A 107,868-nucleotide genomic window follows, 5' to 3' on the forward strand; every position below is an offset into this window, starting at 1 on the left:
GCGCTGAACTGTCAATGGTGATTTACCTCACGAAGCGTTCTAAAACCATTTCAAACTTGATGTAACATAACTAACAGTTAATACCTTTAACAGATGAACAGTTAATACAATTAACAGATGAATACATATCACCCCTTACCCCTCCCCCGAACTGGTGCAATTCCTCTCCTTATGTTGTTGTGTGTTACCCCGCCATTCATAGTCTCGCAAATACGTTGGTGGTTGTCTCCTTCGGCCGGAGCGTCTTGGGGTTCCGTCGTTCTCTTGTTCCCCTTCCCCCGGTGCTGGTTGGTGGAATGTGGGGATTTGACGGGTTCCGGTTGTCATTTGTGGGGGTGATGTGCGGGGCGGGGTTGGTGGCGGGATGTTTTGGGGTTGTCGGTTCCGTAATTGGTCTATGTGTCTGCGGATGTGTTCATTGGATTGAGTCTGTATAATGTATGAGAGTGGTCCTGTTTGGTCGATTATGGTGCCTTGCAGTCATTTTGGTCCTGATGCATAATTACGGGCCCATACGGTTTGGCCTATGGAAAATGTTCTTGACGGAAGGGGTTGTTCGCTTTCGATGTTGCCTCTGTCCGGGTGCATTCTATCCAATTGGGTGATCAGCCTTCGTCCCCATCATAGTTCCGCCGGTGATTTTCCAGTGGTGGTGCATGGAGTGGTGTGCTGGGCGAGAAGGTATTGGGAGAGTCTGCGATGCCAGTTGCCTTGTACTATTTTTCTGAGGGCGTCTTTGGTGGACCTTACCATGACTTCAGCCATCCCGTTGGAGGAGGGGTGGAAGGGTGCTGATGTAACGTGTTTAATAGAGTTGCCCCTCGTGAATATCTGAAATTCGCGAGATGTAAATTGGGGTCCATTGTCAGTAACAAGGGTGTCAGGGAGGCCGTGTGTAGCGAAAAAACCCCGTAAAGCCTGGATTGTATTGGTAGTGGTGATGCTGTGGACTGGGGCAATTTCAAGCCATTTAGAAAAACTATCTACTGCAATTAGGAATGTTTGCCCCTGGAATGGTCCGGCGAAGTCCAGATGGACCCTGGACCATGGGTTCTTAGTTGCCTCCCATCTGTGTGGTGTGTTTTGAGGTGGGGCTGATCTTGTCAATTGGCATGGGCAGGGGTCGGCAACCGGAAAAAGGCAAAGAGCCACTCAGAACCGGTTCCGTCACAAACACAAAAAAGTGGGAGCCGCAAAACGTGCACGCGCGTGCATGCACGCACGCGCATGCGCAAAACAAGGCAAAACGTGCACCAGCCCTGCCCCCATCCACCTCCAGTATGGATGGCTCTGCCAAAAGAAAAGCAGCCGAAGCAAGTCTCCCATTGAGAGAATGGGGCGGCGGAGGCTTGCAAAAGGCGGATCCAGCCTCTGCCGGCAGACACGCTTGCAGCTTGCAGAATGGCAGATCGAGCCTCTGCCGCCGGCAGAGGCTGGATCCGCCGTTTTGCAAGCCGCCGCCGCCCCATCTCTCAATGGGAGACTTGCTTCGGCTGCTTTTCTTTTGGCAGAGCCATCCATACTGGAGGTGGATGGGGGCAGGGCTGGTCCCGTGACAGCCAGTCGGGCAAGCAACGCGAAGAGCGAAGAGCGGCAGGGCTTTATTTTTGCACCGTGGAGCTCCCCCTCCCCCCAAACTCCCCCTCCCTCCCACTTCCCAGAGCTGAATACAGGGTATTAACCGGCGGCGGAGGCTTGCAGAACGGCAGATCGAGCCTCTGCCGGCGGAGTTTGGAGTTGGGTAAGGAAGCACAAAATTCAGGAAGGAAAGCGGGGCGGCGGGCGAACGGGAGACCTGCCGACGTTTGGGGAGGTTTGGGGAGGTGCACGCCGGGGAAAAGGCTGGGAGAGGAGGGGGTCCGGGCTGGGGGGGAGGCAGAAGCGAGGGATCAGGACTCCTCCCGCTTGGCTGCTGCCGCCGCCGCCACCACTCCTACGGCCGCCGCCACCTGCTCTCTCGGCTGGTTGCTTTCTGCTTCTCTCACCTGCCCTGCCCCCCCCGCCTGCCCTCCTTCCTGCCTTCCTTCCCTCCGCCTCGCCTTCCCCGCTCCCGCGTTTTCCCTCTCCCCGCCTCGGATTCGGGGTGATTCCCCGGGAGAGGGCGATGGGATTCCAGCAAGCTTTCAAGCCTTCTCGGCGGTCTCCGGCACGGCTCAGGAAGCGTTTCTGTGCCGCCCGGCCGGAGCCTTTGCCTCCTTCCCTCCCCCAAGCGAGGCGTCCTTTTTCAAGTTGCAAAACCAAGCGGGGTGAAGCGGGCTGTCGGGAAAGACATTCAGGAGGGTCATCCTGGAGAGGAGAGGGAGCGGGAGAAGGAGGAGGAGGAGGTGATCGACTCGCCCGACCCAGTCCTGGCCGGCCAGCCCCGTAACATCCGAGCTTGCACCGCGGGCGGAGAGGCAGGAAGCCAAGAGGAAGAAGACCGCCAGGAAGCTGCCTCTGCAGCCGCCGCCTCCTCCTCCTCCTCCGCCGCCGCCTCTGTCTCTGCCGCTGCTAGGAAGGCTGCCGGTGCTTCGGCCGCCTCTGCCACTGCCTCCTCCGCCACCAGGACCCGACCGGAGGTGTCGCCGCTGGAGGAGGAGGAGGCGGCAATGTCTTTCCCGACAGCCCGCTTCACCCCGCGGCAGCTTCCTGAAAGAGCGGCGCCGCTGCCCCTTCGCACGGAGGTACGCGCGCACCTCCGGTCGTTCGGAGAGGTGCGCGCGCACCTCTCGGAATGGGCAGGGGCGCCGCTCTTTGCGGAAGCTGCCGCGGCCCGTCTGCTAAGCTGCCGCTTTCGGCAGCTTCACAGACGGGCCGCGGCGGGCTTCCTGAAAGAGCGGCACCGCTGCCCATTCGCGCGGAGGTACGCGCGCACCTCCGGTCGTTCGGAGAGGTGCGCGCGCACCTCTCGGAATGGGCAGGGGCGCCGCTCTTTCAGGAAGCTGCCGCGGCCCGTCTGCTAAGCTGCCGCTTTCGGCAGCTTCACAGACGGGCCGCGGCAGCTTCCTCAAAGAGCGGCACCGCTGCCCATTCGCGCGGAGGTACGCGCGCACCTCTCCAAAGGTTTGGGGAGGTGCGCGTGCACCTCCGCCCATTCGGGGAGGTGCGCGTGCACCTCTCCAAACGGGCGGTGCCACTCTCCATTTGGAGAGGTGCGCGCGCACCACTGCCCGTTGGAAGAGGTGCGCGCGCACCGGGTGGCTGGGAGCCGCAAGAGACGGCTCAAAGAGCCGCATGCGGCTCCGGAGCCGCAGGTTGCCGACCTGTGGGCATGGGTAACAGCCCGCGACATAATTTTCAATGTTGCTGTCTATGTCCGGCCACCACACATAGCTTCTTGCTAGGGCTTTCATTTTTACGATCCCAGGGTGGCCCTCGTGAAGTGTTAATAAGGTCTTTTCTCTGTGCTTTTGGGGAACTACCACCCTGTTTCCCCATAGAAGGCATATTTTGTCAGTGGCTGTAGCCGAGGAAATATCCTTAGCTGTCAAGGGAGCTGGGTCTGGATCTGAGTCCGGCAGGGGCAGCCTGCTGAGCCCGTCAGCGTGTCCTAATTCTTTTCCCGGTTTATGGATTAATTGGAACGAATAAGCTGACAAGAAGGTTGACCAACGCAGTATTCTAGGTGAAAGTATTTGCGGGGTTAGCTTGTTCCACGTGAATATGCCCAGAAGGGGCTTGTGGTCGGTGTATATGGTAAACGTTCTACCGTATAGGTAGTCGTGGAACTTCTTGACCCCCGCAACGATGGCTAGCGCTTCCCTGTCGATTTGGGCGTAATTTCTTTCTGCCTTTGTCAGGGTCCTAGAATAGAATGCTATAGGTTTTTGTTCCCCTGAGTCTAAGAGATGACTTAATACCGCTCCTATACCGTATGGAGATGCATCGCAGGCGATGCAGAGGGGAAGGTCTTCCCTGAATAACGTGACTGTAGAACTGTGGCACAGGGCGTTTTTGAGTATGTTAAAACTGGCATCGTGTTCAGATGTCCAGAGCCAGGGGCGTCCTTTATCTAAGAGGCGGTGCAATGGTTCGGCTAGAGTAGCCTTATGTGGTAAGAATGCATGATAAAAGTTCAAGAGTCCTAAGAACGCTTGTAACTCTTGCTTATTTTTAGGTGTTGGGGCAGCTTTGATAGCTTTGATTTTGGCATCAGTGGGGTGAACCCCGTGGGCATCTATTTTATAGCCTAAAAATTCTGTTGAGGGAACCCCTATTTGGCATTTCTGTTTGTGAAGTTTAAGACCTGCTGTTCTGAATCTTGTCAGAACAGCTGACAGGCACTCTGCCAAATTTTCTTTATTTTCGCCGGCGATAAGGATATCGTCGAAATAGGGGCATACCCCAGGAATCCCTTTTAAAGTTTTTTCCATTACTTCTTGGAAGATTCCTGGGGCTGCTGAAATGCCAAATTGTAAGCGTTTGACTTTAAAAGCCCCGCGGTGAGTTACAATCGTTTGCGCATCTGCGGTTTCAGGAGTTACTGGAAGCTGCAAATACGCTTGCGCCAAATCAAGTTTGGCAAAGATGGCGCCGGACCTAATAGAAGAGAGGATGTCTTTCACCGCGGGGACCGGGTAAGCATGTGCGTTTAGTGCCCGGTTTAGAGTAGCTTTATAATCGGCACATAATCTAATTTGGCCGTTAGGTTTTATCGGTGTCACTATAGGGGTTTCCCAGGTCCCACCATCGGTGGGTTCTAGGACTCCTATTTTGACGAGGCGGTCCAGCTCGTCCTCAATTTTTTGTTCGAGGGCGAACGGGACCCTTCGGGCTCGAATTCTTATGGGTGGTACCTCTGGTCTTAGATTAAGGGTGATTGGGGGCCCTGTGTAAGTTCCTAGGGAACCGTCAAAGACGTCTGCAAATTGTTTGCAGACGTCTTCGAGGCTTGCGGCCTGTACCCTGTTGATGCCTGTTAGTTTTATGCCTAGTGCCCTGAACCAGTCTAGGCCGATTAGGTTAGATCTGTTTTCTTGGGTCACTAGGACGTTGAGGGGTCCTCGGAATTTTTTAAATTCCACTAGAATTTTTGCTTGACCCTTCAGGGGTATTGGGGACTTCTGGTAGTCCGCTAGGATCACCTGGGGAGGTTTTAAAGGAATTTGTCTCCTGTTTTTGCGGCAAATTTCCTTGAAGGTTTGCCCTGAAATGAGGGTGACTGCTGAGCCGGAGTCTACCTCTAGTTCACAAGGTACCCCTTGTAGTTTGGCTTTAATTTTTACTTTAGGGGTTAGACTGTGGCTGCCCCCCCTCCTACCGTTTTGTTAATAGCCTGTACTAGGTGGCTGGGGGGGCCTGATTTTTTGCCTGCTCCAGGGTGTCATACCTGGGGACGTTGCTTCAACTTCGTGTAGCTCCCCACGGCTGCGGCTTCTGCATGCTGTTTTGATGTGCCCCGATTTTCCACAGTTGTGGCACCGGGCGTTCCTAAATCTGCAGGAGGATCTGATGTGGTTTCCTCCGCAGCTGGCACAAGCGACTCGGGGCTCTCGGTTGTTGTTCTTGGGTCTTGCCCCTTCCCTGTTGTCGGCTTTCCGGGTTTGGAGCTTTTCGAATCAACGGTGGATGGCGTCCATGTCGGTGAGGTCTTCTATTTCTCCTTGGTCTCTGGGAACTGTTTCCCCTTGATACACGGCCCCGGTTTGGTTATTTTCGGCCTTGGCGAAGTCTTCGGAGTGGGTGTTCTCGTACGCCTGAATCTCCCTAGTGACTTCAGCTAGATTCAGGGACGGTTTCGCCATTATTTTTCTCTGGAGGTGCTCATCTCGGAGGCCGATGACCAGTTGGTCCCTTATCCGGTCCTCCAGGTCCGGAAAGTGACACCATCTGGCGGCTTGTCTAACTCCCGCTACGAAGTCGGCTGCCGTTTCCCCTGGTCTTTGGCAACGCCTCGCGAACTGGACCCTCCAGTAGATTTCGGAATGGGTCGGCATATAGTGCTTGCTGAGCCTTTCTGTGAGCTCAGCGTAGGTTACCTGCGCGACCGGCTCCGGGCTGCACAGACCGACGGCCACGTCGTATACCGCGGTTCCGCTGAGGTATAAGAGTGCTGCTGCCTTAGCCCGGTCTTCGGTTATCTTGCTAACCAGCAGGTAGCCTTCAACTTGGCCAAGGTGTGATTCCCAACGCTCGGGAAATCGGGTGTCAAATTCGCGTATCTGGCCGAAAGCTGCCATGCTGTCTCGGTTCTTCCTCGGCTTGCTTGAGGTGGAAGTTACAACTTCCAGTGACTAGCTCAGAGCCTCGCCATTCCTTGCTCTCCCTAATGCAGTCTATCCCAGGCCTCCAAGCCTGTCCCACCCTCTAAGAGCCCCCGTGCTCTCCTTCTTGCTCCTTGGGATCTCCACAGCCCTTGAGCCTTCTTTCCTATCCCTATCAGGTCCCCACAGGCTTCCACCCCCCCACTGGGTCCCTGCCAAGCTTGGGCCTTCTCCCTCCCCCATTACCCATCACACAATTACCTAAGGTCTCTGTCAGACACAAACAACCTGTCCACACATGGAGAAATCAATTAGCTGATTTACTGCTGAAGCCTATTGGAATCTTCTCAGACTGATGGGTTTGTACCTGGATGAGACTAGATGCGGTTCAACAACATTTGGTGGTGGTGGGGGGGGTTGTCGGACTTTGCCCTCTTGTGCCCACATAGGGATTCTAGACTAAGTCCCTGTTTGACTCCTTTCTGTGGACCAACTATTTACAATTTCCATGTCACAGCTGTGTAACCCAGGGACGCTGAAGGATAGAGTGGCCTGCCCTTCTTCCCCAACATGAGGACCAGAGCTCTGGAGATCTTCAAAAGATAAGTACATGTTAGGTGATGGTGGATAGGGAAGGGGCCCAAGCCCTGCAAGGACCGTTAGAGGAAAGCAAGTCCAAGGGCTGTAGGACCTGGTGGAGGGGGATGAGGAGGAGATATGTGGGAGGGCCACACTGTAGTATCTCTGTGGTGAATGATTGTGGGGGGTGCTGCCGCAGCTGTAACTTTGAAACTGGATGATTAGCTTGTGGGGGGGATCTTTTGTAATTGGACAGTTGCTAAACAATTGGTCATAAGTCGAGGACTACCAAACATTTTCATATATAATGGAGTTCTGAGTTTAGCAGTGTTGCCTTTTCTCAAAATTGTATACTGGACTCATATATCGCACTATTTTTTGTTTTAGACCTCTTTTGCAAGCTACAGAGACTGAATTCACACACATGGTAACATTAAATGACCAGGTTCACACAATAAGCTAAACCAAACCAAATTACACCCAATTGGGGCGTGTGTGTGTGTGTGTGTGTGTGTGTGTGTGTGTGTGTAATTAATGTGACTATTTTTGTATTCATTTTTATTTTATTATATTCAATTTGACATTCTGCAGATTAGATTTTTAATCCCAGTTCATGCATTCATGAAAGGGTGTGCTTCAAATGTCCTCAAAGGAGTTATAGTCCTTGTAGAAATAGAGCATATTTAGACTAGAGCAGGTTCAGGGACAGGGAAAGCAAAGGAATTCCTGCTATGTTCCCAGGAATCTATTCATTCAACTTTGGATATAGCTCACTGTGAGGAATGTGTTTGTGCAACTGTCATAAGCCTCAGCTTGTTAGCACCTTAATTGTACCAATAAAGGAGAATGTTTGTAGCTCAGGGTTGAAATGAGGAGTCCTTGGTGCTTGGTTATGTTTTGCAGATGCTTGGTTGCTTTCTTGTCAGCACTGATGATGTTACCAAGTTTAGGTAATGAAGCGTCTGCAAGAAAGCAACCAAACTCAGAGAGCACCAAGGACCTCTTACCTTCATTTGTATTTTTCTAATACATATGATCCGGGCCTGGTCATCCTGCTCCTTGCTTTAAACCCAGCTGAAGTCTGAACATAGACTCCATAGAACATAGAAATCTCAAACCATTTTATGAATGTATTTGCACTCTTTTTTCTTTCATACTTTGAAAGCTGCACTACTCATCTTCTCAATGCCTGTTTTTTCTATTCTCTAAAAAGTGCTAGCACCCATGTGATCACATCTGGGCTTGGCGGTTAAGATAGAACTGGGTGACTTCCAAGATCGGCAAGACACACTTGAAAAACATTCCCAAACAGGGCACAGGCAAACTATCTCCCTTTTGTTGCTAAAAATACTTCGTGCATTCATGAAATCGCCAGGCGTCAATCTTGACTTGAAGGAATCATTATTTATTTTAAGAATTCAAAACAATATTTAGCCTAGATAAGGCTACAGAATGTCCTGTTGGTATTCTGTAATCTTTGTAATGGAACTGCAGAAACAGTCATGCAAAAAGTAGCCTGGAATTGCAGGATAAATTCAGAGTGTCTTTGTATAAGCCTGTATAAGCCTGAAGTGCTTTCTGCTGGGAACACCTAGTTCTTCTCTTTGGAACCCTGGCTGTATTCTGTTTACAGAGTTTTCTGCACCTACTATGAAAAGTGAAAATGACTATCACTTTCCCTTCTTCTCCTCTCCCTCCTGACGATGTGCAGTATTATGCACGGATGGCATTTGGATGTGAGCAAATGGTGCCATCGCTGGAAGCTTCTGCACAAACCAAAGCAGCCACTACTAGAACAAACATAAGGAAGAGATCTACTGCCTCCCTGCCACACTAAGGGACAAAGTACCATCTAGTGGGCAAGGGAATACATTACTCAATCATGATTTTTCAGGAACTTTATCTTGCAAATCACCAAGAGTCCATAGGGATTGAACAGTCAATAAAAACAATGAATGAGTGGATAAATAATCTTGTGACTTGATTAATCATACTAAGTCATAGGTTGATTAACCCTGACTTATTCAAAAAACATAACTGGGTGGATTCACATACCATGTCAAGCCGTAATTATGACTTAGAAATCTTATTTAGTTATAAATTTTATTACTATCAACCTAAGAACAGCATGATAAAACTTATAGTTATGCAGGGTTTCAAAATGATTTGGAAAAAATACTTCAGACCTCACATGCATACAAGGCAACCCTTCTCTGCTGTTCCTTAAAGTAGCCCATTTTTTTAGCTTCTGCAGGAGCCTAAGAAATAAGCTACTGCTTTAGTGAATTGAGTTATTAAGACAGACTATCTATCATGAAACACTGAAAGTAGTAGTATTTTATTTCAGGCTTGTGCAAAAAAAAGAGGTGACTGTTGTAAGGAATAAGTAAAAAGTACTATACTTGTAGATCAAGATCTCCCAAGCCAGTTTCAAAGCTTGCACAGCCCTAATAAACAAGATTTAAACTTTCAGCTGGCTGAATATTAAACCAAACAATCAGATTATTCAAGCTATCCCTCTTCCAGCATGTAAAAATCATTGCATAGAAATAAAAGCCTAAACGATGTAGGACAAGAAGCTAGAGAGCTCCTTCTGTATCTGCTGGGGACCTCCTTCATAAAGATTGTCTTATTAGCAAACTTGAAAAAGTTGCATGTTCTATAATGCTAATTTAAATAAATAGTCACCCTAACATCGCAGGTTACTAATGATTTCAGTAATTATGTGTGTGTATACACACACACACACACACACAGAGAGAGAGAGAGAGAGCTGTCAAAGAGTAAGCTAACATTAGAGAGACATTGTTTTTATAGCACTTTAACTGTCAATAGTTTAGCCATCGAGCATGTGATAGGTCCATCAGTTCGCCACCTGCATGTAACTGGATGTGTCACCTCCGGCTCAGCTGTGTTGGTTAATGTATGCATAGCCCTCATCGCACGTGCCCCCCCACCGCTTGCTTCCTAGGCTGTGTGCGCCTATCCCGTGATATCAAATTATCAGGCATTATCCCACAATCGCTCTCCCTATCGTGGTCCAGTGTGCTGCTGCCACCTCGTGCAGCTGGTCTGGCTGGTAGCCTCACGTTCACGTTCACAGTGTCAGTCGTGCTGGTTCGCTTTGATCTCGTAACCAGTCCAATCGGTCCCTCTGTATCACTAATTGTCATAGCCCCCAGTTGTTTAGCTCTGTCAGTCAATCCATGACAAGGATCCACTGTCATCTCTCTGTGGTTTATCAGGCTGTCCTGAGTATACATAAGGGAGGGGGAGGGAAGGTTGTTGTTAATTCTCACCTTCTGGCCTCTTATGCAATTTTCCATGATGTCGTAGTGCCTGATATGCGGGCAGCAGATCAATATGTCGGTTAATAGAGGCTTCCGGTTTGCATGTGTGGCGCTGGCGGACGTGCGAGAAGCTCTCCCCCCGCCGTCCAGTCTTTCTTTCTTGGAGAGCCCTGAAAAGGGTTAAAAGTCGCCCAGGAGGGGCAACCACCATGAGGAGGCTATCTCTCTGCAATCGTGGAAGGGCGGCAGCCCTCCGTTTGATCCAGAGTTACTCCTCTGGCCCGAAGAAGAAGAGATCGGCCATTAACATTGTCAATCACTAAGCCGTTCCCTGCCGAAAGCCAAAATTACTATCAAGCACAACAAAGCAATCTGGAGGATTTTGGTGAGACCTTACCTTTCTTACTTCCCTAATTACTTTCCTGTGGGATTTTCCTGAAAATCTTTTTTCCCCTTCTTGAAAGATCGGCGACTGCTTACTTGGGGATTTACAACCTTAAAGCCTCAAAAGAAATCAAATGACTAAGCTAAATAACTAAGCAACCCTATTTGTACCTCTGGAATTTTTGGGCCACTAAAAAGTTTTTATTGCTTATTTTTACGGGGACCTACTACCCTATTTACTGCTAAAAATGAATTAATTGGATAAAAGACTTATATTAGTCTGCAAAAGGATTGTACATGCTATTGAGGACATCTTGTGGCCAAACCTGGTATAGCAAGTAAACCTTTTTTTTTTTTACTCTGAGATCTGGCTCTAACAGATTTGACCTTGACATTATCTTTAAAGATAAAAATTGAGAACACCCGGCACCAAAAACAACCTTTAGGAATAGTGGTGGTGGACATTGACTTTTATTAAAATAGCCTCCACTAAAGGCCTATCTGTAAAATACTAAAGAAATGGAAGAATATATTCCACCACTTGACTATAAACCCATACTTGATACAATTTTGGCAATGACTGCAAAAATAAAAGCCAGACTTAAAGACAAATCTGACAGCACAAACTCACCTAATGAGACTCTTACTTCAATTGATGAACTGACAACCCAAAAACGAACAGAGGATGAGGAAATCAACAACAAAACAGGGGACTTTATAGTACAACAAGTACAATCTACTGAGAGCCTTGATGCCCAAACTTTGATTTCAACTATAAAACCTACAATCCAACAAACAACAGAAGTTGAAGAAAGCAATACTAAGATGGAGGATGCCAAAGGCCTTCAAATACACTACACTAAGACTTTAACCAACCAAATAATAACTACAACACCAGACATGACCTCTTACCTAAGCCAGATGGATTTGAAAGAAGAAGACCAGATTTAATTAATGACAACTGCACTATGCCAAACATGGAGATTGGATTTACTGGAATGAAAATTTAATGACTACAAAGGGGTCACTCTCTATGAAAAATTGATAACTGGATGGTCTCACTGGATTCAAACAACGTGCGTAGGAAGAAAGGGAGACACATTTGAGAAGTTAAAGGCAATGACATAGAAGCCTGCCTGGCACAAGAAGAAAGCTAGAATTAGATTTTTTTAAAAAATGATTTTTTTCTACTTTTTCTGTTGTAAGTGTTAATTAAGCTTAATTTTTTCTTTCAACAGGCTAAGGGGAACTGTTAAAAATATAGACTGACTCTATATTTAGGACCTAGATTTTTAAGGGAATGAAAATTAGCCAAAACCAATAAAACATACTTTGTTAATCATAGATGAATTGTAAGGATGAAAAATAGAATACATATGTATTTCAGATATGATAATTACTATATAATGAAATAGATTAGCTATCAGAACATAACTTTGAATTATATTATAGAATTTGCAAAATTTAGGAACTATTAAGATGATAAATAGAATGTATTTGTTGTAATGATCGAGCTAAAAAAATTTCTTGATGGGCTAAGGGGAATCTTTAAAAGATACGTAATGATTTTATACTTAACTTTTAGACCTTTAAAGGAAAGGAAAGTTAGCTATTAGAATTGACTTATATTACAGAATTTGGAAGGATACAAATACAACAAAAGATACTTTTTCAATAATTGGTGAGCTATTAAGATGTTAAACAGAATAAACTTGTATAAAATAAGAATGCACTGAAATGAACAATATATGTATTTTAGACAGGATAATTACTATATAATGAAATGGGGGAAATGTGGGCTACCTGAAAATTAAGTTTTCTTTTATATATTATAGACTAGTTCGGAATATCCTATTCCAATTAGGTAAAACTCAAAAACAGGACACGGATATGTAGATGTGAAAATATATTGAAAATTGTTCTAATTGATTGTGTTATAATTAGAAATGTATTAATTTGATTAATTTGACTATGTTATCATAACTAAGGGAATCAGAAAGGGAATTCTTGTTGATATAACTTGAGCTATCTACAAATGACTTTGTTATTTACTACGCTGAGCTTGTCGATCAGATGGTTGGCAGTTTGGCGGGTCGAATCCTGAGTGCCGCATAACAGAGTGAGCGCCTGTTACTCGTCCCAGCTTCTGCCAACCTAGCAGTTCGAAAGCACGTAAAAATGCAAGTAGAAAAATAGGGACCACTACAGTGGGAAGGTAACAGCATTCCGTGCGCCTTTGGCATCTAGTCATGCCGGCCACATGACCACGGAGACGTCCTCGGACAAGTGCTAGCTCTTCGGCTTTTAAATGGAGATGAGCACCGGCCCCTAGAGTTGGAAACAACTAGCACGCATCTGCGGGGGGAACCTTTACCTTTACTGTGCTGTTACATCAGCTATAAAAGTATTATGTAGTGCATAGTTGGTTAATTTTCCTCTAGGGATTATCATATTGTGCTGCCATCAGGTGGTCATTTGGGAACTACAATATGATCTGTTCAGTCAATCCCTCCCATTTTGTCATGTATTTCCTCCTTCTTGTTAATCTTGAATATTATCACTTCCTGGACACCATTACATGTGGTCTGCTCTCATGGTAGGACCATTACTGTCTTTGACCTTGAAATACCATCCATTTCATCATCTGCCACATCCTGTTGTCTGCTGTAAACCTCCTGCATGCAATAAAGATCTTTGTGGATGTGAAAAGGTATTTTGTGAGTTCAGCTATCTGATAAAGACTGTCAGTGGTGATTATATCTACTTATACAGGCCAGGCACAGGGGTCTTAGCAAGGGGATATATCACTATACAACAGTTGGAGTCAGAATAGTCAAAAACAGTAGAATTTCTACAGCCTGCAATCCATATGTGTGTGTCATATCTGCAAACAAGCTCGGTGCCATCCACCATCTTGTGAAAGCTCATGGTCGCATAAGCTTAGGGCACATCTCCTGTGTATGATGAAAAGTGTTTCTGTACATTGGACTATGTTATAAACTCTGTCTAAGCTACAATTTGTCTTCTTAAAGAGACAGTACCCATTTTTTACAAAATGTGAAAAATGTCTAGACAAGGCTATGAACACTCTTTTATCGCTGAATCAATGCAAATACATCATGCTTCTGACCACACAGATGTACAGGGAGCTGATTCTGCTGAATAGAGTGTAAAACCCAAACACACAATAAGACCAACACAGAAACTCAGAGAAAACTATGAGACAACTAGAAATGAATTTTCCAGTAATCTGTCAGACCTATGGGACAGAACTACACACAGCATGTCAGTTTTGCCGCTCTTTAATGATAATCCTGCTGAATTAAGAGACTCTATCGATCGCCTATCTGCAGCCTATGAACGTTACCAGTGGCTGTCTGCAAAATACATAGCTTTCTTAAAGGACTCTAATATAGATGACTCTTCAGCAGAACTAACCAAGACTGATGCACTAAACCACCAAAGAGATCTCCTAGTGCAAGATGCAAAGGATAAGGCAAAACTCCACATTGCTCAACTGTAGGAGACCAGATCTCATAAATCCACATCAACTAAACTCACAGCACGTTCTTCTAGATCCTCTCACTCCAGGAGTTCAACATTAAGTGATAAGCTGATAGTGGCCCGTGCACATCTAGAAGCAAAGAAAGTACAAGGTTCCTTTGCCAGAAAGGAAGCTGAAATAGAAGCTCGAAGCAAAACTCTGCAAGCAGAAGCAGAGGCTCAAGACAAAGCCCACCAAGCAGAGATAGATGGCAGCCCGCCAAGCAGAGGTGGAAGCTCACAGCAAAGCCCGCCAAGCAGAGGCGGAATCCCAAATAAAGATTCTGCAAATAGAAAAGGAAGAAGCAGCTGCCCTAGCAAGGCTGAAAGTCTTTGAACAAGCAATGAGAGAAAGTACTAATTCAGATTGTTCTATCCCAACAGAAATGGAAGATCCAGTTGAACGCACCACTAAATATGTACTAAAGCATAACATTTGCAATGACACAGAGCCATCTTCTGTACCTCCTACTAACAACACTGTTCTGACTCTCAACACAGAGACCCCAAACCTGCAAAAGCCTGAGCCTCTTCAACTCCACAACCCAAGTGCATCAACACTTCAAACCGCATCACCTCCTGCCAATGACAAGGTGACTTCCAGCAACAAGCAACAGTTTAATCAACAGCCAGCACAAGCCTTAGAGACTAAATCACAGCCGAATGCTCTTGCAACGTCATTCTATCCTGGTACACCTCACCTTTATTCACCAGAGAACTTTCACACCCAAGGGGTCCCACAAGTTTCTTTGGCACCAAAGAGTGAGAGATCAGACCTCTCTGACTTCGCCAGATACATGATTCGCCAAGAGCTCATCAACATTAGCCTCTCAAGGTTTCATGACTGTCCAGAGAACTACAGATCTTGGAGATCAACCTTCAAAGCTGCTATTGCTGATCTCAACTTTACCACCAAGGAGGAACTTGATTTACTCATAAAGTGGCTGGGGCCAGAATCTGCAGATCGTGTTAAAAGACTGAGAACAGTACAAGTTGACTCTCCAGATGCAGGTCTTGCTGCTGCATGGGCAAGACTTGAGCAAACCTATGGTAGCTCTGAAGCAATAGAAAATGCTCTATTCAAGAGACTGCAAAACTTTCCAAAAATAGGTAACAAAGATCATCACAAGCTTCAAGAACTAAGTGCTCTCCTCATGGAGATAGAATTGGCAAAAACAGACCCACGTCTACCTAGTCTAAGCTACCTGGACACCTCCCATGGTGTGAATCCAGTGGTGTTAAAACTGCCATACAACCTGCAGGAGAAATGGACACAACAAGGCTCAAAATACAAGAGTCTATAATGTATATTTCCCTCCATTCTCATATTTTTGCAAGTTCATCAGTGAACAAGCCTGTACAAGAAATGATCCCAGCTTCATCTTCAGTGAATCCAGTGTGCCTGCTTCATCATCATCGTCATCAAGGTATGATAACACAGCAGCTAAACACAGAGACTTACGTAGAGCTGTGTCTACAAAAAAGACAGACATCTCACCTCCTGTACCATCTCCTGCTCAACGGAGTGGTTCGGGTGATAGAGACAAAGATCCTAACCATCAGTGCCCTATTCACAAAAAACCTCACCCTCTTAAGAAATGTCATGGGCTTAGAGCAAAGACTATACAAGAGCAGAAAGAGGTTCTCCAAAAACTTGGAATATGCTACAGGTGCTGTGCTTCTTATGATCATTTTGTTAAAGACTGTAAAGCCTTTGTCAAGTGCACAGAATGCAGTAGTGACAAGCACGTTACAGCTATGCATTCTGTTCCACTTCCAGGCAATCCACAGCAACCACCTGCATCCAATCCTGCTTCAAATCATGGTGGGGAGCAACAAAGTCATGCTCCTGCCACAACAAATGTCTCATCTTCATGTACTGAAGTGTGTGGGAAAGGTTTCAGTCACAAATGCTGTGCCAAAGTATGTCTAGTCAAAATATATCCAGAGGGTCAGCCTGAAAAAGCTACCAGGATGTATGCCATAATAGATGAGCAGAGCAACAGATCCCTGATCAAACAGAAATTCTTTGATATCTTTGGCATACAGGGACATGCAACACCATATACTCTCAACACCTGTTCTGGTTGTATAGAGACTTCTGGAAGAAGAGCTGATGGGTTTATGATCTCTCACATCAAAGCAAAGAAGGGCATACCATTGACATCATTGGTTGAGTGTGACCAAATACCAGACAACAGGGAAGAGATTCCCACTCCAGAACTGCATATCACCATCCCCACTTAAGGCACCTGGCTACTGAGATCCCTCCAATGGACATGGATGCTGACATCTTAGTCCTTCTGGGAAGAGACATTCTCAGAGTTCATAAAGTATGCCAGGAGTGCAATGGACTTGACCTAGGCTGGGTAATAGTGGGAGATGTATGCTTAAATAGAATGCGCACACCATCTGAGATCAACTCTTTCAAAACTCACATGTTAAGGAATGGGCATGCATCTCACTTCAGACAATGCCCTCACCACTATGAAGTAAAGGAGAAGCCTCTTGACATCATCCAGGTATCTGATGTTATCCCCATCACCTGTGATGATAACTTAGGCAGCACAGTGTTTTATACTACACGTGATGACAACAAAATAGCCACGTCAGTTGAAGACAGACAATTCATCAACATAATGGACACTGAATTCTCCAAAGATATGTCTAACAGCTGGGTTGCACCATTACCTCTTCATGCCACCAGGCCACTGTCTGCATGTGCCTTTGCAAATTCTTCTTGGTTAACAAGTCCTGAGTTCCTGCTTGATCATACAGAAGAAAGTACAGCTGAGGTCTTCAATCTTCAAGATCCTGACAGTGATCCAGAGATTCGTCCTGAAGTCAAGACCCTTCTCACCAGATCTGAACAAAGAGCCATACTGTCAACGCTTTGAATGGTTCTTCAAGTGGACAAGGCTTGTACGCATCATTGCAAGGTTAGTCCATATTGCACAATACTATCACACCAAGTCTAGTGACACTGAATGTCAAGGCTGGTACTTATGCCAAAAACCTCTCTGCAAAAGACATTGCTGAAAGTGAGCTGATCATCATACACAGTGTACAATCGAATGTCTTTGGCACAAAAATCAAATGTATCCATGACAAGCAGAACATTCCCAAAAACAGTCAATTGCCAACCTGAACCCATTTATAGACAGTCATGGCAAGCTAAGGGTTGGTGGATGTTTAAACAAGGCCAAATTGGGAGAGCAAGAACAGAATCCTCTTATTATACCAGGTCACCATCATCTCTCCACCTTGCTCATACAGCATTACCATGAAAGGGTTAAGCACCAAGGCAGACATTTCACAGAAGGTGCCATAAGAGCAGCAGGCCTTTCGATTGTAGGAGCAAAAAGACAGATTACAGCTATACTGCACAGCTGTGTTCAATGCTGCAAACTAAGAGGAAAGCATCAGCAACAGCAAATGTCACATTTGCAGCTGACAGGCTAAGTACTGACCCACCATTCACTCATGTTGGTCTGGATCTTTTTGGGCCATGGTCAGTAACAGCACGTAGAACACATGGTGGCCAAGCAAATAGCAAACGTTGGGGAGTGCTGTTCACCTGTATGAGTGTGCGTGCAGTATACATTGAAGTTTTAGAATCCATGGATGCTTCATGTTTTATCAATGCTCTAAGGTGATTCCTTGCCATCAGAGGACCAGTAAAGTCATTAAGATCTGACTGTGGAACTAACTTCATTGGAGCCTGCAGGACTTTTTAGCTGAAAAGAGCTGTACGTGGCTCTTCAATCCTCCACACTCTTCCCACATGGGTGGCTCATGGGAGAGAATGATAGGAATCACACGTAGGATACTGGACTCTATGCTAATGGACTTGAACTCTACAAGGCTTACTCATGAGGTCTTAACCACCTTCCTGGCAGAAGTGTCTGCTATAATCCATTCAAGGCCACTTGTTCCAGTGTCTACAGATCCAGTATCCCCAACCATCCTTACTCCAGCTACTCTTCTCACTCAGAAGCTCATTCCCAAAGTAGTTTATCACAAGATTCCTGGTATATGTGTTAAACCAAAACATTTTCATATAAAATTAATCCGAATACACTTCCTTCAAATGCAATAGAATGGGGCTTTTTTTTAGTAATTGCAATTTTTATTGAGTCCGGAAAGCAGCAGGAGAAATTGGTTAGAAGAAATAGAATGGCTTAAAAGTTGGAGACCGAAGGCTCAGAGTATTATGATTAACAATCAGAATCTCGCATTTAGAGGCAAGTCTTTTGTCTGAATCTGTGTTCAGAAGAAAAATTTAAGAACATGTTGTTCATCCTTGAACAATAAACCTTCTGATCCAAGTAGCACACAGTCCTGTCCTTGGAATCACACATCACATTAAGCTATAGTTTGCTTGGTAGTGTTTTAATGTGATGCATATAAACTCAGTCTTTGTAATATAAATCATAGATTTTAGATTTCAGCCTGGACTGTAATAGTACATAGTCTCTGGTCGAGGAGGCTTTCTTCAGTTAAAGATCTTATTATTGCCCCTTTTTGGCAGAGGACAAGCTCCCTCCAACCAGGAGACATTCGTCATCTTCCTTGGCCGTGGCGCCAGACCTGACTTTCACCCCGAGTTCATCTGTCGAGGATTTTTCAATTAAAACAAAATAATTAGTCCGTGACCAATTACAGTGCAAAGGAAGGAAACAAACGTAGCTCCAGGCCAATGATGGCTTAGGAAGGCAGGCCTCTGGGTAATAAAGGGCCAATGAGGGCACGTAAAAGGATATGTTGAAAACGAAAGTTCCGACTTTAAACATCGCAGGATGATCCCTTTAAGGCGTTTACTGTAAGCTTTTTATTTTAAAAAACAAACAAACCCGGTATCTTCTGAAAAAGGCACATGATAGGCGGTCTCATGAAAACAATCCCCCGCTGCAGAAACTGCATTTCTTTTTCAACCACGTTATTCACCTAGGCTTATGACGAATGTGAATAAATGCCGACAGGGCAGACAAAATTGCAGATATTAATACACATTTAGGACCGATCCTTTTCATATCTAAATTCTTTGAATGTAATCGAGCTTTCCTCCAAGTAAACCTACATAAGACTGCACTGTTCAAATTTTCCCAGCAACGGGGGAACTCGGACGTGAAATTCTGCCCGTCTTTAATTGCAGAAAAAGTCGTGGAAGAAAACGTGACAGGAGGAAAATAGGGGCAGGAATGTTTGATTTCTGACTGGAGTTAACAACGGAGTTGGTGCACTGCAGGGAGGGTGCCTTTTTTGCCGCTCCTACTTGACAAACGATATTCCCTTTGGCTTCATTTTTTGAATATTGCTGTTCTAGAAACTTCCCACGACTACCACCTTGCGGATGCCAATTACACCGATATCAGAATAAGCTCTGGTTTAAAGAATGGGTGGTTCGCTGTCCTTCTGCGGAGCAAAACACAAAAATGCATTTCGAGACAGAATGCGCTTTTCTGGAAAAGCGCGTTCACTTTGGAGACCCGTGGGATTTCATGCATAAGGTGCCCGTCACTGATGCAACTTGTTTTTTTTGTTGTTTTTTTTGCAGAGCGCTCCTACTACGCATTTTTCCTTCCTCAAAAGTAAGGCCAACCCAGTGCAATAAGGAGTCCTCCCAGGTAAATACGTGCACAAAACCTGCAGCGATTTCGCCCTTTTTAATTTTTTTTTATTTTTTCGCCCTTTTTGTGGGAATTGTGATGCCATCGCTCCAGGGCTGATCTCTGTACTGCGCCAACTCCGAACATCAGTGGGGAAAACACCAGCCGTTAAAAGAGAACGAGGTCTTTTTCGCCCATTTCCCCTCTTCTCGTTGCTTTAATTCGATTCTATTTCTCTGGAGTTTCTTCCGCTACCCACCCACCCCACCCCCCCAACGGCAATCCAAGGCTGGCCTTCGCGTTAGGCCTTGTGGTGCGAATCGGGACTCGTCTCACGCTCGCGCAGGTTCCTCGGGGGTGGAGCAGGTCTCAAAGCAGGAGCGGTTTCCGTGCGGCGCCCGGCTCCTCCGACAAACTAGCGCTCGCCAGAAGGGGAAGGCGGGGGCTCGCTCGCTCGCTCGCTCTTCTCTCGCGCGCGCTTGGGAAAATGTTACGCAGGTTCTAAAATGGAACGTTAGCGGCGGCGTGATTGAGCTCCGAAGGGGGGGGCGGCGGCCCGGTGTAAGTGAGAGCGAGAGCAAACAGCTATAGCTTGCACGCAGTTGGATACTTCACTCAATCCGCGAGCAGCCGCTGCCTTCGCCACCTCCTTCCTCCCTGTATGGAGCTTTCCGCTATTGGGGAGCAGGTGTTTGCTGTGGAGAGCATCAGGAAGAAGCGCGTAAGAAAGGTGGGTGCTGTTTTCCCTGCGGCGGCTTCGCCTTTATTCTGCGGGGCTACAGACGGCATTTTAGGGAGGAAGAATTGGGGAGGCGGGATTTCTTCCAGTGCTAAGCCTCCTCTTGGGACCTTTAATTACCAACCGTCATTCTAGAAGTAGCTGCTCTGCTAATTCGCAGAGCGCAAAAAAAAAAACAAAAAAACAACCATCGCGCGGTACAGCGAGCGAAGCGGAGTAGCTCATCCTCTCGTCCCCCCCGGTTTGTACACACGCCGTAGTGCGAGTAGGGGGGCGTGGCGGAACTTCTCGTTTTCCTGCCAGCAGGGGGCGCCAGTGAAGCCCAAAGAGAGGGCTGATTCGCAAGAGTGCAGAGAAATGACGGTTGTTGCACGTTTGTCACGTGGTGATATCCCTGTTGGAATGTGCACAGGGGTTGCAGCGTTCCCCAGTGCGAGCGTTAGGTCTGACGACTTGTGCGAATGTCTTGAGTTTAATAGATCTCAGCCACAGACAAATAACTAACGTATCCTGGATTGCAAATTTAAAATTGCTGCAGAGTGGGTGTGTTAGAATAGGGCAGAGGTTTCTGCTGGAGGAAGAACAAATATGCCAAAATGGGGATGTCATATTTTTTTTAAAAAAATCTTGCCTGTCAGATTGGATCATTTTCTTGCTTCCCATATCCTGATGAAAAGAGAAATTGTAATTGTATCTTTTGGAAGAAGGTTAGCTATTTCCGGCAGCTGTAGTGAAATTTGAGACGGTTCTAAGATGACCTGAATATGATTATTTGGGGTTTTGTTTAATCTTTATCAAGTTATTTAAGCCATAAATATTCACCATCGGCTGCATGATTTAGCTGCCTTTCAGAGGTAATTTGTGCTAATCAGTGAGTTTCTTTGATGTAAAAAAACAACAGATTATTTTATGAATTGAGGATTGCAAGGCTATAACATCGTTTTTTTAAAAAAGGATTTTTTGTAGTATGAAGCACAATATTGGTAATTTTAGGAGACGAGAATTCACTCAACATTTAATCAAATGCTTATACTTACTGCCTTCATATTTGTTTGCTGGAAAAAAAATCTATGCTGATGGGAGAGAGTTAAACCATCACTTCACTCCTTATTTCCTATCAGTTAAACACAAGTGATCATGTATGCCTTTTTCTCCATAATTTCTTGTGTTCAGTTGATGGAAGTAAGGAGTAGGCTGGCATTCTGTACTGTGAACCAATGAGTGTGTGTTTATAGATTGGGAGGACCCTGAGAATCTTGTGCAGCAATTCCCGCAATTATCTGCATTAGCTTAGATAATCTGAGAAACATTCCTATAGCCCAGTGTTCAGACTATTGCATAATTATATTGTAATCTGCTATAAGCAGAGCTCCTGTGTGATGTACCAGAAGCACTTGCAGGCAAGGGGATGAAAGTAGCAAGGTGCTCAAATCAATCATCCTATCTAGCAGGCAGGATTTTTTTTTTCCTCTCCCAATTTCTAAGCATTCCTTCTTAATCACGTATAGATGGCTTGATGTGTTGCCCTTGTGGTGCTTTGCAGTTTCTTTATACCCCTGGAAGTCTTTGGATATGCCTCCAGGGCAAGCCCAGGAATTGCAGCTCAGTGGTGGAAAGGTTTAGATATATAAATGCAGAGAAATGGGCAAATTGAAGGATGCTGTTTGTTAGAATATTTTATAGATCTGTTTTTGTGGGGCTGGATGGAACTATTGATTTCACTTCCTTTCCTTTCTCTTTTTCTATAGGGTAAGGTGGAATATCTGGTGAAATGGAAAGGATGGCCCCCCAAGTAAGTTTGGATCATATTTGAAAACGTTGTAAACGTGACCTGTCTTGTGTTTATTTTTTTTCCTTTTGGCCTCAGCTTCAAGAAAAGGATCTACTTATGTTTTCCCGATCTTTTTGAATTGAGTTCAACTGATACGTGTTTTTTTTTTAAAAAAATGTTTTCTTATGGTATTGTGGAAAATAGTTCAAGAATAGAAGTCCAACATCCCAAAGGAAACATATATTTTAAAAATAAAAGATTATAATTGGTGTAATTATATAAAAAGAGTTATTAAATTCTTGGAGATAATATGGGGCCCAAATGGAATGAGTAAGGAGCAGATTATGAGTTTGCTAGTTGAACAATAAATAAAAATTTGCTAGTGACTTGTCCATTATTTGAAGTGGTTGTAAGTGGAGATTGGCAGAGAGTGACGAAGAAAAATTAAGCAGGTCCAATTATTGTTTGTGATATGGAGAACAGTAGAGGTCTCTTTTGTACAGTTTAGAAAAGTTTCTGTTTCTCTGTGTTGTTCACCAGAAGCTTGTGTGCATATGTATCCCTGGCAAGATGGCAAATTGGTTAATGCCCAACTTTATTTTAGGCTTAGATATCTGGCAACGTAATGCCTTTTCCTTCCTAATTCAAATAGCATAGACTCAGCAACATTATTTCTTCCTAAAATGTAAAGTATGTGTGTAACATCCATTCAGATAACACTGTATTGTTTAAGCAGCTACAAGATAGTTGCTTGGTGTTTCTAGCGATGCTGTGCTTTCCAAGAGTTAATTACATTTCAGCAGGCAGAGTAGTAATCTGCTTTGCAGTATGCTATAGTGTGAAGCAATAAAATCATTTATGTAAAAAAAAGTATTCCTGTTAATCTAAGCCATAGGAACATCTATGTTATTCTATTGATACAAATTATATTGTAAATATAATAACATATATTTCATGGGAAGTTAAAATGGGCCAAATGCCAGTGATTGGCACAATTGATTTTAGATTACAGATGGCACAGCTTTATTGATGAAGCATGTATTAGTAATTTTGAAGTGAACAGAGCCTTCTGTGTTTAGAAACTTTGCTGCTCATCAAGCCCTGGTTCCCTAATCTTGTTCTCATATCACCACTGAACACAGCTGTAGGCAAAACATCTGCCAGGATATTATTATTGGCTTCCTGCTAATCCTGGAGTTCAGATTCTGAATGGACATTAGATCTTGAACAGAAAGGAAGATATCCAAACTATGCTCTCTTTTATCAGTGCTAATAGTGTTTCTTGAGTGTAATCATGAAGGTATTAAATAAGTTTCCCATCACACGTGTTGGGATTATGTCTCTTGGGATTTCCAGCCTCCCTTTAAAAATCGGACTGAAATTTGGTTTAATTTTGTGCATTATAGAGACTACTCTGATGAGTTCATTCTATTATTTCTTAATTCATAACATTCCTCCGCTACATCAGAAATATTTCTGAATTTTATAGTTTCAGAAAGCAGCAAACACCCCGCCACAGTATCTTTTCATTCCTATTCACTTTAATAAAGCAAACTCCAAATAAGGATAGGTTAGGGTCTTTTAGCTTTTCTGCTAAACAAAAAACCTGAAATGGCTATTTAGAAACTGCCAGAATCAATTAAAAATTAGCCTTAAAGCCAATCATTGATTTTTGTTAGAAACTCTCTTACAGATCACAGGTTTTTTTTCCCTTTGGTTGCCCTTTTTTTGACATAGGACTTTGAACATTAAAAGTGCCTTGTACTGGGCTCCATTCTAGATTAATTTTATGAGGGAATTAATTTCTGTTGGTACCTATAAATGTCTACACAGTATTTCATTCTACAAGATAGGAGGCAAATGGCTGCAGATCAAGATTTTTTGGGGCGGGGGTGGGGTGTTTGTGACTCTTTCCTCTCTTCCCCCCCCCATATAATTTGTGTGCCTTTCTGAAAACTTGCCTTCATGCCCCACCCATCAGAGCCAAGAGCCAAGAATTTGGTTATAGCTCTGAGTCAGCTGCAAGCTTGTTTACAACTTGAGTTAGAAGAAGGGAGGGGGAAGGAGAGAAGTGATCACATGACTTGTATTTTCCAGAATGCGTGGTCTGCAGTTCTGCTGCAGTCTGGTCCTTTCTGTTTGTGTGGTGGTGTATGTGTTTGTCTTGTGTGGCGAAGTGCACTGTGTTCCTATATGCAGTGTTTTCTTACTGCAGTCAAGCAAGAAACTGAACTGCAGAGGAATGGGCAACACCCCTAGGATATTTATTAAAATTTCTGATCTAAGGTTCCCCCACCGCCCAATGCTGCCTCCCTTTTCCTCCCAGGAATTCTTAGCTTGCTCTTTATTCATTGATTAAAAGTGCTGCCAAAATCTTCCCCAGCAGAAAGGAAGGAAGCAAAATTACCATTTGTTCAAATGGCATTTTTGGGCTTAGTCACTTTTCATTGTGGACATTGGCACAAAAGAGAGATGAGGGGGGAAAGGGATTTTAAAAGGCTCATTAATAAGGGGAACAGAATATAAATGAATGAAAATGATGCTGAAGATGTAGCTATTTTTACCCTTGTCTTTCTCCTATGGGCAGAATCTGAAAGGCATCTTTTAAACAGTAAATATTGACTTAACATCATATCTCTTTCCCTCTGCCTCAAAACAGGTAAAACAGTTTTCTTGCTGCATTTGTCTTCTAGTCAGACATGTGAAACCTGTTTTTCTATTTCATATCATAGGCAATGAGCTGGAATATTTTATTTCATAACATGATTTTCCACCATCCAGTTTAGCAAAACATGCACAAATAAAAGAAAGAACCTGCTTAAGATTCCGTAAGATTGGAATTTAAACCTATATCAGAGGATAGACAAATCTGAGGCCCTGAAATTTATTTCCTAAATCCAGTAGCTCCTTGCCATTGGCCAGGATCAGTGGGAATTGGAGATCCAACTGGAGAGGGGAACCTAAGTAAAATCCCCAAGGGAGAAGGCAGGTGAGGTTCTGCAGTTGCTGGAAAACAATATGACAAAAACACTTAGAAGGGGGAGGGGAAAGCGCAAAATTAAATATGGAAAAAAGCAACAACAAAATAGTTCTGCCAAGAAAACAATATGACATTGATTGAAATATTTAAGTATGGGTCCCATCATCCTCCCACTCCGGTCAAAAGTACTGCTTTAACTATTAGAAAAAACATAGGCTTTATAACTGGACGTCACTGGATATACAACAACAGAATCAAATCAACTATATAATAAGAAACAGAAGATGGAGAAGTGCAGTTCAGGTAGCTGAGACACTTGCAGGTACAGATTATGGGGACCAGGAATAATTGGTATCAAGTATACTGGATAAGCCTTGAAAAATAAAGAGCACAAGTATGCCAACAATATTGGACCTGAATGATACAGAGCTAGACTGTAAGATGAGTATGAGAACCAGTTTAGTGGTTAATGCATCAGGCTAAAAACTGGGAGACTGAGATCTAATCCTGCCGGCATAAAACTAGCTGGGTGACCTTGAGCCAGTCACTTTCTCTCAGCCCTAGGAAGGAGGCAACGGCAGACCACTTCTGGAAAACCTTGCTAAGAAACCTGCAGGACTTGTCCAATTTCCAAGAATCGGACATGATTGAATTGTTGTTGTTGTTAGTTGCGAAGTCGTGTCCGACCCATCGCGACCCTATGGACAACGTTCCTCCAGGCTTTCCTGTCCTCTACCATCTTCTGGAGTCCATTTAAGCTCACGCCTACTGCTTCAGTGACTCCATCCAGCCACCTCATTCTCTGTCGTCCCCTTCTTCTATTGCCCTCAATCTTTCCCAGCATTAGGCTCTTCTCCAGTGAGTCCTTCCTTCTCATTAGGTGGCCAAAGTATTTGAGTTTTAGCTTCAGGATCTGGCCTTCTAAAGAGCAGTCAGGGTTGATCTCCTCTAGGAGATCATGATTGAATAGAAGAAGAAAAAAATGAGCAGGATTCAGTATATTTATCTAAAAGAAAATATGAGAAAAAGATGGTGAAAAACAATTCTATAGCTCACGCGACACTGTGGGTATTATAAAAGCTGACTGATATGACAGAGTACATGATTATTCTGTGAAACCTTTTCAATGAACAAGAAGCTATTGTAAAAACTGAGTTTGAAAAAGATTATTTCAGGATAGGAAAAGGAATGAAACAAAGATGCATATTGTCTCTGTAGGCTTTGTAAGAGAGAATGGATGGAATCAAAATATTAGGCCAAAACAGTAACAATTTGAGTTATGCAGATAGCACCACTTTGTTAGCTGAAAACTAGATAGACTTGGAAGAGTTTACTATGAAAGTAAAAGTTAAAAAAAAATACAAAATCTAGGTTAAATATTAAGAACACAATAAATCCTGATTTTAATGAGCCATTTCGGTGGAAAAGGCATTATGTTAAATCTAAATATCATTAAATCTGAATTTACATCATTGGCATTAATTTATATTTGGATTAAATTGTACAAATAATGTCATTTGAGTAATTATGTTATTATGCAAATGACACACATTGACACAAATCACATAATTTATATTAGTCACCCAGATTATTTCAGATACAGTAGATTTTGCCCATTATTTCAGGGAGATATTTGGAGGAAAAAAATAGTCTGTCCTGCTAAACCAAGATTCTTTAAAACGTAGACTATAATATCAATGGGCATTGTTAGTGAACTTGATGTAAAGAAATGATGGTGATATACAGGTTACTTTTCTTAGGCTCAATAATGAATAAAGATGAAAAATTGAAAATTAATTCTATGATGCACAGCAAAGAACTTTGATAAGGCTATGAATAATGGGAATACTTTTATGACAAACAAGATAAGAATAATAAAATTTTATATTGGTATGCTGGACACTGAATAATGAAAGAAAATAGATGTCTTTGAATTATGGATCAGGATATTGTTTTAATAAGAAGAACCAGTCAATGTTGGATCAATTGAAGACTAAGATTCAGTAGGCAGAAATTCTCATACACTGCATGTGTGATGTCTGCAGATGATGATCCAGAACAATGTTGGACCACTTACTCTAGGTCCAACTCACCCTCACAGGGTTGTTGTGGAGAAAATAGAAGTAAAGAATCTTAGATATTACGGTAATACAAAAGAGGTCAGAAATTGAATAGAGCTCACAATTTTTTCCTCAAATCAACTTTTGCTTATCCCCTTAACTTCCTCATTTCAATAATATGAAGGTGGTTGAAGGAATAATTTTAGATTATTAAACTCACGAATATGGGAATCCTTCTTTAAGATCCTCAAGTAGATTGTTATCATTTCATCTTATCTTACCCTTCTCTGTAAAGGAATTTTATTTATTAAATTTATATGCAACCCATCTTGCCGTCTAAAGTGACTTTGGGCAGCTTACAATGATTATGCATATTGCTGAAAAAGTAGAATGTGTTATTCTTTTGTAATGCTAGTATTTGAATCCATCCATGGACTGAATAATATAGGTATTGTAGAAATAAATTTAATTTCTTTCTTCTAAATCAATTTTCAATTTTTTATTGGTAGAATATATCAATTGTCTCAGTCAACCTAGACTCTGATTTTTATTTTGATATTGTATGTTTGTGATCATATCAAATAATTGAGTTGGAAATTGAATTTTTTTAGATGATAGCCCATTTCAACTATTGTTATTGAATTCTTAATACACAGACCCAGAGTGTATACCACTGTAAAATTTTGCCTTTTTTCCACTCACCTTATTAGAAGTGCAATCTAGAAGTGCAACTGACCCAGAAATAAATTAGTTAGTCATGGATTTATTTCTTAGTAGGCTTATGATTGTTGATGTATCAGTCTATATCTTTATCCTAAAATTAAAAAATACATTTTAAAATTATCAAGAGAAAAAGGGTTAGAGATGGATATATGGTATTAGAGCTTTGGTGACACAGTGATTGGAATGCAGGCTAATTCTGAATACCAGGAGTTTGATTCTGAATGGCTCAAGGTTGACTCAGCTTTCCATCCTTTTGAGGTCAGTAAAATGAGGACCCAGATTGTAGGGGGCAATATGCTGACTGTAAACCGCTTCAAGAGGGCTGTAAAGCACTGTGAAGCAGTATATAAGTCTTAAGTGCCATTGCTATACTCTTAGCCAAAGTGACATTGTAACCACACAAAGATTTATCCACACTCCTCTGGAGATATAAGTATCTTATTTACGTAATAGTTTGGAATAGTAATATGGAAACACTATCTTCCTAGTATTGTCTTTTCTTCTGTAAGCAGAGAAGAAACCAGTATCTTATTCATGTCCAAATGAATAGAACCGAATATCTTGGTTCTAAGATGTTGATTTTTAGAAGACACATTGTACATCTTTTACCCAGTTGAATAACTTTTCTTTAGATAATGTGTAAAGTACATTTCATGGTAAACTGAAGGGGCATCTTAGTAATTAATTTATATTCCTAGAACTGTTTCTTGATAATTTGGACATTCTGGGTTAGGAGAAGCTGCATAAATTTAATAGTCATTAAATTTACCTTTGTTTGGTCCAAGTATGGAATGAATTAAGACCCTTAAATAGAGCAATGCTTCTGATTTCAGCATGTTTCTACTTATTAAAGTACACCTGTGTCTATGCATTTTCAGAAGCCTAAGGTGCTAGTTCTGTATCTGAAATTAAATGTTCTGTGATTATTCAACAGCTGGACTGCAGCCTTCCTCTAAGGAAGGAACTGGTGACTAAAAATCAGCAGGCCAGATAAGATAATTGTATCACACTGAGCAAGTACCTCCCAGTTTTAAGCCTCGTATGAAGAGAATGATCAAATTTTCTTATATATATAACTTCATTTCATCTGCAGTGAAGCAACTGATCTATCTAGATCATGTCTCTGAACTTCTGCAATAAGCAAGTTCATGAATATGGGGTTAAGTATCTGAGGAACTGAAATTTATTTCTGTATTTGTATATGTATATATATGCATATCTGACAGTTTTTTTAATGTTCTTTATTGATTAAAAATTATGGGGAAGAGCTCTGTTTTAACTTTCTCCAAACAATTGTTTTGGTGAGGGCGCTATTCAGCTTTGAAATTAAGCTGTTCATAGTATTGAGTCACGCCCTGAAAAACGTCACCCTCTTTTTTGATCTCACATGAGAGACACTCTCAGTATCCCTGTTTAGATTAAACAAGCTGGACAAATGTTTCTCAACCTCAGCTTTCTCAACGCCATATGGCTGGGGAATTCTGAGAGTTGAAGTCCACATAGCTTAAACTTGCTGAGGTTGAGAAACGCCAAAGTAGACAGATATTTCTCCCTGAAGTAGAAATTCCTATAAATACCTACATGTTAAGCCTTCAGATGTTTAATAGGTTAAAACTAACACTTTGAATGACTTCAGAAGCCAAATGCCTATGCAGTGCCTATAGAACCAGTGTTATATGACACTATCTCACTCCAAAAGTTAGATTACAGTTCCCACTGTGGTTGAGTGACCAAATTTGATGAATTATGTTGGAATCCAGAAAATTTGAAATGTCATAGGTTTCTCACTCTGGCTCTAAATAGGGTCTGAGATAAAAAATAATCTGGATGACTGCAACTGAAATTTCATGTAAAAAGGTGAAATTGCAGTTCATTGGCAATATGGCTGCTCAAAATAGATAGTTATTCTTGTCCATAATACTTGGCATTATGAATTGAGGCTGGGCTGATTATGCATGGTGCAAAAATTAAAGTGGTATGCATATTGCCTTGTGGAAAGGAGAACATTTAAATCAAACAAATACACTTCAGTTTGATCTGGTAACAACAATGGCTTGAGAAGACTTTTACCAGTTTTGATTATTTTTTCTGGATTTTGCTTATAGCTACTTGTATTCTATTAGCAACCAAGTGAAATAACAGTATACGTGTATAATATACTATACTTGAGATCGTGTTTGAAGAACGTTTGTAATATCAAGTGGCCAAAAATGTAGCTGAAAGATAATTGATGAGACCTTTTGAGTCATGAACTGCACTTAATATTTTATTTATTTATTTATTTATTTATTTAGTTACATTTATATACCGCCCTATTCCCTGAGGACTCAGGGCGGTTTACAGGGAATTAAAAAATCCACCATACAAAAGTTAAAAAACCAAATTAAAAAATATTAAATTGACCCTGTATACTTAAAACCCCAATTAAAAATTTCTCCTCAGCCTGGGCCTGAGAGCTCAAAGAGCCAGGTCTTCAGGCCCCGGCGGAATGATCGGAGGTCGGGGGCAGTCCTCAGCTCCACCGGCAGCTGGTTCCAGAGGGCAGGCGCTCCCACTGAGAAGGCCCTATCCCTGGGTGTCACCCGCCGGCAATCTCTCACCGGCGGCACCCTGAGCAGACCCTCCCTGTGGGAGCGCACTGGGCGAAGGGCGTTTGATGCTGGCAGCAGGTGTTCCCTCAAATAGCCCGGACCCAGGCCATGTAGGGCTTTATAGGTAATAACCAGCACCTTGAATTTCACCCGGAGGGCAACCGGAAGCCAATGCAGCTCGCGGAGTAGAGGTGTTACATGGGAGTATCGGGAGACCCCCATTACAACTCGCGCGGCCGCATTCTGCACCAGTTGAAGCCTCCGAGTGGTCTTCAAGGGCAGCCCCATGTAGAGAGCGTTACAGTAGTCCAAACGGGAGGTCACAAGCGCATGAGTAACTGTGCGTAGGGCGTCTCGGTCCAGATAGGGACGCAACTGGCGCACCAGGCGAACCTGTGCAAAAGACCCCCTGGTCACGGCTCCTATGTGGTCTTCAAAATTGAGCCGTGAGTCCAGGAGGACGCCCAGGTTGCGAACCCTATCAACGGGGGGTAACACTTCACCCCCCATCGTTAGAGGTGGAATAAGTTGGTTAACCCGAGATGCCGATATGCACAGCCACTCAGTCTTGGCGGGATTGAGATGAAGCCTGTTTCTCCCCATCCAGACCTGAACCGCCTCCAGGCACCGGGACATCACGGAGAGGGCATTGCTGGGTTGGTTCGGGGTGGAAAGAAAAAGTTGGGTATCATCAGCGTACTGGTGATACCCCACCCTGAAACCACGAATGATCTCGCCCAGCGGCTTCATATAGATGTTGAACAGGAGAGGCGAGAGGACCGACCCCTGAGGAACTCCACAAATGAGAGACCTCGGGGCGGATCTCTGCCCTCCTGTCAACACCGACTGCGAGCGGCCCTGGAGGTAGGAGGAGAACCACCGTAGAACGGTGCCTCCCACTCCCAACCCCCTGAGACGCCGCAGCAGGATACCATGGTCGATGGTATCGAAAGCCGCTGAGAGATCTAATAGGACCAGGACAGAGGAGCAACCCCTGTCCCTGGCCCTCCAGAGATCATTCACCAGCGCGACCAATGCCGTCTCCGTGCTGTGTCCGGGCCTGAAGCCCGATTGGTACGGGTCCAGATAATCAGTTTCCTCCAGGAACAGAGGGAGCTGATGCGCCACCACACTCTCAACAACCTTCGCCAGAAAGCGAAGGTTGGAGACTGGACGATAGTTGTTTAAAACAGCCGGGTCCAAAGCAGGCTTCTTGAGAAGGGGCCTCACCACCGCCTCCTTCAAGGCGGCAGGGAAGACACCCTCCTTCAAAGAAGCAGTTATTACTGCATGGAACCAGCCTCGTGTTCCCTCCCGAGCCGCATAGGCTAGCCAGGAGGGGCACGGATCCAACAAACAGATGGTGGTGCTCAGTCTCCCCATGATCCTGTCCACATCATCAGGGGAAACAGGGTCGAACTCAGTCCAGATAATGTGCTCAAGACCGCCTGATTCCTCCACGTCAGACTCTGCCCAGTCAGAGTCCAGACCGGTCCGGATCCGAGCGATTTTGTCCGCCAGATGAGAGAAAGTCATCCAAAATGGTTGTGCCATGTCACATGCATGGGTGGGACTGGTTTTTCTTTATTAGTTATTTTCCCCCATTTGGGGGTGGCAAAGAATTATTGCTTTTCAAATTGTATAAAGTCCATTTTAAGGATTACACTATCGGTTTTAATATTTTCAGCAATCATATCACTGAATTTTGGAAAGCAGTCAGATGCTGTACAAATGTACCCTGGGGCTAAATGACTTAAGGGCCCACAATCTGCCTTCTTTTAATTTAGAGAATAACTTCAGTTTTTGTATCTTCAGCATATGTACATTTATAGATGGTTTTCATCTATCTATTCAGAGTGAATTTGGCTGTTTAAAAGCTTATGAGTCATGTGAATCAGAAAGGTATCTTTCTTTTATATTTTTTGACGATCTGAATTACCTTCAGGGTCCTCTGTGGCCACATAACTTTTTTCTGTAGGGGCATCCTACAGATTCAAGGTACTGGTAACGGTATTCAAAGCACTCCATGGCATGGGGCCGGAGTACCTCAGGGAACATCTGCTGCCGGCATCAAGCTCCCTGCGCCCTGTGCGTTCCCACAGAGAGGGCCTCCTCAGGGTGCCACCGATCAGAGAATGTCGATTGGTGGCCCCCAGGGGGAGATCCTTCTCTGTGGGCGCTCCGGAGCTGTGGAATCAGCTACCGGTAGAGCTCCGGACGGCGCCCGATCTTCGCTCCTTTCGTCGCGATCTTAAGACATTTCTGTTTGTACAAGCCGGCCTAGCCTGAGGGGGAGTGTTGGGGTTGTTTTATCTCTCGCTTTTTAATTTTTCTGGGGGTTTTTAGCGTTGTATTTATATTGTTCTTAACTAGGGCTATTGTTTAATCCTGTTTTAATGTTTGTATTCGCTATTTTATTCTGCCCTGTGAACCGCCCTGAGTCCTCAGGGAGAAGGGCGGTATATAAGTGTTATTAAATTAAATTAAATTAAAATTAAATTAATCCTGTTTATGGATCTTTCTGCCAAGGATTTTCATTTTATTAAATCCCTCCTCTCCCCATTGCTTTGTATTTAGGATGAAGATGGGGGGGGTGGCTTGATATATTCATGGTGCTGTTTTGTTTTGTTCTAATTTAGTAGAGAAAAATTCTTTTGGCGGTAGGATAATTTGTTGGGAATATGCATTTGATTGGAGAAGGTTGATATACTATAAGTAATCCTCAGGTTATTAAGGCAATTAGGAACAGGAATTCTGTGGCTAAGCTACTTGGTCATAAAGCATAACATCACATGACCTGATTGCTTAACAATGGCAATTCCAGCAGTCCCAGTTGCCGTTGTTAAATGAACATTTCATGTGATTGAAACTTCTGACTTCCTGCCAGCTTCCCCATTGACTTCACTTGTGAGATGCTGACAAGGAAAGTTGGAAATTACAATCATGTAACCATATCTTACTGCAATTTTGTAATTGTGAACTGGATGCAAGTGCTTAGATTACAATCACATTCCTACAGAGATACTGCAATGGCTGGAACTCCAAGGACCTGTCATAAGTCACTGCCATTGTAACTTTGATCACTGAATAAACGATTATAACCTGAGGACTACCTGTAATCTTACTATAATTAATCCTTGACTTACAACAGTTCATTTAGTGACTGTTCATAGTTACAACAGTACTGAAAAAAATGACTTAGACCATTTTTCATACTTAAATCACTGCGGTATCCCTATGGTCTCATGATCAAAATTCAGATACTTGGCAACTGACTCATATTTATGACTGTTGCAGTGTTCCAGGGTTGTGTGATCCCCTTTTGCGACCTTCTGACAAAGTCAGTGGGGAAGGCAGATTCACTTAACAGTTGTGTTACTAACTTAACAACTACAGTGATCATAAAATGTCATAAAAAGAGGCAAAACTCTTAACTGTTTTGCTTAGTAACAGAACTTTTGTGCTCAATTATGGTTATAAGTCGAGGACTACCGAAAATATGTATTCTTTTTAAAGTGGCTTTATTATGTTCAACGTATTAACTGTTCCTCTATGAAGCTATAGGAAATCAAAAAATATGTTATACACCTCAGAGCATTATGCTCACAGTTTTACACTTTGTATAATTAAAAATAGCAGTGAGTTATATTTTATTCTGGTTAATGCAGGCAAGAAAAACTGTTAATAATATATAAGTTTCTTCCTACTTATTATGTAAAGAAAGGTTATCTGGGTGGAAACGCTGTTTTTTCCCCCTAGCTGCATTATGTAGGAGAACCTAATTGACCTTGGCTACTCTTGAAAGTTAAGTTTGGCTTGCTTAAAAATACCAAGGCTTGGCCTAGATTGGGGGGAGGGGCTTTGAAAAAAAAATCCATGTAGTCAATCCATATCCAGGTAGGTACCAGAGGTTAATTTCAAGCAAAGGGAAATCTTACCTACAAGTGGATGTACTGTAAGTTACTTAAGGTAATCATGAATGGGAAGTGTTTTGTTTTGTGGTTGTTCTAAGAGGTCAGTCTTACTTGATCCATTCCATGGTGTAAAGAAAAACATTTCGGAAGTATTTATTTCAGAACTCAGTGTAATGAATAAGGAGAACATAGGTCATTTGAAAAAAAAAACAAATTTACCCAAAATGTTTTGATTGCTTTCTCTAACTTTTCTCTTAGGTACAGCACGTGGGAACCTGAGGAACACATTCTTGACCCTCGTTTGGTGATGGCTTATGAAGAAAAGTAAGTTGGTTTTTTTTGGGGGGGGAAATAAAAAACCTCTGGGTTTTTTGGGAAAGGGATGCAGCATGGCTATACTAGTGTTTCCCCAATTTTGAGCAACTTTAAGATGTCTGGACATCAACTCTCAGAATTTCCCAGCCAACATATCGACTAAAACCATTTCTCACAGTTCATCTGGGCAAGGCAAGGTCACACGTATGTCACACACTTAGCTAAAATTTGAACTTCCTGGTGTGGCTTAGTTAACAAAGGGTTTCACAATGGGTTTTGGAAGTGAAAAACTTCCAAAAGATTAGCTGTCATTAAGGAATATAATAAAAGCAAATCATATTACAGACGAGTTCTTCAGCTTACAAGTTTTTATATATGAGATGTGGAATAGATAGCAAGGTAAAAACATTTTGACCTAGAATATTAGGTTATCCTGTGATGAGAATGTCAATTTGTTATGTTTTGACCATGTTGGCTGGGAATTCTGGAATCTGTAATACAACACATCTAAATGGCACTGGACTGAAGAAGGCTAGTGTACTAGTCAACCTTTTTCTTGAAAGCACTTTTAGATTTATTTAAGTTGTTGACAAGGGAAAATCTTTTTGTGTGCATGTTTAGGTATCACTTTTTAGTTATAGTGATCAATTGCATGGAGAAAATTAAAAGCTATAATCACCAACCAAATTCACATGAAATCCTTCTTAATTTGATCTATATTTGAATCATCATTTCCTTGGAAACATGTTTAAGTAACACGAAGGAATATCTGTACAAAAAGCTTTGTGGATTTGTGCTGTTTCAACAAACAAAACTGCTAGGCATTTTCTTTCTCTTTAGGGAAGAAAGAGAGCGTGCCTCAGGTTACAGAAAGAGAGGTCCCAAACCTAAGCGCCTGTTGCTGCAGGTAATATTTCAGATTTACTAAATGTTGATGCGTATTCCTGAATCCCAGTATTGATACTGTAGTTCAGCCTCTCCCAGTTTTGAATTCCCAGACTTCACGGGCTGGAGAGAAAGCTCTGCTAGTCTTATTGCAGCAAAAGCAATAGAATCCTCTGGTATCTGATGTAATAGATTGTGAGTCCTGAAAGCATATGCATTAGGACATCACAAGATTCTCTTTGGCAGATATTATTAGGCTTTTAACTTGTTTCACTTTCAACCAACATACACAGGGAAGATAGGAGCTGTAGTGCAGCAATTTCTAGGGATATCTAACCTTCCTTTTCTCTCTTACCATATACATAGTGAAAGGACAATTAGTTATCAGAATTACATCTTAATTATAAAAAATGCTTTGCCCCATAGTTCAGAGCAATTTTTTATGTTCCACTGGTGACATTGTCCAATGGAAGCTTTTGCTTTTGTGCAAATAAACGTTAATAATTTTACTGATGAAATAAGCTCATGTAGAACTCATGAAATGTACATATTGACTATAGGCCATTTGGCTGAGTAGAATTTGGGGAGCTGGAAGCCCAGGGCACTGGAAGAACTTGAGTCTTTGGCAAGGGGTGGCTTGTGTGAACCAAGCTGCATCACAGACTTCTTGAGCTGAGCGTGCTTTTCTTCATTTTCAGAGACTATATAGCATGGACCTGAGGAGTGCCCACAAAGGGAAAGAGAAACTCTGCTTTTCTCTGTCCCGGAGGTTTGGGGGAGGAGGAAACAACTTGGCAGAGGCCAAAGGAGGGCAGACAGAACTGTCTGAGAAGAGTGGGGCAGCGGTCCTGCCCTTTCCTCTTCGGAAACAGAGCAAGAACCAGAAGTACCTGCGCCTTTCACGGAAGAAGTTCACCCGCATGTCAAGCCTGGAGAATCGGAATCGTCGTCGAGAATTTTTCTTGAAGGAACCCATGGTTCTTGAGGACCGGCAGCCACCCAATGATTGGGATGATGCAACGCAACCTGCTACCAAGGAAGGTAAGCCTGAAACTATCTCCAGCTTTGCCATACCAACTTCATCTTGCTGGGCAGCTTGTGATTTTCTCTTAGACTGCAGCATTCTGGCTATAGACATGGGGACAGGATTTTTAATTTGCCATTCATACCTCTCAGGCATAGACAGTTCTTTGGCAGCTTGAGCTAAAAGGATAATTCCAAACTACATTCAGTCAGTGACAGTTCAAAATTATGGCAGAACTGAAGAAATGGTAGTTACGACTGGTCCTCAAGAGTTCTGACTGTTGCAGTAATGCCACTCCTAGAAAGTTAATAAGGAAGCTGGCAGGGAAGGTTGCAAGTTGCTGGAATAAGTCTTCCCCACCGGTGCATTCTTCCTCAGCCCCTCTGTCCTTGTGTTGGCTACTCACACACTCTTGCACCCCCATCCACCCTCTCCAACACCACACCTCTCTGGCCCCTTTGCCATTTCTATATACACCTTGCTCCCTCCCCCATCTGTAAGTAACCACTTATCTGCATGCTGGCTTGGGATTTGCAACTTCCTGCTGGCTTCCTCACTGACTCTGGTTGTGAGAAGCCAGCAGGAACTTGCCTTGCTTAAAGACTGTAGGATTCAGTTAACAATGGTAACCAGGATTGCAGGGATTGTTGTCACTAAGTGATGCAGTTGTGCTTTTCAACTGCCTCGCTTAGTGACAGAAATTCTGGTCTCATTTGCCATTGTACGTCAAGGACTATCTATATTGTTGAGCAGTAGGCCCTTTAAATCCAAGCTTCAGGTCAACAAAGGGTTGGACTGATGGAAAGCCAGTTGCTTGCTAGTTTAGGTGGCATTTGTAGAGTAGCCTTGCAGTTCTTGCCAACAGACACCATAGGAGCAAATGCTTTTTCCTATGGATGGTTCAAGCTGCACTTTTGGTAGGAGCTCTTAATGCCATCATGCATATTTTTCTATCTAAAATATTTCTAATATGACAGACAAAATACACTGATCTTCTTTGCTGGCTCTTCTTTAATATACCCAGAGAAGTTATTCCCCTTTCTCATAAAACTTAAAAGATTTGTCAGTCATGAAGAAAACACTGAGTTATTTATACTGCCGACTGAATGCCCTCAAAAACTTTCCCATATCCCAGCCAGCATGTCCAGCACATCTGAAGGGCCCCAAGCTGAAATAATTGAGTCAGCACTTCTGCAAAACAGGTTTATGCTTGTGAGGAATCAAGAATGCTATAAATGGTTCATGCAAAATTTCTAGTGTAGGTATATATGAATTTTACTGTTTTATTAGTAGGGCATTTTATATCTGGGGCAGGTTTATGTTTATGTTTACATTACCTTGTATGCATAGTAGGAAACAACTGAGGAGCTGGTGTATATTAACTCCCAATGAAGCTATTGTATGCACATAACTTTGATTTCAAAAGGAATATTCACATTAGGACCTGGACTGTTTGCCAAGATAATGTGCTATATATATATATATTATGGGTGAAGCAGAGTTGCTTTCTGGATATTGTCATTTCATTGGTTATGCTTAAAAGCTGTACACATATCCTAGCTTAAATTACTTCACCAGATAACACCCACAAATTGCAAAGTCTGCATTCATATCCCATAGGAAGTGTATTTCTGAAATTGTACTAACCTTCGAATTTACTGAAAGGTAAAGTCTCCTTTGAGCATGCTTTTTTCTTGGCAACTGTATGGGAAACATTTGGCATTATTTTCTTCTTGGGCATTTATTCAACTTCTAATCTGGTCTACAGTCCTGTTTCTTCAAGGTCTCCCATTCAAGTGCCTTTAAGATCCGATCCTCAGATCAGTCACATTCTGCTATGTATTGTCAACTACTTTAACTCAAGAGCTTAATGTTTTATACTATGTATATAATGTAAGTAGAGCAGTGGTGTATGATATCATGTATGTGGGCAGACCTGGGGTTTGGTTTGAGGGTAATGGACTTACAGGTGCATAAAGCCTTTCTGTGTTTTGCTTTTGCTTTTTAAAAAATAATCAATTGACAATGCATCTCCTGTAAAGTATAGTTGACTATCCGAGATATGTAAATATCTCTTTAAATTGACCTTTCTATATAAATGGGATGACATAAGGAATGCCATTGGATGCCATTTGGATAAGATGGGCCTACAAAAGTTATAGAAATAGAGTCTTAGGTAGAATGGACCCCAGTCAAATATCCATTCAGAAGCCAGAAATATCCTTTTAAAAGATGCTTATTCTTATTCTATCCCCAGGTAAAACTGTTGCAATCCGGATAAAGAACAAAAAATGAGGACTTCCCTCTTTTCTTATTTTCATTTGTATAAAGACCAACAAGAGAAGGATAGAGAACTAATTGTACATTTAGTTTGTTGTGGCTGTGAAGGAATTTGTTTAATTCATATGCCTTTGCATTTAAGGAAAGCATTTTGAGAGTTTTGTAAAGAGTAAAGAGTAGTAAACAGTCCATCTTTTAGATCTTCACGTGTAATTACTATTTTCTTGTATTAAGTATTAATGGAAGACTGAGGAAAATATCCCTGTAGTATTTAGTTTCACAATATAAGTAGAATTGGAGTGAAAGTACTTTGCTAGTGCATCAGTGGATTGGGGAAGAAGGTACGTGGGATCTGAATTCAGTTGTACAATATTCTCTTTTAAAGTCTTGGAGATTCTCTGGGGATAGATAAATGCTAATGTAAGTACATCCTTGCACTGATTGGAATTGCTGGAATTATAGCAGTATTTGCACAATTATGTATTTCTTGTATCTGTGCAGGCATGTGATTGTGTTCCTGCTACCTCTTCCCTTCCTAGGGTATTGTATGTATTCTAGAAGAGTTGATCTGTTTCATGAGCAGGAATAACTTAATACCTATGGGTTTTTTTCCCCCTTCAGTTTGTTCCTCCTCATCACAGTTTTTGTTTTTCTGCCCTCTCCTTTTTCCACAGTGGGCCCAGAGACAGCAGAAGTCCCTTTTTCCTGGAGCCCTGCATTGCCCCCAAATGAAGTGACAGTTACAGACATCACAGCGAACTCCATTACCGTGACTTTCAGAGAAGCTCAGATGGCAGAAGGCTTCTTCCGAGACCGGAGTATCCAGTTCTAAATCTGCTGTTTGTTAACTTTTCTTTCTCTTGGTTTTTCCTCATTAATTTTGAATTTTTGAGTTTGAGTTATTCTTGCATTCCCAATCAGGTTCCATGACACTTTCAATGATATTATTTAGAAAAAGAGAATGCGGGGGGGAAAAATCCCTTTACAAAAGTTTACAGAGTATTTTAATCTTTTGGACAAATGGTCATATTGACGTTCTTTTTGGTTGTATTCACCTTTCAAATACATGAAGCCAAGGTAAAGCAATGTGAGGAGTACCTGTGCTTCCCCCCCCCTTCATTTGTTACTATAGATAGAAAAAGAGTGTATAGATATATTACTTGTCTGTTGTTGCTTTGTTTGTCTGGGAAACTCAAGCTTTTTTCACTGCAAAGATACTTAATTCATGGTGCATTGTGGAAAAATGTCAATTTCTTAGTTATAGCATATACCTTCTGCACTCAAAGTTAAGGGCTCAGTGTCTGAAATAGGAAAGAGGACAAATATAAATATCCCTGACCCCTTCCAAGTTCAGTGGACTTTTCTAGGTCAAGCTGCTTCCCTGATCTGCTTCCCTCCAGGTGCATATATAAAAACATTACTCCCCTTTTTCTTTTGGGTGTCTGCCTTTGAGTTCTTAATGCTTTTTCATTTACTTGTACTGTTGATGATTGGGCTTGCTGCCATTCACAATGCTTCCAGAGATTCTATAATTTAGAGAAGAACTACAGCTGGTATACTCGCTTTTGGGGTTTGGGCTTCCAAAGAATGGTACTGTTTTTTTTCTTTGCTTATGGTTTATTAATAACAGGAGCACAAGAAAAAGGTATTGCTATAAACAGGCATACCGGTACAAAAGAAGCCTAGCTTATTACTTATCTGATGAGGTAAGCCCAGTAGTTTTTATGGCCTTTTCCTAGGAAGCCTGCAGCTTTTCAGCAGAACAGGAATTCCTCAGTAATTACCACTGACAACTGTACAGTATGTAGTCATAAACATGTTTTCATATGTCCTTGAGTATGACGATGGCTTGGATGGAATTGTTACAGATCCCAAAAATTCTATCTTACTTCAGATGCCTTTGTAATATGCAATAGGAGGGCTTAACTATCTAATTAGATATATAGTCGGTTCTTGATATATATGAAATCTGAATTGCTTATTGGAAACTCGGCTTATATCCATTTGAGGGTTTGTAGATAGATGTAGAGAGTGGACATGTTTTAGCATATATGCATTGTTGATCCCTGAAAAATTTCTGGTATACCAAATATACTCCAAAAGGAATAGATACAACCAGTTTCTAAAATGAAAAACAGCCCAAGAATTTAGCTCCTTCAATTAAGCTTTATTATAGATATTTCTTGTTCCCTGTGCAGTTAATTACCTGACACGCACAAAAGGAATTGCACGGTATATTTAACTTTTTAAATAGGTAAATAATTGGGAGGCTTTTTTGAAATGGATTCTGTTTTAGGCAAGCCTCATTGGACATCTGGTTGTCAGCTTGATACTATTAAGTACACTTAAAAGGATATTTGGACTTTGTGTATCTGCGTGTATGAAACTATATTTTGCTAGGCTTCAAATGGTTTGAGGAACACAGCATTAACATTCTGTTCTTACTCAAGTTGGTGGGGTACTGTGGCTTCAACTTCCATTACATGACCATTGTTATTAAATTAACTTCATGTGTCTACAGTATGGGAATGTTGCATGAGTTAAAAGTGGAAGTAGTTGATGGAGTAAAGGATTTTTTAGTAAAAACAATTACCAGTTTTGTTTAGAAATTTAATCAAAAGTGGCACTGGCACTGATTTTATTGTACTAACTGATCCAATACAGGATCAGAAATACCAGAGCAGAGAAATGGATTGGAAGATAAGTATGAGACAAAAATCTAATTTTATTAATTTGTTCTCCAAAGGACAGTATTTGATTTCTTCCTCATATTGGTACTTCTGTATATTTTTCTGTACAAATATTTTATGAAGTTCTCTGCCAGGAGAAGCTGCTTGCAGTTATATAGGACTCTGTCTTGCACTTTAGTACCTTGAAATTTGTGCTGGACTTCTTTGTGAATGCTTTGTTTTGTTTTACAGAAACTGTTGTACCTATAAATTGTATAGCTTTAGCATATGTTCTTGTGCATATGTGCTTCTTTTAAGTTTGCTTGAACAGATGAACTCTAGAAAATAATTTTCCTATGGAAAGTGACAATGGAATGGTAGAAGGTAGAACTGCAATCCAAACCCTAGTTTTCGAAGAATTTAAGGTCATCTGAAATGAAGATGTCTTGCTTTTTAGTAAAAAAAGAGAGAGAGAGTAAAGATTGAAAGGAAAAACCAATGTGTATAGCATGTTCTAATGCATCTTTTGATCACTTATTTGTTTACTGATCTCAACTTTTTAACCCACAAAAATGCTTTTCCCTTTGATGAAGTTCTTTATTAATTCAGAGATTTATAAAAATAGAAATGTTAAAATCATGTGAGGCTTCTACAACTAGTCTTCCATCAAGACTTTTACTCCCAACCTGATGTCATATTCTTGAAGGGTAATTTGGACAAAGTTGTTGCTTGCCAACTCAAAGAAGCTATTTGTTGATGCTCAGTGCAACAGCTGCAGGATTTTTCTTTCTCAGAAGTTTTTGAGAAGGAAGAGGTGTCATTATGGGTCGGAAGGCATAAATTGGGATAGTTCACATTATTTCACATTGATAAAGAAAGATCGATTTCTTGAAAGTGGGGGAGGAATATATTCAATTCCCACCTTTCTGAACTATTTTAGCCTCCTTTATTCTACATTAGATTGCAGGCAGCATTAACATAGTAAGAGCCCAATTCTTCTGAGCTCTTAATATGAGTCCCAGAGAAAATATGAAAGCTATGCTTTCCCCAAAGAGTTTAGGCAATGAATCATGACTTAGTATGATAAGCAAGCTCCATTTGTATGTTCTGTGAGTGAAGCTGGAAACTGAAATTCTAAGACCTGATCACCTTCAACTCAAACTTATCATGTGATGGCATAAATTTATTATAGATTTAATGACTTAAGGGAATAAATACAGTAATTTTGCTAGGTACGCAGTTGCTAAAGGAGCAGAAGATCCAATTTAATTCATGTTACATGCTTAAAATGCACCATTTCCTCCAGTAAGAAAAGTTGAGTATAAGTTGAGTTTAAGATGATCTTCAAGAAGAGCATTGTCATATGTAAGTGTATGATTAATGAATATACATTTCATATTATATCATTATATTGTACATTACATTGGTAATGTATTCTTTGGTTTCTAAGACACAGAAAATGTGTAGCTTCTCAGTTTCTAGTAACATTTTGCTATACTATTCAGAGTGAGATGCATTGCTTCAGCAAAATGTAGCATTATTATGGCTGTAAATTTTTTGATCCTTTAGTTTCTCCCATTTAAAAAATATGCCAAAGTGATTAGTATAGTACCAACGTTTTTAAAGTTGTTCAGTGGTCATAAAGTTAGTCCAAGTCCAGTTTGAAATCTAATCCTACTACTGTACACTTTTTCTTGTTTAATATTTCCTATATGCATAGATAGTTGAGCTGTTCATATTTTTGGTGTGCATGTACTTTATGTGAGAAGGAGTATGTAGAGAAAGGGCCATTTTTTTAAATTTGCTGCAGCTAAGATGTATATATGCTATTTGTGCATATGCTGTAATGCCTTGTGCCAAAGAGAAGGTAAGATCATTTGTTTCATGTTTGTATTTTCAGCATGATTTGGAAAAGTAACCTCTTAAGCTAGATAACAACAGAGATATGAGTAAATGTAAAAAAAGAGAGAATGAGAGAGAGAGAGAGAGAGAGAGAGATGAAGTTCTGTATTAAGGAAATCTAACATAAGTGTACATTTGATATCCTCCAGTAATATAGTACCTTAATTGATGTTGTTCCTTGTCAAAAAGATTCTTTTCCTTATGCCACTGAGGGATTAAAGAAAAAAAACTGCAACAGTTATGAAGACTATTACAAATTATTGCATAGTTATGTTGATGTTTCTTGATATGCAGATTGATAATGAAATGGGAGCAGCTGACAGCTTGGGCTATCAGTTGCACAAGACAGTATAGCATTCTTTAAGTAATGTTAGGAAACGAACTGGTTAAAAATGTTGAAATGTACTAGGTTTTCCTTTCCATTAATAGGAAACTTTCTTGAAAGAGACAGCCCCTAGTATGAAAAATCTAATATGAAAAGGCAAATTTTCATCACTTCCTAGAGCTAAATGTTAAACATGTACAAGTTTAAAACAGATTTGAAGAATCCTCAACAATTTATAATTTCAGACCCATATAGATATTGGGCTACAGCACCAGTCTAAAGTTTAACAGTGAACAGAATTCATTGGAGGAAGGGAAATTTTAATGTATCAAAATACATATTTTAATTGGCCCAACTAAACTTCGCACGCACACACAGACACACACCCTGTGGGAAGAGATACAAAGTATATTTGCACTAATGGTGTCACTTGGCTGTAATGTAGTATGTCTGTACATCTGATAACCAATTTGCAGGTTTGTATTATGGCAAAGTCAATCTAAAATACACAAAAGTTGATACCAAGGGTGCAGGCCTATGCATCTTACTGGGAATAAATATTAGTGACCACATTGATGCTTCCTTCTGAATGTAAGATTGCACTGTAAATGCTTATTTCCATGTATTTAGGAATGGCATTATTAAGATACAAAGTTTGCCATTGTAGACCCCAAGCTGCTGTTCTTTTATAAATTGTGATTAGACCTTTCAGACCTAACTGCACAGTATGTTCCTCATTTTAGAAAAAAGAGAATGATTGTTCTTTAGAACAATTCCAAACTTCCCTTGAACTCAAAAAACTTTCCAGATACCAGCAATAAGTTATTTCTGATAGATTCCTCCAGCTTTGTGCATGCTAGTCAAACACAGCCTTGTGACACACTTCCATTTATGTCTGTATATATGATGTATATTTTAATGCATATTTTCCAGAGTTCACCTTTCCCTAACAAATTGCACTTTAATAACTTATTAGATATGTGGGTCTGCATCCTGCTATTTTATGGGATTATAAACAGTTTAGCAGCTTTTTCTTAATGGCTATTAATCTTTCATTGGTAACTTTTTTTAAAAGTGTGGTCAGAAATATCACAAAACTAAAAATTTAAACAATCAAAACAGGGCATTATTATTGTCTACTGAACTTAAAAACATTTTAGTGCCAAGAACATCCCATTTAAGAGGGTTTGAGCTGTGTTCTTGTTTGCACTGTGTGATGTGTCAGAGTGACTGCCTGAATTAATTGCTTATTCCTATAATCTTGTTTTCTTTGGGATAGATATGACAATGTATTTGATGGATGGGAGAAAAACAGACCAGGTGTGTTTTATTTTTCTGTGTATTATTTTGGGAGGGGACGTTAACCCCTCATTAATGGCATGGTACTTGAGTTGATGTTTTCCTGACCCCAGTGCCCAAGTTACCTTTGCACACAAAAGCTTCCTTTGCACAGAATGAGCTTCTTGGGAGTTTTGTACAGACTAATTGAATGTATTGGAAAGGGAAGAGTTCAGGGAACAAATTCCAAACAAAAATTTTAAAATGTAGAAATTGCAGTTTTAATGCCTTTTTGTGTGTTTGCTGCGAAAAGAGATTGTAATACAAACAAGGAGGACAGAGCGAAGTTTAATTGATGCAATGTGTTGCTTTATTTTTGTACTGATGATGGTTAAAAGAGTGTACAACATCTATTTATTTAGATGATTTATGTGGTAAATGTTGCAAATAAGGCTATCAAAAAGCATTAAATGAGAACTGACATTTAGCTAACACCCTGTTTCTGTGTCTTCCTTTGATCTCCATTGTCTACAGCAGTGTTTTTCAACCTTTTTTGGGCAAAGGCACACTTGTTTCATGAAAAAAATCACGAGGCACTCCACCATTAGAAAATGTTAAAAAATTTAACTCTGTGCCTATATTGACTATATATAAAGTAATTCTCTTGAATAGGAATCAAATAAACACAAAGAAAGTATTTTATAATTACTTTTCAATTTTTCCCACGGCACACCAGGCAACATCTCGCGGCACACTAGTGTGACGCGGAACAGTGGTTGAAAAACACTGGTCTACAGTTCCATGCTAGACCAATTTTCTGGAAGCCTCTGTGACTTGGATGGTGGGGTGTGTATAATACCCATTTCCTCTCCCTGCCATTCAGTCTTCTCTTCATATTGTGGAATAGTGCAAGGACAATATAATGTAGTATTTAGAGGGTATTAGAGTTTGATGCGAGACAGCATACGTTTAATCCCTGTGCACAGCTATGGCATTTACAGTCTTTTGCAGTCCAATCTGTTCTATAGTGAATTTGTATGAAATATTTGTATAAATACTGTTCCAAGTATTTATGGAGGAAAAAAACCAAAGTGATAGGTTGGCATGATCATTGCAAAAAGTGACTGCCATGGACTTGCAAATCACTTGAGTTTTTGGAAGAAGGTGTTGAAAACGCTGGGATAAATATGTCAGTTTTTGAGTAAAACCAAGGTAAAGTGGATTACTTTAACATGGATTTCCAAACAATTCCCTGGACAGTAAATATTTTTAGTACTGAGCCTCTGTATAGCAATCTCCCATTCAAGTGATACCTATTTATGGTGGCATTACCGTAATTTCCAAGATGAGCAAGTATCTTAAAGAATTCTGGGACTTTTACTGCTTGCTAGAAGTCCAAATTCAGGGGTAGGGGTGGGAAGGGCACTTGACTCTTCAGCATCTCATAATCACAAGGGGGCAGTAGGGCACAGATAAAGAGTTAAGGTTTTCTCTTCTGCCTACAATTTATGTGAGAGATAATTTATTGGAGATCATTTCCTTTTGCCTTTCTTCCCATGCACACACATGCAGAGAACATGCTCTTCATTGTTCAGTTCTGGTTCCTGTTCTTGAGAACACTAAGACATGCACAGAACAATTGTTCCAACATTTCCATCATATGGGGAGGCCACTGCTTTGATATTTAGACACATGCCAAAGGGAAGCTACATCCCACCTCAACAGAAAGATAAGACTATATTTGCCAATAATTGTTGCATCAAAAGAGCACTGATTTCAGATGTGTATTTTATGCAGTTGCCAGATTTGGCCAAGTTTTAGAATAAATGAAGTGATGTGCAGTGATGGAGGGCAACCAAGACTAAACAAAGAACAAGGGTGTCTTGTGGATGCTGATGTCCATACTGGGGAAGTAGGCAAAATTAAAGGAGGACACTAGGTCCACAAAAATCAAGAGTTGTAAGATTTATTTTTCACCTTTATTCTTTACAACTCAAAATGTCATACATAACCCTTCCTTCACCTATTTTACTACTACAATAGCTCTATGAGATGGGCAGGCTGATGGCCCAAAGGCACCCACCAGACTTCAATCCTAATGGAAGATGAGAACTCATGGTCTGCATTTCATAACAGTACACCTAACTGGTTCTTCAACAAATCTGATTCTACAGTATACTATTTAAGAAAGCAAAACCATAGTCAGCTGCAGCTTGATAATCATTCTCTCCCTTGATTGATATTTCAACCAGTTATAACTGGCCAAGTGACATTTTCTGCTGTTTTATCTTCTACTTCAAATAAAGCCACTCTGTTGGTGATCATATCTATTATCAGTACGGTGGTGGAAGACAACCAAGGGCAAGGAAGATGCTGAACTATCCCCATTTTGTGGTCTCCTTTATTTTCCATCTCTATGTTTAAAGGTTAAAATGGGAAATTAATCCTAGATTCTTTTATCTCCAGTCCATGTGAGGTGATAAATGGTGGAGGTAAGTAAATTTTCTACCAATCACGAATACAAAGTTTGATTAATATGTTCCATTAAAATTTAATGCCTGCTCTGGTTAAAATTGTTATGCTATGCTTAACTATAGCCCAATTTAGTAAATACTGTAGATCAGACCAGGTCATCCAATTATCAGTGAATGAATGACATGGAATGTCATTTAGTTCAACTCTTGTGGACATTTCTGTCAGATGGCTATTCAAACTTCGCTATTGTAGCCAAGAAAACGTACATGACTGGTTGGTGCAGTAATATTAAATACTGTAACCAGAGTTTTGTACCTAATATGACTTTTGTCCCTCTTCTGGAAAAGAATATAACCACCTGAATAAATTGGGATCACTTACTCAATACAACTTGACCTGAAATTTCTTGACTACCTCATTTGACGAAAAAGATGGTCTTTAGATCTGCTTCATGATTAAGAATTGATTGGACACCTTAAACCTGTGTATGATGATCTGACTGCTGATCACATAAAAAGAAAAATGCTGTTTTTAAATGTTTACAGAAGAGACCATAGGATAACGTAATATAATCGATAATATGCCAAGCTGAAGTGAAGCAGTTAAGTCTCATTGCCCTTATGACAATTTTGATAGCAGTTGCTGGCAAATTGCTGATTACAGTTTGGCAGGCCACTAAGCATCTTTATAATAGAACTGCAGAACTGGAAGGAACTTGAGAAATCATCTCTGAAGTCTCTCAAACCCAGCAGCTACAGTGGTTGTAGTTCTAGCAATTACAACTCCACTAGAGCTTCCCAGCCTCTATTTAAATGCCAAAATAAGTCTTTTGTCAAGCAATTTTTAACACACTGATGTTTTCACTAAATTTTATGTGAAATCTACTTCCTGGCTTATTTTTTTGTATGTTCACAATTTTTCATGTATTTGAAATCAACAGTATCTTCCTTTAACCTAAATTTACCCAGTTTCATGAAGAACAGTTGAAAGATCTTCCCATCATTTTCTTTATCCTCTTTACATTTTGTCAGTGATCTTTGTAAAATGTGAAGTACAAGCAGGCAGGAATTTCTCTGAACATATATGGAAATAGTAAAAATTAAATCTGGGACATGGGGCATGCTTTAGCTTAGAGCTATCACATTTTCTGCAGATTTGTCCAGGCAGTTTCTGATAATTGAACATGATTGAACAGAAGGGGAAAAAAGACTTTTAGTAGGGCAATATTGGAAGAAGGAAGAACTGCCGACTATAGAAGAATGGACTTTAGAGGTTTCCAACCTGGCGGAAATGGCAAAGATCTCAGCGTACTTGAAAGACCATTCGCAACAGAGATATATTGTGGAGTAGAAAAAATGGATTGATTATATCCAGAATAAATATGGGACTAAAAAGTTTCATCTAGCATTTGAATAAGTATTAATGTGATATTTATATTGCTTGTAGTTATTTTATAAGAGTTAAAGCGCGATAGATTTAATAGTTTATTGTTGTTTGCATAAGGTAGATTATGATTTTGTATTTTTATACCCTGTATTTAGCTCTGGGAAGTCGGGGAGGGGGAAGGGAGGGAGGTGTTGGGGAGGGTTGGGGAGAAGGGAGGGGTTGGGGTTTTGTTTTGTTAAAAATAAAATGTATAGTAAAACTTTTCAATAAAAAAAGAAGGGAAAAAATGTTTTGTAGATGTTTGCTTCAAAATAATTATAAATCTCTCGAGATCTCAGATTAATTCAGCAGACTAAAGTTTTTTTTTAAATAGGGGAATTAAGAAAACACAGTATTTGCACATATATATCAAACTAGCTACCAATTAAGTAAAACACACGAATAATTTAATATATTCCTTTTTTGGAAAATTGATCTTCCAATTAGGAAAACATGTTACTTTACTCCTAGTCACTAAAGCTAAGACTATAAATATGGATTAATTTCCAGTTAATTGTATTGTACCTACCTGAGCCATCTTTCTCTGATATTTTTCAGAAATGGGCAACATGTACAATTTTATTTTTTCAATAACAACTTTTTTCTTTTCCTTTGTAGCATCTTGTTAATCCTGCTGATCTAGAACAAACTGACAAATGAAAATGTATTTTGACATGGGTAGAGAAAACTGACTGACCTTTTACATCAGAATTTGGAAAGTTATCAATCATTTAAGTCAGCTTAAGTCAAATGTAATCAAAATAATTTGAATGCACTGTTGATCTATTACAACAAAGGGAGAAGTTGTTATGAGGGATGTAGCTATTCTGTAGAATTAAAATTGGAAAGCTATGAAAGTTATTATTTTGAGGGAAAGGATGAAATGCTATCAACTTTTTGAAGTGGGGAGCACTATGGAAAATGATTTTTATTAAAAAATTAAAATAATTTTTATTAAGACTTAAACAAGAAAATAAAAGCCCCCATAAAAGATGGGTGGCTAAGGAATAGGAAATCTAAAATAAATAAAACTATTACAAACCAATATAAAGCAAGAAAGGAAAAGTACAAGAAAAGAGAAAAGTTGAAGAATAGTAGGGAAAAAATGAAATGGCTTCCAATATTCCTCATAGCTGTTATTGTAGAAGTATTTTAACCTCTCTCTAAAATTACAATATATTATTCTTTAATCTATCCTGTCTTAATAATCAAAATCACAAATTCACTGTATTCATTTTTATGCGAAAAGTGATTAAGAGGCTTCCAGTCACCAATAAATATAATCTCTAATAAGTCTATCCATTTCATCAAGATCTGTAAATTTCACCAACCATTTCCCCATAGTGGGTAGTGCCAGATCTTTCCATCTCTGCACATATAATAATCTTGCTGCAGTAATCATACATTACAGCTCCTGTCCTCTGGAACAGCATCCCCCTGGAGTTATGTGTGACAGCAAGAGACCTGGAAGATGCTCGAAGACCTGGCTCTGTTAGACTTAGTGTGCCTGCTGAGCCCTGTTGAGTCTTTTTTTGGAGTGCTGGGACTGCTGTTTTAGTCCAAGAAATCATGTTTGTTTAGGTTTTTTAAATTTATATGGATTCTTCCTCGTGAAAAATCTGAGGCCCTCCAGATTATTCTAGGTTTGTTTGAAGCCCTAAATAGCTCCTTTAACCTTTATCCATTAATTCTTTCATTAGTTTCATACTACGGTGATTGCAAGTTTAATTTCCTTTTGTGCTTTCTTTTTAGAGTATTTACAGATTGTAAACAAAACAAGGTGCCAAGCGCTCTCCAGAGTGCTGATTGCTTTGGCAATGTAGTCAAATATCTTTGAAGCATATCAGAGCACTTAATTGCTATACATGGTGTAAAGAAAGTGAGCAAATCATGACAGTAATCACTTCATTATACATAAAGAAGTCTGTACTGATTTTAAGCATTTGGTGCCACTTTCTGAATTACAAATGGTAATCTTATGTACCAGGATCACTATTGGATTTTAAAGAGCTTTATCCACCATATTTGATGCATGTGATTGCAAATACTTGCTGGATCTGATCAAGTGCATGCACTAATCAAATATGATAGATCAGAAAGTGCTGCTTGATTTTTTATGACTACATATTACTCCCAAACACACCTTAAAAGGGCAGTTGTGAATTAAAGATTTACAAGTAGCCCTGGCAGATCTAAATATGTATAGACAATTAGGTCAGGAAGCTCACAAACATGAAAAGGAAAGTCATAACCTTTTGCTTTCCAGCATTTGATGTACAAAGGCTGTCAACAATTTTGGGAGCCACAATTAGCCATCAATACTAGAAGCCATTAATCATATACTTACCTTTAAAACTTGTTCAATTTCCCCTTAAAATAGTCTAAATTTGTTATTTATCACCGTATTTGATGGTGACACATACCATATATTATGTAAATAAGTTGTACCTTTTATCAGTTATGAATCTCTGACATTTAATTTTGTATACTTCTATTATAAAACCAAACATAGGTTCTTTTCCTTAATAATAGTAGAGGTTGAAGGCATCCATTCAAATGTGTAGAGATCCAGCTTTTAACAGGAAAGAAAGAAGGAAAAGGAAATACAAGATTTCCTCTTAATTACCTTTCTTCTTGTTAAAAGTTGTACCTTTAATTTATAAGGTATATTTTGCTGCAGTTCAGAAATTCTAAATGACATACCCACATACGGTACAGACAGTAGGATTAAAAAAAATAAAAGTATACAAGGAACAAGGGAGCATCCTAAAATGTTGATCATTCCTTTTTTTTAGCTTTCTAAGATCCTTTTTCAGATGCAGTACTCAAAACTAAACGGTATTCAAAATAAAGACTCACTGCACTTTTATATAATGGTCTTATTTACAATGCTTTATTTTCAATATTTTCCTATTGCATCCAAGCACAGAATTTGCTATTTAACAACAAATAGTTGGCTGGTTTACTCAAAAGAAAAGTAACATGAATAGCTTTACTCTTCATTTGTTTTGTTGTTTTTGTTCTATCCTTTCTCCTGTTTTCCCACAATGCAGCCTATAAGGCAAATAAATGCCCAACAAATAAATATACAGCAAATCAATGCTCAGACGTAGGATGGGTGGTGCGGAAATATTATTTAGAAGGGAGAAAATGTATTAGAGCAACGTGATATGAGCAAGGCTATTCTGCTTTTATATCCGTGATACAGGTTTCTAAGAGGTCTTTGTTTTGTTCAGTTTTAACTTACGTGAATTTCAAGATTAAATAAAACCGGCAGACAATCCTTGAGACTCGTTATAAATGCTGCTGAAGCCACTTTTTTTCGATTTTGTAAATGTTTCGGACTACAACCTCCTCATCTCCCGGCAGGGAGTCTGAACGGCAAGACAACCCGAGAATCGGAAATCATGGTTTGAATATCAGCTAACTGGGTTGAATAAGTTACGTGTCTCTAAGCAGAGATGTGACAAGTTTATGCTTTCTAACCGCTACTTGTATTTTTATATTAATAATATCGTAAGTTATTTTTAATTGCTACAGAAGAATGATCACCACTGCACGGAGGAGGGAGCAGGAAATGACAGCTATGAATAACGACAGGCGCTGTCTGAGAAAATGGAAAGACTAGCACGAAACCTACTGGGGGGGGGAGAGGAGGGGGCACTCCCCCTGCGAGCGAGTCCACGCTGTACTTTCCTATTCTCGCTCTTCGCACGTCTACGTCCTTTTTTGTGCTCGGAAGTCAACAGCGCGGGCCCTTTAAGAGCCCGCGCTTGCGCCCTGCCGGCTTTTTCCCCCCCTTTCTCCGCCAGCGCGGGGTGGGTGGGGGCGAAGGAGGCACGGACTCTCCAAGCGGCAGCGAACGTGAATCGGAGGGGTGGGGGGAGATTTTGGCTCGCGTCACGTACCCTCTTCCCCCCCCCCCGCCGCCGCCGCGTCCCTGCTCGCGTGCGTTCCGCAGGCGCGCGCGCGGGCGCGCGAGGCGGAGACGGGCATGCACGCGTGCGCCGGCGCATTCTCGTCCCTCGTGCGTGTGCGCGAGTCAATTGCTCTACTAGCCGCTGTCGCGGGAACGCCGCCGCCGCCAACCCGCCTCAGTCAGTCACTCAGCCAGCCCTGAGAGGGAGAAAGGGAAGGCGAGGGAGCGGGCGGGATTATTATGGGCTGCGGGTGCTGCTGTTGCTGAGGCTGAGCAAAGATGGAGCTCTCTGCAGTGGGCGAGCGGGTCTTTGCGGCCGAATCCATCATCAAGCGGCGGATCCGAAAGGTGAGTTGCGGGCCGGCGGGGCTTGTCTTGGGGTCGCTGCCGTTGCCACCTCTCTAACCCGCTCCCTTTTCTTCTCCTTTTCCCCTCTTCCGCTCTCCCACCCTCCCTCCCTCCTTTCCTCCCCCGTATTTTGCAGGGACGCATCGAATACCTGGTGAAATGGAAAGGCTGGGCCATCAAGTGAGTTCTGCCTTCCAGCCTCTCTTGCGCGAAGCCCCGTTCCCGCCTCTTGGGGCCTGGCCGGGCTGGCGCTCTGCCTTCCTCTCCTCTCTTGGAGATCAGACCCACGGCGCCAGTGGGCGGTTTGCTGTCTCCTCTCCCCTTCCCTCCCCTTCCCCCCCCCCAAAAAAAAAAACACCCCTCCTCGGTGCGCAGGAATACCGTGTCACCCGCTCTGTTTATCTGAATCTGTGCAGGTACAGCACTTGGGAACCCGAGGAAAATATCCTAGATTCTCGCTTGATTGCAGCCTTCGAGCAGAAGTGAGTTGCCTCTTGAAAAATCAGAGGAGGAATTGATGTGGCTTTTATTTCCTGTAGTCAAGAAGTTCAAATGTTTATTTTAGAAGAACGTTCTCTTTTTAATTGTTTAATTGTTTGGGCTCTTTTTTTTTTTACAAAAAGTGTTTTAATTTCTTTTCCCCACCTCAACAAGGGAACGGGAGCGTGAGCTTTATGGACCTAAGAAGAGAGGACCTAAGCCTAAAACTTTTCTGCTAAAGGTAACTTCTGTTTTAATAACTTGAGGGTGATAAGGGTTTTGGGTTCAGCTGTCTAAATTTTTAAAAAGTGAAATTGGAAAGGAATAGATAAAAATCAAATGTTGTGTGGTCTTGTTCGTTATGGTTGAATACGGTCTCTAACTGATAAATCTGACAATGTACATTTGTTAAATGTTGTGATCAGTGTGATGACAAAACAGAAGTTTGTCTCATTGAATCATACACTTCAGTGCCATTGAACTGGCACTGACCAATGGTATAAGCCATCCTTTTTAATTTGTCAGATTTCTAAAAAATGACCTTATTTTGAATGTGATAGTAGCTGTTCGATTTTTAAAAAACTAAGGAAGTTACTCTCAATTATCATTGGAAGAGAGATCATCAGAAAACCACAGATTTTTTAAAATGTCAGTAGAAGTGGTAAATAATTTTTATGTTGTTACCAAGAAAATCACATGGACATTGTATGCTAGTTTAGGCACTACTGTGAGATGGGCAGCTTTATAATAATTTAAATAAATAACCAATGGTTTATTATGGTCATAGATCATAGAATAGAAAGGAAACTCATCAAATCTGCAGATGACACTAAGCTGTCAGGAATAGACAACACTCCAGAAGACAAGTTCAGGATGGAAAAGGATCTTGACAGACTTGAACAATGGATCCTGTACAACAAAATGAAATTTAATGTGGAGAAAAGCAAGGTTTTACACTTAGGCAGGAAAAACCAAAGGTACAAGTACAGATTGGGCAAAGCCTGGCTCAAAAACAGTAACGTTAGAGGGACCTTTGAGTCCTAGTGCAAGGGTCCCTAACCTCTGGGCTGTGAAGGGTTTGCAATCAGGTTGTGGAAATGGACAAGTGTGTACGTGCATTGTCACTTGCATGAGCAGCGGGTGAGCACGTGTATGCATGCTACATTTGCATGAGCGTTGGGCATGCTTGCACACCCCTCACGCAAATGGAGCTGGTGTGAATGCTTGCTGCCCCGCCCCCCTTTGTTGGTCCTCAAAGCCGGAAAGGTTGGGGAATTCTGTCCTAGTGGACGATCACTTAAATATGAGCCAGCAGTGTGCAGCGGCAGCCAAAAAAGCTAATACAATCCTTGGTTGTATAAACAGGCATGGAATCAAAATCACATGAAGTATTAGTACCGCTTTATAAAAACTTAGTAAGACTACACCTGGAATACTGCATCCATTTTGGTCACCACATTACAAAAAAGATTTTGAGACTTTGAAAAAAAGTGCAGAGAACAGCCATTAAGATGATTAAAGGCCTGGACACTAAAACAGGCCTTGCAGGATTTGGGTATGGCTAGTTTAAAAAAAGAAAGAACTAGGGATGACATGATAGCAGTAGTCCAGCATTTGAGGGGCTGCCACAAAGAAGAGAGGGTCAACTTATTTTTCAAAGCACCAGAGGGCAGCTCTATTCTGACTCCAACATATTCCTATCATATTGAAATAAAAAGTTATGTCAACCATTTTTTTATATAAAAATCAGGTGGTTTATGATTCTTTTTCACAAGGATGTTGTGAAAGGTTGAAAAGTTTGAATTCTTAAGACAAAAAATTAAAGAAATAATGTGGGTATACATAGCAACTGCAAATTTCATTTATTCTGGAGTTTTTGATAGTAATTTTATGTATGTCTGCCTCAAAATAAACTTTCTGGACTAGACAGTCTATTTAAAGGTGCTACTGTTAGTAATATCCAAAAACCTTCAAAGCCGAAGAATATATATTTTCAAAAGAACTGACAAAAATCTATGTGTATTTGTAATTTAATTCACTTTCAATATTTTTAAGGAACTGAATGCTACCTGAAAAGCAGAAGGATTTAGTACACATTTTCAGCTCTTTTTTAATATTAAAATGGCTTAAATGAATTGAACTAAATAGGGAAATAGGAAAGATTTATTTCATGTTGGAAAACTGGTATTTTTAGTTCAGGAAGAGATCAATTATAAGCTGGATAGATATTAAGCATCAAAAGTATATTTTTATTTATTAAATTTGATGCTGTCCATCTCCCCTACAAGGTGACTATATTTCTTAAAACTAGAAATATTCTGATTAACCTGAATAGTTAACACGTGATGCCAGAGTCTAATCATTTGGACGGGAATTTATAATCCATTTCTCAATAAAGTATGTAATGAATATTTCCAGGATTTACAACAATAGTTAATTTGGGTTTTAAATCATAAGTACCTAATTAATATGGTATAGTAGCCTTCAACTTACAACTCTAATTGAGCCCAGCATTTCCATAGTAAATCATGATGGTTGTAAAGTTAAGGCACCCATGTGACCAACTTGATTGTACACATTTTTTTGTAGTGGTCGTTAAGTGAACACCATCCTTAAAAAGCACCACAATTGTTAAGCAAATCCATTCATTCTTATGGGCATGTTTATGCCAGAAACTGGCTGAAAAAGCCAGAAATTTGCAATTTGTGACCAGGGTCATGAAGGTGAATCTGTTGCCAAGTGCCTGAAATGCAGCTATTTAACCATATTGTGTGTGGGGGAGGGGGGTTATGCCCTCATAAGAACTCCAGAACTGTATTTTTATGTTTGTGTGGGTATGTGATTTTCTAGCTTTGAACTATAAACCATAACTTTGAACAGTAGCTAAGTAAGGACTATCTGTCATTGATTTAACCTGAACATTAACTGGATGCTTTTTCAATCTTAATTCTATATGCTAATGTCTGGCCTTTCTAGCATAGTATTAAGTAGAGAAGGTCTATCTAAAAGATAAATGATTGCTGCTAAGTAATTACAATATTTTAGGATCAGAAATAATATTTTTGCAAGTCCTGGAAAAGTATGTTATATTACATTGCTTGTTTTTGCAGGAGTCAATTCATTTTCAAGTGCCTAGGCATCATAATAATTGATGCTATCTAGAAGATTTAATTTATCTATAGGCTGTTGCTAGTCATCAATGCATCAGAGTCCAAATATGTTTTTCTTTATTAAAATCAAAAGTTTCCAGATCTTATATTTGTAGCAAATTGCCTATATTCTTAACAATTTTGTATGAAATAAATTACATTTTAATGGTTAAATATTTTTTACTTGAAATACTGCTTCTTGTTTAATAGTGTCTTTTTCCAAATTTGATATTGTTTCCAGCAGATATTAGTATGGCTGCCTAGAGTAACCCTGTGGCTAGATAGATGGCAAAAAAAGGAATAAATAAATAAATATTTATTTATATCCTGTCTCACTTCTTTAGTGTATAGTTAAGATCACTGTTTTATTTGGATGGTCTGAAAAAGGGTTTGCATGAAAACTAGTGATGTCAGGATATTTTAGCTAACAGTATGTTCAAAGAAACTTAGGTAAAGGTAAAGGTTCCCCCGCACATGCGTGCTAGTCGTTTCCAACTCTAGGGGCTGGTGCTCATCTCTATTTCAAAGCCAAAGAGCCAGCGTTTGTCTGAGGACGTCTCCGTGGTCATGTGGCCGGCATGACTAGACGCCAAAGGCGCACGGAATGCTGTTACTTTCCCACCGTAGTGGTCCCTATTTTTCTACTTGCATTTTTACGTGCTTTCGAACTGCTAGGTTGGCAGAAGCTGGGACGAGTAACAGGCACTCACTCTGTTACGCAGCACTCGGGATTCGACCCGCCAAACTGCCGACCTTCTGATCGACAAGCTCAGTGTCCTAACCCACTGAGCCACTGCGTCCCTTCAAAGAAACGTATAAACTGTTAATTTTGTAAGCCTTTGTATTTTTTAAAATTTGGGCAAACTAATTTGTACTTTATTCTGGGCTCGCATATAGTCCTGTTGGGATTTTCCTGCTTATAACCATATCATATTTAGGTTAGACTAAGCTTAGGCAAAACTTCCTTGTTAATTTGAACTACAAGGAAGCTGTATTTTAAATCCAGAAGTCATTCATCACTTCATCTTTTTTGGCTTTGTGTTTAGAATTGTGTTCTCAACTCTTAAGAATATATTTTATTCCAGTCTGACTCCATGTTTTTCATTTTATCCCACCCACTGCAGGCTCGAGCCCAAGCAGATGCCCTACACATTGGGGATGTACATTTTTCTGTCAAGCCCAGTTCTAGCACATCCTCACCGAAACTGCACTCCAGTGCTGCAGTGCACAGGCTCAAGAAGGACATCCGAAGATGCCACCGTATGTCCCGGCGCCCATTGCCCCGCCCGGATCCACAGAACAGTGGAGTGGGTGGGAGCACTGGCATCCGCCCCCCTGTCTCTCCTTTCTCAGAGACTGTACGCATCATCAATCGCAAAGTGAAACCTCGTGAGCCCAAGCGTAGTCGTATCATTCTCAATCTGAAAGTCATTGATAAAAGTGGCAAAGGAGCAAGTGGGGGAGGAAACTTGGCACGTTCTAAGATCCCTTCCCGAAATCGTGTAATTGGTAAGAGCAAGAAGTTTAGTGAGAGCATGCTTCGTAATCAGATCCGCCACATGAAATTTGGAAGCTTCCCTCTGTATAACAAGCCATCTATTCCATCCCCATCATTAGAGGGGAAGACAGAGGCAGGAGGTTCTCAAGGTGCTTCTTGTGGACTCATGGGCTCTTCTGCCTATGATGCCCGCAGTTCCAGCTCCTCTGACTGCCCCTCACCAGCTCCACACTCCTCATCTGATCCAGATGATTCCCCACCAAAGCTGCTCCCTGAGATTCTAAATCCTGCCATTCCTGACTGGCGTGAATCTGAGGTCCTCGATCTGTCAATTCCACCTGAGTCAGCAGTGACCAGTAAGCAGTCACCTTCCAGAGGGAATGGAGTAGGTCAGATCCCATCCTCTCCATTGTCTTCTGACCCAGAACAGGAGGCTGGTGATTGGCGACCTGAAATGTCCCCATGCTCTAATGTGGTAGTTACTGATGTCACCAGCAATCTATTAACGGTCACAATCAAGGAATTCTGCAATGCTGAAGATTTTGAAAAAGTGGCAGCAGCCGGAGGTGGTGGGGGAGGAGGCAGCAAATAAAGAGGTGTCTTCCTCTTTCACAAATATTGGGGGAGGTCAAGGAGGCTATACTGTAAGACCATGCATGATATGAATGCTTGCTTTCTTCTCTCTCTCTCCCTTCTCATCTGTTCTTTCGCTTTGCTTGGAAATTAAGTTGGTACAGGAATGGAAATAGATGTGTTTGAAATTCTCCAATGTCACCTGTTAGGACTCATACTGGGAAATAAATTTTCCTTTTGGGTATATTTGGAGGTCTTCAAAAATTGCATCTTTTTGACAGGAGCCTGATAAATAGGAGCTTGGGAGAATAGTGGTTATATTAAGTGAAAGGTATATTTTCCCCTCATGTTCAAAGAAAAACAGAAGTAACCCTTTGGCCAAACTCAAAGGTAGAGAGTTTATTTTCCGTAAATTGCCACTTTATTCCTGTCACCTTTCCTGTATATTTGTAATTTGACAAAGATAATTTGAATTGACAATATCCAAGGAAAATGTCACCCTTGTTATGGGAAACTGCTACAGAATTTAGAAACTTATGGAACTTCATAGGGATTGGGTGTGCCTAATCCTGCAGTGCATTTCTGAATGTGGTTCCACTGTGCATGTATTAGAAGTGCAAATAAGGTCATTGTGTAGCACTTGTAGATGGCTTAGGCCCATTTTCCCCTTTTCATTAGCCTTGAAGTATATCTCCATTAATTCCCAATTGTGATACATTTTGTATTTTTTTAACTGTTAAGCTAAAGCTGCTTCAGCCTTATGAAGCTGTTAGTCTGATCTTGCATCATTCATTCCTCTTTACATATGAGATCCATGAGTTTTATTTTTAAAAAACATTATTTCAAAAAAAATGGGGCCTAATACTCCTTTCGAAAAGTGCATTGAGATGTAACCCACTATTCTTATTTACATTGGTATATTTAGTTACATTTCAGCAAAGTAGGGAAAAGGTGCTTGCTTGTGCTTTTCCTTCTTTCTATTTTTTTCTCCTCAGTAAAAGAGATGGAAGAACATTCATTTCTGCAGTTCCTAAGATTTCAAGTTTCCTGTACAGTTGCCAACCAAAGGTGCTAAGAACATATTGTAAACATTTATTATATGTCTCTTGGATCTTGGGATGTTTGTTGGGACATAGTGTGTATGTTTAGTGTATGCTTGCCTCTTCCTCCCAACCACCCGCCTGCAATACATTCCTTTCATTCATTCATACTGAAACCTAAATACTCTGCCTTGAAAGCAAATAATTGTTTTTACTGTATGGCCTCCACCTCCACCACCTAAAAATGTTAGGAACAATGACTCCATATATTGATGACTAACATTCACTGAAGTAGTAAATAATTTCTTCAAATTTCCACTTCATTGTTCTTTTGTCACATGTTCTAGCTTTGATGCAAACTTTTCCTCCCCTATATTGTGCCTCCAATTTGTTAATAGTGGCATATGTGGGTTTGTACCTAGTGCTGTCCAACAAACTATTTATACATTGTTACATTATGATGGGAAGGATGTGCTTGAGGTAATTCTTAAGGGCTCAACTGCATGCTATGCTGTCACTGAAATAACTAACTCTTGTTCTTAATGGCAAGTCTCTTCTCTATGTTCCAGTCTGAAGAATTGTCTTTTAATACTCTGCTTAGGGATTTTTTTTGTTTCGTTTTGTTTTGTTCTTTTAAAGTTAATTAACAATACAAGTGAAGCCTGGTGCTGCAAATACTGTGGCATTTAATGCTTGATTGAGAAGGTTTTAAAAAGCAGTGATTTAATTTCTCCATTAGAAAGGACTTTTTCACACTTTTCCTTCCCCTGTGTTTTCTTTTTAACATTCCTCTCTTTCCTTCAAGGACTTTGCAGAATTCCATTTGTTTATATCCATACTTAAGAAGTCAGAACTTTGTTAGAAAAAAGATTGGGAGCTGATGAGTGTTAGAGCCCTAAATATTAGTGTCTATACATAGATGCCTACCAAAAGCAAAGTTTATGATGTTAAGCATTGTGTTGTCTGTGACAGTTTGAGTGCAGTGAATATTGAAGAGATATTCAAGTTTTGCTGTTATCCAGTCATGCATTCTCTTTAGTGTCTTTTAATTTAAAAAAAAATGAATGAAAGCTGCAAGGTGTGCAGGGTTATTACCTCCATGCTCCTCCCGCTAATATATATAACTCCAAGGCTTTCTGTTATTCCACAGATGCATGCTTTGGAATTAACTTTGTAATTTTTTTGTGAAATCAGTAAAACAAGCTGTTTCATTGCATTGCCTCAAGAATAGGAGGCATTATCATGAGAGTTTATTTTAATGGCTTCAAAGGTGGGTGGGCTGGGCTGGGCTGGGCTGATGATAGAGATATATAATAGGGATAGAACAGGGAGACTTGTATTAAAAAAGACTTTAAGAGAAAAAAGAATTATTTTATGAAACTTCAAGAGGAAATATAAGGGTGATTGAATAGTCAATCATGTTCTACAATTGTTTATTTTTGTGGCATTTTGCTAGAAACAAATTAGATAGTCATTGTAAAAAGGAATTTCAGTAGGAAACTCTTCAGATACTTTAGCACACAATCTCTTGGCCGATTTCCCCTTGTTCCTTGGAGTCTCTTGTCCCTTCAGTTTCTGTGAGTTTCCATAGAATATGGTTTTTAACTTTTTTAGAGGTATGAAAAAAATAGTCATTAACAAACGGGCTGATTTCAACATATAGCTCCTCTAAATGTGTCAAACAAGTCACAGGTTTTGTTTGATTTTATTCCATCCAAAAAGAGACTAACTACTAGAAATAGTGGAGTGTGTGACTGGAGAGAATGAAAGGAGGAGATGAAATGATTTCTCCTTCCTCTTAACAGGAAGATTTTGGGTATACATTTTATGCACTAAATACTTGCTCAGGAGGTATATCTGCTTAAAACTAACATGTACATGTTTACTGCCTCTTAAGGCATAAAATTTCCTCCGTACACTTTTGTTCTTTATTATGATACATGGAAAACAAATAAGGATTTTTTGTTTTCATAACATGAAAAAGTGCTTGAGGACAAGTCAAAGACTCTAGGACTTATCCAAGTCTGCTTGAATAGCAGTTCTTCAACTGCTATAATTGCCACAGTAGCAAGTGTTTAAAAATGAAAGCAGTAAATTAGGGGTGGAAAAATTATGATCCCAAAGTTGCATGTGGCCCTCCACAATCTCTTTTGTGGGGCTAAAAATCTGGGGCTTTTTCTTCATTTTAGGTGTTTTAAGGAATACAACTATTGCTTTAAAACTCAACATACTAATGTAGCACCTACTGTACTCCTGAACCCCTCCTTTCAAATGGGGCCCACTAGCCTTTCCCATTTCTGTATGTCACAGGTTACATCTGATGTAGCTCTTGAGTTCATGGAAGTTGTGCACCCCTTCTCTTTAATTATTATTCCTTAAATCATTTGGAGTAGTAGCAATTGCAGTTAGTAGATCTGCCTAGTTTTGCCTTGCTTTTGCTGATCACTGTAGATTTAGCTGAAAATATTTGAACAAGTAGTGTTTGAGTAAGAAATCTCTGGCAGGTTGCTATTGAGCTAGGCTGATAAAACAGATTATGGTGCTAATTGTTAGTTGTATTGCTGTTGTTGCTTCTGTCTCATTACAACCAGCAGACTATTTTAAAAGTGGGCTAAGGTTGTGAACTAGAGTAATTAATTCACAGAGGTATAAGGGATTTGAGCCAGATTGATGCAAAGAAATGCCTGCTCTTTGGACTATAAAATAGCCTCATAGCAGCTTCTAATTAATTTGGGGAGTTTTGTACTGTCAGCAATGTACCAATCTAGTTGCTCTTGCCTGCTTTCAGGGGCTAGAAAATTTCTTCACATCAGAAAGAATTATCACTTAAGAACAGGGGGAGACCAGTTGTGTGTAATACTGGAATGCAATATTATTCTTGCCTTAGATTATTTTTCCCTTCTAATTTGGCACATGCTCTATAAAAGCAAATTGTGCCAATCTTTTCTGTTAAAAGAAAATCTTGTTCCATGATGCAGTCAAACCACTAGAGGGTAATATAGAGCTATTGTTGTGTTTTAATGATTTGAGCTTTGTTTATTACCTTGAATCTTAATTTCTCCTTATATGTTAAAGGATAAAAGCCCTTCTATACATACAGTCTGTGCAAAGATATCATATGAGTTGTATGTATGGGTTTTCTTTGTATCTGTGCCATGCTTGTGGCCACTTTTGTTATTAGGAGAGTTTGATGGGGTAGGGGTTGAGAAAGAAGACTAGTTTTGCAAATAAAAGAAAAAAAGAAAAAAGGAAAAGTTCTTTTTTTAAAAAAGAGAAGATTTTTACAGTCAGAGGAGGATAGAGATTTAAAAATATTAAATGCAGTAATTGCACAAATGTAGTGATATTAGCTGGTCCTTAAAAGAAAAGAGTATTTTTACATTTATGAGTGGTAGAGAGGAGGGCATTCAGATAATTTAAAATGGGAAGGATGAGCAAAGAATGTAAGCAGAGATGCAGCTTCTCAACCGAGGAAGCAAATCCTTATCTTAGAGAAAATTCTTCCTTCTGTTACCCTTAACTTGAAGGAGTAGGGAGAATGCCTCCTTCCATAGTTGTGAAGCCAGAATTTAGCCTTGTTCTGTTTGTCAGATGGGACTATGTGGCATTTTATTATTAACTTGTTCATGCAAGTTATCAGTTGTACTTCATGATGATCTGCTGAATTGAATGGGACACGTTGCTGCTTTGTGGTTTTCAGTAAGATCTGGGATCTCTGACAAGCAAGATGTATGTGTGTTTGGTAGCTGTGAAGAAAACATACCCTTATAATCTGGCAAAACATTCAGTGATAAATTCAGTTCATTGATCCTGAGGTTGATATATCAAGAAATTCTTTTTCTAACCAAATCCACATTACATCTTTCATACATGTATAACCAAGATTTTTACAAGTGGGTAATAACTTTCCTACATTAAGAGATGTGATCAGGGCCTTGTTGAAAAAAGCAAAAACTAAAGCAATTTTCCCAACATTGGCACAGTCCAAATGTGTTGGAATTGCAACTCCCAAAATTCCCAGTCAGTTAGTAGTTAGAGTAAGAATGTTGGAGAATCACAAGATGGGAAAAACTGCACTAAACTAATTCTGATGGTTTGGGCCATGGTGATTATTTTCATCCTGAGACATGAGGAAAATGAGATGAAAAAAGCAAGTGTAGCCTTGCAAATCAAACATAATGTTAAAATATTGAAGGAAGATATATAATGAATGAGTAATATGATGTAATTCACAATTGCCCAAGGTGGAAATTGCGTATTTATGTTATCCATAAAAATCACCTATGAAGTGATGATTGTAGAAGCTGAGTGTGAACAAGTGCTAGGAAAGAATTCACACGACCCAATGGCAGTGTAACAGTAATGCCTATATTCGATTTTCTATTACTGTCCTTGCAATCTAAATGTGTGAATACCATGTTAGTCATACGGGCAGATACAGATCAGATCATCGATGTGGAAATCATAGGGCAGGCATTGGACAAGACTGGGGAAGGATAGCTGTTCTTATTGAAACATTATGTTCTACTATTCTAGTGTAGTGCTATAGTATTTGTTATAATTTTCATGGTTTTGCTTACATGGAAATTAGCATTTTTATTTTGGCTCTTAATTTTTAATGTCTCAAAACCTGCAACAAGGATTAAGGGAAAATTGACATCTACTTAAGAAATATTAGATATATTCCCAAGGAAACAAAGTACTGCTCCCTAATGTAGCCAGATTTGTGCCTGTATTTTAAAGATAACTTTTTTCATCTATTCACTCTTACAAAAGCTTTCTCAGCTATTTTTTACTAGTTAAACTATAATATCTTTGCCCACTGAGATTGCTATTTCACTCCATACTAATCATACTTCCTTATACCCTCTGGATAGGTATAACACTGAGAAGGCTTGTAATTCAACCTAGTTGGTGAGCATCAGACTAGAGAAGGCTATGCAGCATGTAGAACTTCCTGTGTCTCTTAAGACTGGCTGTATTCTTTCTCAGTATCATGTGGCAGCTCCCATGATCCTGGAAAAAGACACAGCCACCGTATGATGTTGCAGACAGATATTGTATTCATACTCCTGACTGCTCCCAGATGCCTTCTGAAGATAAATCCAACCACAGCACAGCCTTAGGTTGTTGGTTGGCTTGATAAATGAAATGGGCTGTGGAAGATTAAAGTACGACAACACGAAGACACTCTTCAGGTTCTGTTGATCCTTCTTGAGAGGATAATTCCTTTTCTTGCTCAGTAACTCAGTTCTGCCCATTTGAAGATTATCTCTCTGTACATACTATTGTGATTGGTTGTTTTTAATTGATTTTTAAAATAATGTTAGCTGCCCAGAACTGCTGCTTCTGAGATAGGTGGCTATATAAATTATCTGAAATAAATTACAGAAGAATAATTCCTCTATTTTAATTTCTATTTAAAAAGGGTGGGATACTATCTGAGTTGAGTATTCAGTGTTTCTCTTTTTCTGTTTAGAAGAAATTTGATTGCTGCATTTCCTGCTGTTCATCTTCTATATAGTTTACTTTTGGGTAATTGATATGGAGGGGAAAACAAGAGAATTCACATATTGCCCCTGTTGGGGAATTGCTAAGTTTATAAAGTAAATTGGAAAACATTGGGATCCAGCAGTTTTAGGATTCCTGTTGGGTCAAGTAATGTAATAGACTTGGAATGTATTTCCAGTTGGTAAGGAGCCCTGGTGTCTCTGTTCACACTCCCTTCTTGCCCCAAGGCCTTGCCCTGTTTTGCCTGATGCATTCATGTTCCAGTGTTGCTTGCTTTGCTGCTTTTTTGACTGTTTGCTGATGGCGCAAAGCTGGGATATTTTCAGTATAAGTATATGTACTATGTATATATCAATAAATAATCCTCCACTTAACCCTCCACCATGCTTTGTGATAATAAAGACAGCTTGGGCCAGTAGTATGACCATAATTTTGAGAACTAGGAATACCTAGTTGTGATCTGAAAGAATGCTGTGATTTATAAGCTGTTTAGTTTTATTTTTGAGATATCCTTTTTTTCTCTAGCTGAAATTGGTTTTAAGAGGAAGAAGAGAAGCTTGCTGTTCTCAGTGCTTATAAACACTTCTGAATATCTATACTTCCTTTTAATATTTCTGTAATTAAATATTAGCTTTCACTTAACTTACATATTGAGAATCTTAAGAGATGAAGTTTGGGATTGGAAAGTTCTCCTTCCCCACGTGGCTTTTTTCAGCTTGATACAACCTCTAATCTGACCTATGCATGATCTGTTTTTATTGACTTAAAGATTATTTATCAGTGTTACCTCTGAACGATTAAATGACATGAAGAACATGGAACTGCCTTACACTGTGTTAGCTGTTTATTCAGTCTGGCTGAATACTGATTATATTTATAGGCACGATGCTTGGGATTGAGCTCAAGCCCCAATATAATTTTTATGTCCCTTTGCTTATACCAAGTCCTGAATATTTTTTTGTACTATATATTTTGAGGGAACTTCTAAAACTGAAAAGTAGGTGAAGTTATCCTGCATGTATGCATCTAGACTTGACATTGACATAGAATCAGAACCTTCCCCAAGTTTGTAATTTTACAATTGGTAAATTGTACAATTGATATTCAACATCTAAAATATTGGATTATTTATATTCCTTTTTAAATGATTGCTAATTATAAGCAAAGCTTGATGGAAAAAATGTCAAAATGACTTCTTAGCAGAATTCTGAGTAATGACAGCATATTTTCAGTGTCATGTATTATTTTTAGGGAGGGTGCACCAAGTTTCAGGTTCATAATATTTTAAGTATGAAACAATTCTGACCATTCCAGAGGTATTTTGAAATCAATGTGAGCTCTTTGATACTCAAAATTTATTCTTTGAATTTGAAATAGTTTCAAGCTCAAAATAATTTTGGAAAAGTTCAGGCAATCCATTTTAAATTTGAAACAACTCTTGTGAACTTGAAACTGAGTATTTCAAGCACCTGTTTGTTATAAATATGTGCAATTGTTCTTAGTTTGTATAACTTAGAATCCTGCAAACTCTAGATTACTTTTTTGTGAAATTTTGTTTGCATACATACCTGTAAGTGTTCTGTGAATGCATATGTACACATGCACACACACATCATTGAAATGCATAAGACTTCATTGTTAAGGAAATTGCAGAACAAAACCAATGCAATCTCAGTTACTGTATATTATGAAAAGGTAATAGTTATGGTATTAGGAAAACTAAATTCCTCTAGAGGTTGACAGATGTAACTTACAGCATCTTCATTGTCAGTCCTGCAGTGAGTTGTAGTCCAACAACATCTGAAGAGCCATTTTGTTTCCTACTGTTGGTGATAGCAATTGTTCATTTAAGTACAAAAACTCTACAGTGCTCAGGTAAATCCTTCTGACTTCCTAAGTTCCTTGGGATTTACCTGGTTACATTCTTTATTCTTCAGTAGGGTGGATAATTTTTTCCATGTATTTGAATTTTTCTATATATCACAGTTAAAATATTGACAAGAAGTGTGCCCCAGAGATGTCTGGTTCCTGAATCTTGTAATTTCCTAATGAGTGGCCCTTATCTGGCACTTGCATCGTAAGGGCTGCAGAGAACATCTGAACAGGCATCACATTCTTTGCTTGTGAAGATGGAAGACAGCTGCAGTGCAGTTTTATTTACAGTACTTAACTAGAAAGAGTATACTCTAGGACGGGTGTCAAACTGCTGGCCCGTGGGCCAGATGGGTCAAGCTGAAGCTGCACCTACCCCAGCTCCGGCAATGGGGAAAAAGTCGTAATGTGATGTGACACGTCACGTGACATGGCAAGTTTGACACCCCTGCTCTAGGAGAAAGAGACCACATCTAGTATTATATGAATAGGCAAGACAAAGAAGTAGGAGAAAACCAAGGAGTATACAGTTTTTAAAATGAATTTTATCTTTGCAATGGACAGTAAATTATTGTTTAGAGGGGAAACTGCTTGGGAGATTATTGTAAACTGACTCCTTTGATTGGATTCATTTAGATCATTTAGAACCATGAGAAACCTGGCTCCTGGTTTATATAGCACTTAAAAATATTGTAAGCACATAATTTATACTCTGCATTATCATATTGGCAAACTTTTTGTGCCATGCTAAAGGACCCCCCCCCCTTGATCTAAGAGTGATTTATTATGTCTGTCAAATAATTAACTATTCCTACTTATAAGAATGGCTTGTAGCAGCAAATATTTATTATTCAGAAAAGAACAGAGAGCCTGTTAAGATTCTTTTGCAGCGTTTGGAAATAGTTACGTGTTTTTACTAGTTTTGTTATATTTTGAGGCACTTCAACAAATAGGAAAATTTTCCATGTTTCACATTTGATTGTCAGGAAAGCACTCCCTGGTTCTGCTGCATTTTCACTATTCTGTCAAGCCAGATAAATATTACAGTTATCTGTATCTGCCCTTGCAGGCTGCAGTTAGTAATGGGAGATAGTCCTGTGGTGTTTATAGGATCTTATCAGCACTAAGGCAGATATCTATAATTTGATAACAAAGAGGTTTTTATAGTTGCCTCACTGGGGATCAGTTCCAAAAAGGCACTTTGGAGCATATAAGGGCAGGAATGTAGCACTTGTCTGCAGTTCTTTAAAGCAGCCACATCATCTCAGTGATGTACTGGTGCTTTAAAGAGCTGTAGAGAGATCATGTTTTCCTTCTCATGTTCTCCAAAATACTTTTTTGAAAATGAATTTGAATACTGAAAGCCCTAATAATTTTAAATCCAAGAGTTTATATGACCTGGAATGCAAAAATAGTGATGATAATAATGAGAGGAGGCAAATGCAGGAATAAAATGATGGAAAGATATGTAAATATTTTCAAGGAGACAACTAAATACATCAGATTTGCTTCATAATCTTAGTGCTACCACATAGAGATTAATGTAGTTAACAGTACCTCTAATGAAGTTCCTGATGTTTTATTCCTCCTAAATTCTTGAATGTTGTATCCAAACCGCTTGAAATATATCTCACAATATGTCCTATTGGTTCTGTTCAAGAAAAATCTCATACATTCACATGAAGAATTTACAGGGAGGTATAGAATCGAAGCTTATTCCTTTATTACATACATTTTTAGGCTTCCCAAGACCAGGTCTCAATCTTTCCAAAACTGATGCTCGTGTATGGTGAAATCTCTTAGAGAATTAATGGATTTGTGGTCCATTAATAACACATAAGAGTTTTGTAACATGTTTGGAGTATTCCTGTGGGTCTTACAAATGTTCAGATATTTGAGTGACTCTGCATAAGCTTGGGCATTTAGTTTTTACAAAGTTAATGCCTTATGGTGAAGAGTAAGCTAAAGTTTAAATTTATTAAGTTCTTACCTCTTGGCATAAAAATAGGCTTTAAAAACAAGAGCTATATATCTGGTGACTATTTTGTATTATGAGAAAAATACATTTAATGAAACAGTTGTACACGAATTAAATGTTATCTAATATTATGTTGTCTTAATTACTTTTTAAATATAGTGTTTGCATTTGCTTGGTTGCTTTTTAAAATCCAGTGTTCATCTGGCTAAACTGTCTAGAGTGGATGGCTGGGAAGCATTATGCAGTGGGTGATTTAATCACCCATTGACATTTTTATTAGAGAAGGGGGTTGCTTCGAGTTTGTGGTGGGGGGAAGTTATGTTAATTATTCTTGTATCCTTGTACATTTGTTCTTTCTGTTGCTCTTGAATATTGTATCAATGCCAGAACTGGGGGAATTGAGAAGAGAAACCCCAATAAATTGTTACATTCCAAGCTATTTGTCTCAATTTTTTCAACCATCTTGTATTGCTGCACCAAGACAGATGTGATCTCTTGATTTCACTGATTATTTTGTAGCAAAATCTCTGTGCTACAGCCAGTACCATATAGGCGTACTTCAATATATATATATAATTATTTTGCCTAGAGTCACTTCATTAAAATTAGTGGCAATTCTTTTTTCGTCCTCCATCTTTTGAAACAATAATTGATTTCTGTTTGGCTTTGTTTGCAAATTGTATTGTTTTCAGAACACTTTCAGAAGTATCCACTACCTTTTTAATCACTGATTTGGATGGATTATAAAATTCTCAATCTAACAGTACTGAAGAAGTAAGATATTTGAACCAAAGATTTCCTTCCTGTATTGTTATGTGTCATAAAGATAACATCTGTCTATAGAGAAAGGAAAATTCATCTCAAATTTTACTTGTTTCTCTTGAAAGGTTTATTCTTCTGAACACCCTATTTGATTGCAAATGTGTTCTCTGTGTGTGTGTGTGTGTGTGTGTTCAATAACTTTCAAACTGAGCATACAGAGGGATTGAATTCTGAAAATCTTTGAACCAATAACTGAAGCTAAAACAAAGGCCAAGCAATAAACATGTTGAAAATTAAATCTGCCTTTCCTAACAGGTAACTAGTTTACACAATGAAAACCTTACCAAAGGTAGTATCTTATAAATTCACTCATTTAAATGCTACACATTGATCTTACCCCTAATACGGAAAAAAAAATACTTGGATCAGCAAATCAAAGATAAATACAGATTTACCCAACTGAGAGGGCTTCCTTGAAATTTCTATTCCTAAATTGAGTAAAAAAAATAAAAATTCAGACTATATCTCCATTTCCTATACATATCAAAATTCATACAGAGACCTAGTGGTATCACATTTTATTTGCTCCAATTTATAGATGGACTAGACAAGGTAAAACATTAGCAAAATAAAGTTAGGAACATATTTCTGTAAAATTATTTGCCTATTAGAAGTTTATTCTCTATGGAAGGATGAACTGTTCTGAAACAAATGTTATATTTGGCTTTTTTTTTCTATGCTGTCATCTGACTATCAGCTATTTGGCTTAGGGCACTTGCAGACAAAGAGTGGTGTTGGGTGGAATTGAATTTAAAATCTGCAAGCTGACATGTAGGTTTCCAAAGGAAGAACTGTATAAAAGAAACAATAGCAGGTAGCAGAAGCAGGGTGCTTCTAGATCTGGCAGAAGCTGCTGCTGGAATAAGAGGCAAGAGGACAAGGCATGGAGTAGAGCAGGCAAAAGCCAGAAACCAGACAATCCATGACACGGGAGAAGGACCAAGAAGGTGCCTGAGGCAGCTTATGTCAAAAAAAATGCAGAAAGGAACCAGCAAAAAGAAATTCAGGTGCTCTCTTGCTACTAAAAACTACTAAAATATGATGTAACTGCAAGGATATAATTGTGCTAAGCTGCTGCTGACACAGCGAATGGGAGCTGAAGAAAGATAAAAGGAGAGAATAATCCAAAGATAGACACAGCTGTATAAATGGCATTCAAAGATTAAGGAAAAAGAAATGTAGACATTAGTAAATAAAGCAGAAACAATAGGATCATTGACTGAAAAATAGAAATAAGGGAATGAGAAATCAGTGTTAGATGATAGAATGGCAGCATAAAATATGCTGTACAGGAATACGGTAGAGATTAGATCGGGTGTCAAACTTGCAATGTCACATGACGTGTTGGGACATATCACAACTTTTTTCCCATTGCCGGCAATGGGGTGGGCACGATTTCGGCATGATGCATCCGGCCCGCGGGTTGGCAGTGTGACACCCCTGGATTAGATGATCATGGTGATGATAGATAAGAGCAGAGGGTGAAGAATAATAGAATTACAAGTAAGAGATAACACCCTTGTTTAATAGAAAGCAAAAGTATTTCATATACTTTACATTTGCAATAAAAAGTCATTTTCCAACAGAGTACCCTGGATCCTGCTTGAGTCTGCACCCTTCTAGAACCTAGTATTAATTATGGACATCTTCTTGAAAGAAATTCCTTATTCTCTTGTTTGGTGCATGATAAAATGATGCTGATCTGCAGTGTATATCACCAAAGTACCTGCTGTTGCAGTTATTGAAGTAACTGGAACAAAAAACTAAGTGGGAGATGTTGAAGTGAGTCTAGCATAGGCAATAAATAAGCCAAAACCACCATCTCAAGAATCTTTAGCATTATGGCAGTAGTTCCAACAGGCTTTTCCCTATCCCTTCCTGGTATTTTGTCAAGCTGGTAATATCCCATTTTTTTGTCATGCTTTTAATCCATATTGAAGGATTTGGGTGGCCATGCAGGATATTTTAACTGTGAGGTTTTTTTAAATTCTTGATGGTTATTCTGTTGCATATGTCCAAGACAGAGTATTTGGTGAGTTACAAAGAGACTGAAACGAAATACATATAACATAAGGCTAAGTGTGTGTTTACCTGCTGATAATAGATGATGATGGCTAGCTATGGCTAATATTCCTGAATATCTATTTCCCTGAGAGATGCCTTTCTTCCATTTCAGAGGATAACTGGATGGTAAATGATGACACAGAGTGTAAGTATCTGGTACACCTACATTAATAGGAAATGATACTAATTTCTCCTAAGCTGATTGTCATGCCAATGACTTTGTACAGCTTGAGTAACTCAGGATGTGTTGAATATCAAGAGAGAATAGGATAGCAGCAGCCAGTTCTCACTGAATTAAATATAGCTTGAAAACGTGTTTGAATAGGAATACCATCTGTCCCATATGAATCATAGTGCCTTTCTCTGTATCCTGAAAAGTATCAAAAACTGACTGGAAAACTCAAGAACTCCAAACTTCCAGAACCCAACATTTGCTTCTGTCTTGGAAATCACTCAAAATGGATTTGTAGCCCCTTTAGAAGAAAAGAGTACAAAGACTGATAAACCCCCAAAAGCTATTATGATTTTATGGATTAAAGGGTTTTTGTGAAGATATATTTATCTCCCTCCCCAATCCATAGAGAAATTAAGCAATGTATGTTCTCCCTATTTCAGTTTTTCTGCTCAGTTGGCTTTCAAACTATAAAATTAAAATACAGAATGCAATCTATTACAGCAGGTCAAAATCAATAGATTTTTCTGTCTTGCCTCTTTAATTAGCACACACAGAAATCACAAGATGTCAGCATTCAACCCTCAATGAATTCAATCTCATGTACTTTCCAATTAGCTCTTCCCAGGCTAGTTAGTTGTCTTTAAAATAAAGCACAATGAAATAAAATCTGCTCAGGCCAATTAGTTTATCAATTCAGTCTTGAAATAATCTCATTAAAAGATTTGGAAAACATAAATTGATTTGGTACGATAAAGTGGTAATTATGGAATGGAATTTTGAAGTAAAACCTAATCAGGGTAAAGCTTGTTTTTTGCACAAAACAAAAAATAATATTTTAAACCCCGAGATTTGCTAAAGAGAGGACACAATTATCAACATTATCAGCAATATCTCCTCTTTTTACTGTAAAATAATCATACCTCTTTTAAAAAAAGTTTTTAAGAGTACATTGAGTAATTATTTCACATAATATAGTTAGCTTTCATAAATATTGATTTAGGGTTCCTAAAAAATCTCATAATGTTTCATACAAGGTAGTTAATAGAAAATGAAAGCAATAGATGATTACAGAAACACACATTTAAGAAGGCAAGACTGTAAGAAGAAAGGACAGGAGAGTGGGGATCCGACTGTGGTTGAATTGCCATGTCATTGGTAGTGCAGTTACATTTCTAGCAATTTCAGCTGTGACTGCTTGTGAAGACTGGTTTATTAGAAATGAAAATAGGCACCTAAATACACCAGGAAGGGAATGCTAACCTGAGAAATAACGGGCACATTAATGTAAACAAACAAGGGGCAAAGAACTGAGACACTTTCTTACTCTTTGTTTCATGCACAAGACTGAAGGAATCCCTCCATCTGTATCACACTTGGACCAATTTTTCCTTCTGTTCGTATACCTGAAGATTATTCTAAGTAGAGGCAGCAAATATTTATTTTAAAGTGATTACTTTTTTTAAAGAATACATTACCAGAGTATTTTAAATTGATATCCATCCAAGAATGAGTTGCATTTTTGAATTTTTGGTCTGTTGCTTATCATAAATATTTAAAGTATTGTTGGGAAGTGGCCTCTTTAGCTGAAACTGGAAGGTACATTATTGGATATAACACTTTTTTTAAAAGGGGAAAGAGAAAACCTGGAAAATTATTCATGTGTTAACATAAATTCTGTTCGTTAAAAAAAAGTTGTTGCTGTAACAAAATGGAAGGCACCACTTTGGATAACTCAACATTCTTGACTAACGCTGTCCCATCATTGCCAGTGAACTCAACTGGAAATAAATTGCAAACAGCATAGAAAGTTTCTCCTTCACCAAAAAAAGACCCTTCCTTCCTTCCTTCCTTCCTTCCTTCCTTCCTTCCTTCCTTCCTCCCTTCCTTCCTTCCTCCCTCCCTCCCTCCCTTCCTTCCTTCCTTCCTTCCTTCCTCCCACCCTTCCTCCCTCCCTCCCTCCCTCCCTCCCTCCTCTGGTCTTCTGAAAAGTGTGCATCTCACACATATATGAAGAGAGCTGAATTGGCCTGTTGCAACCAAAAATCAGCTGGAGTCTGGTCGTACCTTTTTAGTTTAAACATCTTGTGTTGACGTTCCCAGACTCCTAACCTCTGATTACCTCACTCGGAAAAGCAAGAGATGTTCTTCAAGACGGGACCAAAGTTTCCCTCTCACCAGCCTGGAAAGGGTTACAGGGAAGGAGTTGGAAAGAGCCCAGAGGGGAAGAGTCGGTGACGTCTCAGCTCCCTTTCTCCAATCAGGATATAATCAACAGCCACGGTTCAAGAAGCAGAAGGAAGCAAGGAAAGGGCTTCTTCAGCGGTCCTGCCACCCTGCTTGCTCGCCGTCACTTCGGGCGCTTTCTTCCCCTCCCTCCCCTTTCTCCCTTCACTCCCCGCCTCTGGGCTATTCATTTCTCTTGGCTTTTGGCCCCCTGGAAACTGCCATCCTGAAGTTTCTAGTGGTGCTCCTGGCCGCGGGGATGCTCGCTTTCCTTGGTGCAATCATTTGCATCATCGCGAGCGTCTACCCTGCGGCCAGCCATGCCGGAGCCCTCCAAGGTGCTGACAATGGCTCGAATGCCGCGGCCTCTGCCCTGCTGCCCGCCTCCGGTTCCGACAAGACGCTAGGAGCCCTCCACGGGACTGGCGAGAGCAGCTACGGAGGCTTCTCCACAGGCTCCCAGGACTCTGTGCTAGACCTCCTGGCTAGCGCCCGGCCGCAGCAGCAGCAGCAACTCTTCAGCCGCTTCCTATGCACCCCGCTGACGGTCGAGTGCCCCGCCGAAGGAAGCCCGCAAGGGGACAGTCCGGCGGCGGCGGCGGCGGCGGCGGCCAGCGAGGAGCTGTTCTTTCTCCAGAGCACAGCCGAGCAGCTGAGGCAGACGGCGCAACAGCAGAGGGAGCAGATCCGCACCGATCAGGAGACTATCCGGGAGCTGACCACCAAGCTGAGCCGGTGCGAGAATGGGCTGGAGCTCAGTTTCCAGGATAGTCCCTCGGTCTGGGGGATCCCCAGGCAAGACGCCATGCCCATGGATGACCTGTCGTGGGATTCGCCTGTTATGATCCAGGAACTGGAGGAAGCAGTTAGGACTCTGAAAGACAGGATTGACAAGATCGAGGTAAAATAATAACCACCATCCTGCTGCTTTTCCCACTCCAATTTCCCCACCTTATCCCTTTTCTTTTTTTTATTTTTTTATTTTGTAAGGGTCCCACAAAAACTTCTCTTTGCTTCTCTCTCTCTCTCTCTCTCTCTCTCTCTCTCTCTCTCTCTCTCTCTCTCTCTCTCTCTCTCTCTCTCTCTCTCTCTCTAGCTCTCTCTCTCTCTAGCTCTCTCTCTCATCAGTTGTTCAAATTGCAGTTTAGACATTCAGATAATATGTAATTGAATTAAAGCTATCTTCTTCTGGCCCTAACTGAGCAAGATGAAAGTGTCAAGGGCCATGTTGTGGAAATGAAGAATAGTTGTAGGCATATGGAGAGAGGAGGGCCACAGGACACTTCATGTTCGTATTATATTAGGCATCTTCTATCAGCACTACCATTAGCTACTTCAAAATAAATACAAATATTCTTGGAAGTTAAGCAATTACTCTTCCTCAGGATGTTGTCAGATTGTCGACTTATTCATTGCAAGGCCTAATGCCAACAGAACAATAGAAAGAAGTTTCATACAGCAAGAGATTATTTCACATCTATCCAAGAAGTTGATCTAAAGCTATTTTACTCTTTCTTTGACAATATTTTTGGAATTCTTCTCCTAATCTCTTCTTTATATTTGATTAAAATGAATAAGGGCAGACCTCACTTAAGGCAACTATGAGTAATATTCCTTTTGAAAATTATCTTTGTGTCTGAGAGAGAAAGAGGGGGGAGAGGAGGAAAGTAGTTTGCATTTTCCTTGTCAATGATTTTTAGAAGATGGGAAATCCACTGAGATTGGAGTTTTAAGTATTGAGTACCATTTTCCATTTTACATAATACAGTTTGCAACCAAATGTGTATTTGAAAGGTTGCAGAAACCAATCCCACTTTTCCAGGTAGTGCACCCCACTATCAAACATATGTAAACATTTTTTTATTTGTGATCTCAGTATATAGGTGCAGACATAAAATAACAACAGAGTGTTTATAGGCATTACTATAGTTCTAAAGTTCTAGTTTGATATATGTCTGTTCACTGTCATCAAGGTTTCTCTTTTGTCAGGAACTTGGTGCCAATTTCAAGACAGGTAATTGCTTGATATTTCTGCAAACATGGAGCCCCATAGCATAGTGGTCATTTCAGAAACCATTTCAGAAGATTTATCACTGTGTGAACCATAGATTCCCACAATATATCATTACAACATTAATAAGTAATAAAAATGAAGTATAAATTCTTTTGAGGATTTGTGAAGTCTTGAACTAGTTATAATTATTCTGATGTAGTTATAATGATACTCCTTTTATATGCTCTTTGAAGTCTCTTGCTTTGGGAAGATGACCACTGAAAAATCTATTCAGACTTACCTGATGCAAACTTTGATTTCTTTCTAGAGTTAGATAAAGACTGTTGCATTTTCCCATGATTTTAATTTAATTACTTATTTTTCCTCTTTTAATTATTGAAAAGTTGTTTTCTCCATTTTATATATTAATTTTAGTTTAATTTCTACAAACTAACTTGCTATTTTTATTTTCTAAATTTCACTTTAATTTCTATAAGCTGCCCTGTATTTTTTCCCCATATGAAAAGGTATGGTATATAAATACATGAGATACATAAAAACATTTCTTTCTAGCTGTTTTGGGAGCATGTGGCTGAATCCAGACTTACAGAGACTCTGTTCTTTCCAGAAATGGAAACAGACTAGACAGTCTGTAATAACAAACATTAAACAGCACAGTTCTTTCTTAGATTTCATCTAGCCAGAGTGCAACTTGTGTTATTTGAATGGATTATTAAAAATTCAGTATACTGATATTGCTACAACTGTCAATTATTACTCATCATCTTGCCTATATTTGACATAAGTATAAACCTCTCTTTATTAATTTTACAGCAGTGCTTTAAGAACTTCAAGATAAAAAAATAATTATTGGTTGAACTGCACTGATTAGAAATACATGGAGCTAAAAGGAAGGACTGACAGTTCATCCCATTCATGAAGTTCTGTCACATAAGAGTTTACAGAGGAAATAACTCTATTGCTCATTCTATCAATCTCCATGGTATCTTGCACATACGTGCATGCGCACACACACATTCTATAAAATACCTTTGACTAGCTTGAGTGAGCAAGAAGCCTTTGATATGTTGTACCCATTCCCAGTGCTTGAGACACTAAGTAGGTGTACAGGTAGTCCTTGACTTACAACAATTCATTTAGTGACCATTCAAAGTTACAACAGCACTAAAAAAATGATCTATGAATATTTTTCACATTTACGACAGTTGCGGCATCCTCATGGTCCCTTGATCAAAATTCAGATGCTTGGCAACTGACTCATATTTATGACAGTCACAGTGTCCCGGGATCATGTGTTCAAATTTTGCCACCTTCTGATAAGCAAAATCAATGAGGAAGCCAGATTCACTTAACAACCAGGTTATTAACAACTGCAGTGATTTACTTAAGAACTGTGGGAAGAAAGGTCATAAAATGAAGCAAAACTCAACAAATGTCTCACTTATCAACAGAAATGTGGGGTTCAATTGAGATTGTAAGTTGAGGACTATTTGTATTGTTCTACCTGTGGATAGGTAGGTATAATTTCTTGGCGTCTTCCAGTTTTATATAGATTATTTTTATACCCATTCTATAAAGTTTAAAAGAATGATTTTTAGTGTTTCAGTCTGAATTTTCTCTCAGGAACTTTTGTTCAAGGAGGATTGAGTTCTGTATTAATCATAATGAGCAAGCTTAGTATTAACACATTTCAATATTCTTTGATTCAGGTTAGCCTTGTTGCTAAACTGAGATTTTATACAAGAAAACCATAGTATCAACATTTCAAATACACAGTAATTGTTTCAGACACCAAGGAATCTTTGAAGATAAAAGTGGGATACATCTCATGAGTTCTAATGTAATTCATAATAAATCAGACTCTAATGTTTAGATAGATATCTTTATCATAGCCAGTAAACAGAAATTTGCTAAAATCCAAATGAATGTGAGTGGATTTCTTATGCCCTACCTACTGATGGTTCTTCTTTTGTTTACAGAAATATACGTCAATATCTGACAATGGACTAAATTAATCAAAAATTCAAAAGTTGGTCACATATTGTAAAATGATGGAGTGTTTCTCCATCCACTTTCCTCTCACTTTTTCAACTTCAGATTTTGACATCTTGAATGACTAATATTTTTTGGCATGTTACAAACTTTTGGAAGGCTCGGAAATCAAGAAGCACACTCTGCACTCCTCCCCACTCTTGCTTCAACAGATGGGAAGTTATGAGCTCACCCAACAGCTTTTAAATATGTATTCTGAAAAAAATTTCTTCCTTCCAAAAATTATTTGATAAATACCACCCACTGCATCATGAGTTCAGGAAGTTAATTGGGTACAGGAGACAGAAAAACTTCAGGTTATAAGTTCTGGAAAGTTTACAATTCTCTGGCAGTTTAGAGAGCCAACCTGACCAAGAATCAAATGTTAGACATGCACATTCTTTGGTAAGATATGGTTTTGCCCAAATAATTCAGCAGCTAAGCACAATTCACTATTCCCTAGATTATATTTGCAAAACAGCTCAATTACCTCCCATTTGTCCCAACATTATATATACCTGCCTACTGGAGATAACAATGGAAGCTAGTGAAGATACATTGGTATCTCCCATTCTCTTTTTTTGTTACTTATAATGAGACCATGGGCTTCCCCAATAGCTTTATTAAAAGATGAAGCCAGTTTTTTTGAAGAAGAAAATGATGTGATGTGTAACAATGTCTCTTGACTGATAATTCTCATTTTTGGTTAGAGCTGTGTGTTTTCCACATTCACTGTAGCTACTTGATAGTGAAATAAGTGAAATAAGACCTCATCCCATTCATGAAAATGTTATTGAAATGTTCTTCTTTGAAATACATTTCAAAATACTTTTTTCTTTCATTAAATGACAATGAATAATAAAATTACAAGTTTTTTTTTTCTACACAGCTTTCAGTTATATACCTAGAATCTTACCGTTTTGCATTGGTTCAGCTAAAGAATAAATACTGGTACATTTCTTCTAAGTTTAAAACTCTGAGTCTTGGAGAGACAATATAACATGGGAAATAAGGGAAGCTTTTTGCTTGTGTTATTCTAGAAATAATGGGTATAACTTGTAGTTACCTAGATTTTATTTAGGGAAAATGATAATGGTTAAGATCTGCACAAAATAGTGAAAGTCTGCCTATGAAAATCTCTCTGGAGATTTTCAAGAAGAGACTGGGCTGTTACCTCTCAAAGATAATCTAATGGGTTTTCCTGCAGGAAGTTGGACCAGATGGTCCTTGTCATCCCTTCCAATTCCATATTCTATGATTCTATATAATCAGTTGGAATAAACAGGTGATTCCCAAACAAGAACATATTGTAAGAAGAGGTAATAAACAAATCTGTGATTAATAAAATTCATATTATCTAGATCAAAATGGTGCCTTAATAAGAAGCATAATTATTTTCTTGCTATCCATATTTTGTGTATATTTTGGATGTCAACCAATCACCCCCACACTATTACCCCTCTAATCTTTTCTAGCATTCTTTTATTTTTGTTTTTGTTAACTTCAGGGTACAGCAATGAAAGATTTTCAGGATTTTAGGTAATTAATTGATCAGTTCCAGGCTGAGCTTCTACTCTGTTTAATCTAAATAGAAATAGTGCAGTCAGATGCATTAGTTGGGTTACAGGAGCTTTTCTTTATCCTACTGCTCCCCAGAGGTCCAGTCATTTTGGTTGGAGATGAACTATAATTCAATAAATATTGAGGTGACCAAATTGGGAAAAGACTGGGTACAGGATGTGGGAGAACTGTATTTTCCTTTCTAAGTTTGCTCTGTGTGTATGTGTACATGCAATCTATATGTATTATGCCGTCCCATCCCTGCCTGTGGATGGTTCCAACACAAAATAAAAGGCAGATTAGACAAACTCGAAATGTCTAATTGAAATGGCAATACATGCAAATAAATATCTGAAATGGCAATAAATGCAATTAAATATCTAACTGAAATGGCAATAAATGGCATTAAAGAGTGATGCTTAGATTCTGAGTAAATTATAATAAATGTTCATGGCAGTAGAGGCAGACAGAACTGTCTGTTATGAGGGAAAATAAGAAAACTTAATAATCTAACAATAAACTTAAGTTATATTAAGTTAGATATTGATCACTAAAATGAGGTAAAATCTGATGGCATAACAGAAGCACTTGTAATATGTTGACAAAAAACTTGGTCATTCCTTAGCAATATTGGTGGCAAGTTGATAATTCTCTAACATAAATTCTGGGAGATAGGAGGGAGGGAGAAAGGAAGGAAGGAAGTTTTAATGGGCTACATTTCAGCTATTCAAAAGAAAAGGGAAAAAAACCCAACATAAATGACGGGAAGAGACGGGGGAATAAAACTTCATTGTTTACTATCGGAGAAATTGTCTTCAGGGTTAACCATGTGAGCTAAACCCAAAAGCTAAACCTAGAAGTCTTTGATATTATCAGATAGAGTTCTATGAGAAGATACCAATGTGACATTTAAATTGAGAACTAGATCAAAGAGGGTCACAAACAATACCGTTCTACCTTTGCCAAAACCAGGATGACTCAGACAGAACTCTAGCCTAGCTGTTTGGCAATATAAATGGGAAAAAAGAATGAAAGAAAGAGCAGAGCACCTTAACACCATGATGAAATACAGTTAATGCTTTTATCAAAAATGTTGTCCCTTCCTTATCTGCAGTTCATTCTTTTTATTCCCTCTTTATTCCCATTGGCTTTTTGAACAGGCCACATGTTCTGCAGCATATATTGCATGAGCCTAATTGGGAGGAAAAAGCAAATGGAGGGTCTAGTTGAAGACCTGGGAGCAGACCCCTAATGGCTATTAATTTATTTAATACAATCTGAAATAGGCTCTCAAGGGCTCAGCTGGAACCTTTGAGTTAAGAAAATGAAAACGAAATCCAGCCTGGTGACATTAACGTTAACAATCCTAAATGCAATCCTGGTGGGAGGAAGTAGATGATCTCATATGCTGCCTCCCTTCTAGTATCTTTTAATCAATGATCATGACAAAACTAAAGCTACTTCAGCTTTTCCCCCCTTCTTTTTGTCCACTGCAGAGTGGTGAGATAGGAAACACAATTGTCTTCCTCTCATCTAGCATTTTCCTATCAATTACCTTTTCTTGTAAAGGGCACCTTCCTAGCACAATGTGCTCTATGCCTTGGTTTGCTCACAGAGGCGATGATTCTGTGCCCTTGATAGGAATAGTACTTGAATCATTTGTGTGTGGGGGGGGGACTATTATTACTGACATAATGACAATGTTCATTGAATTGGAGGCAAAGCTAACCCTGATACTATTATTGTTCTGGCGCAACACTGTTCTCATTATAGCAAATTGAAATGGGGAGAAGGACAAATTTTGAGAGAACAGACTGTTATTCTTCATAAAATGTCGTGCCTACAAATACAGCACCAGGACAAAAGCCCATCTCTGGGAAATGTTCTTACTTTATTGAAATGGAAGCTGAGATGGCTGTTTTATTACTATCAACACCAATATCTGTTCCCAAGAATCTATCTACATAATAATGAGTAGAACAATACCAGAGAAATGGGCATGTATGCAGTTGCTGCAGACGGATTTTATTTCTTAATTATTGATTTACTTCTTCCCAGACTGAATTTGATATGAAAAAATAGTTTAAAGGGTAAGCCAATAAGATCCGAAGCTGAACTCAGAATGTGCTGTGACAGGGCTAGAGGTGAGATTTTACTGTATGATGAGAGATCTCTAGCTGTAGTCACTCAGATGTTTCTTATTGTGTGGAAAGCCATTTAGGAGCTCAGTCTGAAAGACAGCTCCAATTTCCCCAGAATCTTTAGAGTCATGAAGTCCAATCACATATGCTTTAGTATGTCCTTCTTCAACCCAGATGTAGTGCACTATCTGAGGTTCTATAGTGCTGTATAGTAAGATCTGCTCCTCATCAGTGTCTGAATACAAAATTATCTGGAAATTTCATATAGGTTTTCCTGCATAGAAGTATAATGTATAAATACGCTTCCCACATGCATGCTGTAGTGCAGGGGTTCCCAACCATGGGTGCTCGCACACCCTGGGGCTGCGAGACGATATTCCAGGGGGTGCAAAAACTTGGGTTTTCAAAATTATAGTGTATATGCATAACGTTGCCATTATTTTGAACTTTTGTAAGGGGTACGAAAATATATCAGAAGCGTTCTATGGGTGCGGGGTATAGAAAAGGTTGGGAGCTGCTGCTGTAGTGGTTAAGGTACTGGTCTAGAAACCAGAAGACTGTGAGTTCTAGTCCCACCTAAGCCATGAAAGCCAGCTGGGTGATCTTGGGCCAGTAACTCTATCTCTCAACCCAACTCACCTCACAGCATTGTTGTTGTTAGAAAAATAGGAGAGAATAATATTACATAAGCTTGCCACCTTGAGTTACTTCTAAAGTAACAAAGGTGAGATAAAATTCTAATAAATAAATCAATAATTTTCTGGTACATTTATGTATTTAACTCTGAAACATATTGCCTGCCATTATAAACAAATTAATTTCTGTTTGCTCAATTTCATTTTCCTTCATGTTTTACTTTAAAGACAAACTCCTATTATTTATTATCTTTCTTTGTGACAAAATGTTGGGCATTGAAGTCTATAACTGAGAATGTGGTAAAGGGAAGCATTGGTGGAAGTACAGTTTAAATATGTGTCTCCATTCTACATATTACACTGATCATCATGATCTCAAACTTTAAAAATTAAGCCTTTCCAGTGTGGTGCTGAACAATTGGCTTCAGCCGCTTCTTGTAGAAAAGAGGTTTCTTTCCTTTTACTAAAACTCCAAGATGAGAGAGAAAGAGAGATTCAGCAATCACCGGCAGCACTGAAAGAGACTGTGGCAACGTAATACTATCCCATGGGTTCTCTGATGTGCCAACTATAAATGGATTTATCTAGAAACCAAAACAATCTTTAAAATAGCTTGATTCCCTTACGTTGTACAGCTTTGATTATGAAGCCTTCCCCAACTTAGCATGTTGGGGTTTGAATCCCTAGAATTTCCAGTTACTTAAAGGTTATATGATTGGGGAAAGATGCCTTTTGCAATTGACTGATGGCAATTTTGTCAGTGCTGATAATGTTCAAATGTTTTGGAATGGCACCCAAGCTGCCTATCGCTATTGGTTTATTGTTGTTGTTTGCACAGTCTACCAGAAGTTTGGATTGGATTATTATTATTATTATATACGCAACAAGGTGGAATCACAGTTGCCAATTCTTTACCTGTTGTTGACCTTCATATACATCAAGTTCTTCCCAAGAAGGGAGAACCAGTGAAATCTATCAGTATAGTACAGTATATGTCCGGATCCAAGCAGTGTGGCATTTCATAATTGACAGATGGAAATTTTATTATTATTTATTTCATTGACTTAATGCAAAGATGGGTCAAGTCATGTCCATAGATATCACCGTGCCCAGTGTGTCATGTACAATGTTTGGTGCTCAACAAGATCCCTGCCCTACTTAAATTTCTTAATGTAAAGACTAAATGCAGACATCAGCACTGTATTTATGGTGCTTTGGGAGCCACAAAGATTCCTCTGGCAAAATAGAGACAGACACCTGGGTAGCTTTTTCACCTTGTAGTAAGTGCATGTTTGGGACTTCTAATGTCCATCAATACAGCAGGTTTTTTTAAAAAATAGGCAAGTCTCTTATGGCACATTTAAAAATTCAAAATGTACCACCCCCTCAGTAATAATGTTTACCCTGCACTCTAATGGTTGAATTGTTTCTACTGAATTTGTAACTTGCCTTGGCCTGTGACAAGAAGAAAGAGGAAAAAAGAGAAAAGGAATCAATAATGGTAAGACTATAAACGGTCTAGATATGGTTGTAGAAAGTTTAGCTTGGAATCTAGGCCAGGCATAAAAATAATTTGGTAAGTGACAAGCAGTAGATTAGTGGTTAGATTACTTATGTAAAACAAGCCCACCAAGTAACTGAAGTAATTGTGTCACAAACACCAGGTTAAAGAAGAGAAGGTAGAGAAAACAAAGATTACATTGGCCTTCTGCAGAGGGAGAGCTGGAGCCAGGTGACCAAAGGGAGAATCATCCTTTATGTTATTATGATGTGCATGGGAAGAGAATTAAATTATCATTACTTCATTGTAATGACCTTGTTTTAAGCCAGGGTTTCCCAAACTGCGAGGCAACCTTCCTTGGGGAGGTGAAGACAAAGTTCACGGGAGGAGTGAGGAATGTTTAGTTAATAAATCCACCTTTTCCAAAGTTTCATGGTATTTGAATTTTTAGGGCAGGTATGTGCATTAAGATTAAAATGAAGGGGGACATGATGGGAAAAGTTTAGGAACCCCTGCTTTAAGCTATTATGGAGCACAAAATGTCCATATCCATGTGTCTGACACACGGCCTTTAGAGTTTTGCCTTTAGCGTGTTTCTCACACTATTTGAGATTAAGAATTTTGGGGAAAGGAACATAGGTAAAGGTAAAGGTTCCCTCGCACATGCGTGCTAGTCGTTTCCAACTCTAGGGGCCGGTGCTCATCTCCGTTTCAAAGCCGAAGAGCCAGCGCTTGTCCGAGGACATCTCCATGGTCTTGTGGCCGGCATGACTAGATGCCAAAGGCTGTTACCTTCCCACCGGAGTGGTCCCTATTTTTCTACTTGCATTTTTACGTGCTTTCAAACTGCTAGGTTGGCAGAAGCTGGGACGAGTAACAGGCACTCACTCTGTTACTCGGGATTCGACCCGCCAAACTGCCGACCTTCTGATCGACAAGCTCAGCGTCCCAACCCACTGAGCCACCGCGTCCCTTAAAGGAACATTAGAAACCCATAATAAAATATGTGAGTTCTTGGATTAACATTTTCTTTAAAAAAATTCTAATGTGCACTACTCTTTTCCTTTCTTGAGAAACAGATGGTCTAAAAAGGAGACATCACAGCCTACTTTTCTATTCTTCCAAATTCCACCAGATATTTTGGCCTGTCTTGCCCCTCTTCAGAGCCCCTCATGGGAATCTGTGCACATTCTGCCAGTCTTATTTGTGGAAGGTCAATTCAGAGACAGATTTAGACAGCCACTCCATGTCAGAATCAGAGCCCAGACTGATATTTAGGATCAGATCTGCTGGAGAGAATATTGATTTACCCAGAGAAATTAGCTAAGGAAGGAATTGTTTCTTTCCAATTTAAATTGCAAATGTATTGAAAAGAGGAAGGGTAGAATAGGATATGAATATGCTGAAAAGATTTCCTATCTTGTTTGAGGGGGAAATGGAAAATTGGTAGGAAAAAAATTGCTATCCAATAGAGAATATTAAAATACTCAAGTTCTATTAAATTTATTTTGTATACTACTGTACTGTTTCTGATATTCTTCTGCTAAATTAATATGATATAATGATAATGACATTTGTTCATTAACTTTATTGTAAGCCAATCTGAGAGTGACAGGTAAACAAATGCTGTAAAAATTAGATCAGATCAGATCATTCTAAACTTGTAAATATTTTCCAATAGATTCATATATAAATAATGGAATAAATATATTAAAAGTACTAAAAATAAATAGCAACAAGTGGGAGAGAGAGAGAGAGAGAGAGAGAGAGAGAGAGAGAGAGAGAGAGAGAGAGAGAGAGAGAGAGAGAGAGAGAGAGAGAGAGAATTTGGTACAAACTCTCTTGAACAAGGAATTTCATAATTTTGAAGCATTTTCATATTAACAATTTATTGCATGCTTCAGCCATTGCTATGGTGATAAATAATTTTTACAGACAAGCTTTAAATTGTCACATGATGGCTGGGTCATCTGCCAAATTGTCACACTGTGGCTGTCCTCTGAGAATAGCCATGAAAAAGGCCTACTTTCTTGTCCCACCTGGTGTGATTGGAATCCACAGGAGGGCGTCTACACCTGTAGGCTTATAGAGAAAAAAAGCTTATAATATTAATATCCTGTTCTCTGAAGTAGTCCATTCATCATTTCTACTCTGCCCTTGTTCTTAAATTGTCGGCTATTATACATCCAAGGAACAGAAAGAAAAGAAAGCAAAACCCTTTCTCTTGCTTTCACAACCTGATTTTTCTACAAAGTAATAGACAAAAGACTCTTTTGGATAGATGTGCTCGATTAACATACATAGATAGACATGGACCAACTTTTTCCCTTGGCAAAAACCCCCACAATCTCATCTTCTACAAAGAAGAGAGAATGTGCTGATTAGTTATGAGAAGAAAAGCTACAACTTTAATTAGGAGCACCTAGGAGTAGTCCATCAAAACACAGGAAGAGGTTTCAATAATAGATGCATTTCTCTAGATCAGCTTTTGCAATAATGAATGAGAGCGGCAGGGAGCTGTGAACGGCAGGGAGTCTTTTTTGCCTTCATTTTTATTAACATCTGATGTAAGTGGCCAATACGGGTAGCTAGGCAGACTGAGAAATAACACTAGTAGAAAAGGGTGAAAAGTTACTTTCATATATATACCGGTATATATATTTGTTCCTGCTTATCATTTCTGCCTTTCATTCCACCTTTGACTTTCTTATTTGTCCTTCAATTTAACCCACGCTAATGAAGGATAGACATTGTCCCCAGCATGATGGTCTCCAGATCTGTATGGAGGCTTACCATATTTGAAGAACATCAAGTTGGGGAATACTAATGTAGTTTATTACTGATTCATGTTGTTTTCTCATATGTATGTTTATAAAGGGACGCGGTGGCTCAGTGGGTTAGGACGCTGAGCTTGTCGATCAGAAGGTCGGCAGTTTGGCGGGTCGAATCCCGAGTGCCGCGTAACAGAGTGAGCGCCTGTTACTTGTCCCAGCTTCTGCCAACCTAGCAGTTTGAAAGCACGTAAAAATGCAAGTAGAAAAATAAGGACCACTCCGGTGGGAAGGTAACAGCGTTCCGTGCGCCTTTGGCGTCCAGTCATGCCGGCCACATGACCACGGAGACGTCCTCGGACAAGCGCTGGCTCTTCGGCTTTGAAACGGAGATGAGCACCGGCCCCTAGAGTCAGAAACGACTAGCACACATGTGCGGGGGAACCTTTACCTTTACCTTTTTATGTTTATAAATCCATTCTGTTTCATTTCTTCATAAATCTCCTAGTATAAAATAGAATAGTTGTTTAAATTTTAGATGTACCGGTCTATTTAAAAGTATTTTTTTACATATGGTTCTAAAATAGATATTTTCAAAGAGCCACAGACAGGCTCAAAGATTTGGAAGGGTTATTTAGGTTATTAAATCTAATCCCTGCACAATGCAGGAATCCAAAGTAAAGCATCCACAACAAATTACTATTTAACCTCTGGCTATAGCTGGTGAAGATAAATCCACCACTACTTCAACTTCTCACTTTTAGGAAGTTTTTTATAACATTTAACCTATTTTCCTTTATTTTAAATCCCTTATTTTATGTTCTGAATTCTGGAACAATGGACAACTTCTCATAGCATCCTTTCAGATATTTAAAGAGTGCTGTCAGATTCACATCAGTCTTCCGAGTGCTAAATATTCCTATTTCTTTCCATTTCTCTTCATATGACTTAGTTTCTAGTCCCTGGTCATTCTTATTGCCCTTTCTGAACAGTTTATCTGAATCTTTCTTAAAGTTTACTCAGTCCTTGAGCTGAGGTCTCACCAAGAAAAAAAAATCAAATAGAATTATTGTTTCCTGTGATTTGAACAGTTTATTTCTGTTGAAACAAAGTTGCATTTTTTTACCCACATCATCTTTGTAATATATACAGTTTGCAATCAGCTAATATTTAACGTTTTTTTTCAGACCTACTATTGCCAAGGGACATATTCAACAACTGAGGATTTGATTTCTATTTCATAAGTAAAGAGCTTTGCATTTGTTTTTATTACATTTCTTTATGAAATTTTCATCCCATTTCTCTAACTGATAAGTCTGTTTGAAATTTAATATTAACTATCCCATCCAATTTTGTGACTTGCCATTTTGATAAACATTTTATTTACCTCTTCACCCAAGTCATTAGTAAAAAAACACCTGAAGAATATAAGACCTTGCGCTCAAACCAGCTATGTATTTACACAACTATTAAACCATCTAACCCAATCTTAATTAGCTATGTTAATCAGAATGTCTTGGGCCAGTTAATCAAATGCTTTGCTGAAATCAAGAAATAGTCTATCTATAACATTCCCACAATCTATTAACTATCTTATCAAATCACAAAATAAGGTTAATATGGCAGGAGTGACTCTTTGACAGGTTTATGTAACTTCTGGTAACATACTGTTTTCAAACCTTAAAGAATGATTGATCTCTTTATGAACTGTTCTAGACTTTTTCCGGGAATCAATGTTAGAAAGATTGTTTTATAAATCCCTACTCTGCATTTGAAAATAAGAATACCCTCAAGGCACCTGATGTTTCACCCACTCTTCAGATTTTCCTAACGATTGGGCCACACAAAGCAGCAAATTCCTAGGGTACCCTAAGATGTGACTGACTTCCTCCTAAACATTCAAACACCACATTTTTATCTAACTGTGGTTTAATAAACCCCATCATAACAATATCCTACTCTCTTTTATAGAGCAGCTCTTTAATTTAGGTTTAGATATATTTCCTCTCAAAACTAAAAGTATTTGGCCCTAAAATATTTATTTAAATCTGCAAGATAACTGCATTTCAGCCTTGGAAATATGCAAAATGTTGGTTTAACAAAACAAAATCCTCCAGATTTGTCTCCTTCACACCTTCTTTAGTGTTTCCTTTTCCATTTCTTTTCTAAAACAATCTGCTTTTACTGATGTTCTTTCACAAAAATTAAGAATCACGACCAGGAAAAATATAAAACCAGACATGATTGCTGAACTGCATGTTCTTTCATTGTTAACCCCAACATGATTTATTATAAAACAGATTCTAAAATCAAAATCACACATGCTGCTCAATAAAAATGTCTTATCCAGCCTCTTGAACATTCAGTTCAAGCTATTATTTCCTTTCATAATTAATTCTACTGCCAAATTGTTCTTCTCCATAAGGAATGTTTTCTAACATTCAAGCAGAATGTGTTTCTTGGACTAAGCTCATTATTCCATGTCTCGAGTCACAGTTTTCTTCTGGGAGACATTCCTGTATGCATTTGAAGAATGTTGTTATATTGTCCTGCAATTGGCTTCCTAAATCTTTATTCAAGGAATTTAATGGATAAGCCTCTGAGGATTGTATACTATCTGCTTCAATGGTGCTTTACCTTCCAGAGGTACATTGTTAAGAGTACTCAGGCAGCAAAATGCTTAAAGGCCGTGAGGCATCAGTATGAGACTACTCTGCCTTCATAAGTTTCTTTACTTGAACGAAATGGTTTCTATACATTCACAGAAGTTTATTTGAGGAATGTAGTGAAACTCCAGAGCTGCTTTGTTCCAGAAGTTGGAAGCATGGTGCTATGGCCCTTCCTGAGGCAATTCAAAGAGAGACTTGGCTTACATCTTTATCAAAGCAAGATGTCCCCTAAAATATTTACACATAGTTGTTTTGAGTTTCCTACCATCCACATTGTTCTTCAAACTCTTTCCAGTTTATCTGAATCCTCCTTTCCAGGCTGGAACTTGGATGCAATATTTGTGGTAGGTCTGGAATAACAGAGTAGATCTGCTGCTTCCTGCAATTTTAACTGCACATGTACTAATACAGCTTAACATCAAGGGTGTTTTAGCATAAAGTCAGTGAAATAGGGCTTTGTGGCTGAAAAGGTGTGTCTGATCTCTGCTGTAATCAGAGTACAGGAAGAAAAAATAGGTTTCTCTATATGGGAACTTTTTTCCCAGCAGGATTATCCGTTCCGGCAAACAGTAATAAGGACTTGTTCTAGTTACGGAACTTCTCTATCTAATACCAGCTGTGACCTCAATACCTGAAGTTACACAGCATACAGAACTGTAAAGTTAAAATTACTATGTTGTATCAAAGAGACTGGCTGGTCAAAGTGGCAAGAAAAAGTCCATTTACTGTTCACCAATAGCCAGTTCCGTCCCTGGCAACTTAGGTTATTAAAGGCAAAGCAAAAAGAAGTACATTAATTGAAGTCTTAAAAATATAGATCCTATTGGTAGGCATTTTCCAATTTAAAGTAAAATTTCTCAAGCAGCTAATAAGGTACAGGCATAAAAGCACAAAGTATAAGACAATTAGCCAAAGACCTATACCTGGTCCAAAAGCCAGAAAAGATCTGAAGGGACTAATGTATTCTTGATGTGGGAGGGTATTTCGCCTCTTGTTCCTTTTTTGCTTGCCACTAATGTTAAAATCTCATGTCCAAAAAGTTTTTACCTATTGTGGATGTAATCAGCTGGTACAATATGTTTGTTGTGATAAAGATAAGTTATATTTGAACTGATATTTAGACTTAATAAGAAATGGATAGGACAGAAAAGCTTCACTTCTATCCAAAATACCTCTTGAAGAAAGAGATAAATAGGAAGTTTACTTTGTCATTTCATCATATTTAACCCAGAACACAGATACAGGAACAGAGTTTAAAAACATTTTCTTTGCTCATCGCTCATCTTTTCCTATGGGTCAAAACAGCTCATCAATGCAAAGAGATGGGGCAACATTTGCAGCGCTTCCTTAAATTCATGGGCTACTGAGTGTAATTATTTCATTCCAGTGGGTCACCTTTAAGCATAATTTGATCTATACAGTAAGGAGAGAGAGAGAGAGAGAGAGAGAGAGAGAGAGAGAGAGAGAGAGAGAGAGAGAGAGAGAGAGAGAGAGAGAGAGAGAGAGAGAGAGAGGAGAGAGAGAGAGAATGCTTTTCCCTTATTATATCTGGGCTGAACAAATCCAGATGGCCAGTAGATGGCAGTAAATAGATACAGAAAATACCATCCCTCTGCTGAAACTTTGTCATGATTTTTGCAGCTCAGTTGTAACTGTAATCCAGTGTTTTTCAACCTTGGCAACTCTAAGATGCATGGACATCAACTCCCCAGATTTCTTGGCTAGCTCGCTTGAAGTCCACACATCTTAAAGTTCCCAAAGTTAAAAAACACTGCTCTAACCATTTGCCTCATCCGCTATATGAATATTTCCAATGGCATTTGCAAAGCACCCAAAACCACTTTTTTTTTCATCAGGCTTGGGTTCTATTGCTAATTTCCAATCCCTCTCCTATCACTCTGGTGGCCCTGGGGCCCAGGACAGAGGACACTGGTATAGTAGGTACACAAAGTTTCTAAATAGTTTTGGGTCAGCTCAACAGTTTTAACATATTCATAATATTATGGCTCTCAGCTTTTTATGCTGATGAGTCTATGTTAACTATTTGGGTGGAATAATGGAACAAAGTACTTGTTGGAAAGAGGTACTTTAGAAATTGTTCTGTGTTATAAGTCCTATTTTATTTCGAAAAAGAGTAGATGTTTAACTAAAAAAATCACAAAAAAATATCATTGGTTGACACATATATGTATATGCATACGATATTTTTTTTAAAAAAATGGTATAATATCAATCCTGCCAGGGTTACTACCCCCATGAACTGATCCTTTGGAAATCACTTGGGACCCTTCCCCCCTCATGGCTGCAGAATCATGATCTTTTCTCCCAAAGCTCAACTCTATCCATATAAATATACCAATAAAGGCATCTCTAAATTATTAAGTTATTTTTAATCTGTTTTTACCTTTTTTTTAAATCTCTTCTATGAGTGCAGCAGGATATTCCCACTCGAATGAATGCTTCTTCTACTTCTGGCCCTGTGCCAGCTCAAGAGACCATCCACAACAAGATGGAGGAACTGGAAGGACAAATCCTCTCTAAGCTTTTAGCCCTGGAGAAAGAACGCACCTCCATCACCAGCAGCCACAATGTACAGCAGCAAAATGTCGAAAAGGAGCTGGATGCTCTCCATAACCGAGTCTCTGAGCTTGAGCATGGTTAGTGTGACCATGAGGAGCCCAAAATATGGGGTCAAAGTCAGAACTTTCATACATTCATTTTTAGTACATAGTTATATAATAACTCTGGGTATGGGTCATATTTATTTCTTTAAACCAAGGTTTAAAAAACTAGAAAGAATGCACCAAAATGCTGTGCTACCGAAATTTTTAACTCGGAAATACTTTCTGATTTGGTGCTACCGTGAGTCTCTTCTGCTCTTGCTCCTCAGCAAATATTATCTGATAGCATATGTCCCAATGAAACGCTCCATACAGCCATTATAAAATAACTAGTAGCTACTGATTGACACAACCAGCTTTTGTCATTTGGAAGACACCTTTCTTAAAGCCAGCTTCGCTAGTGACCATCCCCTCTCCATTTGTGGCTGTGGTTCCCATAAATTGATTATTTTTTTTTTATTTTTTTATTTTAATCCCATTTATATCCCGCCCTTCTCTGAAGACTCAGGGCGGCTTACAATTTAAGCACAAACCAATGTGCTTAGCAATAGCCTTCATTCTATGTATATGCCTGCTTATTATTATTATTAGGGCTTTCGCCCCCCCCAGCAGCATTATTACAAAGTCAGCTTATTGCCCCCAACAATCTGGGTCCTCATTTTTACCTACCTCAGAAGGATGGAAGGCTGAGTCAACCTTGAGCCTGGTGGGACGTGAACCTGCACTAATTGCAGGCAGCTTGTGTTACTTAAGGAGGCATTAGCCCACTGCTCCACCAAGGCTCTTTTTATGTGCTGAATGGTATTGACCATGTCAAAGGATCTCAAGTTATGATAGAATATGACTAATGTACTGACCATTTATAAAATCTGACACCCATTTCAGCAGCTCTTTCAGATAACAACTGTCTGATCATATGTCAAAATTATTTCTCAATATCTGCTAGTCTTTCATAATTCTTTTGACTCTTATTTATCTCCTGTGCACATAGAAACAACAGTCTTCAATGCTCCAGAAGCCTTTAAAGTTTCCATACCTGTACGAAACAACTACATGTATGCTCGGATGAAGAAAAGCTTACCTGAACTATATGCCTTCACTATCAGTATGTGGCTAAAAGCTAAGAATTCAGCGGAAGTGGGCACCCCTTTCTCCTATTCTGTTCCTGGACAAGCCAATGAGCTTGTACTGATAGTATGGGGAAACAATCCTATGGAACTTATAATTAATGACAAGGTAAGGTAAAGGGAGATTCCAGCATAGAATGAATTGGATGGCACAGGCACTGACCTGCTCTAAAAATGGCATTAGCTGTAGTAACAATGCACAATTTCCCTAGGCTGGAGGACCACAGTAGCATGGAAGGGCTGCACTGCCAAATCATTTTGATTTTTATGACCTCCCTGTGCAGACATATCTGACACAAATTTACTTTTTTATGAATTGCCAGTGCTTTAAAAAAAAAAAAAGGTGCCGGAACATTCATCTTGGTGGGTGCAGGAGGCGGGGGAGCAGGGGGGGAGCAGCGCGCTGCGGTCATGAGTGTGAAGGGTGTTGGTGGCGGGCTGCCCCCTGGGGCTGCAGCTGGCGCAGCTGGTGCTGTGGGAGCAGCGGGGTCTGCTCTATATGGCGGGGCTGTGTGGGGCAAGCGGCAGAGGCAGAGCGGGCCAGGCGATGCAGGGCAGCCTTTAAGCACACAGGGCGAGGCGACAGTGGCACAGGTCCAGCACCAGGTAGGCCACCAGCCTGGCTGACACGGGTGAGCACAAGGAAGGAGTGCACATGGACTCTGCAGAACCCACCTCCCACTCCTTGTCCTCTCTTACTTACCTAGTTGAGATGGTGTAGTTGGGCAGCAGGGAGGGATGCAAAGTTCCTGCCAACTCGCCTTCGCTGCAGACAACTTGCCGGTGCAACGTTTGCCGGCCAGGTCTTTTGGCATGCTCAGCAGCAATTCCTATTGGCTTTCGAAAGCCAATAGGCTTTTGAAAGCCAATAGAGGGAGTAGCATAGCTTGTGCAAAAGCCTTTTTTGTGTGTGTGCAAAAAAGGGTGCCGGAACGCCATTCTGAGCGTTCTATGAGAAAAAAGCCCTGCTTTTATGTTTTAATCTTATGATTTTAAAAATATTGTAAGTTGCCCCAAACCTCGCCATGTGGATTGCATACAAATAGTATGTAATCAGTAAATAAAGGTAGAACATATGTTAAATATACATCAAATGATAATATGTTTCCCTACAAAGTCAATTCTTGCTCAATGACAGACCAAGGAGTTAACTCGGAAAGGCAAGAGGAAAATCTAGAAGAGGTCTAGGCAACTTGTAGAAGGGAAAGGCCCACACTGATAAATTAAAAATCTTTGTGGTCTGCAAAGGAATGCTGGTGGGCTAATCAATGATTTGGTGACTAGAGGAGCATCTACAGTGTTGGAGTTCGTGGTCATGGTAAGCCATGGAGGCACTAGGCAACATGACTTTCAGGGCAGTGGTGGTGATTTCATTACTTTTTTTAAAAAAAAAAGTCTGTGCTCTGTCCAAGGGTGCTTGGTAGGCTGCATGTACAGGCCTGGTCTAGAATTTATTTTGGAGCATTCAACTATCTAGAGTAGGCATGTCAAACTCATTTTGTTTGAGGCAACTTCTTATAAAAGAATCACCATTAATTTGTTTTAATAAAATAATTTAAATCAATTTTTCACTTGATTTCAAATTAAATAAATTATATTGGTTGACAATGAGACTTTTTTTAGTACAATTGCCAAATGCAATAAACTGGTTTTAGGTATATGTGTGCACTAATTATTTCAACACCAATACATTTTAACAACATATTCTATTTGTAAATGAATGCAAATGCAAATTATACAATTTTTTTGTGCAAAAATAAAACAAAATAACAGATTTAAGAGCTGTTATCATTGGTTATCCTTAGATAAAAAATAATTCCATCATCCAAAACTTTTTTATGCTTTGGGATTAAAAAAAAAGACTGACTACATTTGATTGTGTATCACCATGGCATTAAAACAAAATTCGAACAGTGTATGAAAAATAAAGGTTCCCTAAATGTCTGCTGGCTATATCTATACATTTTCCTTGATTGCACTCTCTTGCCTTCCTTTTAGCCTTTTTTTCAACTTCCCAGCTTAAAAAAGGCAAGGCACCAGGAGCTGAAAGTTACAGAGACTGTTTTGTTTTTTTTGCAAAAAAAAAAGGTGCCGGAACGCCATTCTGAGCGTTCTATGAGAAAACAAGCCCTGTGAATTGCTAAACTATGAAGTGCCTAAGATGACACCTCCCGATGTCAGTGGAAATAGTTGATTTTCAGTGGTGTGATTGCTTTGCTTATTTTTCTAGAAACAATCTGAAAACAAATAGGGTTAATGTACCTATTTTACCTACTTAAGCACCCGCAAAAGAAAGGGAGACAAAAAATAGATTCCCCACCCATCCAGCAATACTGCATGCCAGCAATACACCTCTGGCACCCTCAGAGGACTGTCAAATGAAAATACAATCCCACCCACAAGAAGCCGGCTCAGCCCCCTGATTCACAGGGTCTGAAAGTGAGTGTGCTCTGATCCTGGAAAATCACGGGCCACAGTCATGAAGTAGCAGAAATGGCTTTGCCCAGCTTTGCTTGCTTTTCCTTTAGATGTCTATAATGGTGTCTGCATGGAACAGCCCTTGAAAAATGTTCAGAAAGTACAGATAGAATCAAAAGCAACATGTTTTTGTTGTGGTCTACTTTTGTAGATCTCTCTTGGATACATTTTCCTACTACACAAAATTCAGGCTGGGGATTTTAGTCTACAAAACAAAATGGTTTGGGTTCAGGCTATCTAAAGGGCAGCTGTCTTTCCTTGTGAGTTTTACCATTCTAATTGAGAGGCCTGTTATATGTTCTATCATGTAGAGATACAACGTTGCCAAGTACTCACAATGGACGTCTTTGGGTAGTGACAATCCAGTTGTGGAATCCCTTTGCAATCAGATTCTTCTTTGGAAAAATGACCAGAAAGATTATCCTGTTCCATTCAGTTTTATCTGTCTGATGTGTTGCCATACTGGCTACACTCAGACAAGTTATTCTAGACTAAAAAACTTTTGGGAAACCAACTGTGACAGTAATGGGTATGGCAATTTTAGGAAAGGACAAAAAGGCATCTACAAAACATCTATTTGCACTCTGCTGTTAAGGCACTCTCTGTTCTGTTCTGTTCTGTTCTGTTCTGTTGGAAAGGTGGCTCATCTGCCCATGACTTTAAAGGATGGGACATGGCACCATATTTGTATTACATGGATCACTCGAGATGGCATTTGGTCTGTGTATCAAGATGGAGTTGAGCGTGAAGCCAGTGATAACCTAGCATCTTGGCATTCAATCAAACCTCATGGGGTGATGATCTTGGGACAGGAACAGGTAAGTCTGATTTCTCCACATGATTTTGGAAATTAATGACCAAAGCAATATTCAAGCAACTTGACTAGCAATTGAACTAAAGAAGCAGAATTTGAGTCTAAGAGATCCCCTATTAGTCTTCTCTTGACCCAAAGAGAAACCCATCAGCCTTGAAATCTAGAAAATTAAAAGATTTTTGGTTTAAAGTGGAATCCCTGAAACCCAGGGACCATGACCATGAAACAGCTTTTCCTATCCTGTATGGTTTCCCTATTCGTTGTCATTCATTAACTCCCTCATCCCTCCAAAATATGAAACGCAGCCCTTGAAACTGAAGAATTGGCAACCTCTACACTAAAATTAATACTTACCATCAGTAACAATATTTTTCTATCCCACTATTTTCTAGTTTTTTCTTCAGCTTTTTAATCCATTCTTCCAATTTACCTTGCTTGTTTTCCCATTTCTCCATTTTGATGCCACAGGATACATTGGGAGGGAGATTCGATGCAACTCAGGCCTTCGTTGGGGAAATTTCTCAGTTCAACATGTGGGATCATGTCCTGATGCCAGCAGAGATCGTGGGTCTGGCCAACTGCACCAGCCAGCTGCAAGGCAACATAGTCCAGTGGGATGAGAAGTTGGTTGAAGTCCATGGAGGGGCAGCCAAATTAAGTTTTGAGATCTGTAAGGCAAAAATGAAGGCATAAAGGTCTTTCGTTCCTGCCACAAGAAAGGAGCATGCAAGCCACATTTCCTTCTTTCAATCTGCTTTGGGAAAGAAAGAACAACAGTTCCTTTCCCTTATCCAGCAACCTCTTACAGTCAGCCTGGAGAGGGGGGATGGTGTCTGTCTGTGTGTGTGTGTGTGTGTGTGTGTGTGTGTGTTTGAGAGAGAGAGAGCACATGTATGCAAAGAAGCCTTCTAAAGTTAAAAGTGAAATTATGACACTTTTTCATTGTTTCAGTAAAATATTTTTTAATTCATTCTGTGAGTGACTAAACATTCCACTAGGGAAGCTAAAGTGGTTGGAAAGTAGCCAATCTCTGAAGAGCAGTAAGAGAAAGGATAAAAACTGTATCAGTGAGTAGGAAGTTGTTGGTAGAACTAGCATCTCCAACACTTCCAATCTGTCCCACTGCTGATACATTCAGTGACACTACTTGAACTCTGTTGATTGGGTTGTAAAAGCATTAAAGCACTGTGTTAACATTTACCCACTATAAGCCACTGACCATCTAGAACACGGGTGTCAAATTCGCCACGTCACATGACATGTTGCAACGTATTGCGACTCTTTTTGCATTGCTGACAATGGGCTGGGCGTGGCTTCAGTATGACAAAACCAGCCTGTGGGCCAGCAGTTTGACACCACCGGTCTAGAATACACAACCCAATATTCTTCTAGTATCTGCATGTCCTCACCAGAATGTTCAGCTCTTTTATTTTTCTTCTAGCTTTAGTTCATAGTCTTCCTTGTAAGGTAAAGCATTATCACTAAGCAAAAAGTGCCAGAGGTTTCCTTAACTTCACAAAGGCCTATGCTTGACGTTCAGATTTTTTTTTACACCAGATATATCATTTCCCTAATCAGTTACTTGAATTCCTGCGTTGCCCTGCCAATCTTTTTTTGTTTCTCTAGATTATATATTTTCAAACTGTTTTTTAAACCTTTCTTATAAGCCATAATGACAGATTTTAAGAGGGGCAAGGTCTAAGTGGTAAGCACAGAATATGAGCAGTCCTGGTCAAGCCTTTTTCTACCCTAGTTTTCCCTTTCATGGCTACCTTTCCCTTCTAAGGGCTGACTCTCATTTTGGCTCATTTTGTTTATCATTATCACAGTGACTTTCAGCTGAATTGTGAATCGTGTTCATTAAAAAGCATCGTGTCTGAAGTGATGTGGTATGTGATGTGGTATGATATGAAAACTTTTGTTATGCTCTGTGATAGCTTTTTTATCCATGCATTCCCCTCCTCTGAATTTCCGCTCAAAGATTTATCTGTAAAAGTCATGCTTTTACTGTAGGATTCTGAGAGCTGAAATCTATATAACTGAATGATGCCTAAGTTAAAGAAAGTTAGCCAAACCATTTGACTGGATGAATTGTTGATTCATGATACAAAGCTTTTAATAGTTAGAAACCTGTTGGGAAATAGGATTTGGGACCACTCACTATTGTCTAACAAACTGATCCTGTTATCCAAAAACGCCACCACAAAAAGTTTTACATCACTGCAATAAATATACCACATTCTGCAAAACTCTGTAAACTGCAGAGGAACACAATAGGCAAGGAGGTGCAATTGGGAAAGGGAGCTTGTTAGACAATGAGATGAATTCATTTGCTGTATTTTATATATCAACCCAAGAGAGATTCTCCACATTTTACTGAGAAGTTCTGGTACCATTGCTATTTGTCTTATCCCTGATACATACTGGACCTTACAGTAGGCATTCTCCTCCACTGCATTATTAGCTCGCATATTTATGGCTAAGCTTATAAGTGTGTCACTGAAAATATGGTTGTGTGTCTTACTTGACAGACAGTCCTTAGTTAAAGGAGCTTTTGAAAATCAAATAAGGGTGGGTTGTATTTTGGCAACCAAGGAATGCACCCATCATGTGGTTGGGATGCAAAAGCAATAGAGGGGAGAACAATGAAACAACAGTCTGTAGACAGACTTGTGCTCTACCTACGAGACTAAGATTTTCTGATTTTTCTTTGACTTTGGCAAATGAGACTTTAGGGTTTTGTTTTAATCCTTTCTTTTAAAGATGTATTAAAACTACAATAGGGCTTCTAGTGCAGTGTTTGGATTCTCTTTATTTATTTATTTATTTATTTATTTATTTATTTATTTATTTATTATTTTATTTTTTATTTATTTATTTATTCCTTCCACCATTATTATTTTATATAAATAACTCAAGGGAGGGGATATACCTAATACTCCTTCCTCTCCTATTTTCCCCACAATATCCCTGTGAGATGAATTGGGCTGAGACTGGCCCAAAGTCACCTAGTTGGTTTTCATGCCTCAGGCAGCATTAGAACTCACAGTCTCCCAGTTTCTCGCCTGGTGCCTTAACCACTAGACCATACTGGCTATCACAGTCAGAAGTGTGCAAGGAGGTGCAGAACACATTCTCAGACCACTTGTGGCCAGGCAGAGTGCTCTAGTCTGAGTGAAATATAAAGAGTGGCCAGAATTTAGACATCAGATCTTTGGTTGTTCGTTTGTATGTTTGTTTTACTAAGTCGGTTGGTTGAGTGAGATAAAGGCATTTGCAGTCAGTGAGGAAAATGCATTGGACAGTTTCTTTATTATTGTCACCCATTTGCATATTTCCCAAGTCATTTCTCCTGAACAAGAAAGGCTCTCTTTCTCTCTTGATAAGTACTGATCTAATTTCTTTGCTCAGTAAGGCAACTCTTACTATTAGTATGACAAATGAATCCATCTCAGTGCAACACTTACATATTAGAACTTAATGTTCCTTCAGGTCTTGATCCTAATCAAGAGTCAAGACCCTAACCGGCCTTTGTAGCTTCAAAAACAATGATAAAGTTCAGTGTTCTGCAATCTGATGGTCTCCAAAGTCCAAGCTAGCCCAGTGTCTGGAACGTCTGGTGAACACTAGTATAGTATATTAGTAATTTAAATAATTAGTAATTTAATTTAGTATATTACTAAATTTAAATAATGTTAGTATTGCTTTTTAGGGAGTGAAGAAAGCCCTCCATTTCAGCCACAAGATCCCCACACTGATTTCCTCATATGAAAAGCAAAGAAAAGATGTTTTGGTTAGGTCACATGAATCTATTCTAAATATATTTTCACAAATGTATCATGTGATCTTGGCTAGGTTATTAACAATTAGTATTAAATTCTAGATAAAGCCAAAGGGAAAAACAACAGCCCAGGATGCTACACTAAAACCTGCAAACCTAAAAACGTTCAGCTCTCCACAATTTCCAGCAGAGAACTAGCTATGTTCCTATTCTTATTTTAGTCTGGTTTTTCTTCTTATTGTGCCTCTCCTGGACAAAATAATGACACCTGAAAAAAATCTTCAGCATTCCAGGTTTTTAAAAAATGGTACCAGAGAAATGGAGGAAGGCACTGGAGAACTATAGAATCTGCTCATATGGTGAAATACAACCAGCAGTGCTTACTTGTATACCTTTGAGTGCCCAGATGATACAATTTTTTTTTAGAAATTCTGAATTTACCGCATTGGTTCCTTTTTGTATTATACTCCCTCCCCTACTGTAAACCTTTCTACCTGACAATACAAAACAAGTGTATTGTTCTTTCTCTTTTAGTTTCTCTCTGATCAGATGGAGTGAGTGAAGTCAAGGTAGAAAAGGCTTGTTCGTATTATATGGGCAACCATTAAGGAGAGAGTTATATGTGAGGATTCTCTTTTAATGGATAAAAATCTAGTATAGCCTTCTCCAACTATGTTGGATCATGTCATGCACACATGTATAGCCTTCTCCTGCTATGTTGGATCATGTCATGCACACATGGGAATTATGACACACATTCCTTTCCTGTACAAGTAGCCTTGTACATTTAAGACTGGGAAGATTAATGCAGTGTGTAGCCACTTGTACATTATTACATAGGAAATGGAGATAAGCATTATTTTCACCATGTGTACAGTGCAGAATCATATTATATGAGACAGTTTGCCTCTAGTTCTCCCCAGCATATGTGTAATGATACAAAAGTGTAACCCTGCTCTATGAATTATAAGGATTATCCAACAAGCCAATCTTTAATGTGTACCACTAAAAAGATTAAACTCAAATTGTCTCATTCCCTATGAGGACCAAACTATTCAGAGGAAGGAGTGAGCATAGGAAGAGAAGCAATCCTGTTCAAATTGTAAACACTGTGATCATAATATCCCAAGCCTGTGGGAAAGTTCTCTAACCATCACCTTCTTCTCTTTCTCTCTTCCTCCTGTATAGCTGTTTAAAAGGATGTGATATATGTGTACACATGTATGTATCATATGTTTGGGTTTTTTTGTTTTTTGGTATATTTGACAGTTGACAATAAATTTGATGTTTATATTTGATTCTCTTATGGGTGAATACATTAAATAGGAAGCTGATGCACTATATGTTATAGCCATTTTTAGAGCCTGGTGGAAAATATTTTTATCACTCTGTTAACAAAGAAAGAACATACATAAAAGGTAATTGGTGAAAGGAGTAGAAAATTTAGCAAGCATTTTAATTTTAGTGTAACAATATCTCTGTCTAAGAGAGCAAGCATAACTATAATTTACCTATAATGTCAATTCATTCAATATTTCCTTACTATGTGCCAAACGATTTTAATCAAGATTGTTCAACTTGTAGCAACTTGTTCAACTTCCTTATCTAAAGCCCTCCAGGTTCCATTATCTTCTGCCAGCATGGCCAAACCTGCCTTTGAAAGAAAAATGCCTCTGAGCATTACTTACAATACTCTATAGATATTAAAGATTTGATTAAATTCATATCCCACCGTCCCTCTAGGAATTCAAAGACAGTATACAACATTTGCTCTATTTTTGTCTTTTACAAAAACATTCTGGTAGTACAATAAATTATTCTGAGAGTGATTGACTGAGCTCTATTCAATGAAAGGTTAATCAAAAGTAGAGTTAAACCTGGGATTTACTGATGAGATTTATAGGCAGCCCCAATCTAGCACAATGCTATGTGGTTTACAAAATAAGATAATAATAAACATAAATATGCATAACCTAAAAAAGAAAAATCAGGAGGAAAAAAAACAGTTCCCAAACTGATGGATGACCTCAATCAGTGGTCTCGAATAGTTGTTAATCAGGAGTGCAAAAGGATAATCCCTGAAACATCTCACATCAATGAGATCTTTGCTGGAACTTTCTCTTCTGTCAACCACAGAGAAAGGAGGAAAACCACCAAGACATCAGGCTGACAAGTCCTAATCCCTCCCTCCAACTGATCTAGAAGAATGCCATCATTATTTAATATAAAGTTAAGATAAAGATAACCTTTATTGTCATTTTTTACTGTGAGCACACTGGCCCACATTAAAAATGAAATTCTGTTGCAATATCATCATATTGAAAGTCACTGAGTGATCAAATAGATTGTACTACCTTCCTCCTAACTCTGCCAAAAGTCATAAACAAGCCTAACTAATGCTGACTCAATATTAGCACTGGTCTGAAATCCAACCATTTTCGCAAAAACTCCCCCCCCCATTTTACAGATTACAGAATAGAAAAAAATTGCAAAGCTTTCTTGAGAAAGGATCATACTGCTACTTCCTTCAAAGCAGGACCTAGTACCCATTCCTCAAAGAAGTAGATACTATTGCATATCATTTCCTGGCTGGCATTCTCTAACTGAAAGAACCATTGATCTAATACAGAGATGGCTAGGTTTATCAGCTCAAGGTTCTACTCCAGTTCCTTAAGTAGTTGCAAGTTCAAACTCACTTCACCTACCCAGACAACCCATCTTTCCATCATCTCAACATGCTTGCCCCATCAGAGTCCAACTCCAAGAAAATAATGAGCAATTTTATTTACTGAAGAACCAAGGGACCTCTTGGAATTGATGCACAGTGAGAGGCCAGACCAAGAGTCAACTCAACACATGGCTAAAACTATTTTTTTATTAAATGTGACTATAATACCAGAATCTTGAAAGTTTGATTTTGCTGTTCCTTCTCCCCCTTTTATACCCATGTGAATTAGGGAGATATTTGTCCAAGCCGCTTACAAATACTTTCTGCTTGGTTTGGACTTAAGCTATGTTTTAGTAAGGGATCTGGCCTGTCTCTGTCAATATTATCTTCCATACTTTCTACACTACATCAGAACAATCTCATCCAAGGTCTGTATCACATGTCCACTCCAAATGGCTATAGGTAATTCAGTCAGATTACTTATCAAATTTTCAGGAAAGACTCAAGCTCCCCCTAGAACCCTATTGGTCACTTGGACTGGATCAATCCAACTTTATATTTATTCACAGTAATTTATTGCAACTCAAAAAACCTTTGTCTTGGTAGTATACAAAGGTGAATTGCAACTACAAAAACAATACTTTAAAAATTAATATCATAAAATGGCAACATGCTAAGATGTGCTACTACACAACAATTGAGACTCCATTCATCTGGACCCAATCCTAGGGAAAAAGCCCTTACCTTACCTTTCTGCCAGGGAGTGAAAGGTGGGGCAGAGAATATAACACTAGTGAGCTGAAAAATAATCAGAGAGATCTATGAATGAACCTTTTTTTATTGTCAAAGTACAACCATGTATACATTGAGATTGGCTCAGCCTCCCTTCGTGGCCCCCCTCCCCACAACTCTCAGTGGCATTATGATACCGGATTTAAAGAAAATGGGCAGTTCAGAAATGTGGAAAAAATGAAATTAATAGCAATACAAGCTTCTTCCACCACCAACACCGCAGCTGAAACCACCTTTGAATGCAGGACAAGAGAATTGCCATATTTGAAGAGTAACGTATAGCATGCTTAAGTTTCAAATACCCTGCACACCATTTATACACTAGCTCACTTGAACTAACCCCAATTTCAAACACTCTATAACTCTAAGTACATTCAACCAACTCCTATCAGCTCTGGATATTTTAGAAGAACCTTCTTTCCAGGACTCACTAAAGTGTAATGCAGCACTTTAAATGTTCATCCCCAAATGCAAAACCCCTTGTGGATAAACATTCATTCAGTTTGCTCCCATTGTCTCTTCTCTGGCTTCTTCAAAAACAACCTCTGCAGCAATGTGTCAGAGTAAACAGAAACATGAGGGTTCCTGATAATTAAATCTGAGATAAAAGACAAGAAATGGCAATCTTGTGTGTTTGATTCATGTCCTGCAGATGACAACAGTAGGTTGGGGAAGAATTGCATAGACTTCTCCTAAATGAAAAGGTCAGAAAACAAGTCCAGTTTATAACATTAGAGAGTTGTTGTCAGACATACAATATTGGGTTAGTATTACACGTTTTACAAATTATTTAAATTTATATAATATAGCTTCTATGTTTCCATAATAGAGACTTCTTTCATTAAGCCCTCTCTATATGTTCGTATCACAGCTTCTAGAATTCCCAGTCAACACAGTCAATCCCATGATGATTATGGAATATTCGAAAATATTCAAAATATTCCAATCCTCCTTTATCATATTGATCAGTTCAGTTCTTTGACATTAATTCCTTGATTTATGAATCCTGTTACACAACAAAAGGTTCATCATAATAAAATTCATAGTCACTACAGAAGCATGCTAGATTGCTTCCAGCTGTATTTTTGCCATATACTACTAAGCATTAGGAAGCAATCCATCAATGAAATATCCACAGAGCACTAGAAAGCTAGTGGCCACCTACACAATTATTTATAACATAAGGAGTAATAACAAACCGGGATCTGAATATTGAATTTCCATTTGAATAAATCTTTGTATCTCCTGATTTCACCCTCTTATGGCAGATTTGCAATACTCCAAATCCTCATGCATGACACATTGATACAAAATTGATATGTAAGCATAGGTACAGTAAATGAAGCACATAGATTTCCTTCACATGACTCTACGCTATAAAATATTGCTATCTTTAATGGTATTAATTCTGCCAATTCACCCCACAAAAGTGCTGAATCTCAGGCATCCACAGAGAGGCAAAGTTGGTAAACTTAAATCATGATATCATAATGCTAAAAGAATAACTTATCACTGGAAGTAAATATGTACAAATTACATTTGTATCATGATAGCAATATGTTATTTTGGTGTAATCTAGATGGGCTGCAAATTCTTGTGCAATGAATTTACAAATAAGATTATTAGACCTTCAGTGTTAAGAGAGAAATAGCTCCTGGCAAAGTGGGCTTTTCCCCATGGCTTAAAGTGGCTTCATCTATGGCTGGCAGGAAACAACTTTACAGAGGAATCAGTTTTAAACAAAGCATTAAATCTTACTCACATGAAAGTCTAATCAGTCTTTCCGTTGTGAAAGGCAGTTCATAAGAAGAAACTGAATATGGGAAGGACACAGTCTTCAAAAGTGTAATCTCCTTGCTATGCTGCAGACTTCTTAATATATTGATACCTCTTTTTTGGTTTAGATTTTGAAAAAAGCTAATTTCCTTAAACTGTATTATTCTTTCCAAAATCATATTAATAAATAGCCTTGGTGGAGCAGTGGGCTAATGCCTCCTTAAGTAACACCAGCTGCCTGCAATTAGTGCAGGTTCACATCCCACCAAGCTCAAGGTTGACTCAGCCTTCCATCCTTCCGAGGTAGGTAAAATGAGGACCCAGATTGTTGGGGGCAATTAAGCTGACTTTGTAATAATGCCACTTAGGGTGTGTGTGAAAGCCCTAATAAGCAGGCATATACATAGAATGAAGGCTACTGCTAAGCTTGTAAGCCGCCCTGAGTCTTCGGAGAAGGGCGGGATATAAATGGAATTAAAATTAAAATAAAATAAAATAAATGTATGGATATTAAATCAAAAGGGAACACTAGTGGGGCAGGTCCATCTCATAAATTTAGATGCCTTTTTCATCATTTTACATGTTCAGCATAATGAAACTGGTAGACAGCCCCATTTAAACAATCTCTGAACTATGTAATATATGATTAATTTTTCCTTAGAACTTTTGATTTACAATTATGAAGTCAAATACTAATGTTTAAAAATGACTGATTTCTTCAATCAGAGTCATTGTATTATTTGCTCTGAATATCCTTAATAATAGAAAATTTGCTTTGTGGTTACTTTTTCATGCTAGGTAAAGGTAAAGGTTCCCCCGCACATGCGTGCTAGTCTTTTCCGACTTTAGGGGTTGGTGCTCATCTCCGTTTCAAAGCCGAAGAGCCAGCGCTTGTCCGAGGACGTCTCCGTGGTCATGTGGCCAGCATGACTAGACACCAAAGGTGCACGGTCCCTATTTTTCTACTTGCATTTTTTTTACGTGCTTTCGAACTGCTAGGTTGGCAGAAGCTGGGACGAGTAACAGGCGCTTACTCTGTTACGTGGCACTTGGGATTTGACCCACCAAACTGCCAACCTTCTGATCAACAAGCTCAGCGTCCTAACCCACTGAGCCACCGCGTCCCATGCTAGAGACCATTTATTTACTAGGCCTTTCCATTTGCTCCCAAGAGCTTGGCTTTATATTCTATATCAACTGTGTAAGAGGAATTAAATTCCTTTTGCATGTGGCAGCACAAGGAAACAACAGCCAAAGTCTTAATAGCCAGTCATCAATACCCCAATCAACATCTAAAAAGCCACACACAATAGGCACCATATAAATGCCACACACAGAATAGCCCAAAGCACACATTCTGCTGGAGAGAAGTTCCCTGAGGATGGGCTCCAGCCCCAGTCTGAAAGCTGGGAAAGCTAAATCTCTGGTCCTGGTGACTGACCCAGATTGGATCCTGTGGCAAGAATCTTGTATCTTCAGCTGCTTTATTATTATTATTTTACTATGTACTCAAAATTCCCTTAATTTTATTTATAATTTTCATTTTTTTAAAAAGTTATTTTTTAACATTTTAATATTTTAGTATATGTATTTGAATTCTTTAATAATTGTTTATTAATTCTTACACCTTATTACGGACTTTCCTGATGTTTTACATAGAGCTTTAAAAATCTTTTCAGCTTAGCTGTAGATCAGCTAATTATGGCTGGAGACTAATCAACTTTTAAATCTACTGTTCTAATTAATAGCTCTCATACATAATAAGTTCTACAACTTATACATTTGAGTTAATTTTAAGTCTTTTACAATAAAAATACACACTGTTGTTAACTGATAATAGTAGCAAGTATGGAATAATATAAATGTAGCAAAAGCATAAGTAATACATCCACCA

At 39.4% G+C, this 107,868-nt stretch overlaps 3 protein-coding genes across 4 annotated transcripts; all 3 read left to right on the forward strand.

The window, feature by feature from the left end:
* Window positions 1-18,129: 18,129 nt before the first annotated feature.
* CBX7 (chromobox 7) lies at window positions 18,130-45,530 on the forward strand. 2 transcript variants are annotated; one of them, XM_083366405.1, is made up of 6 exons: window positions 18,130-19,605; window positions 22,075-22,118; window positions 34,624-34,689; window positions 35,521-35,587; window positions 36,264-36,606; window positions 39,544-45,530. In XM_083366405.1, exons 1-6 carry the CDS (start codon window positions 19,414-19,416, stop codon window positions 39,699-39,701), a joined length of 870 nt encoding a protein of 289 aa, XP_083222531.1. In that variant the 5' UTR covers window positions 18,130-19,413; the 3' UTR covers window positions 39,702-45,530. The 2 variants fall into 2 exon arrangements, with proteins under 2 accessions (XP_083222531.1, XP_083222532.1); XM_083366406.1 differs by lacking the exon at window positions 18,130-19,605 and adding an exon at window positions 19,655-20,317.
* A 7,459-nt stretch (window positions 45,531-52,989) lies between these two features.
* On the forward strand, window positions 52,990-61,205 carry CBX6 (chromobox 6). The gene is made up of 5 exons (XM_083366667.1): window positions 52,990-53,210; window positions 53,347-53,390; window positions 53,627-53,692; window positions 53,865-53,931; window positions 57,964-61,205. The coding sequence occupies exons 1-5, from the start codon at window positions 53,142-53,144 to the stop codon at window positions 58,927-58,929; spliced, it is 1,212 nt and encodes a 403-aa protein (XP_083222793.1). The 5' UTR covers window positions 52,990-53,141; the 3' UTR covers window positions 58,930-61,205.
* A 13,386-nt stretch (window positions 61,206-74,591) lies between these two features.
* Window positions 74,592-99,022, forward strand: NPTXR (neuronal pentraxin receptor). The gene is made up of 5 exons (XM_083366834.1): window positions 74,592-75,496; window positions 92,352-92,574; window positions 93,530-93,774; window positions 96,782-96,961; window positions 97,426-99,022. The coding sequence occupies exons 1-5, from the start codon at window positions 74,855-74,857 to the stop codon at window positions 97,648-97,650; spliced, it is 1,515 nt and encodes a 504-aa protein (XP_083222960.1). The 5' UTR covers window positions 74,592-74,854; the 3' UTR covers window positions 97,651-99,022.
* Window positions 99,023-107,868: the final 8,846 nt, after the last annotated feature.

The sequence above is a fragment of the Vipera ursinii genome (assembly GCF_947247035.1).
Source record: "Vipera ursinii genome assembly, chromosome: 6".
NCBI classification, from domain to species: domain Eukaryota; kingdom Metazoa; phylum Chordata; class Lepidosauria; order Squamata; family Viperidae; genus Vipera; species Vipera ursinii.

Excerpts from the sequence above, each read along its gene's own strand:
- CBX7 (XM_083366405.1), top strand. The coding sequence starts at position 19,414 with ATGCATTTCGAGACAGAATGCGCTTTTCTGGAAAAGCGCGTTCACTTT. Across the intron at positions 22,119-34,623 it reads TGGAAAGGATGGCCCCCCAA|GTACAGCACGTGGGAACCTG; the intron begins GTAAGTTTGGAT and ends CTTTTCTCTTAG. Across the intron at positions 36,607-39,543 it reads GCAACCTGCTACCAAGGAAG|TGGGCCCAGAGACAGCAGAA; the intron begins GTAAGCCTGAAA and ends CTTTTTCCACAG.
- CBX6 (XM_083366667.1), top strand. The coding sequence starts at position 53,142 with ATGGAGCTCTCTGCAGTGGGCGAGCGGGTCTTTGCGGCCGAATCCATC. Across the intron at positions 53,211-53,346 it reads TCAAGCGGCGGATCCGAAAG|GGACGCATCGAATACCTGGT; the intron begins GTGAGTTGCGGG and ends CGTATTTTGCAG. Across the intron at positions 53,391-53,626 it reads TGGAAAGGCTGGGCCATCAA|GTACAGCACTTGGGAACCCG; the intron begins GTGAGTTCTGCC and ends GAATCTGTGCAG.
- NPTXR (XM_083366834.1), top strand. The coding sequence starts at position 74,855 with ATGCTCGCTTTCCTTGGTGCAATCATTTGCATCATCGCGAGCGTCTAC. Across the intron at positions 92,575-93,529 it reads AGTCTCTGAGCTTGAGCATG|AAACAACAGTCTTCAATGCT; the intron begins GTTAGTGTGACC and ends CTGTGCACATAG. Across the intron at positions 96,962-97,425 it reads TGATCTTGGGACAGGAACAG|GATACATTGGGAGGGAGATT; the intron begins GTAAGTCTGATT and ends TTGATGCCACAG.